The sequence below is a fragment of the Micropterus salmoides genome, unplaced genomic scaffold, assembly GCF_014851395.1.
Source record: "Micropterus salmoides isolate LMB-PRFRI ecotype aquatic unplaced genomic scaffold, ASM1485139v1 Ms_hic_scaffold_18, whole genome shotgun sequence".
NCBI lineage: Eukaryota > Metazoa > Chordata > Actinopteri > Centrarchiformes > Centrarchidae > Micropterus > Micropterus salmoides.
In genome coordinates this window covers 26,911,766-27,038,279 of record NW_024040928.1, presented here as the reverse complement: position 1 = coordinate 27,038,279, position 126,514 = coordinate 26,911,766, and the positions used below count along the sequence as shown (strand labels likewise).

General features: G+C 41.5%; 4 protein-coding genes across 5 annotated transcripts; 3 read left to right on the top strand and 1 right to left on the bottom strand.

Annotated features, from left to right (window-relative positions):
- The first annotated feature begins 38,273 nt into the window (after nucleotides 1-38,273).
- Nucleotides 38,274-42,641, top strand: LOC119908850 (N-alpha-acetyltransferase 20). Its single transcript, XM_038726753.1, has 6 exons — nucleotides 38,274-38,393; nucleotides 39,012-39,036; nucleotides 39,336-39,426; nucleotides 39,776-39,911; nucleotides 40,186-40,331; nucleotides 41,633-42,641. Exons 1-6 carry the CDS (start codon nucleotides 38,341-38,343, stop codon nucleotides 41,716-41,718), a joined length of 537 nt encoding a protein of 178 aa, XP_038582681.1. The 5' UTR covers nucleotides 38,274-38,340; the 3' UTR covers nucleotides 41,719-42,641.
- LOC119908849 (crooked neck-like protein 1) lies at nucleotides 42,565-52,178 on the bottom strand. Its single transcript, XM_038726752.1, has 14 exons — nucleotides 51,996-52,178; nucleotides 50,519-50,671; nucleotides 50,097-50,188; nucleotides 49,730-49,888; nucleotides 49,154-49,320; nucleotides 48,566-48,744; nucleotides 48,196-48,366; nucleotides 47,189-47,380; nucleotides 46,770-46,829; nucleotides 46,557-46,637; nucleotides 45,340-45,579; nucleotides 44,269-44,370; nucleotides 43,838-44,086; nucleotides 42,565-43,149 (listed from the first exon to the last, which is right to left on the bottom strand). Exons 1-14 carry the CDS (start codon nucleotides 52,041-52,043, stop codon nucleotides 42,751-42,753), a joined length of 2,292 nt encoding a protein of 763 aa, XP_038582680.1. The 5' UTR covers nucleotides 52,044-52,178; the 3' UTR covers nucleotides 42,565-42,750.
- Nucleotides 52,179-52,255: 77 nt separating this feature from the next.
- cfap61 (cilia and flagella associated protein 61) lies at nucleotides 52,256-87,559 on the top strand. 2 transcript variants are annotated; one of them, XM_038726751.1, is made up of 25 exons: nucleotides 52,256-52,390; nucleotides 53,320-53,476; nucleotides 53,973-54,123; nucleotides 54,377-54,453; nucleotides 54,674-54,741; nucleotides 54,827-54,947; nucleotides 55,681-55,810; nucleotides 57,192-57,365; nucleotides 57,611-57,705; nucleotides 58,590-58,629; nucleotides 58,999-59,135; nucleotides 59,555-59,681; nucleotides 60,818-60,895; nucleotides 61,940-62,146; nucleotides 63,532-63,660; nucleotides 68,429-68,556; nucleotides 72,941-73,033; nucleotides 75,027-75,195; nucleotides 75,745-75,922; nucleotides 79,347-79,639; nucleotides 81,321-81,648; nucleotides 82,760-82,842; nucleotides 83,707-83,918; nucleotides 86,895-86,982; nucleotides 87,237-87,559. In XM_038726751.1, exons 2-25 carry the CDS (start codon nucleotides 53,334-53,336, stop codon nucleotides 87,438-87,440), a joined length of 3,453 nt encoding a protein of 1,150 aa, XP_038582679.1. In that variant the 5' UTR covers nucleotides 52,256-52,390; nucleotides 53,320-53,333; the 3' UTR covers nucleotides 87,441-87,559. The 2 variants fall into 2 exon arrangements, with proteins under 2 accessions (XP_038582679.1, XP_038582678.1); XM_038726750.1 differs by having other exon boundaries at nucleotides 57,608-57,705.
- Nucleotides 87,560-91,697: 4,138 nt separating this feature from the next.
- On the top strand, nucleotides 91,698-94,473 carry insm1a (insulinoma-associated 1a). The gene has a single exon (XM_038726154.1). It carries the CDS (start codon nucleotides 91,905-91,907, stop codon nucleotides 93,237-93,239), a length of 1,335 nt encoding a protein of 444 aa, XP_038582082.1. The 5' UTR covers nucleotides 91,698-91,904; the 3' UTR covers nucleotides 93,240-94,473.
- Nucleotides 94,474-126,514: the final 32,041 nt, after the last annotated feature.

Genomic DNA, 126,514 nt, shown 5'->3' with positions numbered 1-126,514 from the left:
AGAAGACAACAAGAGTAAAGTTAACTTCATCACTGTGATCATAATTATTGTAATGTTTCAGTATATTGTTCTAACAAGACAGTTTGAGCTGAAACATTATGATGGAAATACTCACTGTTAATAACAGACAGATGAACCAGAGTATTTAACTTCTTCTGATTTGTTGATCTGTCTGCAGCCGTAGTAACCAACATCCTCATCTGTGACCTTCTTTATAACCAGAGAACAGTTCTCTGTAACACTCAGTCTGTCTGATTTATCTTTGGCGTTTTCACCAATCTGCCCAAATTTAACCAGCTCTACTAATGCTGTGCTCCCTGAACCACTGAAGATCCATCTAATATTCACATTTTTGCTGACCGTGTATCACATTTTCACAAGGCAAAGTGACTCATCTCCAACTCTGACAATGAAGGAGAGGGGAAGTTTTTCAGCTGCTGCTGTTGAGAAAATGATGAAAATAAGTGAAATGAGAAATGTCTGTTATGTTCATAGTTAGTGACGATTATTTCTTTATCCTTAGTTTCCAAGAGTTCACTAAACTCACCACATTAGAAACAACAGATTTGGTTTTCTTAGTTAAATCAAATGTAGCTAATAAAGAATCTTTAATAATATTGATCAAGTTATTTTTTACAATGTGCCTTCCATTTATATATGTGATATATGTATTCTTACCTGTAAACTGAAGCACCGCTGGAAGAAATAAAGAAATCCATTCGAACTCAACCATCATGATTCTCTGAGTCTCTCCTTCTTCTGTCTCTTGTTCTCGTGCTCAGAACTGTCTGAGTTTCTAAACTAGTGCTTTAGTAGAGAGACGCTGCAGCTACTTCCTGTGGTTAGGATGATGTCACTTCATCATTGAAATGTAGTTTTCTCTCATCCACAGTGACTGACAGAGACCCCAAATTCTTGATTGGCAATATGAGATGCAGCCATCAGTAAAGATGTCAGAGGTCAGAGGTCACAGCAGCCTGATGAAAATCCACCATCTACAAACACATATGACAAAGTGCCTGATTAGAAGACAAAGGAATATGTTTCTGCATTGAGCCAATCTAACACTGAAACAAACAAACTATATTAAGACACTTCACACTTTGTTCATTCAGGTCTATTTGTGACAATGACGTGTTTCACCTGCTGAAAAGAAGAGGAAGCTGAAGGTGTGAAGATTGTTAGTTTAGATAATGTTTGCAATGATGCAACTTGTTTAGAGTCATGCTGACTCTATTTATAGCCCCGCCCCCTCTCTTCCTTTTTTCTGCTTCCAACTCAGTCAGCTGATGGAGGGCGTTCATTTTTTCAGTTAAACCAATCAGATTTACCACAGCTTCTGTGAGCCAAAGTCAGCTGTTTGATTCCACATCAAGGATTGGTCGAGCTGAGACCTCCCACTTCCTGGTTGCAGTTGATTGGTGCGGCTACGGTCTGAACCTTCCACTCCTGAGACTCCAATCAACACCAGCTGCAGCATAAATAGTTTTTGTGCCAACTGCCCACAGCTCATCACAGCTGTGAATCAGTGATCAGTCGCCTCGCTGCTATGTGGAGTTACATGGGCTGTTTGGTATGAGTGTGTTTTGTGCTTCGTTGTGTCTTGAGTGATGCCTGTTAGAGTAACAGCAGCTTCTGGTCACTACAGTGTGCTTGTGTAACTCATCTACATTGTTAAAGTGAAGTGAGTGTTGGATTCATTTAGTTCTGAGACCTCAGTATCTGCCTAGTGGGCTTTCACACCTACCTCGTTTGGTCCGGAATTTCGGACTTCTCAGTTTGGTCTGAACCAAATTGCAGGTGTGAAACCTCCCCCGGACCACGGTCTGGACCAAAGAGACGAAATCTGGTCAGACGAAAAGAGGTAAACTCGGTCCCGATCAAACTGAACCATGGTTCGGTTCATTTCTGGTGTGAAAGCATTTTTTGGATGGTTCGGACTTTCAGACTATTTACAGGAAGTTTGTTGGTTGACGTGTAAACAGGAAACAAACGAATGCACGGAGAAATGCGCTGAAAATAGGACACAATTATAAATCTCCCGTTACAGATCGTCTTTTGATACAGACGGCCACTATAGAAGCACACTGCCAACCATCTCTTTGTTCTCTCCTCAAACAGAAGTGCAGAAGGATCGCTTGCTGTCTTCTCCTCCTGTCCTGTCAAAGACGTTATAACGTTCGCACAACCAGGACGTTTAATTGCGGGATTTAAACTAGCCTTCAGTATAGTTGGTGCTGCAGGTAGTAATGCCATAATAATAACAATATAGTGGCAAATATACGTTCATTTTTAATTAATTAATTCTTGTCAAAGTTACCCCCTAAACTTTTTAATAAACCAATCAATGTCAGGTAGAGGGAGTCATGTAAAGTCCTTTAGTGCAGTCACAGAATTTCAGTGTGAAACCAAATCAAAACTAACCGAATATATCAAAGTGTATAAAAACATGAATTTTGGTTTGGACCTTGGTGCAGACTTTCATGTGCAAAAGCCCCCTCAGTCTACCTGCTAGCAGACACTCCGACTCGAATTTGAGACTCGGACTCGAGTCCGACTTAAGTCGCACACACAGTGGTTTCAGACTCGACTTGAGACTCGTCCTCAAAAGACTTCAGGCTTGACTCGGACTCGAGGTGCGGGACTCGTGAACAGTGTTTATTTTTAGGAAACATCTGATGAGCTTGCTCTTATTCCCCTCCCTCCGTAATCTGCCGACGTCAATGAAAAACAGATGTTGTGCCGCAAAGTGATGCGCGCAGTATGTTAAAGCTGTACCGCCTAGTCTCTTTACAACGACACGTGTGTGCCGACTAAAACCTTCTGCACATACACCAATCAAAAACCCTGGTTCACAGCGAAACTCGGGCAGCTTCGTCAGACCAAGGAGGCCCTCAGAAGTGGGGACAGAGTCTTGTACAACCAGGCCAGGAACACAATGACTAAAGAGATCAAAGCTGCAAAGAGGTGCTATGCTGAAAAGCTAAATAACAGCTTTGCAGTCAACGACCCTGCGTCAGTGTGTCTCACCATCGTGCCTGGAAATCTGTGTGGACCAGCTGGCCCCCATCTTCACTCAGATCTTCAACAAATCACTGGAGCTGTGTGAAGTTCCTGCTTCAAACGCATCGTCATCCCGGTCCCAAAAAAACCCTCCATCTCTGGACTGAATGACTACAGGCCCGTCGCCCTGACATCTGTAGTCATGAAGTCCTTTGAAAGACTGGTGTTGGCCCACCTGAAGGACATTACAGGCCCCCTGCTGGACCCCCTGCAGTTTGCCTACAGGGCTAACAGGTCAGTGGATGGTGCAGTCAACTTGGGTCTCCAGGGACATATGCAAGGATCTTGTTCATGGACTTCAGCTCAGTGTTCAACACCATCACACCGGACATCCTCAGCACCAAACTCACCCAGCTCACTGTGCCAGCCTCCACCTGTCAGTGGATCACAGACTTCCTGACTGACAGGAGTCAGCAGGTGAGGCTTCTCAAACATCACATCCAGCACCCGGACTATCAGCACTGGCGCCCCCCAGGGTGTGTGCTCTCCCCACTGCTCTTTTCCTCCTGAAGTTCGCTGACGATACAACGGTCATCGGCCTCATCCGGGACGGTGATGAGTCGGCCTACAGACGGGAGGTTGATCAGCTGGCTCTCTGGTGCGGTCAGAACAACCTGGAGCTTAACACGCTCAAAACTGTGGAGATGACCGTGGACTCCCACTATGCCCCCCATCACCATACTCAACAGCCCTGTGTCTGCTGTGGAATCCTTCAGGTTTCTGGGTTCCACTATATCCCAGGACCTGAAGTGGGAGCCCAACACGGACACCATCATCAAGAAGGCCCAACAGCTCAGGAAGCTCAACCTGCCTAAGGAGCTGCTGATCCAGTTCTATACAGCCATCATCCAGTCTGTTCTCTGCACCTCCATCACTGTCTGGTTTGGATTTACCACCAAAAAGGACAGGAGCAGACTACAACGGACAGACAGGACTGCAGAAAAAGTAATCGGTGCCAACCTGCCCTCCATTCAGGACTTATACATTTCCAGAGTCAGGAAATGGGCAGGAAACATCACTGCAGATCCATCTCACCCTGGACACAACCTGTTCCAGCTCCTCCCTCTGGTAGGCGCTACAGAGCACTGTACGCCAAAACCAACAGACTCAGAAGCAGTTTCTTCCCACAAGCCATCACTCTGATGAACAGCTGATTTCTGACTCACAGTGTCAGGAACAATTCCTGTGTAATAACCCAGTAACTCTCTAATCAGCACCTGTTTACTGGTTTCCACTTATTATTTATTTATTCACCATTCTCTATTTCAGTGCTGTTCTTACTATGTCATATTGTATATACTGTATACCAATACACCTACCTCAGGTCATAAGGTCATAGGTCTTATTTATTTATTCCAGCATTCTTTGCACTATGCTCCATCACACTGTGTACATGTGTATGTCTACCTGTCTATCATATCCACCTTCAACATGTACATAATGAGAATAATAGTTTACTCTTGCATCCTTTGCACTCTGATCACTGCACTATTTGTCAATATGTCTATATTGTTTTGTTCATAGTGTGTATATTAGTGTTGTCTACTGTAGTTTGTGTGCGATTTTATTTTATTATTATTTTATTTTTGTGTTATGGTATTTTTGTATGAATAAGCACATCATGAGCAATGTACAATCCTGAGTCAAATTCCTCGTATGTGTGCACATACGTGGCAATAAAGCTGATTCTGATTCTGAACTACAGCTGTTTTTATCTGGATCAAACAGACATAACGTGCAAATCAACATCAATTTATGTCCGTGGTGATAGCAAAGGTAGGTCTTTGTGAAACTTTGCTGTTTCTTTTAGAATAATCACAATTGTGGCCAAATAAGTGTTTATGGCGTAACCAGGCCTGACATTTACGTGATTATAGGCAATAATAGAAGCCTGTTGTTGCAGATGGATTATATGTTTCGAAGGCGAATGTCTTATATCTTTTATTTGGAAAACAGACTGTTGCCCATAATTAACATGACTTACTGCTGAGTTACATATAAAATAAAGACATGATCTCTTTTGCAATTATCCTTATAACTACATTATTTTACTTGCTGTGTACCAAACAATTCAGTACTTTTTACCTGTTAAAATATCTTTAAATAACCAATGAAACCAATAACATGCAGTATTTCACTTGCCAGAAGTGACTGCAGCCTCTACTTATTGACTGAAAGGTAGTTTCTGCCCTGAAAAGTGTTGATTTCATTAACGTTACACTGGTTTGAGAGTCTGGAGGGTCTGTTGACTTACAGTAGTTTATAAGCTGTCATTAGTTGCATTGCACATTACATGGTTGTGCTCTGTAAGTGAAAAACAGGTTACATAATTCCTTGTAGCTATGCAGTGTTATAAGCAGCCTGGATTGAACGCAGCAGGTGATACAACACTCATTATAACCACGAGAGACTTGAGACTTGACTTGGACTCTGGCTCAAAGACTTGTGAGCATCTCTGGCTTTCCTTGCTCACAACTCACTGCTATCCCGTCTTTCTATTTAAGGAAAATTAATATTTTGATGTCTTCGTTTTTTCTTGCTCAGCTGCTTCTTGCAGTTTTCGCCTCTGAAACCCACTTTTGTGTTTGTACAACATATCGTGTTAATTTCCAAGTTGCTGTCACTTCACTAGCTAGCTACTCTTCTGTGTGGATTTCTCTACGCCGCAATGCGCAAGTCAAATAATATTACCCAGAATTCTTTTGCGGGCCCACGTTGCACATGTTTAACATAAATCGGCCATAAGTTCAGCCTCATTTAAACTTAATTTAGATGTACTGTAGAGTTATGTGGCAATGGAGTGTTTGGATGTCAAAGGATTTCATGTTATTGTATTTTTATTGAATATTGGTGACATCAAATGTGAGACAGAGACACCATGAAGTAAGAGACTTAACTCACTGACTACTAGAAATGCCTAATGCAACACATGGAAAATCAGCTGTCAAATTACTTCACATAACTAAATAATTTACTAACATGAGGTTATTTATGTAGTTACAACTAGAATCATCAGAACTTTAGTAAGAAACACAGCAATTCTTTATCTACAAAAAAACTATAAAAGTTGTGTATGTACAAATATACAAATATGTACGTATGAAATAGTTAAAAACAAAGTTACAAAAAGTCACTAAAATGAGTTTGACAGAATATGAACAGCAGACTCTTTTTCCTACAGCCCACCAGCAGGTACAATCCAGCCTTTTTTACACTACTGTGTAACCCAGCTGCTCCAGGAAAATCCTCCTTTGACTAAGTTTTCCACTGTCAGCTTATTTGCCTGCCTGCCCAGCTAATCCTGGTTTTCTCTGCCTTCAGATTAACCTGCTACCGTTTTCCCACTACTGCCTGCCAGCCAGCTCCCTAAAGGCTTCAACTACTCATGTAAATGTGCTGTTATTTAACTGCAGTGGAGTCTTTTCTCTGATGAGCTGATGTTGATATGGAAGTTGTTGATCAGTGGAGTCTGACAGAGGCAGAAGGTCTCCATCGTTTTCATAGTTCACCACACCATCATCTTCATCTTCATCATTATTCACCTGTGAAACACAAACAAACCCTCACTCTGACACACTTTAACTGACAACTTTCACATCACTGACCCACATTTAAAAATGTGCCGGACCACCGACTGGGACTAGGAGCAGGAGTCAGCTGGAGTTGTTACCGGTCGTACCACTGACTGAGGATCTGGTGTCGGCTCAGCAGGACGGGAGTGCTCAGGCTCCACGCCGCACAGGAACACCGTCTCCGAACCACTGGGTGACTTGGAGGATGAGGCGCTGGAACCCCGAGCAGCATGTCTGCGGCGGCGAGAACCCCGTCGCCCTCCACAAGGTTTCTCTGGAGGTGGAACAGGCGGGGAACTCGGAGGATGGCTAGTCTTTGTACTGGTAGGCCAGGAGCCGGACATGTGAACATCGGCTAGCAGGCCGCTTGTGACTAGCCGTTGCAGTGCTAGCAGGCCGGGAATCAGGCAGGCTTGCAGAGTGGCCGGACGGGCTGATGACGCCAAGCCTGACTGGTCAGGACGCAGGCAGATGACTAGCTGCTGCAGCGCTAGCAGGCTGGGAAACAGGCAGGTGGTTAGCTGGTGTTGAGTCAGGCTGAACAGCACTGGAGGAATCCAGAGAGGCCGACATGGTGTAACACCAGATTAACCACACCAGGAGCTTGGAGGAGCCTAGGATTAAATTTAAAAGTCTCCTCAAACGAGGCCATAGCCCCCAGTCTCGTTCGATAATCCCCAAATGTAGTCAAGATGAGCAAGAGTTTGTCCATGGCAAAGTTTACGTCGCTTAATTCCTTCCAAGACAAGGGAACATCTGCTGGATCCATCTTTATGGTCACGTCCTACTGTCGTGGGTGAAAGGCAGAGTGCAGTCAGAGAGCAGAGATGTGGACCCAGATGCAGACAACGGCAAGGTGGATGCAGTTCGAACAAAAGGTTTATTTAAACAAATAAGGCAGGATTGTGCAGGGAGCTCTGCAGCTATTGTCCAAACAAAACACAATCCAAAGGCATAATCCAAAAAGGCGTACGGACAAGACAGAACACTCCACATACAACTGAAGGACGTGACAAGGACTGAAGACAACTGAGGACAATATATACACTGGTAAACGAGCAGGGAGGGAGGCACAGCTGAAATACATCAGGTAATCAACCACAGAGACAAAGCTAGACAAGGACACCAGGTACAGAGGATTACCAAAATAAAAAGTAAAGTTCAAATGAACGGACAACAACACAAAACATGGAAAGACAGCAAAATCAGGGCACGGACAGAGACGGGACCAAACAGGAGACAAGACTACACTAAAACATGGAGATATAAGATTAAGGACTAGGACACAGACCATAATGATAAAACACAGAAGTACACAGATCAGGAAACACGAAAGCACAGGACTAATAAAATAATGGCAAAAAACAGAAACCCACAGGGAAAAAATACAACTCATAACACTGACAAACCCCACAACAGACTAAGATAACAGAAGAGAACAGATTAAAACAGAATGATCATATTAAATAAGGAAACTGGCAGAGAACATAAATCGACACCTAGCCGACAGACAGAACCCAAGCACGATGGTACGGAAACTAATAACTTTGCACCTCTATAACAAGAGACAGGTGTCGGAGGGGGACAGGTAGTCAAAAGTAACAAAGGAAAACTCCCGCACACTGTCTAACTTGCAGAAAATATATTGACAAGAGAAGAAATCCAGAAATTGTATAAATTTCATTGTTAGTTTACATTATTGAAGTTTGAGATTTTCTGATGTTTATTTGCTGTTTCCTCTAAGTTCTTTGTCTATTGATATATAAGGCACCAATAAGATTTGCGAGTATGTCTATTTATGAGTGCATTTATGATATTGTTTTGATGAAATCTACATTCATCTCATGGAAATATGAATGAATGTTTTGTAATGGCTGCCTTATTTTATGAGGAAGTAGGTGATTGGTGTAGACAAATAAGTCACCTCCTATAAAAGATGGCTTCTCATTATGTAACACAATTTGGCTGATGAAACGTTGCGTCAATATATTTATTAGACAGTGTGCGGGAGTTTTCCTTTGTTACAGAAACTAATAACAAAGATATTCTTTTATTTTCATTTTCGCTGCAATGAATCCTTTGAACTTTGCTGCTACGACCACTTCAGTACAACTCAGTGAGTCCTGTTTCTGTTTGTCTTCTTCTATCTACATCTACACTTCAGAATGAAGAACAGATGTCACAAACACTGGTTTGCTGTGTAAAGTACCAACTGTAAAAACATTATAAACTCACTGTGTTTTCATCCATCTGTGTTTTTGTCCCTGAAAAGAAAAGAGAAAGAGTCGACTTTAGTTTCCACAGTGAAAATCCAGCTTTATCAAAACTTCCTGTTTCTGAGTTTCATCTGTGAATGTTCTCACCTTTAGTTCTTGTCCAGATGTTGACTGCCACAACAATTATTATGAGTGCTGCTAAACCCACAGACACAATGATGAACCTCCAGAACGATTCTGAAAACATTAGAAACATTTTGACTGCACAGTTCAGTTCTGTTTGAAATCCTGCAGCTAAAGTAGCAAAGAAAAACTTTCTATTTTCTGTTTTATACTTTGAGCAATGGCCAGATTTGTCTTTCCAGAAAAAAATCAACAAACAAATGTAGCCGGGGCTAAAATACATTTGCCAGTAAAATATACAGTTTATTAAATGAAAAATAATGCAAAATACTATAAAATACACAAATCATTAAAAAGTAATTAAAAAAAAATGAAATCATTAAGAATGTTAAAAAAGTTGAATGTTGCAGTTTATTTGAGTGTGTATAGTTTGTATGATGTGTACAACCTAAGTTGATGAGCAGTGGTTTTTCTGTACCCTGATTGGAAAGTATAACGTTGACAACCAATCCAAATTCATTCCCACATTGTGGCTGAAGAACGGGAATGTTCCTGTGGACCACGATGGAGGACTGTTTTCCACTTCCGGTGTGATATGATAGACGCACCCGAGTAGGGCTGCAGCTAATGATGATTTTAGTATTCAAAGCTTCTATAGATTATTTAAACGATTCATCAATACGTCGTTTAAGAAGTACTTTTTCTTGGCGGCAGCGGCGGCAGCTCATGTAATGTGTGACAGGTGGACACACGTAACAGCTGTTTGTTGTTATAAAGAGAAACAATCTGGGTGAAAGGATGGATTAGCACAGGCAGGTAGCAGAGAGAGCTGGAGGGGAGTTAAAAGGTGCAGCTCCCCGACACCCAGTTAACTCCTGACTGTGAGGTTACAACTCACGGCCCAAAGAGGGGAACAACAAACGCACGTGGTCACATTTTCAGCTGAGGACTGCAGCTGACTTTGGCTTCAACTCAACAATCAATCGTGATTTCAGTTCAATGCTAAAGTTGCTGTTACTGTTACCTTGTCTGTGGTCCGCTGGCAGAACACCGGCTGCTTTCTGATTAGATACAGATGTGCTGTTGCCGAGGCGACATAAGTTTCGTTTTTCGATTTGGCAAAGGTATCATTTTAAGTTATTTTCAGTTAAAATGAAATTTATGTCTTTAGTGTTAATGCTGAATTAATTAAATAATTGTGCTTTTTTCTGCTAAAGCATATTGGTGGTATTTTAATTTGGCTTTGTCAGAATAAATGCTTTTTGCTTACATAAATTAAACGTATTCATGTAATTTGGTCTAGAGTGTACAGCAAGGAGGAGTGTAAATTTATATTATCTTTGTGTTCATCTGATTGGAGGCACCGCCAGTTAATCACATGGGACGGGTGTTACATAAACAATAAAAAAGTTTGTTTTAGTTCAGTATGTGGAGAGAAAGAGCTGACAGGAAGACAGAGAGACTCCAGAGAAAGATGAGTTACTACCTTGTAGTTTTTTGAAGGATCATTGGTTGTTGTTGTGGCTGTAACTGATTTTGTGTTTTCAGTTGCTGATTTAGTTGCTGTTTGTGTGTCACCTGCACAAATAAATGACACAACCCAAGAAACTGTTGAGTTATAAAATCCCTCATGTTTACCATCTGCTGTCACTAAATGAGAAAGAATGATGTCATCTTAAAAATTCATCAGATAAACAAATGTTTTGGTGGTTTTAGTCATCTTGAACAGCTCAGCATATTCTCACCTGTTTTCTCACCTGAGGACTGAGGGCTGAAGGTGAACAGCTGCACTTTTCCAGAGTCACCATCTGTCATTTCACACTTCAAGTTAGACTTTGATTTGTAACTAAAATGAGAATCCGGGAAAGACACAGCGGCGTAGCAGCCAGACTGTGATGTCTTCATGTCTTTGTCCACATCTTTACCCTCATACAGCCACTTCACTGTGTGATCACAGAACTGTTCACGTGTCGACACAGAGCAGTTTAACGTCAACTTATCAGCGTCCTGATGTTCAGTCACTGGTGAAGATGTATATGTATATGTATGATATTGTGAGAGAAAGACAACAAGAGTAAAGTTAACTTCATCATTGTGATCATAATTATTGTAATGTTTCAGTATATTGTTCTAACAAGACAGTTTGAGCTGAAAACATTATGATGGAAATACTCACTGATAATAACAGACAGAAGAACCAGAGTCTGGACCTTGTGTTGTCCTGATTCAATGTTGACAGTATAACGACCAACATCCTCGACTGTGACCTTCTTTATAACCAGAGAACAGTTCTCTGTAACACTCAGTCTGTCTGATTTAGCTTTGGTGTTTTCAACAATCTGCCCAAGTTAACCAGCTCTACTGCTGCTGTGTTCCTGAACCTCAAAGAGCCATGTAGTATTTCACATTTTGCTGACCGTCTATCACATTTTCACAAGGCAAAGTGACGTCATCTCCAACTCTGACAGTGAAGGAGAGGGGAAGTTTTCCAGCTGCTGCTGTTGAGAAAATGATGAAAAATAAAGTGAAATGAGAAAATGTCTGTTATGTTCATAGTTAGTGACGATTATTTCTTTATCCTTAGTTTCCAAGAGTTCACTAAACTCACCACATTAGAAACAACAGATTTGGGTTTCTTAGTTAAATCAAATGTAGCTAATAAAGAATCTTTAATAATATTGATCAAGTTATTTTTTACAATGTGCCTTCCATTTATATATGTGATATATGTATTCTTACCTGTAAACTGAAGCACCGCTGGAAGAAATAAAGAAATCCATTTGAACTCAACCATCATGATTCTCTGAGTCTCTCCTTCTTCTGTCTCTTGTTCTCGTGCTCAGAACTGTCTGAGTTTCTAAACTAGTGCTTTAGTAGAGAGACGCAGAAGCTACTTCCTGTGGTTAGGATGATGTCACTTCATCATTGAAATGTAGTTTTCTCTCATCCACAGTGACTGACAGAGACCCCAAATTCTTGATTGCAATATGAGATGCAGCCATCAGTAAAGATGTCAGAGGTCAGAGGTCAGCAGCCTGACAAAGATCCACCATCTACAAACACATATGACAAAGTGCCTGATTAGAAGACAAAGGAATATGTTTCTGCATTGAGCCAATCTAACGCTGAAAACAAACTATATTAAGACACTTCACACTTTGTTCATTCTGGTCTATTTGTGACAATGACGTGTTTCACCAAGCGAAAAGAAAAGAAGAGGAAGCTGCTTCCAACTCAGTCACCTGATGGAGGGCGTTCATTTTTTCAGTTAAACCAATCAGAATTTACCACAGCTTCTGTGAGCCAAAGTCAAAGATTGGTCGAGCTGAGACCTCCCACTTCCTGGTTGCAGTTGATTGGTGCGGCTATGGTCTGAACCTTCCACTCCTGAGACTCCAATCAACACCAGCTGCAGCATAAATAGTTTTTGTGCCAACTGCCCACAGCTCATCACAGCTGTGAATCAGTGATCAGTCGCCTCGCTGCTATGTGGAGTTACATGGGCTGTTTGGTATGAGTGTGTTTTGTGCTTTATGTTGTCTTGAGTGATGCCTGTTAGAGTAACAGCAGCTTCTGGTCACTACAGTGTGCTTGTGTAACTCAATAATAATAATAATAACAGATGTGTAACTCATCTACATTGTTAAAGTGAAGTGAGTGTTGGATTCACTTAGTTCTCAGACCTCAGTATCTGTGACTTAGTGGGCTTTCACACCTACCTCGTTTGGTCTGGACTTTTCAGTTTGGTCCGAACCAATATACAGGTGTGAAACCTCCCCCGGCCCACGGTCCAGACCAAACAGAGGTAGTCTCGGTCCAGATCAAACTGAACCATGGTTTGGTTGGTTTCTGGTGTGAAAGCATTTTTTGGATGGTTCGGACTTTCAGACTATTTACAGGAAGTTTGGTGGTTGCCGTGTGAACCGGAAACAAACGAATGCACCGAGAAATGCGCTGAAATAAAGACACAATTATAAATCTCCCGTGACAGATCATCTTTTCAAACAGACAGCTACTATAGAAGCACACTGCCACCCATCCAGGGGTGGGCCGGCCATCGGGAGAACCGGGCAAAACGGTAGTTACGTACTGTAATACCAGATTGTATGAGTATAGGCGTATCCCTCTAAGGCTATCACTATTAGGTTTACCCCCCGCGCCTGCACGGCACTGATGGCGTGACATGGGAGGCAGGGGACCGACCCACGTGTAATAGTCAGGGAACTGGATGGGTGGCCCAGCAGCTGTACAGAAGCAGGCGGGGTCAAGACAGGAACCGCATCAGCTGCGCACAGAGCAGGGCCAGCGCAGCCAGTGGCCGCTCCCCCCCACCGTCCAGGGGGAGAGGGCGCACTGCACACTCACAAGGGACAATCATTTGTTCAACAGCTTCCACAAAAGCAGCAACAAGATTTCACACAGCTTCTTTTCGACCCATAGCTTACCAGTGGTCCGCTCTGACCGACGAGGGTCGGCCAGCAGCAATGAAACCGTTTGCTAGATGTCATTAGCCGCAGCTGATGTGGTGCAACGTGGACACATGGGGTCTCCCTGGTCGGCTGATCCAGGGGCAGACCGCATGTCAGCTACCTATTAGCTCAACATTAGCCCGATGGTAGCATCCTTGAAGTTTAACGATCGCTTGCCTCGCCTGGCGACATAGCAACATCGAGGCCCGCGTCACCGGAGGTTGGAACGGGGGAAGCGGGGAGCCGCTGGGGGATTCTGGTTCATCCGATATCAACAGGTCGAGGGCCGGTGCTGCTTCTCTTCAGGGGAGAGAAGGTTGCAGAACGAGCAGCGTGAGCCAGGGGTGAGGAGCACCCAGCATGGGGGATGGAGGTCCCCCGGCAGGACGAAGCCCGTGTCACGGACGCCGCACACCCGTACTGATGACGTCCCGCCCCGCTCGGGCCGACTAGCTAGAAGACATCGCTCTTCTTTTCCGACAGGAAATCTTCTGCTCTTTAGACAGCTCAGTGCTGAAGAAAAATGGGAGCCGAAGTTCAGGTCTCACTATTTTATATAAGGTGTGGACCTAGGAGAGGCCCCCGCTGTGGGTGGGCGTAGACAACTTTTGTAAGTGCCGAGCAGGTGCACGGAGGGTTAAACCCAATAGCGATAGCCTTAGAGGGTGAAGCGTATACGAAAAAGAATCCCAGTGGCCGTGGGCCTATATTAGTGATCCTGTATTGATATTTCTGATACCAACGTTTCCTGCTCTAGGATCGATACTCTTATAAAAGGATTGATATCTAAACTCAGTGATTTGGAGTGAGTGTGTGTTTTATCATAAATATCTTACTGTCACCAGGATGGTTTAATTATACTCGGTTGATAACCGCGACAAGATAACCCAGGACAAGGACACAAACTGCAGAAAAGGTACTATTTATTTCAAACTAAACAGAAACAACTTAACATTCCAAAAATCATATGAAGGATGATTATGAGTAAATTTCAGTGGGTATGCATGCTTGAAAGAATAGTGTGTGAAGTGTTGATGATATATGAAACAAAATAACGAGGAGCGTGGAGCATAGGGAACAGGGTATCCCTCCTCTCTAGCCCCCATTGCAGAACCAAACGACGCGCTCTTATAGTGGAGACCACCGGGTCCAGGTGGTTCCAACAGCTGATGATTTTAGCCACGCCTCCTGACATCTCCAACACAGGACACAAAGAGACAGACATCCCAGCAGCCGAAAGATGGGGACATCACCCCCCCCCTCCAAATGACTCACAATCCTATCCAAGTTTTTAAGAGTCTCTGTGTTCTTTAGACGACCATACATCGCTTCATCAAAAATGTGTGAATCTACATTCTCTTCTACTAGTAACTGACCAGAAGCAGCTAAAGAAGAAGATTTTACATGCATAGGCCTGTTTTTCCTCTGTAGAGCATAACAATCCGCTTTCACATGCCCTTTTTTTCCACAGAAATGACACTTTCCATGTAACGCAAATGTGTCCCCTTCACTTCAGAATCAGGCTTATAAGAAGCCACAGACAAGCCATGACCAACAGTACTTTCCCTATAGTTGCTGGCATAGCCATGCCCATTTCCCCCATCACTGCGATGAGACAATACATACTGATCTGCTAAAGCAGTTGCTCTGTTAAATATGTGGAAACACGGTCAGGAACTGCATTCTTGAACTGTTCCAAAACAATAAGATTACACAAGTCATCAAAAGTCTTCACATTAGAAGCCGTGTGCCAACGATTAAAAAAATTTAGCAAATCACGCGAAAACTCAAGATGGGACTGTTTATCCTCCCTCCTACTCTTCCGAAACCACTGGCGATAAGCTTCGCGGACCATCTCATAGACCGTCAGAACAGCAGTTTTCACCGATGCATAACTCAAGCTATCTGCCACCGATAAAGCTGAAATTGCCTCCTGAGCCCTACCGGTCAACACATTGCAACATAAGTGTGCAATCCTCATCCCGCCAATCCGTCGTATCAACTAACCTCTCAAACAGAGAAAAAAAAGCAGTCGCAAGCTAGTCCCTAAATCAAACTGTGCAGAACGTGCACTGAAAGTAGGACCGACTTAACCTACCCTCTCTAATCAGGCTTAATTTTTCACGCTCCAAACTAATTCTGGCCTGCTCTGTGTCACACTTCATTTTTTTCATGCGCCATCTGCAACGGCAACAATTCCCTCTGCTCTCTAAAGGACTATCTGGCAAGGACACTCCCACAGTACTCTTATCAGGTGGCAAAACTTCCATTTCATACAAGTTAGCCTTTAACACAGATTTAACAGTGTCCTTGAGTTTTTTGTCACTGATCTCAATCTTATAGTGGTCAGCAATTCTCAACAATTGCTCCTTCGTGCAGCCATCTAGGAAACCCTCTGACGGAGTCTCAAAAAAACCATCTACACCAGCCATTTTACAACCTGCACCAACGGAACATACAGTAATCAACACGCTGGTTGCAAAAAAAAGGAGGTTCCCCTCTATCTGCCTATCCACACACTAAAGTAACTCACCCCTAGTCTTCATGTGGTTAATTGCGTGGGTATTTATGCACTCTAGACCGCTAGCGTGAGAAAGCGACCAGCCACTGGAAATTTTCCCACCGCCACAGACATGCTCCCGAGACTGAAGTCTCCAACCGCATTCGCCACAACACTACAAAAATAACAAATCAGCGTAACTCAAAGGAGTAACGCTCTTATGCCTAACAGGGGAAATCCCTTTAGCGCCAACATCATTACACACCAGCACACAAAGAGACAGACATCCCAGCAGCCAAAAGATGGGGACATCACAATAGGAACTACTTTTCCTTCCGCCTGTCAAAGTCATGCTGTATATGCTGCAGCTCTGTGACGGAGCTTCTTTGAAGTGAGCCGCTGCAGGCCTTTACATTTCCCGCGATTGAATACAGACTGACTGTAAAACATTCACGTCTGGCTCTATTTTAGCTGTGAAGGTAATAATGTTGCTCTGTGTGATGTGTGTGCAAAGACAGTGAAATACTTCGCTAAACATCTGAGATTAAGTCACAACAATATGATGATGTTATGAAGTGGCAGTTCTGAGCAGAATATTTTTTTATAATTAAAGAATATGACAGTACTTTGATGTCTTGTCATTATGCAGCTATTATTTTGATTTGGTAAGGCCACAGCCTACTCCTTATTTCTCTCATAAATACAGAAATGGTAGAGGGAGGTCACATTAAACTAGAAAGAAAATATGTAAAAATATTGGTATCAGCAAAACCAGTGTGAGAATTACTTGGTAATGGATCGAATTGGAATTAAGTGGCATCACTACTCAGTATAGACTACCATTAATAATCTTCAAGAGAAACAAATTGTCTAGCAAACTCAGGCCAGCGCACAGTCTATTGCCTTACTACAATTGCAGCACAACACTGATATCTATAAAGAAGCTTCAACTCATCTTATCAAATGAAATAGACCCTTCACTCATGGTTTCAATGGTAAACCACCACAACAATTACCTACAAAAATATTATATTCTAAGCAGACACGTTTTAAGAATACATCAATACTGAAGTAACATTTGTATTTCAAACAAATGGCAAACTTATTAGCACATTTGAACAAAACTCCCTTTACCGCTATGCATCATGGGAAATCTGAGGGGCGGATTTAGGCTACGTAGCCTAACACCGCACACAGGCAGCGTGTGAACAGCGGTTTAGTTCCATCGTCTGACCGGCTTCAACTTCTACTGGAAGCCCCTCAGCATTTCAGCAGCAAAGTGTGCTGCCTGCACAACGTTAATAACTTGTTATTTGTCCTTTTGTGATTCTACTTCCTTCTTCACCACGACGTAGCCAGACTGAGTGATACCGGGGTCATGTAAAATTGGTATTAAATGACTTGGTGGCAGGTGGGCACCGTGATGAAGCTCCGCCCTCGTCTTGAAAGCTCAGTGTTCACATAGGCGACTTTAATGATCAGTCCCAAAAGTCAGTAGAAGAACATGGCAAAGACTACACCTGCGTTGGTACCTGTTACATCAACAAATAGGGTTTGTCCCATAGACCAGGGGATTCACAGTGAATGGAAATGAAACAATATTACATTACTTATTGCATTAGTTATCCAAAGGAGATCACATAGAATAGCCTGCATGTGTGAGAGTTCAGAGATGTCAGTAGTTTTGGGGAGTCAGAAACTAAGAAATAGCTTAGGACAGACCTTGGGACGTTATGTCAGACAGCAATATTAAGCTATTTTGGCTCAAATGTTGAGTGTCTATGGGATAAGATAATAATCAAGATCTCAGACATCCAGGAATTGTGCGAAATTTACCAAGCAAATTAAAGACGGGGGGGTGGGGCGCCATTGGCCAAGCTTTGTCTGAGGAGAGGCCCGCAGTCTCAGACTGCCATAGACTGTATATAAAAGGGTTAGTCCACAAAAATTAGTAGAAAAAAAAAAAAAAGTTTTACCTGTAAAGTGTGATTTCCAGAGTATATCTACACCGCTAAAGTCTGGGAATCAATATTTCCTCCAGGCTGTCAGAACTGACATGGCTAAACTACACGCCTTTACTTAAATCAATAGAGGATGACCTTGTACGGTGGACATCATTACCTATATCACTCATGGGAAGAGTCTCCACCATAAAAATGATGGTCCTACCTAAAGTCAATTACCTGTTTTCAATGTTACCCACTAAACCCTCTGCTGTCTGGTTTAAATCACTGGACTCAAACATCTCAAAATTTTGTGGGATAATAAACCCCCACGAATCAGTCTAAAAACTATGCAAAAAGCAAAAGACTGTGGTGGTTTAGAACTGCCAAATTTTTTATCATTACTTCCTGTCCAATAGACAGGAGCCCCCTGGACCACTCATGGATGGACACAATTAAAATTTAAAATTGATATTTCCATTCATCAGTTCCAGCATCAAACGTCATACCTGCTTTAAAAGCATTAACATAAGCACTTCCTTGGCAGCTTGGTGGGAACTTCTCAAAATATCTGGGTCTTCACCTATCCCATGCAGATTTAGCCCAATCTGGAATAATCCTGACATCCTGAAAAATAAGAAAACACTAAATTCCCCACTGTGGTATGACAAAGGGATAAGACATCTAGAGCATGTAATGCAAGGCAGTAACTTTATTCCATTCCTGGATCTAGTGGCACAATATGGAATTAGCCATAATAGATTTCTGGAATTTCAACAGTTTAAATCCATAATTCAGGCTAGATTTAAGGATAAAATAATGGACTTAGATTTACCTCCAATGATAACAGACTTTCTTAAACTCTCGCCTCCAAAACTGTTATCAAAAGTATACATGTTACTGTTAAAAACAGATAGTTCAATCTCTCTCCCATTCTTAAAGTGGGAGACAGATCTATCCATTAGTCCAGACCAAAACTTTTGGATGCAGATATGTTTAAATACCTTTTAGAATGACTACAAATCCCAATCTACAACTTATACAGTATAACTCTCCATAGAACACACTATACTGGACAAAGGATGTTCAGAATGGGTCTTATGCAGTCAAACATCTGCCGGAACTGCTCAGGTAACATATCTGATAGTTTCATTAATGCTATGTGGCAATGTACACCTGGCAGAAGATATGTGAAGACCTATCGATATGGCTAAGTTACCCCGTCCCAGTTTCCCCATCACTCTGCCTGCTGGGGGACCTAAGTGACATAAGTATAGAGGTTGACACATCATACATGCTTCTCACTGCCTTATGCATCGCCAAGAAAACTATCCTCATGAACTGGAAGGCCAAAAAGAATATAAGTATCACCCAATATCAGAATCACCTTATAGAACACATTAGCATGGAGAAAATGTCTGCTGTAAAAAAAAACACATTGACACAATTCCAATCTCTCTGTGCCAGCTCTGATGGCCTGGTGGTGCTCGGAGTGCTCCTGATTGTCGGGGAGCGGTGAGGTGGGGGGGTGGCAGTGGGGCTGCCGGAGGGGCCCCGGCGAGGACGGGGGATTGTTGGACTTTGGGTTGGGGCTGCACTGACCTGCCTCGGGGGTGTGTGGGGGTCTGGGGCTCTGGAGCCTCTGGGTCTGGGGCGGGTCTGCGCGATGGGGGGGCTGGGGGCGGGGTTGTCGCTGACTCTGGGGTGCTGCCGGTGCTAGAGGGGCTCTTGCTATAAGCCCTGGGCTGCCCTTGACCTAGGGTTCTGGGGACTCGGGCTTGTGGCCTTTGCTCATTTCTGGGCGGGTGGTGTGTCCCTGGGCCTGGGGGCCCGTTGTCTCCTCTCCTAGCCTGGGCCCTCTTCAGCAGAGGTGAGGCTCCCGCTGCTTCCCCCTGCCAGCTCTCTCATGGTGGGGGCATTCGGGAGTCTCTGGGGCGCATGGCCGGTGTTGTCGGGGTAGGTCCGGGGATGAGATCGGCTTCGGGGCTGCTGACACTGCCTGCACTGTAGGGAGGGATGCCTCTGGCTGGGCTGGGGGGACCGTTGGCCTGGTTCTCCCGCGTTATCGCTCCCTGATGGCAGGGAGCTACCCGGCACGGCTTTCTGCTGTACTTCCTTGGGGCGGGGTACAGCTTCCCCCGGGTCTGGGGTCCTTTGCGCTTTGGGGGGGTCGCAGGGTGCCCTGGCTTCTGGGGGTGGTGGTCTCTGTGCGGGTTGATCCGATTACAGTTTGGTGGGCTGCGGTGGGATTGTGGGGCGATTATCGATGCATCTTGATGCATTATGCTTTTTCCCTGGGCAGAGTCTCTGGATGGCTGCTGGGCGTTTCGTTGGCCTCAGATCCGTGCTTCCCCATTTCTCTGTCGGCTAGTTGTTGGACCCCTCTGGATTCTGAGGTATATAGTTAGTTTTCGGGATGTGCAGTGTGGGTGCGGGGCAGGGCTGTGTTCCGGTTTGTTCTGGGTTTGTGTCTGGAGTTCTCGGCCCTTGACGGGTGGGTGGGTTGTTGGTGGCATGCAGCTGAGCTAGTTGATTTTGCCTTGTTGCTGGTTTGGCTGGTGTTGCACGGCGGCCGGGGGGCGTGCTGGGCATGGGGGATGTCGGCTGGCGCCAGCGGCCTTAGTTTTTCTGGCGGTTGGGGGGACGGCGGACTTTTAGTGGCGGGTGCACGGTGACCTGTGCGGCGTGTTTGCTGCCGGGCTGGGACTTGCTGCTGGTGTTTCTCTCTGCTGGTTTTCGCTGTCATGTTGTTCCGTTTGCTCTCTCTCGGTTGCCCGACCTCGCACGCGGGATTCGCGGGTGGCTGCTGGGCATTGGGTGTCGCCGTGCTCGCACAGTGTGCGTGTTGGGCACGTCACTTGTGCATTGGTGTTGATGATTGCGTGGCATTTGGACATTTTGGTTGATTGCTGCGCGGCGGTGGTGTGCTGGATGGGGGGGGGGGGGGCACTGGTCTATGTTGTGTGCGCGCCGCGGTCGGTCCGGGCGCTGCTCTTCCGCGGGTTATGATTTTTACGTTCCGTCGGCATTACGTTGTCAACTGGCATTTGGGTCGGGGTCTTCTGCGTTTGCATCGCGGTGCATCTGGGAGTCTTTGTTTTTTTTTTGATTGATTAATTCTTTTTCTTTCTCCCACCACTATTGGCTACTGGGGTTCTTGCCTGCCTGTTACAGTTGTGGCGTCCCACTCTCACTAACAACTACATTCTTTAACAGGCTTATGCGCACACACACATGTACACACACACACATACAGACACAATCAGTCTCACACACAGACACAAACAATTTAGGTTGTCCCTGGTAGAATTATTCCTGATGCTTTTCTTTCAGTTACTTATTTAAATTAATTATTATTCCAGCTCTCGTGGCTGTGCTGTGTTGCTTATTTAGTGTGCTGGACTGTTTCTTGTTTTCATTTTTCTCTTAGTTGTCTTACTATGTCAGCTGTTCATTGCTGCTGTTCGGCTGGTTGTCTTTTACTATTATTATTTTTATTGTTTGTGTTTATTGTTGTGTTTTCTCCTCCTCCCCACTCTCTGTTCTATTGCAGGTTTCGTTGCTTTCTGCAATTGGTGTTTCCCACAGCTTTTCCCTGTTGTTCCCACCTTCCATCCCCCTTCTCTTACAGGTCTTGTCCTTTCTCTGTGCTTTCTGTTTGTGCCCCCGACTCCCGTGTCTGCCCCCCTGTCCGGCCCGGTGACAAATCAATACATAATTAAATAAATAATAAAACAGACAAAGGAGTATTTTAATACTCTCTTGTTAAAGTAAAATCTGTCTGGCACAATATGGTATCCAGGTCATTATACTCTATACCAGGATGCTAGGCAGGACAGGTTTAAAAAAAAAAAAAAAAAAACTTTACTGTTTCTTTTAACAGAATAATCACAATTGTGGCGAAATAAGTGTTTATAGTGTAATTAGGCTTGACATTTACGTGATTATAGGCAATAATAGAAGCCTGTTGTTGCAGATGGATTATGTGTTTCGTAGGCGTTTGTCTAATATCCTTGTTTATATTTGGAAAACAGATTGTAGCCCATAATTAACATGACTTACTGCTGAGTTACATATAAAATAAAGACATGATCTCTTTTGCAATTATCCTTATAACTACATTATTTTACTTGCTGTGTACCAACCAATCCAGTCCTTTGTACCTGTTACAATACCTTTAAATAACCAATGAAACCAATAACATGCAGTATTTCACTTGCCAGAAATTGACTGCAGCCTCTACTTATTGACTGAAAGGTAGTTTCTGCCCTGAAAAGTGTTGATTTCATTAATGTTACACTGGTTTGAGAGTCTGGAGGGTCTGTTGACTTACAGTAGTTTAAAACTGTCAAAAGATACTCAAAAACAAAACACAATCCAAAGGGAAAAATCCAAAAACAAGAAACAATCCAAAAAGGCGTAGGGACAAGACAGAACACTCCACATACGACACAGGGACATGACAAGGACTGAAGACTACTGAGGATAATATATACACTGGTAAACGAGCAGGGAGGGAGGCACAGCTGAAATACATCAGGTAATCAACCACAGAGACAAAGCTACCAGGTGGACACCAGGTACAGAGGATTACCAAAATAAAACAGGAAGTAAAGTTCAAAGGAACACAAACGCCCAACAACACAAAACATGGAAAGACAGCAAAATCAGGGCACGGACAGAGACGGGACCAAACAGGAGACAAGACTACACTAAAACGTGGAGATATAAGACTAAGGACTAGGACACAGACCATAATGATAAAACAAAGAAGTACACAGATCAGGAAAACACGAAAGCACAGGACTAATAAAATAATGGCAAAAAACAGAAACCCACAGGGAAAAAATACAACTCATAACACTGACAAACCCCACAACAGACTAAGATAACAGAAGAGAACAGATTAAAACAGAATGATCATATTAAATAAGGAAACTGGCAGAGAACATAAATCGACACCTAGCCGACAGACAGAACCCAAGCACGATGGTACGGAAACCAATAACTTTGCACCTCTATAACGAGAGACAGGTGCGTCAATTTGCCTGATGAAGGTCTAGTACTGAAACGTTGCGTCAATATATTTTTTTAGACAGTGTGCGGGAGTTTTCCTTTGTTATGGAAACTAATAACAAAGATATTCTTTTATTTTCATTTTCGCTGCAATGAATCCTCTGAACTTTGCTGCTACGGCCACTTCAGTACAACTCAGTGAGTCCTGTTTCTGTTTGTCTTCTTCTATCTATATCTACACTTCAGAATGAAGAGCAGATGTCACAAACACTGGTTTGCTGTGTAAAGTACCAACTGTAAAAACATTATAAACTCACTGTGTTTTCATCCATCTGTGTTTTTGTCCCTGAAAAGAAAAGAGAAAGAGTCGACTTTAGTTTCCACAGTGAAAATCCAGCTTTATCAAAACGTCCTGTTTCTGAGTTTCATCTGTGAATGTTCTCACCTTTAGTTCTTGTCCAGATGTTGACTGCCACAACAATTATTATGAGTGCTGCTAAACCCACAGACACAATGATGAACCTCCAGAACGATTCTGAAAACATTAGAAACATTTTGACTGCACAATTTTAAATCCTGCAGCTAAAGTAGCAACGAAAAACTTTCTATTTTCTGTTTTATACATTGATCAATGGCCAATTTTGTCTTTCCAGAAAAAATCAACAAACAAATGTAGCAAATTCAAGCTTTCAAGCTTGTTTATGTTTATTTGTAAGTTGACCGAATGTGACTGTAGCAGGAAAAAGGAGTCATGTGCTAAATGCGGTTAGCCGTTAGCATTTTGGCTCATAGCCTTTCTGTCTGTTGTTATACTGTCAGCTGTGTAATTGAGTAAAAGCGGTTACTTCCAGTTATTGTTACTCTTCATAAAATAGGATATGTATTTGGTTTTATTTGATTCAGGAGGATATTGTGGCTGAAAAAAAGGGAAAGTTCCTGTGGACCACGACGGAGGACTGTTTTCCACTTCCGGTGTGATATGATAGACAGCTGTCTTTTTCCTGAGCTGCGTTTCTTCGTTTGAGAGCTTCTGCTGTGTGCTGCCAGAGACCATCGTCCCTCACAATCATTCCCCTGCTCATTCTCAGAGGTCGTTAGTACTTTACTTGTGCACTCTTGTTTATTTGCTTGTGAAAAAAGTGAACCGGCCATTGCATGTTTTGGGCCTCAACGCACTCGAGCCAGGATCCAGGCCTGCAACAAGGTTTTGTTTAATTTCAGAGTTATAAAGACGTGAGTGTGTGTGTGTGTGTGTGGGCCCACAGCACAGTGGTGGTGTTTGACACTTACTGAGGTAAAGCACTGGTTATATAGAGTCCAATGAAACATATAAGGGTTTACAAGAGACTTACTAACAAGGGTTTTGTGTTAATTTTCTGACTATTTTATATTGGTATTTCGATTTGGTTATATTTTGTAAAGGTATCATTCTAAGTTATTTTCAGTTAAAAGGATATTTATGTCTTTAGTGTTAATGCTGAATTAATTAAATAATTGTGCTTTTTTCTGCTAAAGCATATTGGTGGTATTTTATTTGGCTTTGTCAGAATAAATGCTTTTTGCTTACATAAATTAAACAGATACATGTAATTTGGTCTACAGTGTACAGCAAGGAGGAGTGTAAATTTATATTATCTTTGTGTTCATCTGATTGGAGGCACCGCCAGTTAAATCTTTCCATTGGAGAGTAAGTGGGTGAGGGTTTCCATCATTTTCATTTGCTAGAATAATACTACAGGTTACAGCACCAAATTATAAAACTGTACCCAGGGCCCCGCCCATAGTGACCTTATACAAAGAAGTTAGTTAACATTATACAATCACATGGGACGGGTGTTACATAAACAATAAAAAAGTTTGTTTTAGTTCAGTATGTGGAGAGAAAGAGGCTGACAGGAAGACAGAGAGACTCCAGAGAAAGATGAGTTACTACCTTGTAGTTTTGTTGAAGTATCGTTGGTTGTTGTTGTGGCTGTAACTGATTTTGTGTTTTCAGTTGTTGTTGTTGTTTGTGCGTCACCTGCATGAATTAAATAACACAACCCAAGAAACTGTTCAGTTAGAAAATCCCTCATGTTTACCATCTGCTGTCACTAAATGAGAAAGAATGATGTCATCTTAAAAAGTCATCAGATAAACAAATGTTTTGGTGGTTTTAGTCATCTTGAACAGCTCAGCATATTCTCACCTGTTTTCTCACCTGAGGACTGAGGGCTGAAGGTGAACAGCTGCACTTTTCCAGAGGAACGATCTGTCACTTCACACTTCAAGTTAGACTTTGATTTGTAAATAAAATGAGAATCCAGGAAAGACACAGCGGCGTAGCAGACAGACTGTGATGTCTTCATGTCTTTGTTATCTTTGTCCACATCTTTACCCTCATACAGCCACTTCACTGTGTGTCTACAGGACTGTTCATATTTCAACACAGAGCAGGTTAACGTCACCTTATCAGCGTACTTACGTTCAGTCACTGGTGAAGATGGAGATATTGTGAGAGAAAGACAACAAGAGTAAAGTTAACTTCATCACTGTGATCATAATTATTGTAATGTTTCAGTATATTGTTCTAACAAGACAGTTTGAGCTGAAAACATTATGATGGAAATACTCACTGATAATAACAGACAGAAGAACCGGAGAGTCTGGAGCTTGTTGTTGTCCTGATTTGTTCAACTGTCTGCAGGTGTAATGACCAACATCCTCGACTGTGACCTTCTTTATAACCAGAGAACAGTTCTCTGTAACACTCAGTCTGTCTGATTTAGATTTGTCTTTTTCACCAATCTGCCCAAGTTTAACCAGCTTTACTGCTGATCTGCTTCCTGAACCCCTGAAGAGCCATGTAGTATTTTCACATTCTTGCTGACCGTCTATCACATTTTCACAAGGCAAAGTGACGTCATCTCCAACTCTGACAGTGAAGGAGGGGGGAAGTTTTCCAGCTGCTGCTGTTGAGAAAATGCCGAAAAATAAAGTGAAATGAGAAAATGTCTGTTATGTTCATAGTTAGTGACGATTATTTCTTTATCCTTAGTTTCCAAGAGTTCACTAAACTCACCACATTAGAAACAACATATTTGGTTTTCTTAGTTAAATCAAATGTAGCTAATAAAGAATCTTTAATAATATTGATCAAGTTATTTTTTACAATGTGCCTTCCATTTATATATGTGATATATGTATTCTTACCTGTAAACTGAAGCACCGCTGGAAGAAATAAAGAAATCCATTTGAACTCAACCATCATGATTCTCTGAGTCTCTCCTTCTTCTGTCTCTTGTTCTCGTGCTCAGAACTGTCTGAGTTTCTAAACTAGTGCTTTAGTAGAGAGACGCTGCAGCTACTTCCTGTGGTTAGGATGATGTCACTTCCTCATAGTGACTTTTAGTCTGTTTTAGATTTCAGTCTCTCTGAATTTCTTGTCGATGTCCAAACAGCCAAAAACTTACATTTTACATACATTTTTGAAATGTAGTTTTCTCTCATCCACAGTGACTGACAGAGACCCCAAATTCTTGATCAGCAACATGAGATGCAGCCATCAGAGTTCACACTTTGTTCATTCATGTCTATTTGTGACAATGACGTGTTTCACCAAGCGAAAAGAAGAAGAGGAAGTTGAACGTGAGAAGATTGTTAGTTAAGATAAATGTTTGCAATGATGCAACTTGTTTTCTTCAGATAGTGTTTATTAGAAAACAGACAGGATCCATGGTGATGTTTGACAGCACACATGAACAGACAGGTGAAGAGTCAAACTCCTCTCCCAGAGAGGAAGTAAGAGAAATTAATCTTAGCAGAAGACGTCATCAATCAGGAAGACATTGTTCATGCAGACTCTATTTATAGCCCCGCCCCCTCTCTTCCTTTTTTCTTCTTCCAACTCAGTCAGCTGATGGAGGGCGTTCATTTTTTCAGTTAAACCAATCAGAATTCGCCACAACTTGTGCGAGCCAAAGTCAGCTGTTTGATTCCACATCAAGGATTGGTCGAGCTGAGACCTCCCACTTCCTGGTTGCAGTTGATTGGTGCGGCTACGGTCTGAACCTTCCACTCCTGAGACTCCAATCAACACCAGCTGCAGCATAAATAGTTTTTGTGCCAACTGCCCACAGCTCATCACAGCTGTGAATCAGTGATCAGTCGCCTCGCTGCTATGTGGAGTTACATGGGCTGTTTGGTATGAGTGTGTTTTGTGCTTCATTGTGTCTTGAGTGATGCCTGTTAGAGTAACAGCAGCTTCTGGTCACTACAGTGTGCTCGTGTAACTCATCTACATTGTTAAAGTGAAGTGAGTGTTGGATTCACTTAGTCCTACTGGCTTCAGACTCGACTCGGACTTGAGACTCATGAGCAGTGTTTATTTTTAGGAAACGTCCGATGAGCTTGCTGTTATGGATTATGATGGATTATGTGTTTCGTAGGCGTTTGTCTAATATCCTTGTTTATATTTGGAAAACAGACTGTTGCCCATAATTAACATCACTTACTGCTGAGTTATATATAAAATAAAGACTGATCTCTTTTGCAATTATCCTGGAAGTGACTGCAGCCTCTACTTATTGACTGAAAGGTAGTTTCTGCCCTGAAAAGTGTTGATTTCATTAACGTTACACTGGTTTGAGAGTCTGGAGGGTGTGTTGACTTACAGTAGTTTATAAACTGTCATTAGTTGCATTGCACATTACATGGTTGTGCTCTGTAAGTGAAAAACAGGTTACATAATTCCTTGTAGCTATGCAGTGTTATAAGCAGCCTGGATTGAACGCAGCAGGTGATACAACACTCATTATAACCACGAGAGACTTGAGACTTGACTTGGACTCTAGCTCAAAGACTTGTGAGCATCTCTGGCTTTCCTTGCTCACAACTCGTGCTTGCTGCTATCCCGTCTTTCTATTTAAGGACAATTAATATTTTTGATGTTTGTTTTTTCTTGCTCGGCTGCTTCTTGCAGTTTTCGCCTCTGAAACCCACTTTTGTGTTTGTACAACATATCGTGTTAATTTCCAAGTTGCTGTCACTTCACTAGCTAGCTACTCTTCTGTGTGGATTTCTCTATGCTGCAATGTGCAAGTCAAATATTATTACCCAGAATTCTTTTGCAGGCCCATGTTGCACATCTTTAACATAAAATCGCCCATAAATTCAGCCTCATTTAAACTTAATTTAGATTCTCTGTAGAGTTATGTGGCAATGGAGTGTTTGTATGTCAAAGGATTTCATGTTACTGTATTTTTATTGAATATTGGTGACATCAAGTGTGAGACAGAGACACCATGAAGTAAGAGACTTAACTCACTGACTACTATAAATGCCTAATGCAACACATGGAAAACATAAGTTGTCAAATTACTTCACATAACTAAATAATTTACTAACATGAGGTTATTTATGTAGTTACAACTAGAATCATCAGAACTTTAGTAAGAAACACACAGCAATTCTTTATCTACAAAAAAACTATAAAAAGTACATTTAATCAAATATGTACGTATGAAATAGTTAAAAACAAAGTTACAAAAAGTCACTAAATGAGTTTGACAGAATATGAACAGCAGACTCTTTTTCCTGCAGCCCACCAGCAGGTACAATCCAGCCTTTTCTTTACACTACTGTGTAACCCAGCTGCTCCAGGAAAATCCTCCTTTGACTAACTTTTCCACTGTCAGCTTATTTGCCTGCCTGCCCAGGTAATCCTGGTTTTCTCTGCCTTCAGATTAACCTGCTACCGTTTTCCCACTACTGCCTGCCAGCCAGCTCCCTAAAGGCTTCAACTACTCGTGTAAATGTGCTGTTATTTAACTGCAGTGGAGTCTTTTCTCTAATGAGCTGATGTTGATATGGAAGTTGTTGATCAGTGGAGTCTGACAGAGGCAGAAGGGTCTCCATCGTTTTCATAGTTCACCACACCATCATCTTCATCTTCATCATTATTCACCTGTGAAACACAAACAAACCCTCACTCTGACACACTTTAACTGACAGCTTTCACATCACTGACCCACATTTAAAAATGTGCCGGACCACCGACTGGGCACTAGGAGCAGGAGTCAGCTGGAGTTGTTACCGGTCGTACCACTGACTGAGGATCTGGTGTCGGCTCAGCAGGACGGGAGTGCTCAGGCTCCACGCCGCACAGGAACACCGTCTCCGAACCACTGGGTGACTTGGAGGATGAGGCGCTGGAACCCCGAGCAGCATGTCTGCGGCGGCGAGAACCCCGTCGCCCTCCACAAGGTTTCTCTGGAGGTGGAACAGGCAGGGAACTTGGAGGATGGCTAGTCTTTGTACTGGTAGGCCAGGAGCTAGTAGACCGGTAACCTTCTGGCAAATGTTTGCTCTCTGGCTCCAAAGCAATGTCCAACAAAAAGGCAGCCAGAGAGCTAGAAGTCCATGAATCCCCAACCAACCTGGATGCTGGAGCCGACTTGGAGGGGGATGGAGTAGGGAGGCAGGCAGACTTGTGACTAGCCGTTGCAGTGCTAGCAGGCCGGGAATCAGGCAGGCTTGCAGAGTGGCCGGACGGGCTGATGACGCCAAGCCTGACTGGTCAGGACGCAGGCAGATGACTTGCTGCTGCAGCGCTAGCAGGCTGGGAAACAGGCAGGTGGTTAGCTGGTGTTGAGGCAGGCTGAACAGCACTGGAGGAATCCAGAGAGGCCGACATGGCAGTCTTAAGAGTCTCCAAGTGTAACACCAGATTAACCACACTAGGATTAAATTTAAGTCTCCTCAAATGAGGCCATAGCCCCCAGTCTCGTTCGATAATTCCCAAATGTAGTTAAGATGAGCAAGAGTTTGTCCATGGCAAAGCTTACGTCGCTTAATTCCTTCCGAGACAAGGGAACATCTGCTGGATCCATCTTTATGGTCACGTCCTACTGTCATGGGTGACGGCAGAGTGCAGTCAGAGAGCAGAGATGTGGACCCAGATGCAGACAACGGCAAGGTGGATGCAGTTCGAACAAAAGGTTTATTTAAACAAATAAGGCAGGATTGTCCAAACAAAAGTTACTCCAAACAAAACACAATCCAAAAGCATAATCCAGAAACAAGAAACAATCCAAAAATGCGTAGGGACAAGACAGAACACTCCACATACAACTGAAGGACGTGACAAGGACTGAAGACAACTGAGGACAATATATACACTGGTAAACGAGCAGGGAGGGAGGCACAGCTGAAATACATCAGGTAATCAACCACAGAGACAAAGCTAGACAAGGACACCAGGTACAGAGGATTACCAAAATAAAACAGGAAGTAAAGTTCAAAGGAACACACAAGGACAGATGTACCAAAGTAAAACACAAAACATGGAAAGACAGCAAAATCAGGGCACGGACAGAGACAGGACCAAACAGGAGACAAGACTACACTAAAACATGGAGATATAAGACTAAGGACTAGGACACAGACCATAATGATAAAACACAGAAGTACACAGATCAGGAGAACAGGAACAGGACTAATAAAATAATGGCAAAAAACAGAAACCCACAGGGAAAAAATACAACTCATAACACTGAAAAACCCCACAACAGACTAAGATAACAGAAGAGAACAGATTAAAACAGAATGATCATATTAAATAAGGAAACTGGCAGAGAACATAAATCGACACCTAGCCGACAGACAGAACCCAAGCACGATGGTACGGAAACTAATAACTTTGCACCTCTATAACAAGAGACAGGTGCGTCGGAGGGGGACAGGTGAGTCAAAAGTAACAAAGGAAAACTCCCGCACACTGTCTAACTTGCAGAAAATTTATATTGACAAGAGAAGAAATCCAGAAATTGTATAAATTTCATTGTTAGTTTACATTATTGAAGTTTGAGATTGTTGTTTTATGGACCCATTGTTTTTGGGTCGTATGTCGTATGTTTCTATCTAGCGTTATGTTTATTTGCTGTTTCCTCTAAGTTCTTTGTCTATTGATATATAAGGCACCAGTAAGATTTGGGAGTTTGTCTATTTATGAGTGCATTTATGATATTGTTTTGATGTACATAAAGTGTACAGAAATCTACATTTAACTCATGGAAATATGAATGAATGTTTCGTAATGGCTGCCTTATTTTATGAGGAAGTAGGTGATTGGTGTAGACAAATAAGTCACCTCCTATAAAAGATGGCTTCTCACTATGTAACACAATTTGCCTGATGAAGGTCTAGTACTGAAACGTTGTGTCAATATATTTATTAGACAGTGTGCGGGAGTTTTCCTTTGTTACAGAAACTAATAACAAAGATATTCTTTTATTTTCATTTTCGCTGCAATGAATCCTTTGAACTTTGCTGCTACGACCACTTCAGTACAACTCAGTGAGTCCTGTTTCTGTTTGTCTTCTTCTATCTATATCTACACTTCAGAATGAAGAACAGATGTCACAAACACTGGTTTGCTGTGTAAAGTACCAACTGTAAAAACATTATAAACTCACTGTGTTTTCATCCATCTGTGTTTTTGTCCCTGAAAAGAAAAGAGAAAGAGTCGACTTTAGTTTCCACAGTGAAAATCCAGCTTTATCAAAACTTCCTGTTTCTGAGTTTCATCTGTGAATGTTCTCACCTTTAGTTCTTGTCCAGATGTTGACTGCCACAACAATTATTATGAGTGCTGCTAAACCCACAGACACAATGATGAACCTCCAGAACGATTCTGAAAACATTAGAAACATTTTGACTGCACAGTTCAGTTCTGTTTGAAATCCTGCAGCTAAAGTAGCAACGAAAAACTTTCTATTTTCTGTTTTATACTTTGAGCAATGGCCAGTTTTGTCTTTCCAGAAAAAAATCAACAAACAAATGTAGCCTGGGCTAAAGTACATTTGCCAGTAAAATATACAGTTTATTAAATGAAAAATAATGCAAAATAATGCAAAATACTATAAAATACACGAATCATTAAAAAGTAAGTCATTTAAAAAAAGTGAAATCATTAAGAATGTTAAAAAAGTTGAATGTTGCAGTTTATTTGAGTGTGTTTAGTTTGTATGATGTGTACAACCTAAGTTGATGAGCAGTGGTTTTTCTGTACGCTGATTGGAAAGTCTAACGTTGACAACCAATCCAAATTCATTCCCAAGTAAAGGGGTGGGACTTAACGGTAGCTGACTCAGATCCCAGGAGAACGACAGGGACATGTTCACGCAGTTGATGTAAACAGTAGACATTGTACGAGAGCACTTTGTTCCAAGTTATCCTGTGTGTTGGACTTTTGTGATCTACAAGAAGTAATTTCAAGTTTATTTGTAAGGTGACTGAATGTTACTGTAGCAGGAAAAAGGAGTCATGTGCTAAATGCGGTTAGCCGTTAGCATTTGGCTCATAGCCTTTCTGTCTGTTGTTATACTGTCAGCTGTGTAATTGAGTAAAAGCGGTTACTTCCAGTTATTGTTACTCTTCATGAAATGGCATATGGACTTGGTTTTATTTGATTCATTCCCACATTGTGGCTGAAAAAAGGGAAAGTTCCTGTGGACCACGACGGAGGACTGTTTTCCACTTCCGGTGTGATATGATAGACGCACCCGAGTACGGCTGCAGCTAATGATGATTTTAGTATTCAAAGCATCTATAGATTATTTAAACGATTCATCAATACGTCGTTTGAGAAGTACTTTTTCTTGGCGGCAGCGGCGGCAGCTCATGTAATGTGTGACAGGGGGACACACGTAACAGCTGTTTGTTATTATAAAGACAAAGAATCTGGGTGAAAGGATGGATTAGCACACGCAGGTAGCAGAGAGAGCTGGAGGGGAGTTAAAAGATGCAGCTCCCCGACACCCAGTTAACTCCTGACTGTGAGGTTACAACTCACGGCCCAAAAAGGAGAACAACAAACGCATGTGGTCACATTTTCAGCTGAGGACTGCAGCTGACTTTGGCTTCAACTCAACAATCAGTCCTGACTTCAGTTAAATGTTACAGTTACTGTTACCTTGTCTGTGGTCCGCTGGCAGAACACCGGCTGCTTTCTGTTAGATACAGTCGTGCTGTTGCCGAGGCGACATAAGTTTCGTTTTTCGATTTGGCTAAAGGTATCATTTTAAGTTATTTTCAGTTAAAAGGAAATTTATGTCTTTAGTGTTACTGCTGAATTAATTAAATAATTGTGCTGTTTGTGCGTCACTGCACAAATAAATAACACAACCCAAGAAACTGTTCAGTTATAAAATCCCTCATGTTTACCATCTGCTGTCACTAAATGAGAAAGAACAGCTCAGCATATTCTCACCTGAGGACTGAGGGCTGAAGGTGAACAGCTGCACTTTTCCAGAGTAACCATCTGTCACTTCACACTTCAAGTTAGACTTTGATTTGTTAATAAAATGAGAATCCAGGAAAGATACAGCGGCGTAGCAGCCAGACTGTGATGTCTTCATGTCTTTGTTATCTTTGTCCACATCTTTACTCTCATACAGCCACTTCACTGTGTGTCTACAGTGTTCATATGTCGACACAGAGCAGGTTAACGTCACCTTATCAGCGTACTTACGTTCAGTCACTGGTGAAGATGGAGATATTGTGAGAGAAAGACAACAAGAGTAAAGTTAACTTCATCACTGTGATCATAATTATTGTAATGTTTCAGTATATTGTTCTAACAAGACAGTTTGAGCTGAAAACATTATGATGGAAATACTCACTGATAATAACAGACAGATAAACCAGAGAGTCTGGAGCTTGTTGTCCTGATATTAACTGTTGACAGTAATAACGACCAACATCCTCGACTGTGACCTTCTTTATAACCAGAGAACAGTTCTCTGTAACACTCAGTCTGTCTGATTTAGCTTTGGCGTTTTCAACAATCTGTTCAACCAGCTCTACTGCTGCTGTGTTTCCTGAACCACTGAAGAGCCATGTAGTATATCTACATTCTTGCAGACCGTCTATCACATTTTCACAAGGCAAAGTGACGTCATCTCCAACTCTAAAAGTGAAGGAGAGGGGAAGTTTTTCAGCTGCTGCTGTTGAGAAAACGATGAAAAATAAAGTGAAATGAGAAAATGTCTGTTATGTTCATAGTTAGTGACGATTATTTCTTTATCCTTAGTTTCCAAGAGTTCACTAAACTCACCACATTAGAAACAACAGATTTGGTTTTCTTAGTTAAATCAAATGTAGCTAATAAAGAATCTTTAATAATATTGATCAAGTTATTTTTTACAATGTTCCTTCCATTATATATGTGATATATGTATTCTTACCTGTAAACTGAAGCACCGCTGTAAGAAATAAAGAAATCCATTTGAACTCAACCATCATGATTCTCTGAGTCTCTCCTTCTTCTGTCTCTTGTTCTCGTGCTCAGAACTGTCTGAGTTTCTAAACTAGTGCTTTAGTAGAGAGACGCAGCAGCTACTTCCTGTGGTTAGGATGATGTCACTTCCTCATAGTGACTTTTAGTCCAAACAGTCAAAAAAACTCTGTTACAATTTTTACAATATAGTTTTCTCTCATCCACAGTGACTGACAAAGACCCCAAATTCTTGATCAGCAATATGAGATGCAGCCGTCAGTAAAGATGTCAGAGGTCAGAGGTCACAGCAGCCTGATGAAAATCCACCACCTACAAACACATACGACAAAGTGCCTGATTAGAAGACAAAGGAATATGTTTCTGCATTGAGACAATCTAACACTGAAACAAACAAACTATATTAAGACACTTCACACTTTGTTCATTCAGGTCTATTTGTGACAATGACGTGTTTCACCTCCTGAAAAGAAGAAGAGGAAGCTGAAGGTGTGAAGATTGTTAGTTAAAATAAATGTTTGCAGTGATGCAACTTGTTTTCTTCAGATAGTGTTTATTAGAAAACAGACAGGATCCATGGTGATGTTTGACAGCACACATGAACAGACAGGTGAAGAGTCAAACTCCTCTCCCAGAGAGGAATTAAGAAAAATTAATCTTAGCAGAAGACGTCATCAATCAGGAAGACATCGTTCATGCTGACTCTATTTATAGCCCCGCCCCCTCGCTTCCTTTTTTCTTCTTCCAACACAGTCAGCTGATGGAGGGCGTTTATTTTTTCAGTTAATAAAACAGGACCCTAATGCCCGACCGCCGCAGGGCCAGGCAATGCCAGGGCCATCTCGACACACTTGGAAAAAGTGTGCTGGGCCAGGGAGTAACCAAAGAGCAGGCGGTTGTATTGGTACTGGGCACCCTGGAATGAAAACCGCAGAAACTTCCTGTGTCCGGGAATGACGGACACATGAAAGTGGCCGCCTCCACTCTAGTCCTCTTACTCCTCTAAGTGGTCGCCTGTCCGCTGCCGTTGGTGCTTTCGTTCCTCCAGCTACTCATGGACAGGGGGCTGGCATTCAGTACGGTTAATACCTACATTGCCGCCATTTCGTCCTGTCACGAGGGCTTCGGGGACAGGACTGTGCTCGCCCACCCCCTGGTGAAGCGCTTCCTTAGAGGGGTGCGAAGGCGCAGGCCGGTGATGCGGCCTGTTGCCCTGCAGTGGGATTTGGCGCTGGTTTTACACGTGTTAACCCAAGCCCCGTTTGAGCCTTTGGAGACGGCGGACCTGAGATTCCTTTCAGCTAAGGTCGCCTTGCTCCTGGCTCTGGCATTGGCCAAGAGGGTCCCTCCGTCGTGCCTCAGGAGTCAGGGCAGCTTGGCTATCCTGCTCCCTAACCCAACGTTCATGCCTAAAAGCATTACGACTCCTTTCGGTCGCGGGTCATCACCCTCTCTGAGTGTTTTGGCGGAGTGATCCTCCTTGTGAGTGTGCGGTGCGCCCTCTCCCACAGGACGGTGGGGGGCGGCTGCTCCTTATGTGGCCCTGCCTTGGGCACAGCTGATGTGATTGCTGTTGTGACCCCGCCCGTGTCTGTACCTCTAACCCAGTCGCGATAGCCTTAGAGGGCGAAGCCTATACGAAATAGAACGGGGGTTACATACTGTAACCCGGATTCTATGAGTATAGGCGCAGCCCTCTAAGTTGTAGGCCTCACTGGACCTTGGTTCTCAGTGCTGAAGAAAAGGCATTTGGGAGCCGAAGGCTGGGTCTCACCGTTGTATATATATACAAGGTGCGGACGTAAGAGAGGCCCACGCTGTGGGTGGGCGTAGACTAAAATTCTCAGTGCCGCGCAGGTGCGCAGAAGGGGTAAACCCAATAGCGATAGCCTTAGAGGGCTGCACCTATACTCATAGAATCTGGGTTACAGTACGTAACCCCCGTTACATAATTCCTTGTAGCTATGCAGTGTTATAAGCAGCCTGGATTGAACGCAGCAGGTGATACAACACTCATTATAACCACGAGAGACTTGAGACTTGACTTGGACTCTAGCTCAAAGACTTGTGAGCATCTCTGGCTTTCCTTGCTCACAACTCGTGTTTGCTGCTATTCCGTCTTTCTGTTTAAGGAAAATTAATATTTTTGATGTCTTTGTTTTTTCTTGCTCGGCTGCTTCTTGCAATTTTCGCCTCTGAAACCCACTTTTGTGTTTGTACAACATATCGTGTTAATTTCCCAGTTGCTGTCACTTCACTAGCTAGCTACTCTTCTGTGTGGAGTTTTCTTCGTAGCAATGCGCAAGTCAAATAATATTACCCAGAATTCTTTGCGGGCCCACGTTGCACATGCTTAACATAAAATCGCCCATAAATTCAGCCTCATTTAAACTTAATTTAGATGTACTGTAGAGTTATGTGGCAATGGAGTGTTTGTATGTCAAATTTCATGTTATTGTATTTTATTGAATATTTGTGACATCAAGTGTGAGACAGAGACACCATGAAGTAAGAGACTTAACTCACTGACTACTATAAATACCTAACGCAACACATGGAAAATCAGCTGTTTGTAGAAGATTATTGACAAATTATTCCCATAACTAAATAATTTTCTTACGTGAGAGGTTAGTTATGTGGTTACAACTACTGCGGGCCCTTATGCAACTCTAATTCCCTGCATATACGATTGTTACGCCACTGTTAGTCAGTTTTAATTGAAAAACAAAGAGGAAAGAGTTCCTATGAAAACTGTTCACAGCGGGTAACAAGGACAGAGAGTCTGTGAAGACACGTTGTTGTATTTTTAGCCATCCTCACAGCTATTGGATTGATTTCTAAGAAAGTCTGTGCACACATCCATGTCCACCTCAGGATGACGTCATGGAATAATAACGTCCACGATGAACTTCCTGTTTCTTTAGCGCCATCATCATCCAGTAATTTGGTTTACGACCAAATACCTGCAACGCTAATGACATTCCCATCAGTCTCAGGCATACTTTGTGTTTAATAGTGCTTATTATCTCCGCCAGGTGAAAGCCTGCAGGGGATCATAGGTTTGGTCGATTGTTTGTGTGTGTGTGTGTGTTTGTGAAGCCTTTCTAGTCTTCTGACCACTCAAAGTCACATTCACATGCATTTATGGCATAAAGGAAAAGGTGCCAACTGCTCACCAGAACAAAAATGAACACTTATGAAAACAGCAAGAGGCATTTCTGACAATCGTCTAGGCTAAAAACAAGGTTTGCATAGTCTCTGTGGCCACATTTCCTTTTTCAGGACTCAAAAACTGACATCCATAGAAAAGATTGGTCTCATCTTGAACCTTTGCATCTGCAGATTACTCCCATACCTGACATGTTATGCTCCACGACACAAGATGAATGATGACATTCAGTAGCCTAATCATTTTCTTTATAGATCAGGATCAACAGTGAGATTCACTAAAAACCTGGGCAAATAAAAACAAAACCGTGGTTCTGTCTGTGTGGGTGGATCCTACCAGAGGTATGTGAGAAAATATGTTTGTTTTTGTAATTTGGTGAACTGACCCCTTTAACATCTGGCCTTACATATTAGTGTTTTTCTCATGTTCTTGTTCATTTCGACTTATCCTTTTAATGGTTTGCTTCCCTCTATGGCGACAATTGCAGCTTCATTCCATCTCATGAGAATGAAATAAAAATGGCCCTGTGTTTTCCTTAGAATAAAAATAATCTTAGGATTGGTACGTGTGTCAAGCTTGGTCTGTTTCCCACCTTCACTTGAACAAAGATTCAACCTTTACTGTGTTGTGTATTTGAAATTGTTCAGGAAAACAAGGTGTTTTCATAATTTAAACAGCAGGTGGTGATAACAAAGAGGATTAGTGAAGTCAAAAACTATTTAGAGAAAGTAAGTAAGTGTTCATAGTACAGTAAAATGTTATTGACTATCTGATGGTTGTGGATTATTATTCCTGCTGCATTAATGTGTATTTTGCATTTTACTGCTGTAGATGTTTTAAATTTGAGCTCATGCTGGGTAGGTTGAGTGAGAAAGTATCATTTTAGTGTGTTTTACCTCCGTGTCAGCAGGGGGCGCTGATCTTTTAGCCTTTTAAAGTAAGCCGATGTCTCTTTTCCTGTACCAGGTGAAAGGCCACACAGCAGCAAGTCAAGATGACAACATTAAGACCGTTTACCTGCGATGATTTATTTAAATTCAACAATATGTGAGTCAAATCTTGTCACTTTCACTATTTTGGTTCTATTTGTTGTTCTATTTGTCGCTAAAGGCATCTGTACATCCTGTTTTTGCTGTGCAGCAGCGATAGCAGGCTAACCACAGACAGACTGCTGGCTGGAATGAATGCTGTGCCAAACTCCATTCAAATAATTTGAGAATTAAGTAGTCCATTGTTTTCGGCTAAAATTATATTTTTTAAATGCCTGACTGAAACACCTTGTGAAACTTTACCATCCTGTGGAACAATCGGCACATATTTTAATCAGTCAACTAACTGTTTTTTAGTGAAAAGTGTAATATGTTTGCCTACTTGTGCTATTTGTTAGCTAACCTAGTTAGCATGAGTAGCAACTGTCATCAGTTGTTAAAATGTAATTTCATATTATGTTTTACATTTGATTCGTGTTTATCGATAAACCCGAATCAAATTAATATATTTTGAACTGATATTTTACGTTAATGTTCATAAATAAGGTTAAATATGGAAACTTTTACAATTATTCGATTGAGTTTGTTTGTGTCTTTACAGAATATGTTGAAATTCTCAGAAGAACAGTTATTGATTAGGCAAACGGATAAATAACAATTATTTTATGTTCAACAGCAACCTGGATCCTTTGACAGAAACTGTATCCTTCATTTCAAGATGAATTAATATCACCTATTGAATGTGTCATATATTAATAATTTAATAAATTAAACAAAATTTACAATGTCTCTTTTTCAGATAACTTTTAATTAACATTTAACACTCAGCTGCCAGTTTGTTTAATATATATTAGCTAGTAGCTTGTGCTGCTGTTGATCTGTGTTACACAGAGAGCGGTTTCTTCTCTAATATTTAACCTCATTGATATAACCCAGAGGAGTATTAGTGTGTTTTATATGCAACAGAAGTTGGTAGTTTTCGTTGACCTTCGACCTCCAGTACGGGATCCCGTTTTACCTCCAGTACCTTGCTCACTGGCCGGAGTACTTCATCGTTGCAGAGGCTCCTGGTGGTGAACTGATGGGCTACAGTAAGTTCTTCTGCTGTGTCAGATTTAAATATTATATAAATACGTTCACACACCCATACTTCACATAACTGTATGTGAGATTGTTGAGAGAACCCAGCGTCCCCCATCTGATAGGATCCTTGCTTTTAGATGTTTTACTACAGAAAGTATATGAAACCAATAGTCAGACATTCTGTCACTGTGCTACTTGGATGTAATTATAACAAAAATAAAGTATTCTGCTTTTTGCTGGGGACCCCCTGGAACTCCCTCAAGGACCCCTGGGGGTCCCCGGACCCCACTTTGAGAACCACTGCTCTGGTGCATGCATTTAACTGTGTGACTCTCTTGACTCGTTGCTTTCTTGCAGTTATGGGGAAGGCGGAGGGATCTGTGGCTCGGGAGGAGTGGCACGGTCACGTCACCGCTCTGTCCGTCGCCCCGGAGTTCAGGAGACTCGGCCTCGCAGCCAAACTCATGGAGATGCTGGAGGAAATCTCAGAGAGGTTTGTACCATCACACACACACAGCGTTTGGAAATTGTTAGTTCATGATGAGATATGGCTAATACAAACGGGTAAGATCTTTAAAATCTGGTCAAAATAATGAATTTCTTCTGTCCACATCAGGGCTTCAACCAAAATTACAAACAAATCAGACCTAATATTTCCTCTGCTGTGTGCATGTTTCACTTCACACACATGTAGCCTTTTGTTTTGATGGTTGTATCACTTAATCTCCTCATCATGAAGGTGTTACTGTGACTTTAATGTTTTGTAGGAAGGGAGGATTCTTCGTGGATCTCTTTGTGCGAGTCTCCAACCAAGTGGCGGTGAACATGTACAAACGTCTGGGCTACAGCGTCTACAGGACGGTGATCGAGTATTACTCGGCGAGCAACGGAGAACCGGACGAAGACGCTTATGGCGAGTTACAGAATGTTTGTCAAAGCTTGAGATTGGTTTCAGTTCATATCAGCAGACTGCGACTACCAACCTACTTGATTTGGTCAAAACACTCAGCAAACAGCTCCATTTTAGTTTGAAATTTGAATGATAATATAGCTGAAAGTACAGTTATGTGCAACAGCGTGGTGCGTTCAGGTGCTGGTGGGAAGCTTCGACACTTGAGCCGTTGCATCCAAGAACTGAGCTGCTGAAACTGAAACCCAAAGGACCAAAAACTAATCAAAAATGGTCATTATGAAGGGGATAATGTGCATTAAAAAGGCTGCGGTAGGTCTGCAGCCTCAATGACAATTACCACACTAAGAAACTCAGTGTGGCCTAAACTATATGTCCACTAACGTGCTTGTTTTTGCCACTGAGAGGCTCAGATTGTTATTATAAGTGTCTGACAACATTATAGAAAGAATTCCTACAGAGATGAACCTTTTCTTTAAAGAGTAAGATCATTTTTGTTTAACCAGTCACTGTATCTGCTCTCGTCAAAGCCACCAGACTCCATTGATAAAAACACAAATTTTTACCTCACAGAACTTGGGAGTTGCTGGTTGACCGCTGCCTCATTCAGTTAGTTTAACGGTTAAAAATACAAGTTTTGTCCCAATTAGTCACACAAAACAAAAACATTTAACGTTTTAAGTAGAAATATATTGAATGCCAAATATTGTCAATTTAAAAAGGGTACTAAACATTTTCTCACTCACCTTTAGTGGCATCAGTCCTTGCAGATAGATTTATTTGCAGAGGTTTTGAGATGTCTGAAGACCTAACTCGTGGAGGTGAATGGCATTTTGTTGGTGTTGCTCCAAACATTAAAAAAAGCCTGTTGAAGAAATGCAGCACCTGGAAACAATCTTCCTGTTACGCTGGATAATCCATAAAAAAAAACACTGTCGACAGTTTTCATGGAAACTTCCACTGTAGAAATATTCTGTATTAAATCTGTTGCCATACTTCTCTGATTATAAAGGCTCATTTTTCTGCAGACAGAAGCTTTTAATAAGATTTTAAAGCTTTGAGCAGCAGGTGAAATTCTATTAACCTCCACTGTTTTGGGGCCTGAGCATAAATTCAGAAACGTTTTTCAAATAGATAAATAAAACGATCTGCACAGATAGATGGCAGATAGAGGTAAATTGTTTTTGTAAAAATGTATTTTGATTAACTTGGAGTATTATAAACAAAGCCTTTATTTGGCAGAAGAGGGCGCCGTTTCTCCAGAACAAACAGCTGACAGGTTATTTCTTTCTCTCTTCTTGCAGATATGAGGAAAGCTCTGTCCAGGGACACAGAGAAGAAGTCGATCATCCCGCTGCCACATCCTGTCAGACCAGAAGACATCGAATAACAGCAGACTGTGGCTCTCTGACGCGCCGCCCGCTTTATCCTGAGGATCGCGTGTGAATTATTTGTGATTACAGGTCCTGCTCAGTTACATTGTACATAGTCAATCTGTCACAGAGGCTGCTTATTATTTCTCAGCGCGGAGTCAGAGAGCCACGGGTTGTACACACTTTGTATTTCCTAAACAGAGACCCTAAGTCCCTCCCCTTCCGGTGACCACCATGGGATCTTTATCAGAAAAATATGTCCGGTAGTCGACCGCGAGAGACATCAACAGTTTTTTGATCCTGATTTATATTTGCTCTGAAAAAGAGTCACAGTTTGTCATAAACTGTTGGACTATAACACTGAAAATACGTAACAAATACCGTAGTCGCACATGTGATGTCTTAACTTTTTTTCTCAATGACTGAAAGTCAGAGAGCTTCCACGTGTAGATGATGGGATGACAGGACCAGGAGCCGTTGGATTAAACGCATCAGGCGAGAAGCTGCCTAGCTAGTAGTGACCAAGCGAGCTTAGCATCACAGCGCTGACATGTCGGTGACGTATACTGTGTGAGACCGGAGATGTAGTTCAATCCGAGGTTTCACACAAAACTAAATGTTACTTTACTATTTTAAGACAAACTCAAAACCTTCTTGACGGACAAAATTATCTTTTAAACTTGACAAAAGTGTGTAATTCAGGGCACAATTCAAAAGGGATAAAAACATTAGTTGCCTCTCGCTGTTGACTGCCCTAATTTTTCCTGAAATTAGGTCTGATGGGGCTGTAGGGAGGGACTACAGCTCTCTACATCCCCTCAGTTTAATGTCCTTGAAATATAAATGAGAAACAACACAACAAGTGAGTTTGACTTGATGTATGTCTAATGGCACCGTTACACAGAAAACATGGGTCATACAATAAAGACTGCTCAGCTGGGTTTGTTGTTTTTGTTAGAAAAACAGATCAGTAGAAAAAAATCCATTCACGATGAACGTCACTCCCCTCGTGTCCCTGAGCGAGGAAACTTTCCTACAAAAACATCACTTTAGTCTTTATCTTTATCTTCGTCTCCGCTCCGGCTCTCTTTCTTATCTTCCTCTCCATCTTTTTCATCATTACTGTCACTCTCGCTGCTGCTGCTGCTGCTGCTGCTGCTGTCGTCGTCGTCATCTCGGTCGTCGTACGTCTTCTCCTGCTCTTTTTCGTTCGCTGTGTTTCCGTCTGAGTCGTTTTCCGGCAGCTTTTCGGGAGGAGCTGCAGGGTCGTCGGAGGACGGCGATGTCGTCCCCTCGTCCATTGGAGCTTCAGTTTCTTCTGGAACCTCATTTTCCACCATCTGCTTCCTCTTCCACATCTTTGCCATGGCCAGCAGTTTGAGGTTGGGCTGGTTGGCGGCGTCCTCTGGGAAGATGTAGTCGTAGTACTCCTCCCAGCCCGCGTCCGACTGAAAGAATGAGGGAAAGAGTTTGTGTCTGCAGCTCCAACAACATTCAATTTCATTGCAATATTTAAATGTCTTGTTTGGTCCAAGCAACAGTCCAGATATTCTGTTTTCATTGCCGATCATTTTCGTGGTTAATCGATTCATTGTTTGGCCTAAAGTCTTTTTTTTGTCCAGAACGCAATGATATTCAGTTTACTGTCCTCTTGAAGTAAAGAAACCAGAAACTATTTACATTTGAGAAGCTAAAATCTGAGAATTTTAACATTGTCTCTTAATAAAAGACTCAAATCGATTATCAAACTAGTTGCAGATTAATTTAAGTTGACAACTAATTGATTAAACTACTAAAAGTCGCAGCACATTCTCATTTGCTGGAACCTGAAGGTTTATTTAGTCTCTGATAAATGACTTATTGACATGGTTATAGTCAGTTATAGAAAAGTATTTTACACATTCTCTTTTGAAAACGTTGGTCTTCAACGGGGATATTTTATATTTAATCTCACGTCACAGTAAAGTTATGAGTTACACATAAAACATCTTAATTTCTACAGATGTATTGATTTGACCCCGCTACTGTCCTCTGCTCAGAAAGAACGAAAGCTCAACAACTTGAGATGAATTCAAGCTTCATGAAAAACAGAATAAAATATGGATCAATATAAGTAACAAGAGGTCCAGTTCTTACCCCGTCCTCGGCCGTCAGCTTCCTCCTCTTCTTCACCTTCTCTGGCAGCAGCTTCCTGACTCTCTCCATGGTGCTGTCGGAGCCGAACTCCTTCTCAAAGTCGCTCCAGGACTCGAGCAGCATCAGCCGCTCCTCCTTCTCCTCGCAGTTCCTCATGCTCTTGTTGGCCTCCTCGAAGATCTGCCGGCATTGCTGCAGCCTGTCGGGGCTGTCGATGGACAGCTCGAACTTGGCGTAGCTGATCCAAACCTGCGCGAGAGGAAGAGGAAGATAAGAGTGTGAGAGTTTATTCCTACCTTACTCTTCTAGTGATGGCTTGGTTGGTTGGTTGAGAAAGCTAGGATCAGATTTACATACCGACTGTCTGAATTCAAATCTTTTCAGGTTTGGAAAGCATTTATTCACAGAGCACAGGAAGCTGCAGTTCTCACCTTGACATGCTGGGTGCGCTGCAGCAGCCTTTTGTAAAGGTTTCTGGTGTTTCCATACTCCTCCTGCTCAATCTCAAAGTCAATGTAGGACTTCCACAGCACCTTTAAAAAAAAAATAGACAACAGACACTTTGAAATGATCAACAAATACATTTTTATGTGCCGACCAAACCCGTTATGTGAAAGCCTAATGCTGTCAGTCTGAAAGAAAGAAATCCTCACCAACTTAAATGCATTTCAGTCATTAAGTGAAGAACATAAAGAAAGGAGAGATATTAAAGAGCAACTTCTGTATTTTTCAACCTGATGTTCCCATGTTTTTGTGTCTATATATCACAAATTTTTTTAACTTAGTCCAGCGAGCGAACTGCAACGTAATCCTTGCAGGGAATTGCTATTGCTCTTGTCAAAGCCACCAGACTCCATTGACAAAAACAGACATTTTACCTCCCAGAACAGAGGTGTTGCAGGTCCATCACTGCCCTGGTTGAGGAGGTAGCGGAAGACCAGAGAGGTAAAAATACTTCCAATGTAGTCTGGTGAATCTAGTGATATAGTTTCTGGTTAAACAAAAAGGATCTAACTTTTTAAAAATGGTCTCTCTCTCTGTAGGGATCCTTTCCATAACCTGTCAGCAGCAAAAACAAGCACTTTGGTGAACGTACTGTAATGGGGCGCAACAGCCTGTTTTTACTGCTCGCTCGCTCAATACTGGAACAAATTCAATAAATGTTATTGAATTATGGTGCAGGCTGAAAAATACTGAAGTTACCCTTTAAAAAGAAGAAACTCCACTGAGTGTTGCAGTGTCAGACAATCCTGCCATGTCTGTTTCTACTTCTACTTTGTGATTTAATTTGCGCCGAAATGTCTTCCTATAACCAACAAAGAAAGTTGATGAATCCAGTTTAATGTTTACATAATGGGCATCTGGCCACACTGACATTAAGCTTTTCTAACTTCCTTCAACAAAGCAATACCAAAATGTAATAGTTTATTGTACCTATGTTGGGAAATAATGTTGGGAAAGAAGACAAAAAGGTTGAACATCAACAGAACTGATATCATTACCTCTGGCATGTCCAGTCGTGGTTGTCCGATGGCGAGTTCGAAGATGCCGCGGGCTCTCTCGATGTCTCCCAGGATCGTCTCCAGCTCCGAGAACTTGATCCAGGTGGTGCAGTTCTCCGGACTGAACTCCAGGTACTTCTCATACAGCTTCCTGCAGCGGTCGAACTCACGCAGCTGCAGCTCAAGCTCGATGTAGCCCTTCAGCAGTTTGTTCTTCGGGCATTTACCGATCGCAGTACCCTGAAGAGGGAAATGAAGAGAAATCGTGTTTGTGTGCGACAGTTGTCTTCTAGTCAAAAACTACGGTGGCCTGTTTTATGAGGTTTGTATTGTTTTTAGTGTTAGAACAATGGCTTCTGTGGCCCTCTTGAGAAATAGATTTCAATTTTTATTAAACATTTACCGGCTTAAATTAAGAGGAAAATAATGCTGACAGTCTATGAAGGTCTTCCATTTGCGTGTTTTTCCTTTTTTTCGTCCTGGCCTCTATGTTGATATAAGTATATGACACCCTGACTGATTTGGGATTTTGAAGACTGATACAGATTTTGATATCTGAGGATTTTACAATCCGATATATCAGCCGATTTCTTTTTTCTCTCTTCTTTTCAGAAACACACAACAAAGATGATCCATAACATTTGTTATATGTAGCTATGAGACCTTACCAATATAAAAATAACATCAAAATAGTTGATTGCAGTGTTTTGTGGTGGATGTGAGGCTTCCAGACGTGTGTTGCCAAGAGGAGGGCTGCAGAGCGCCCTCTGGTGTACAAACTACGCAACAACAATCCAAGGAAGGTTAAAATCAAGGCCAACTGGACTGGTTGAAGACCCTTGAAGAGGTTTCTTTTTTAGCCCTCAGAGGATAAATGGCAGGGATTCCCTACCAGTTAATCAGAATTGAAGAAGTCCCTCGAATGAGAGGTGAAACTTTGAGTACCTTCAAACAAGTCCAGCTGCCCTTGATTTTAACCTTCCTTGGATAACTATGACCTGGATTACTGAGAACCTTCACAGACATATGAAATGACAACACTAAACAACAGTGAAGGGCTTGTCTTTCCTCTCTTCGTTTGCTTTTTAAATGTCATTTATAAGCTGATATAAACACCGATACCAACCTATCTGCAATTAGCTCATAACAGCCAATAATATCGGCACGATGGTCAGGCTATAAAGTATATCTTTGGAAAACTTGAACATGAATCTTACCATGACCTTTCTGGCTCCCTGCAGGTTCTTCTGCCGGATCTCAAACTGAGCGTAGAGCAGCCAAATCTTAGCAAATGTGAACTGAAACGAGATGATCACAATTTAGTAAGAACAACACTAAGACTTTTACTGTTATGCTGTACCAGCTTTCTGTGACACTTAAAAACAACTGATTTGTTATTATAAAGTGGAAAATCAAAAATTCGAAATAACCTTTTTATGTGGGATGAGATCCAGACAGGCCTGGTACACCTGCCTTGTTCTCTCAGGATCCTGAAAGAAAATGGCAAAGGTTATAGTATTTGTTTTTCATTGGGATGGAATCTAAATTAATAGCAGGTAAGATAATTAGCTAGTGAGAGAATAAAAACTTTATTTATACTAAACAACCTGATTGAAACAGGATTAAAACATTTTAGCAGCCATTTAGGCAAATAAAACCAGACATGTTATGAGAAGTAAAATAAGGATTCACTGATTCTAATTGTCCCTAATGTAGAAATTTGTCTTTAACACTTACAGTGACAAAAAACAACTGACATTTGAGTATCCACATCAAGAACAAAACAATATTAACCAGACGTCTGAAAAGTTAGGTTAATTTTGACACCATACTCCACGAGTAAACTGACCTTGACCTCCAGCTCTTCGTACAGAGCGTAGTTGATCCACAGGTAGATGTATCGTTTCCAGTGTCTCTTCTCCTGGATGGGGGGCATGTTGGCGATGGCTCTCTCATAAACCTCTCTCACTGTGTCGGGGTCGGCGTCGTTCTCCACCAGGCGGAGGTAATCAAACCACGCGTCGTAGTTGTGTGGGTTTGCCTGACAGAAATCGAAAAAACATCAGCGATGATGACAGGAAGTGGCGTTTCTCAGCCGCTGGTCACACAGACTGGGCTTCAACAGAGAAGTACCTTCCTGTAAATGACAGCTGCTAGACTAACTACACAGCCAGCAAACATGCTTTCCTTCTCAATTCTGGACAGTCTCAACATTTTGATTCGCAGACTCATTCAAAAACAGGACAAGAATGACTTTTATGGAAATGTCTCTCTCGCATTTTGGCCCGAATGCATTTGAAAAAGCAGCTCAGGTTTTCTTGATCTTACATGTTCGAAACATCAGATATTCTTCATGAATGGCGAGCACCAGTGTAATGGTGCGATCAGACCAAAACCTGCCTGGTGAGATTAACAACAGCAGTCCACCTTACACTCACTGTAGCCAAACAGCTCCAAACAACAAACAACAACAATATAACAAACAGTATTTCCTGGATACGGTCAGTCGCACCCCCTCTCTCAAACTGGCTGGATATTGTGTTGAGTGATGGGATTTGGCGTGAGTTCAATCACAACTGGAGGTGAATATACATCGGCCTGTTTCACACAGAAATGAGTGGGAAGCAAATTTGGGAGTTTTTGAATAGAAGTAGGTGAGAATAGGCCGATTGCAAAGATTTTAAGATTGTACTCTCGCCTTTATGGCTCATGATTTGTTTGGGCCTGAGCATGAAACTTATATATATATATATATCTTTGCCTCTCAAAATAGTTTATAAATATTCAAAACAACACATGATAGATAAAATTAGTGGATAAAGTTTGTATAGGGAAGGTAGTATCCACGATAAATACCTTGACTTCCTCCTCATACTGGAACCTCCGTTTGCTGACGATGACGTCCTCGATTCCCCTCCGGTCTCCAAACTTCTTCTCAAACATCGTGTAGTACTTGAAGAGCTCCTGCGCCTGTTGTTTAGGGATTCTGTCCAAAGCGTACTTATAGATCACCCGGACACGTTCAAACTGTAAAGGAAGGCAATTTCGTACAATCACGGCCACAACCAAAACTCAATTCTTAAGCTAGTTCCACAATCTAATGACAAGGATCTCCACATTTTCACTAACTCTCCAGCATAACAAGAAACTAAAGGACTAAGGCTCTAATTTGAATGCATGCAGTCTGTTAAGAGGTTGTTTTTTTTCTATACTGTGCGGCACAAACCTCTTTCTGTGTCTCCTCAAACTTGGCGAAGGCCACAAAGAGGTTCTCGTCCACATGCTCCTCTCCGAAGAACTCCACCGCCCTCTCGTACACCTTCCTGCTGTGAGCGATGTAGCCGTGCCTCTCTTCAAAACGAGCGTACTTGATCCAGTTCTTCACTTCGGGGTGAACCATGACGAGTACAGCGGAGTTGAGGAGTTTCACACCACAAACAAATATCATCCCGAGGTTTCAAGATTCAAAGTCAAAGGGAACATTTTTACTAATTTAGGACTAAGCAATGAACCAAATAACTGAGAAAATAAATGTTAGATTAAAGGATAATTAGTGACACCGTAATGACGATAAACTTCAACTTTATTTCTGTTTATGTTCCTGGCTGGGTGACGTGGCTTAATGTTCACCATTCTGTAATAGAGGACCATAACGCCAATCCTTATGTATTAAGTTTGCTTATTTTAAAGTTTTTGTGTCCATTATTTGAACACTCACTTTCCCTGTACTGTTCTTGTTGCTGCTGAGTTTGAATTTGGTCTAACGCCACCTCTTCTCAGAAAACCACACTCGTAAACACCAACAAAAGGATATATCGCTCGTAAATGGTGCGGGCTTTGTCCACTTCCTTGTAGCGCAGCTCAAAGTTGATGTAGGAGTGCCAGGCCTGTTCCTCGGGCTCCCACTCCATCCAACGCTCAAACACCTGCCTGCAGCCAGCGATGTTCCCCAGCATCTCCTCCATGTAGGTATACTTGTACCTTTTAAAAGGACAAAAAGTGAAACGTTAATAAAGCAAAGGGAGATATTTGGATAGCTATGTAAAAAAAATCAATTTAGGAGTCAATTCTTTCTGTCTGTACATGTGAAATGAAACACAAACTGTTAGATGCAACTACATTCATCTGTGATGTTCGTCTTTTTATTTGTGTACACTTTTGTTTATGCATAAGAAGCTTTAATAAATAATCTCACTTGGTTCTGATTGGGTGGCCAAATAAGAAATATCTGGCTTTACACACCGACTCAACTAAACTCAACTTCTAAATAATATTAACACCGTTTCTGGGGTTTTTTGTTGTTTAAATATTATTAATGAGAAACATTCCCCACATAAGCCTGCCATTAGAAGCCAAGGCAAATGTTGCAGTATATTAATGTAATTCGTACCAGAACTGGTTGACTCGTGGGAGGATGGTGATGGCTCTGTCCCAGATGTTGCGGGCGTGGTTCACCTGGCGGCTCTTCATCTCCATCTCGGCATACTTCAGCCACAGAGTGATGTTGCGGTGATCCACGTCCAGCGCTCGCTCGTAAATGGAACGAGCCCTGAATCCAAAGGAAGCAGAGATGAGGGAAAACTATACAGTGGAGACATTTGTGGGACTGTTTCTAGTCTGTTCAAGGAGAAGCTCTATGTAAAACTGGCTAAATTTACCTGTAATATTAAAATGAAGCAGTGGCACTAATGATTATAGAGGCAGGTTTGTCACTAGAACATAGCTATTTCAATTGGAAAAAACAGCGTGGACAATACCTCTGGATCTCCTTCAGGCTTTCCTCCCATTGTGCGTATTTTATCCAGTTACTGATGACAGTGCGATTCTTTCTGATGTTGTCCTCAAATCCCTGTAAGAGAAGGCAGACAACAGCTCAAAGTCAAGTCAGAAAACAACAAGGTTGTCTGATAGTCTTTCTGAAGGTGGTTTACTCATGTTCCGTTAAAGCCATAACATGTGTATTTGAGCAAACATGAGTCTCAGACTGAAAGTGTAATCACATAATCTCACACAAAATTATTAATTATATGTTGTATTGAACAAGTAATGATGCTAAAATGTGTGTAGAAAACTCTTTCTTCGAAGTCCGTCGGTCATATTTCATATTTCTGTGAATTGAAATACTGCACATTTAATCAAAACATGCCGTCAGAGAAGAAAATGAAAGTTAAGCACTTACCTTCCTCTTCTTGAGTTTGTAATCATTGAGCTCCTCCTCATCTGTAATCTTCTGTTTCGGGGGTGGTGGCAGAAGTTCGAGCTCCCTCTCTTTGGCTTCTCTCAGCAGCTGCTCAGCAGTGATCTGAACCTCGGCTGGAGCTTTATTCTTCACCTGAGATTTAAGAAGAAGTCCTTTAACATGTAGTTGCTCCAGTCGTGAGCATAATGTCATGATGCCTTGTGCGCTATAAAAAGCAGTATTATAAAAAGATGGAAGGAGGGAAGATGTATTTAATATGACTGTGTATATGTTTCTGTAGATGCCATTAGATGTAGATGTTCTTAATCCTCATCGTCCCTGATGTAGATGGAGTAGTGGATGACAAACTTAAAGAATATAAGAAACTACTACATACTATACGTACAACTATAGTGTAGAATCTTATGCTACTTTCTGGTACAACACCATTACCCATAGAAACAGGTTGGTTATGATGATCTGAGGGCTACACTTTTTAGTAAAACATATATTTTTTTTGGCAGATTTAATGGAGCTTTAGAGGAAAAACGATGCACTTTGTTTGCAATGTAGTGTTCAATTTAAAATGTTATCTTTGTTTAACGTCACACGGTTTGTTTCACCACTGCCAGGTAATATAAGATACAGTATACATACATGTTGGATGAACAAGAATTACTCCTGCTCCTCCTAAATTACTACACCATGCAATATGCAACCAACTCAGCTTAACGTCTTTGAAATGTTTTTAAATACTGTAAATATATTTGCATAAGACTAAGTCAGAAGCCTACCAGTATTTCACTCGTAGACACAAAACAGGGATAATTTAATTCAACCCTCAGTTAACTTTTCTGTGTATGTTCTGTAACTTAATTCTGTTTATTTTAGTTATGTAAACCAATGTAAACTCTGACAGTGTAATCAGAGATGAATATACGTTATCCTTCCTAACTACCTAACGTTACCCATCGACCCCTGTATGTATGTATGTATGTATCTATATATCATTAATCCAAAAGCATCATAATAGTAAAACACTGACAGGGATCATTTAACGTACGAGTTCTTTTACTTTTGGTACTTTAAATTACATTTTGCAGCTGATAATACTTGCATACTTTTACTTAAGTTAAGGTTGTAAATGTAGGACTGTACTTCCTCAGTGTTATTTTACTACTTTTACTTAAAGAAAAGACCTAAATACTTCTTCCACCGCTGGTTAGCTTAGACAGGGAAGTCAGTAACTGTTATTCGAGCCCGTAGGGTTTCCGTCAGGCTCACGTTAACCACTCTTAAAATCTTATGTGAGATTACATTTAGGTATAAGTAAGATATGAACTTCCAGCATGAGGTCTCTGCGCTGCCAGCTCGAGAAGTTCGCTCCGTTAAACTTTAGCGCTGTTAGCATTAGCATTAGCATTAGCTTAGCCGAACTCAGCTCATGGCTCCTCTAAATTGAGTTTCGCCTTCTTACCTTCGCCACCTTCGGTATCCGCTGCTTGCCTGCCGCGGTGGAAGCCATTTCGCTGGCAGGTATATCCCAAAAAAAAAAAAGTTACCAAACTTGCTTCGAGTGTTTCGACAACAACAAAACTGTTAACAGGGAACGAAACGTTTGTTTAGCATCCACCGCGAGCCGCCATGGCAGTACCCACAATGCCTCGCGAGTTCCCGTCAACCCCTGCTGCAGCGTTCTGTTACTATGGTTACAGAGTTTGCGTCCGTTAGCTGGACCGAGACGGAACGTGAACGTGCGGTTTTCACGTTAGAGCAAAGTCTAATTTAGTTTTTAATTTAAATAATATTTAAATAAACAAAGACGTACAAGACTTAACGTTGTGGTTTATTAGGGGTGGAAATCTGTGACAGGTGAGTAACAGTTGTCCTGGACTGCAGACCACGTTAGACCAGGTCCAGATCGAAAACCGCTAAGTCACAGATAGAGCTGTCAAATCTGGACTAGATTAACGTTATCTTATCTACATGTGAAAAAAACAGCTAAATCATTCTAGTCCAGATTTGACAGCTCTGGGTGTTGTGGTTTTTGTTCTGGAGTCTGATGTGGTCTACATGTTCACAAGATTTATAGCATTTTAAATTGTATTTCAGAAATCTGAAAGTATGTTTTGAAGAAACTTTAGCCTCTCTGGGACATTCTAGTCCAGATTTGACAGCTCTGGGTGTTGTGGTTTTTGATCTGGACCTGGTCTGATGTGGTCTACATGTTAAAAAACAGCTAAATCGCAGTTTATAGCATTTTCACAAGTATATTAAGTATTTCAGAAATCTGAAAGTATGTTCTGAAGAAACTTTAGCCTCTCTGGGACATTCTAGTCCAGATTTGACAACTCTGGGTGTTGTGGTTTTTGATCTGGACCTGGTCTGATGTGGTCTACATGTTAAAAAAACAGCTAAATCACCATTTATAGCATTTTCACAAGTATATTAAATGTTTCAGAAATCTGAAAGTATGTTTTGAAGATTTTTGTTATTCTAAAAGTGTGTTTAAGACAGTGTTAAGGCTTTAACCTAAAATCCCTAACAGCTTTCAAAACAGTGGGAGCGGCAAAAAACGGAGGATCAGTTGCTCAGCAATGTGAAGTTAGAAGTTTCCCTAAAGTTTCCCCTTAACAGCTGAATCATGAGCTAACATCATTGTCTTTTCTTTTTTTATGTTGTGACTAAGCTGTTTTGTTGTTGTTGTTGGTATTGTTGTGGCTGAAATTATACTGTCCCTTTCTATCACTGAAATTTCCCCTACAGCGGATTAATACAGTTATATCTTATCTTATCAAAAGCAGTCCAAGTGAAGATGAGGACAATAACTTCAGCCAGTGGCCAGGAGGTAACAGTGACCATCAGAAGAAGTGAATCGGCGGATGCTCAGGGGATTGACAGCCTCATCAGCCCGTCATCTCTGGCGGTTTTTGGAAGGGTCAATGTAATTCATCTTCTGTAAGGCATAATTATTTATTTTTCAGTGTCTTAATTATACAGTTGAGACTTTAATAAATAAGCTTTCTGTATGGAGGTCAGGTCAGTTATGCAGACTGTCATTTAATCATTTTATCGATAAAATGTCAATAGTGAGAATGACAATAGCCCAAGAAAACATACAATAACTGATTAGTTAATAGTAACTCAAATTTACATACATTTTAAAACCATTCCTGCACCTCCAAGCCCCATCTCTTGAAAGTAGTGTGTTTAACCATTTTTTGGCAAAAGGATGATGTTTACATATGAGCACATGACCAGAAAGATTATTTATTCAAAGAGTAGTTTGAGGTGTTTGTATGTACTTTTTAAAGTTTTTTTCCCCACTATGAAATCTTGCCTTGCGAGAAATGATGACATATTTATCGTGTTCTTCCAGCAGTCACCGAGTGCTGTACATACTAACGCGATTCTCTGGTTCTTGTTTCCTCTCTGCCCTCCTGGATACTTCCAGAGAAAAAGCCAATCTGGCCGTGACTCTAGCCAATGAGAAGGACGATATTCTGGCCCACGCTTCCTTCTTCGATCACCCTGTTGGAGACTTGGTGGATCAGACTCACTGGGAACCTTTCCTGCAGAAACACTTCAGGGCTAAAAAAATCACAGTCAGTATAATTCATGAATTCAGACTGAAACTGCAAAGAGATGCTTTTCAGATAGACGGTTAACGAGAACTAATAGTTTTTAATTATGCAAAATCACATGGATCTTTGGCCCAGCCGAACTAATCATGTTAAATACTGTAAGACTTTTCACCATATGAAGTTTGAAGTATAGCTGCTTGTTAGATTAAATGAAATGAAAGTGAACTGACACCTGCACTGGAGAAAACTGGCTACATTTTCTTCCCCCCTGCAGCCTTTGAACACACTCTTCCTTCACCTTTTCGTGGCACAGCCAGATTTCGCCACAGCAAGTGTAAAGGAAATAATGAGGTATACATTTATTTTATTTATTTAAGATGAGTGAAACTGGTGCAGTTAGCAATATTCTTATCTGGAATAGTTACTTTTCGAATTTCAGATTTTCTGTCAGGGTTCAATTCCCAAATGTTATGCATATTAAAAACAGTAGTTACTCAAAGGTGCTTTGCTTAGAAGCCCACAGAGCTTATATATTCATAGAGGTTAATGGTCTCTTATGCTTGTTTTACAGGGCTGTCTTTAATGCCGTCACAGAGCTCCAATATGTCTGCCTGGTCAGCCCACATGTTGGTGCTTTAGGTGAAGAACTGCTTAAAATTCATTGTTACGTTTATCGGTTATTCAAAAGCTTACTTTGAAGAATCTGTGATTGCTGTTTGTCCAGAGCCGGCGCTGGATGAGATGTTTGAGCCGCTGCAGCGCCTGACTGACCCGGAGTCTCAGTGCTTAGCATTAATCTGCCACAGACAAGAGCACTGTCCAAAGCTTCATATCCGCCCAGCCAGGTGATTCCAGATAGTTCCCCCACGCTAACGTAAACGCTGCCTACATGCATGTGAAGATACACTCACCTGCCACTTTAGTAGGTGCACCTTGCTAGTGGCTGAATGTCACAACTGAAATCGAGACTCAGACCAGGAAACGTTTTTGCTTAAATGCATTGAGTTTTTGCCATTGGCTGATTAGCTATTTGTGTTAACAAGCAATGGAACGTTAGTAGAGTTCAACAGATGTGGATCTTCATCACATATGAAGTTGATCTATTGCAGGAGAACTCCCCAACAAGGTTACAAACCCAAAGCCTTGACATATTATCAACTTATAAAGTCCTTCAGGCAAATCTACACATCCAGAAGACATGGAGTAACATTGTCATTCTGTTTGTGTCCGCCTGGTGAATGTATGTTTAATTTTCACTCTCCTTCTAGCTTTGGTTTGGTCTCCCCCAACTCCTGATAAAAATATGTGTCCCTTTAACTGGTAGATGTTTCACTTTCTAGCTAAATTTGACTATCTGCCATTTAGATCAGCTTCTTTGCTGAAAACAGCGACCTGCTGATGAGGTTTATGAGAGAGATGAGTCAGTAAATATGCTGTAAAACCAAAACTATCATCTAAAAGAGTCTTAAAGTTTATGATAATTATAGTGGGTTAAGCATCCTGTTACAGAGAGTAATTGAATTCATTGTAATATAATAGCTTTAAGGTGTAGGCTTCTCCTCTTGTTGTACCTTACAGGGTTGAAGATCATGATGACATCATGCGCATATTTGCAGAGCAGACCAAACTGCTCTCAGCAGACCAGCCGTACTTCCTGGCAGAGCTCATTGAGGAACAGAACGAGGAAAATCACACCGCTGTTTGTGAGGTTTGCTCAACTCTTAGCCCTGTCCTCACTTAAACACACAGAATTATGTGTTGTTTTTATTTCAGGTTAATTTTTGGACTAAGCCGAACCGAACCACAGAAGCTATTAAATTTCAATACCATTTTTCATCCTTCCTGTTTGTTCCCAGTCATTTCTGATCCGCTGTTCCACTCTGAACATAATGGAATAGCAGCTCGCTGATGATGCTTTGACTGATGAAATCCTGCTGGGGTCTGTTCCCTCGGGACCTCTGAGACGACAGATCGTCTCTCCCCTCCCCGCCAGCGGGGCTGACATGTGTTCATGGCAGCATATGGCAGATACGAGCTGATACTTGGCCAAGACATGCTCTCACTGAACATATTGTGTCCAGACATCTGAAGCATTTTGGGCTTTTTGTCTGAATATGTTCAGCACTCTGAGAACAAACAGTCAAACATTGCCCCAGAGGGTTGGGCAGTTCACTCTGCCGAACGCCATAAACATTTTTGTGAAGCTACAGAATATCTCGTTTAAATATTACTGGGGTTATTTTCTTATCCTGGTAGATGATCTGTTATAGACGATCTTCTTGTTCTTTGTCACAAACAGGATTTCAGTCCAAACTCAGAGCAGCATGAGAATGAACAGCGGTTTAAAGCCCAGTTTCAAGAAAAGAAAAATCCTCAAGATTTGTTGACAATCGTGTTCTTAAACAATATTTATAGATGACAAAAATATATAACTCACCTCAACGTTCATTTAGTAGTTGTTCTAGTGCTGTGGTGATAATGTCACATGATCTTTATCAGTAGATGGACAAAAAGTCCAGTTTCATGACAACTTATCAAACCGAGGAGAGGTTGTTCTGTTTGAAACTCAACATTTATAAAGAAATAAATTGACTCAACTAAACCCCAAAACTCAGAAATTTGTGATGAGATTGCGATTTTTAAAAAGTCACACAGTTTGTTTGTTTGTTTGTTTATTCAGTCATTATCACAAATCAATAATTGTACACATATCCCAGTTTAAACTCAAACGGTACCTAGTGACTGAAAAGGGCTTAGGCTGAAGCAAAAGCTTATATATCCTATCCAACTGGACAGTTGCTCTTGACTTTAACCTTCGTTGGATAACTATGACCTGGATGACTGAGAATCTTCACAGACTTATATATCCTATGTTGTTTTTTTGGCAGTGCTCTCGCTGCTCAATTGCTAATTACCAAAAGTTCTTCAGGACAAATCAGAAACATGTCTTACTGTGCAGGAGAAAACAGTGTTTAAAACCTCCATTAGCTGGTCGAAGGCTGCCGGGTTAAAGACATATGTTACAGTAAGAAGGAAATATGAGTGTGACCATGTGACGATGCACTGACGTCCTTGTGTTTCCTCCACAGTGTAACGGAGTCGCCGTTGGCTTCATCAGTGTCACTTCTGGTGTCGATTTGAAACAGCTGCACGACAGCTTTGAGTTGGGCGAGTTTAATGGTTTGTACAAACCTGCCGCTCTGCCTGACTCAAGAGAGGACGAAGAAGAACTGAGAAAAACCCAAACATCTGATTCACAGCAGGTAACTTAACTGCACTCCTGTAAACTCACTCCCTCATATTACAAATAAAGATACTTATAGTCACAAGTAGGAAGCATTTCAGTAGTGTCTCCTCGCTAAAATGTGTTAATTAATACAATTAAAGTCATGAGTATGATATTAACATTTGAAAACTAAAACAGCAACAGTCATTAACAGTTTAGTTTTTAGTCTTTGCCTTCTACTTTGTCGTATATTTGTTGTTATTGTCACTTTCATCTCAGCAGGAGGAGAAACAGTCGACTGGAGCAGGACATGTTTCAAAGAAATCCAACGCTTTCTGTATTCAGGTCTTCATTATTGACAAGAATTATGAAATGAGGTAAAGTCGAGGGATTAATGAGCGGGCTCTTAGTGTATTTGAACAGTCTTTTCTACAATTAAAGGACAAAGCTGGCAATAATCTATGTTTTATTATTGTTAAAAACCAACACTGAATGTATCCTACGATTCTAAAAACTATTAAAATCAGTGAGCCTCTCTGCTGCACTGGGTGACATGTTCCTTCATCACCATGAACACACACACTGTAGTTTATTCTGACTCAATCCCCCAAACACCATCCTGCTGCCCCAAATACTCACTATAGGACATGTGGATTCATCCGCTGCTGAAAATAGTCCCCAACAAATGCATTATTTCCTCTGGTTTGGGGCCATCTGCTGCAGGCAAGTTACATGTACTTATTAAAGGGTAACGTGCAGCCAAAAATACTTTTACTGCATTAAGTTTCTATAATTTACAGGTATCAAAAGTCAGATACAAGTCTATTTAAGAATTAACTATATTTAAAAAAAATACTCCACCAAATTTTTTCTCATAAATTTTTTAGGCGATGCTTTTGCAACAGCGATGGCAGCTGTCCAGAGTTACATCAGTCATATGCTGTGTTAAAGCAGGGAGAATGACTGTTAGTTGGCTCCTGCTGAGCTCCTCTCACTGCCGCCTTACCTCCCAGCTGTTACTGAATATGAAGTCGAGTCGCTTCCTGCCGAGAGTGAGCATGTTATTAATGAGAGCTGTGCTTAAAGTGACAGCGTGACAGAGCTGAAGGCGAGAAGTTGAGCTGGAAGCAGCGGGCAGATTGGTCGGCCAGTTGTTCCACCACAGTGATCACCAGCTTTGGCAAGCTTGGCACTGATTCTGAAGTTGGCACAGACATATTTTCACTTAACGTCCCGACCCCTTCTTCTTCTTCTCTTCCAGATCAGTGGACTTTATTCCACATATATTCAAACTTTTCCCTGTGAGTATCATCTTTGCATGTTACAGTTAAGAAATTTGGCTCTACCAGAAAATAAGTTTTTGTTTACAAGCTGCATAAACAGACAGCAGTAAATAAGTCAAACATCTCTGTGTTTGGGCAAGAGACAAAATAAATACTCCCATGTTCCTGGAATGATAATCTGATGTGCAAGAAGTGTTCCAGGTAGAGAAGTAAATGCCAGGATGTAATTGTAAAAAACTGAATTCCTTTACACATCAGGAGGGATTTTAAAGTTATCAAAAAGACATGACATGGATTTTCATGTATTGGAGCGTTAATAAAGTGAAAGATCCCTGTCACCTTTTTGAGGATGTATTGAACATACAGATGTCTGTGTTTGTCTGTCAGGACCTGGACTTCTGCATCATCACTGTACCGACACTGTCCCCCGATTTCATGTTGCTGCAGAGCTTCCAGAGGGTGCTGCCCCGTGCCAGCAGCTCGCTGCCCCGTGAACTCTACATCTCGCACCGCACCGGGCTCAGGTGGGTCCTCCTGTAAAAGAAAAGAAATAACATTGTCTGCTTTTCAGCTACGTCACTGTCACATCAGTGATGCTGTCTCGGTATGCCTCACAGGATAGCAAGTTTACAACTTCTCCACACTCCAACATGAATAAATGACAAGGAACTTTACACTGACATTACAAATACTGCAAATACTGTCCAATAGAATTATATAAGTATTTTATTTGTATTTTATTCAAATGTATGTTTTTCCGTGTGTGTCTAGCGTGAAGGGGCTGCAGAACCTACATTTCAACAAGCAACCCTGTGTTGTAAAATGACAATGAATAACCTTGATTTTGTTAGAGGACGGTGGTCTCTCTACACATTTGTGGCTCCACCTGTAAATGATAATGACACAGACCAGTGTTCCTCTCAGTTTGCGGCTGTTCTTGCAGGAGTGTGAAGGTGAGGCCGGCTGTGGCTGCAGACCGGCCAGCTGTCTTTGATCTGGTGAAGGGTCTAAGACTGAACCAGTCCCTGCTGCAGGACCTGGACAGCTTTTATGAGACCCGGAGAGACCCGGTCAGTCAGCACACACTCATTCCAGCGCACCTGGGTTCTACCTGCAGCCACTCTACATATATTAAATACATCATGTTAGTCATATAATCATGTATCTATCAACTTATTACGTTCTTATCCTGCTCAGGTGTGTAAATTCCAGATCCTGTTTACTTACTAAACGCTCTCCAGACAGTGTCGCTGTCCAAAAAGTTGATACTGTAATCTGTGTCACCTTCCATTATTACTTGGCTAATGGCTTGGTGGTCTATTTTTGCCCTGGGCTTTGCCTCTCAGGCTACAGGCTGCGCTATGGTGGAGCTTAAGGCCTTTTGCAGCCTGAGAGGATTACTACAGACACTACTCATGGCTAAAAACTACTTCTACCTCCTCTGCATTTTATTTTAGAAAAACCCAAATATGCTTTTATTTTAAATCACATATTCTCCCAAAAAAGTTGAACATCAGTCAAATAGGACAGAGCTTTCTTTAGTTAAGATCTATCACTACCAGCTGTTATTCCATTAGTTATTGCATTCTTTACCTTCCTTTTCTTTCTTTAGTTAAAAAACCTGTGACTTCATTGTACTCGCATCCCTGCAACCAAACCTTATTCCTATATAAACCTATATTTTTTATTCATTTATGGAGTAGCAGTTTGCCACTGCAGCCAAAGTATGCAAAATATTATTTTTAAATGCTATATAAACCAATTTTCTCCTCCTAAACAGAAGCTGGACTTTAACGTGCTCAGTGTTTGGAATTCATTTTAATTAGCATAAAAGCAAATAGAGAAAACATCGAGGTTGAAATATCTGTGCCGCCTTTAACGTTTAAAATGAAATGATGATTGTTTTGGACAATGAAGTGTGACTCGAGCTGGTGATGATGATTGTCTTGGAATAACGAGGAATATCGCACGTATGCCAGGGAACAGATTGGTGAGAATTCAGTTGAACGCATTTTCCTCTCTGACTGACACCCCAGCTGTCACTGCCGCAGCTCCAAAACTGATAATTACTTCTCGAATGAGAATGCAGCCACTTCATGTGTATTCATAGCACTACACTAATACAAGAAGGAGCATCCAGCTCATATTCAATTCAGTACACGCATGTAAATTTACACATTTGTTGTTTTGTTCTCTTGTTTGTCAGGATGGGGTGTTGCTGCAGGCTTTCGTGGCCCAGGTGCAAAGTCAGGTTGTGGGGATACTGATCATCAGAGACGAGCAGGTAGTTGCAGTTCACTCGACATTGTCCTCAGATGAACCTGAAAGTGTTGGGTCAGGGTGGGATTCTGTCTCTCAGGATCAATAACTGCCGAACTCAATTGAAAACATCTTACTTTTAAGAAGACATAATTTTAAAAGGTTGTAACCACCAAAATATTTATGTACTGCACAGTTAAATATATTAGCATGAATATGAGTTGTAGAGGGGAATTGTAGAATCTGACTGAAAGTATTTTTTTATGAGATATTGAACATATATTGATTCTGCTACATCACTTTTCTTTTTTAATTGCTCTCCCCAGTGCTAGTCCCCAACACTAAACTGCTATTGCTGTAGAAAATAATTATAAGTAGCTTCAAAAGTAGAGACATAACATAAAATCAGTTTAGTGCTGACATGATTACTTGATCACTTAAAAAGTTGATTGGCAGAAAAATTGATGAAATTATGTTGGGAAGATGTTGATGAAACATCAACTGTTACACACAGCACCACTAACAAATTCCACCAGAGATTAATCAATACCTGTTTTATCTGTTATTTCATTTCAGTCATTTAAATTAGTTATCGAGCAAAAATGCTAAACGTTATGAGGATTTCTGGCCTTTTGTCTGTTTTATGTCAATCTAAAATCTGTGGGCCAAGCAATCTGAAGGTTGTGATATTTCACTATTTTCTGATATATTATTTCTGAACCCAATTTAAAAATAATTTAAGGTTTAATTTATAATGAAAATAATCAAAAGTTTTAAGCAATATTTTCTCCAGAAAAAAAGTATAAAATACATCAAACAGAAAACTATATATTTAGAGTATTTAAAAACTTTATGATCTTTATGACTAGAATAGAAAATGAAGATAAAATAATAATAAATAATAACACTGTTTGTCTGATGAGTAGGACAGAAGAGATATGTTTATATAAATTACACTCATCATCAGCTTTATTACACAAAAGAAAATTAAAATAAGAAAATATCAAAAACAAATATTTGTTCTGAAAATGTCCCTCTGTCATGTCATTATTGAATCTGTCTTTGTCAGGACATCGAGTACATTCGTGGCCACTACAACATCGAGAACTTCATCTATTTCAGCCATCACCGCTACGAGGAGCACGCTCAGATACGCCACTTTGTCGTCAAACCGTCCTTCCAGCACTTCACCAGACACTTGTTTAAGGATGTCCTCCGCCTGGCTCACAAATCCTGCCTGTTCCACAGAATCTACCCTTCCTACCAGAGCCAGGAGGTGGGTGCACAGGGACCTTCGGGCCCTTACAGGCCCTTCACTGGTCCCCTTCCAGCCTCTGTTCATGTCTGTGCAGATAGACATTGCCATGTCATTAGTGTAATGATCCTCAGTTGAAACACTGCAAAAAATGTCCTGTGTGATGCGCTGATTTCACTTGTTGGCAAAAGAGAAAATTTCACTTTTATGAATTTTCTCAACATAGATTGAAGGAATATAAAATAGGTGGGTGACCAGTTTCACATCTACAAATCAGTGTTTGACAAAATCAGTACGTAGCTCCAAAAAGTAGCTGGATGTAACTGGTCAAATCTCATCACGGTCTTTTAAGTCAAATCCCAGTAAGTGTAACAACAGTAAAACTGCCAGACAGGACATATTGGACAGGTTTTCTGTTTTTCAATCTAGACAAGAGAAACAGCGATTTGCAGTCTGGTTTTTTCTTAGCCCTCAAAAACCTTGTTGTCAAAATACTCAGTAAAACCTGATAGAAAACATGCTTTTTGTAAACATTTAAGGATCTAAATCTACTTTTGAGTTCCTGTTTATGTTTTTTGATGCCTTAAATATTTGCCCTTTCAAACTGGAGGCTCTAATATGCGTGATTAGAAATGATGGTAAACATTTTACTAAGACTTGAAAAACAGTCTGATCGTTATCCTCTGTCCTGCCAAACCCATATATGACCCTTGATGTTTAAAATTAGGATTAAATATTATACGTATTGTCTTTTTTTTAAACTGCCTTTTCTATTTTCTTTTTGTATTTCTGGCAATAATTTAATGTTCCTTGTTGGTTGTAATACCATTTTGCTCACCACCTGCTTCACACTAAAGTGAACAACATTACACAAGTCTACAGCATCTCTCGTCTTCTGCAGCTCTTTAGGCTGATCACAGAGATGGATTTGTATTTATAAAAATGTTATAATAGCTTTAAGCAGCAGTATTTTTTGCAGAGTACCGCCCTCAGCAGGCTGCTGTCCCCGGGGTCAGGGCAGCAGGTGCCGACAGTGCTGCCAGCTCCACCTCACCACACCATAATGAGACATTTCCTCAACGTGTAGAGGCCTCCACTTTCTCTGTTAATTACCTTCCACAAACAAGCACCAGATTGGGAGATGATGATGTGCAAAGAGAATAATGGCAGAAGATAAACAGAGAATTAGCTCTGATCAGGCAGTGGATGAAGCCCTGGGTGATGTTTTCCAGGCAGCTCATATCAGCGGTGTAAACCTTGCATCATCTAACCTCTTCACCAGAGCTCATTATCACTGTGTCGTCTTCCAGTGGCCTCCTGAGCCCCCACACTGATGCTGTTTGACCTCAGAGGAGATTTTCTCTTTCTGAGCTCTCTGACATTGTGCCCTCTTCTTCTGCACCCAGAATTCCTGTGTCCACCATCTGGATTTTGTCCTCAACTGCGCGGTCCCTGTCCGCCCGCGACGCCAGATCATCTACCCGCTGGAGGAGCTTGGCATCAATGCCCCTTCCAGGCAGATCACCGAGGACCAGGTGGGCACTGCAGCAGCTGGCTGACAGGGAGCAGCCTGCCAGGGAATGTAGATTAGCTGAAGGCTGCTGACAGAGGGAACACAGCAGGGTGTTAATGTGACCACTAGATGGTGCTGTTTCAAAAGGTAAAAAGCCCAGATCCGTAGAAGAGGCTTCACTTAAATGTATGGAGGGGAAACTTCAGTACAGAAGGTTCATATCTGTGAAAATGTTTGGATCTCAATTAGAATTAGAAATAATGTTGTGTTGGTTCAACCAAAGCTTGTCTACACAACAAGTATTTGTAGGTAGAAAAGGCACTCACTCATAGCAAGAAGGTGGTGGGTTTGAGCCTTGGTCGTTCCAGGCCTTTCTGTGTGGAGTTCGCATGTCTCTCTGGGTTGATTGGTGATTCTAAATTGTCCTTAGGTGCGTGTGACTGGTTGTTTGTCTATGTGTGGCCCTGCGATGGACAGGCGACCTGTCCAGGGTGTACCCCGCCGTTCACTCGATGTCAGCTGGGATTGGCTCCAGCTCCCCGTGACCCTGTACGCAGGATAAGCGGTTGAGGATGGATGGATGTTAAATCTTTAAAAATTACACATATATATGGGTGTATATGGAGTTAAAGCAGTAAAAGAAGTTGAAGCGACAGGTCAATTTCAAGCACTGAAAGAAGTTGAAATGAAAGTGTTAAAAAGAGTTGTAGCTCAGAACATTCTAGTTTTATGTTTTAAAAAGTCTCAGTTATTTCCTTAAACAGTGTGTCGTGTTGCAACGTTACTCTGACAGCAGGAAATGGTGCATTTGTTGGGGACTATTTTAACTGGTGGATTAATCCACAGATGGTGCTCTAGTGAATATTTGCAGCGGCAGGACGGTGTATGTGACTGAGTGTGACTGAGGCTGGAATTGTAGCTTAAGTGTAACCACTACTGAAAGGAAATCATTTCAAATGTAAACACTTAAAAAAGCCTCTCTTCCTCTCTTTGTTCTTCTGGATAACTTCAAGATAATACAATAGGCTGCACATCAATATTAATTAAGTTATGTAGAGAAACTACAGGTCTCCTTCAAAGGTATCAAGAACTTAACAAATAATTAAATGTATTTTAAAATATCACAATATATAAAATAAATTTTATTAAATAAAACAATATATACAGCCAGGTCTGTGGAGGTGAGAAAGCAGGATTTGAACTTCTGTCTCTATTCTCTAATTCTTTCACTTTTCACATGTAAAAATTAATGAATCACCATGAATGCGTTTGAGGAGAGAATGTCCGAAAGTGTTTACTAATATCCGCAATTTAAATAATAATTGCGAGCGTAGCCCAACCACCTGTTTTTACTTCAGCCCTGAATCTCTCAAAATGTTTTTAAGTTGTCTATTTCTAGTGACTTAAGCAGATAGTGTCACTTTGAGAGCTACTGGTTTCTTTATTTGTAAATAAAAACCTTAAGTGACAGGTGAGTAATGATAATCCCAGCTCTTACTGGTTTACTCTTCTTTGGTTTAATTTCTACCCTGAGTCCTGTGTTCTGGTTTCAGGTCTGGCTGATCTTAATGTGCCCGTGATTTATTTTACTGTCCTGTACTTCAAATATTTACTACATGTACAGCAGTGCTCTTTAGACCCGAGGCGTCACATGCACACTCATATGTTCATTTCACTCCATCAAACCCAGCCCGCCGCCTTCACCTTGGTAACACAGCAGGCGTGATTTCCAGGCTACCGTGCAGATAAGAGCTTCACCTCCGAGCTTTCCCTCTGCCTCCTGACGTCGGCCTCGGGATGATTAATCAAATTTAAAGCACCTGTTCCCTCTCTGTCAATACAGGATCATATTACACAGAACTGCAGTCATTGTGTTTAGGGAAGGTGGGGCATCTCCAGCGTGATAAGAGCTGCTGCACCTGCTCCACCACACATGCAGATGAGACAGGAGCTTTGTTCATCTGAATACCTCATCTGGTTAATTCCTGCAGTATTCAGATGGATGCATGTAGGCATTTAATTTGCCTACATGCAATAACAAGTACAGTTTTTATTTTTGTTTCAGAATGTTTTGGTGCATTTGGGAACAAAATACATTTCCACAGTTGCTGACTTCAGTCAAAACTGAACAAAGTGAACAGATGAATGTTTACAGTTTACTACAATGTTTAATGTTTGGCTTTAAAGCTGAATTTTCAATTTCTGGGACTGGATGTTTCGTACAAAAATGCTCCTTGAGTGTCGTAGTTAACTTCTCTCCTTTTGTTTTTCGTTCAACCTGTTATCAAAATCCAATTCTCTGGAACGCAGTTTCATGTCTAGAAAACAGCACTTATACTCTCACAACTTTAATGAAGCTAGCTGGTTTCTCATCAGGCTAAAATATCTTCCCAAAGTACCTCCTAAAACATGCGTTTGGAATTTACTTTTGCAATAGAAACAAAAATAACAAAAGTATTAAAAAGAAAAAAATGAAATTAAAGTTTTAAATTTTAAAACTGGGGAATATATATATGCATATATATACAGACACACACTGTATAATTGGATATCTTCTGATGTGTGCACAGATGTATTTATCACATACAAAATAAACCATATGCTCTTTTCTTTTCCTGCTAACCAAACCCTGGGCCGTAACGTCTCTCAGTAAGTGACAGATGTCGGGCGCACAGACCCTCCTGGAAATTATATGAATATTACACAAAGGTTAATTTCACCCTCGGGTTTCCCCTTTTTTCACTCAGTGCTGTTTTCATCCAACAAGGTGCATTGTGGGGCCAATCTGCCTAATTATAGATGATGAAGGAGCCATTAGCTGCCTCAGATCACAGGGCGAGGACCAGAGATGCTTCATTGGCGGTGGAGGAATTGGGAAATTAGAATGCAGCGTTCTACTAATTCCTGTGGGACACTTTGGTAATTATTGTGGAAAAGTGTTCCTTAACTGTCAGGTCACACGTTTTGTCCCTGTGTTTCCATCTCATTCAAATCTGAAGCGGCGGTTATTGAAATTCTTAAATTTTTCTTACTGTGTTTGTTGATTTTTGAACATATGAATATAAAACAAACACCCGATAATTACACAAACAGGGGTAGACAGCGGGATGAAAGCACAAAATATGAATAAATAACATTTTTAAAAATGAATAATTAAAAAAGGATCACCTCAAATATCTACACATCTGTCCCAGCGGGATGGGTCTGCAGAAGAGAATGATAAAAGTGACAACAAATATGTTTATTTTATCGGACAGAGCCAAAGTTTAGAGCCTGGTGTTACTATGATTCAGAAAAGAAAATATCTGAGCTTCTCTAGTTTAAGTGCAGCATCATTTCCCTCCACCACAGAGGAGGTTGTTTCAATTCATAAAATGTTTGTCCTTCTCTTTTTGTCTCAGAAATTATGTCTATTTACAGCTAATTTGTTTTGACAAATTTGAGGGACACTTATTTTCTACCTGGATTATGTGCAGCACACCAAGACAAAGTGCCAGGAGGCACCGGAGACTGGATATAGGCAGATATACCGGCAGATATCCTTCATGATTATGTTGATTAAAAAACATAATCCAAGTGGCAAAAGGTTTCTTTAAAACTTATTTACTGTTGCAAATTAGTAGAATATAGATTTCTACTAGACAGTTAATTTGTAGAGTAGAAGTAATCGTACATTTAGCTCCTGTTATAAGGCGAAACACCAAATATTGCCTTCATTTGATATTGCAATGGCTGTCCAAAGGTTTTTCAAGGTTTAAGCTTTAAAATGCCGTGTCCGCATCTCATGTTTTAAAGAAAAATGTGTCATATGAATAAACACATACTTTAATGCAGTGTTTCCCACATATAGTCTTTACTTGGACAGGGCACCCGGGTATTTTAACGGCCGCCAAAGTATATTTGGTGACACAGAGAGAGATGTTATCTGTTTTTACGTTACAGGACGCAGACACGGTGGATGTTTTACAAGCATGGGCCAGGTAGAGCAACAGTGAACAGTACCAGTACAGATGTCATTCGGTACTATGCTGGTTTCGATAGGCTACGTCATTAACAAGTCTCCTCCACATAAAGTGCACCTGCTGCTGGGAAAAGAAAGTCAGCAGAGCAGACACATACAGGGAGTTAGAGATAGGAAGAGGCGTGCAGGTGTGTGAGTGTGTATAAGTGTTGGGAAAGATTCAAGTAGTCAAGAAACACTAGAAAACCAAAATAAAGAGGAGAATGAATTACAATTAAAATAACCTAGAAACAGAAATATACCCTGAAAAGATGTAGGGTTGACCAGAAAGTTTAAAGATGCAGAAGCCTTCCCTTTAGTCATTTGAGTTATACAATATAGATAATTAAGTCTTTTCATTCAGCTGAATTCTGATGTGAAACATCTCAGCCTCAAGGCGCATCTACTTTAGGTTGGCTAATGCCTAGTAGTCTTTTTTTTTTAAATTTTCCGACCACCTGTAAAAGGTTGGTTGTTGATATTCAGTTAGTTTCATTCAGCACATATTTCAGAAGCGTAAGATTTGGCAAAACCTTACTTTAACATTACAGACTATAAAGGTTCCAGTGGCAGGCAGATTAAGTGCTTCAAAGAAAGCTGGTTCCTTCCTCATCCTGTGATATTCAAAATCCCCATCATTATGTAATGCTTTTAGTGGGTTAATACTTCCATGCATTTGATATATTATTACATTTTCAGAAAATGGCACCAGTCATTTTTGCCTTCCAGATTGCTTTACTTAAGAAAAAACACTAAATTGGACTGTTTTCTCTCTCTGTGTTTCTCTCAGGCACCGTTTGCTCTCAGCCTTATCAGCAGAAAGTTAACCATGGAGCCAAAGGTCGCCATTAATGCCAGGATTGTGGTGGTGGGGGCGTCAGACACAGGTTTATCTTTCCTTGAGGCGCTTTGTTTCTGGTGAGTCTTCCTCACAAGCTCCCCATTGCCATTTTTCTCCCAGATTTGCTGAAGACTATGTATACTATGGCCTTTTTCTGAATTACTGGCAGCAGTGACAAATAATGTCACATTTATCTCTGTAGTCACGGCTGGATTAACCTTTTAAGGGGCCCTGGGGCACAATTTGCTGTAGGGCCCCTATTGACACCCCCCCCACACACACACCTCTCACCATCTGTGCATTGTGTGTATACCCTGCCATCGCCAAGTTCCCATCAAGGACACAGCACACAGCAGGCTATACATGGCAGATTCATTATGTTCCTGAACACTCAGATACCAGCCAGTTCTCCTATGCTGCAGAGTTTTCTGTGCGTCAGTTAGTTTGTGGTAATATTCTTTATTTTCATCTCATTGCCTTGAAATTCCATGAAAAGACTAAAACCAGCGCTGAATGTGTCTACTAGCAAGTACTGAGTGTGTAGCAAACACTGTTGCACTGGGAGACACCACCACGAACACACACTGTAGTTTATTCTTATTCAGCCTCACATACGCCGTCCTGCTGCACCAAATACTCACTAGACCACCAAATGTGGATTCATCCGCCGCTGAAAATAGTCCCCAACAAATGCTTCCTGTTTCTTTCTGTTTGAGTAACGGTTGTTAAAAACTACGAAGGATTTTTAATACTAGAAAGGTGTGACCTTCAGTAGGAGCCAGTGGGCTTGGGGCTTGAGAGTGACAGACAGGGAAGTCGGAAAAACTGTGACACTGTTGGTCTGGGTCTTTTCATGGGATTTGTGGATGATAAGAAAAATATAACACTAGTAACACCAGCCTTATCTGTAATTTGCTAGTAAACACAGACAAGTGGTGAAGAGCACAGAGACGATGCAGGAGGTATAATAGACAGCTTGCAGCTGTTATAATGTTTATCACACATTCTGTATGTAGAGAAATACTCCAGAAACCCTGAACCCAACCAGAGCAGTCCGACACTAAAGCTTCCTTTCATTTCTTTATCGTCTTTTACTCCGGGAATCCAATCTCTGTAAATGTCACTTGACTCCGGGTCGGGCGTCTTACATGTTTGCCTTCGTCCTGGCTTTGTGAGATTAACTGCTCCGGCAGATAATAAGAAGCGCGGGGCTGCTGATTCAGAACCGGGCGATAGCTGCCAGGCAACCAGGGTCGTTGTTTTGTGCGAGTGAGAACTCATAGCTCTCTGAGTTGGCAAGGCTGGCACGGCGGTGATGGCGGGGCGGGTAGCACGCAGCTGTCTGCGGCCTGGCATTCAGCAGGGCCAGTGCTGGCCCCCTTTAATTAGCCACTCCACTGTTTCCCCCCATCAGGGATCTGCTGCAGCGATCTGTGTTTGCTGTCACTAATGAGTTGACTAATGAGGCAGTTAGTGTCCGCTGAACTAATGGTGAGGCGGTGATGCATTGAGAGGGTGAATGATGGGTCAGTTTCGGCCTGCTGGGGCCCCCCTTATCAGCCCTGCCCAAACGTCCATCCCCCTTCACTCCCCCACCCAAACACAGCTTTCCATGTGCTCATTGAATCCATCCCAGCAGCACCAGCACCACCCCTCCAACTCCATTACTGGCTGGGATGGGGTCAGACAGATAAAGAGCTCTGCGGCAGCTCGGCCCTCTGCTCGCTGCGGTCAGGCTGCAGGGTCAGCACGGCCGTCTGTCACCGGCTGATAACAGAGCAAATCCAGGGCTTCTGATTCAGTCACATCCAGACACCAATAATGGGCCTTAATGCCTCAGTGCTGCGGCATAAATCCACCTTCTGGCACAGATTAACAAGGAAAGTTTGACTGCAGTCATTGTCTGATGGATGATTATTATTATTATTTGCATGCTCATGTCAAAATCAAGGATCAAACCACTGGTGACACAAAGCTTGGTAATGACAGTTATGGATTCTTTACTTGATCCAGCTGTAAACTCTGGTTTGGTCGATAAATCTGTAGGTTTCACTGGGGGAAAAAATCCTCATCATTTTCATACATGCTTATTTTGCTGCTCTCTACAAGTGAGTAATATAACTTGTAAAGAAACAATTAGTCAATTAAGCCATTAGTCTTTGACAGAAATATAGCCCAAGTTTTAATCCTTTAAGTTATTTAACAAACAAAAATGCCCCAAATTTGCTGTCTAATGTGAGAATCTGCTGTTTTTCTCTATTTTTATATCATTGTAAAATGGATATCTTTGGTTTTTAGACACCAAGCAGTTTGAGGACGTCAGCTTTGGCTCTGGCTTTGGGAAATCTTCATTTTCTGCAGCTTAATTGATAATGAATACCAGTGTTAGTTGCAGCCGTTAGACTATTACGATATCAAATATAATAGTTCCTTTACTGGGAATTTTATTTGGAAACTGTTAAAATAATCAGATGTTTTTAATCCAGTGATTTAAATACCTGACAAATCATTAGATTGATTCCAAAATCCTGTAAATGCAATATTACCATAAAGTAGTTCTTCTCATCAATTTGCAAAATTCTTCCCCAAATCTCTGCTGGTTGCAAATTTCTATCCTCTCACTCAGTAAAACCCCATATTGTATATATAATATAACCTCCCACCGTCATCGTGGTAGGTTATACTACCGTCATCCAAACTATACCCAGTCAGTTTACCAGCGTGTTGGCGTCTGGTGATGCAGATCTGTGGCGGTGGGCGTTAATTTAGCGGTAAGCCGAGATAAAAACAGCAGGAGACGATCAGAGGCGTCTGTGTGATAAGGCTGAACACTGCGAGGTACACACTCCTATTCACTGGACGAAGGAGCAGGAGCTGCTGTTATCAGCTGTGTAATGTCCTGTAGGCCACCATAAAAGAGGTTATTTGCATCACAAGAGATGTTGTATATTGTAGACAGTAAAAACACAAGAGGTAGGAGGGCTCAGGAACTACAAAGACATCCGTAGACTAAAGAACTTCCAACTGAGAAGATCCCAATCACTGAGTAAACAAATAAATTTTTCATTTATGTTTAAATGTTGCATCTTTCAGCAGAATGACTCTCAGACAATTCAACTGTGTTTGAGTTTTACTGAAGCAACATTTCTAATTATGGATTCACTACTTTTTCTAGAGCTTTCCACTGCATCTGATGGTCTTTTTTAATGTCAAACTACTTTTTCTAAGATCAGGAAGGAACTTACACACTCAATAGTTTGGTGTAGTTGATTTTACATTATGTTAGGGGAGGCAAAAAGTCACACACATCTACAAAAAATGTCAAGGATGACACAATGAAATCTCAAGATTTATTTCTATTGGCATCATCCTACATCCAGCAAACCAATAAAATATTATAAATATGTACATTATCCACACTCAAATCAAACCCTTTCAATCACTAATAAATAAAAATATTCTATACAAAAAATAAGAACAGAAATTAGTTTTTATTTGCGATACAGGAAACAGCTTGACAAAGTGGTGCAGTCTGAATCCATTTTCCAAATTTACACCATTAGACTCCTTTTACCTAACTAACCATGTTTTTAACATCCTCCTATATGAAAAGTATTCGAATGAGGACAGGCTGGTTCTGTAAGATCACTGACTTATTTATTGTTATATCTTTGTTTGCATTAAGGTTTTATAGTTTGCTTAAAGTCATTTTATGTATTTACTTCCTTTTTTATGTCTCAGTGAGGTCCTGTGATATCCTGAGGTTTCTGTTTTGTTTATGTAATGTGATCTCACCAAAGTGTAACCGGCTACCCCCGAGAACATACTGCACGGTCCTGACTAAAACCGGCTACCTCGGGCTAATAGTCCAGGTCTAATAGGCCAGGATAAGAGAAATGGCCCGTGTGTGCTGTCTGCAACGCCTTTAAACTTACTTTCTTAACAAAAGCTTGTCCTGTTATCCACCTCACCCAGCATCTGTATGGTTGTGCTCTCTCCACTCAGACTACAGTCTAACAAACATCGTAGACAACGAAATAAATCTGTCAAGGACAATAACTTGCTAATCGTTTTAGTTTTTTAGGATTCTGTTCAGTCCATATAAAGAGAAAACATCTTGCAAGCCATTCCTTGATCTTACTTTACTCCTGAATGGCAACACTAGTAGTATTTGCAGCAATAGCAGCTAATACTTAAAGATTTCAAGGGCCAAACATCTTTCATGTATAGCACATCGCTATAAGAGTTTTATTTCATATTCTTTGTCTTCCTCTTGACATGGCTGACATTAGTCAGGCTTTCTAAATGCTGCTGCACATCAGTGGATGAAGCAGGAAGTTGTTTTAGAAATTGAAGTTGTCCTTCCCCAGAAAACATTCCTCTCACATGGTGTCCTGTATGTATTCAATGTGTTGCGTGGAAAGGCTCTTATGCTTTTCAGTGTTGTTTGTTCTCTCATAGCCCTCACCTGAGGTTCAACAACCTGACCCTCATTTCAACACATGGTTTCCTCAGCGACTACAACCACAAGGACATCGGATTTCTGTCCACAAGGTGAGCCAGTGGAACAACATTAGGCATGAAAATGGAAAATTTGTGGCACGTTGTATTACCTATTGGATACAGTATTTCTCAACATACTGTGAAAGTGCTCTAAAAATATCTAAGCTGTGTAATTGTTACCTATGCTCAGGAGGTCATGTTTTCAGTGCCGTGTGTTTGTCAGCAGGATTATGGAAAAATTACTTGCCTGATTTTCTTTAAACACGGTTAAGTGGTGCAGCGTGGGCATTTTGGAGCAGATCGAAATCACGCGGCAGATTCACAAATCATTTTTCACTTTCGTTAACATTGCGAGATAGGTCGCTTGTGAGCTGAGATGATGAGGCTCAACCATATTTCAACTTACTGTAATTCTAATACTTTTGTAAAAACTGTATATCCAGACATATATCGTGGTTACGCTTGCAGATTTGCATATCATAGAAGATGGGGCTATTGCAGGGGTCGGCAAATAAGTCAAGCCGCTACATGGAGGGCCAGAACAAAGTCAAATCATTTCAAATCCTTGGATACTCGTGTGCACATTTAGCTCAGTCGGTACTGTGTGAAGTTTGCAGGTTCTCCCCGTGTCTGCGTGGCTTCTCTCCGGGTGCTCCGGCTTCCTCTCACCATCCAAAGACATGCAGTCTAGGTGAATTGGTGTCTCTAAATTGTCCTTAGGTGTGAGTGGTTGTCTGTCTATGTGTTGCCCTGCGATGGACTGGCAACCTGTCCATGGTGTACCCTGCCTCCCCCCCCCTATTCTTTTTCTCCCTTGTTAAACAAATTGATTACACTTTTGCACATGCTCACAATAAAGCTTGTGCTGCAGTGTGGTCCCGGCGTTGGATCCTCATTCATTAACCATAACCTTATTTTCATTTCCCTGAGGAAATTTAGGGGAATTCAATCACACGTTTACTGACTGCTTTTTCAGAGGTGTGTCAAGCAGGCCAGAGACTCTTTTGAATGTCCTTCAATCTCTTCAAGGTAAAAGCTCTCAATAAACTCGACATAAAGCATTGCTGCAAAAAACGCTCTGCCGCTTTTATTTTGGAGGCACAATCACTGAAGAGGAAGTGATTGTGGGAATAACTGTAGTTGTCATGACTGAGATCTGTTTCAGCACCAGCCGCCATCAATTTTTTTATTTTTATATTTTTCTGCTATCAAAGCAATCTGTCCGTGGGCCAGATATCATTGCTGGCAGGCCGGTTCTGGCCCGCGGGCCGCCTATTGCCGACCACTGGGCTATTTGCTTTGGCAGAGGTCTGCGCTCTCCAAGTGCCCTACTAGTTTTAGGTGTTATAAACTCAAGTCATCATTTACAAATACATTAATTCACTCCAGAGTTTAATAAGTTGCCTAGTTTTTAAATTCATGAGTGCACCAAACTAATAGCTATACAATATGGTGTAAATTTATCCTGAATGATTTCCAGATTTAAGAAATCTGAGCAACACATTTCTCCTGCATTCACTGATAAAATAGCAAGACAAATAGAACAAGACTAAAAGTCTACATCCAAGCTAGCGGCTCTGCTAAGATTAGCAAGTTAATATACTGATGGTTAGCGTGTATAGTGTTTACCATGTTAACCATCTCATAGCTCTCATGGTGGGGTTAGAGCAAAAGTCAGATGACCTCCAAAGTCTGCAGGGTTCATCATCTGGTAAACCCACATGTCTGTAGAACATTTTGTACCAACAAATGTTGAAGATGTTGAGAAACTGCACTGGAAAAGTGAATATTGACCTGTCAAAGGACCAATGGAGACTGTCTGGAGAGAAAAAAGTTGTTGTGATATTTCAGTTTGCACCAAAGTGGAGGACCGACCGAGAGGCATGCATTATAATCTTTCTGCTTATTGCGATTAATAAAAAATCTAAATAAAAATCAATAGTGAGCAGTGAAAAAGTACAATGGTAGTTTTAGGACATTGTGAAAAAAGTTCCCAGCAGAATCAAAGTTTCTGAATCTACTCAGTCCTCTTCCCTCCCCTCAGTCACGCATACAGCAGCCGAGACTTGGCCCAGGTCCCTCTGCATTCCTGCGTTAACGTGGTGACTGGGAAGATGGTTGGCATCAACAGGAAGTCCAAATACGTCCTTGTGTGTGGTGGTGGGAAGGTGCCCTACGATCACCTCATCCTGTGTACAGGCCTGCAGTACCAGGTGAGACAGTGAGACACTGGGGTGACATGATCAACACTTTTGGCCTTTTAATCTGAGCCGTCTATAAGACAGCAGGTTTGTCACAATAGGGCTGTCAACACGCCTCGCTGCAATGCAGATGATACATTGAATCAGCCCCATGATGCCTTGAGAGCTCAGTAGGGATTTCTGGTTTCCCATAAAGGCTCTCTGAATACCAAATACAGCTGAAGTAACTAAAACTACAGTCAGGTGCATATTTGGGGATGAGGGTTAGTGTATAAAATATGGAAATGTGCTCCCCTCAATAAGATGTGTCATCAGATCTCTCCAAAGAGAGCAAATGTGTGCAACTTTACTGCCAACAAAATTCTGTATGTCAGTAAAACTATGCCAACATTAATTATCCCATTCATCTATCCTTTAGCAGTACTACTTCTACGCTATGATTCATTATATTTGCTTTAGGTCAGAGCTGTTTATAAGTGTTTATAAGACACTTTGGGTGTCATCATTGTCTGAAATGTACATTATAATCTTTATATCTATGTGTGCCATGTGATGCTGTAGGTGCCCTGTCCGACTGGTGTGGATGTGAGCCAGCCCGTCACAAACAGCCAGCTGCAGGCTCAGTCCGCTCACCGCAGATACTCCGGTCCCGTCCCATCCAACCTCTTCACCCTCAACGACCTCTACGACTGCATGGCTGCTCGCCGCTGGCTGTGTGCCAACTTTGTGGAGCTGGAGGGTAATTGAACACACACAGTTGTTTTTCCAGTACTTTATGGGACATGATATTGACTTACATTCATTCCCCGGAGACTTACCCTCACAATAACCATAACCACTACTAAAGCTTAACCCTTAACCCACCCATAAACCAAGTCCAAGTCCACATTTGGAAGGTGAGTCCCCACAACATGAGTAATACCCACCCCCACACACGCACACACAGAACCTAATATGAATCTGTAGTAGTATGTCATTACTGTCAGTCAGCGCTGAAGTGCCCCAGTATAATTAGCAGCTAATTAGCTGCAGAGAAATCTTTCATCTCTGTGAATCAGGTCGGCCTCTTCCATCCTTTTTCCATTATCATATCACTTTCTGAGAGCCAGGCTTTTCAGAGCGGGAAAAAACACAGTGTCATTAAGCAAAATGAATCTGCTCTCTGAAGGAATTGTGCAGTGATCTAGAGTGAGGCTTTTATACATACTAATTAGTTGATCCCAGTCATAAAGGAAAACCATTAATAAATGCAAATTGCTACAACAGACTCAAGCAGATACCATGTTTATTTCCATATTTTAATAATAACAGCAGAAAGAAACAGAGAGTAAATGTAAATTTTAGCCTTAGACTAAAGCAGAGTGCAGTCTTTTTTGTTCTGTCTCTTTTCTTTTTGACAACAAATACCAGGAAAATACCAGATATAGAAATATGTTGTTTTCTCTCAGTGCTTTTCTGACTTCTCTACCCCGTTTGTTGCTCTCAGACCCAAGAACCGTGGTTCTTACTGAAGTCAAATAGTGCGTTTGTTAGTTTTCAGCAGAGGATTAATCCACATTTGGTGTTCTAGTGTGTATTTATTTTGGGATTGAGCAAGAGCTTCTTGAAAAGACAAAACAAAAAGATAAGCGCTGCTGATGCTCTGGTAGGAAATTCCCTAAAAAGTCAAGGCACATTCCTTTGTGAAGGCTCAAGGCCTTTATTTTAGTGGCTACATGATTAAAAACAGAACCAGCCCATATTGACTGCATACCCGTCAACCTCAGGACCCTGATAAAGCTTTTTAACTTTTGTACCTGAACAAAGCGGTGCGCCTTGACGTTTTTGGGGAATTCAGTCCCTTCTTTTTTGTAGACATAAAAATGTACATTTTCTAGTAGTAGACGGAGTAAAGAGATGAAGAGAGCCGGGTACTATAGATTTATTGACGAGTAGCTTTGTGTTCTGCTGGCCTTGATGGTTCAGTAGCAGCAGCAGAGCTCTTCTCCTTCAGCACCATGGACAGAGACACAGCCCGTAAAAGCTGTGTTTATTAACTCTACTACTCTATTATTCCAACTACTTAGATTATTTACTAATGTAAAAGTACCAATACATCACTGTAAAAATACTCGATTACAAATAAAAGTCATGTATTCTAAATACATAAGTACAGAAGTATTATCAGCAATGAGTGCTTATAGTATCAAAAGTAAATCAGAAATACTTATTATTTTATAATTATTATTTAAAGTTCTGCTACACAATCTGTATTAATTTTTTGGACTTCTCTAATATGGATAATTGTAAATCTTTAGGCCTCAAAGTTATTTTATTGAAACTATCTGAGAAGGTTAGAGGGGGAAAAGGTGTCTTTTGGCAGTTAAGGAGTTTTATTCTCTTTGCAAAACAAATAACACTACAGCCAACAAATCCAACTAAATACATCAAGTAGTCAGTTGGCCTTGTTTGTTGTTCTCTGCCCTGTAGAAGGCCGCCTTCTACAGGGCAGAGAACAACAAAGAGACAAAAATATATACTCTTCTGTCTTGTACTTACATGTGAAAGGAGATTCAAGATTCAGAAAACCGAAAACACTTACAGAGGGTTCATACATATGCAAGGAAACAGGTCATTGAGTAGACATGGATGTTATTGGATGGAAGGTCCCGTTGGCAGAAACCTTCCCGCTGCTGTGGACGGGGGAGAAAGCGAGCACTCAGTATAGCTCTCTCCCAGCAGCAAGATCAGCACCTTGGAGAGCGCCGCTGCACCAACTACACACTGTGTTTTAATAAGAGTTCAACTTTATTGTCTCTTGAGGGAGAAAACTGTCTCGGATTGAAGATTGCATAAGAGTAGAGATGCCAGCAAAGAGTAGTTTTAGTCATTGTGGTATCAAAAAAAGTTTATTATTATACAACACAAGGTTGTATCAGCTCGGGACATCTTTACTTCATTTTAGGGACGATTTAATAACAAATATTTTCCATTTAATCTTTTACGTAATCATGCTGGCACAGTCCAGAGGAAACACTATTATTTTCACCCATTTCAAGCAACACTGACTTTATCAAAGTTTGTTTTGACTTGACACACAACAATTTATCAGAACATGTTTGATTAGAATAGATTGTTGCTGGAAATATAGATTTTCTACTTCTTTTTGTTGATTGTTTGCACAGGATTCAGTTATCTGTTTTATGACCAAAATTATATGCACTGCAGCACTATCAGAAAAACATAAAACCACGTGAGTATAAATTACTGCACATATTTTGTCAGTTTTTGTTGTCTTTGTCTCACATACCATTGGCAGGATGATCCCTCTGTTCCAGGCATTGTGCTTTAAATGTAATATAATTAGTATGAGATGGGGAGCACATACTATCATTGTATAGAAGCTTCTCTGAAGAGAAAGCATCCAAGGATGGATTCTCTCCAAAAAAAAAAAAACCATTCAGATGTTCAGATTTAATTTTTTTATTTCTCTGCTGCATCTGCGGTTCAGGGTTCAGAAATCCGAGGACCTCTTCTTGTAAAACACACGCAGCCCTTCCTGCCCTCTTTCAAGGCTGTTTGGAAAACCTGAGCAAAAACTCTTGTTGATTGGAAAATCTTAGATTAAAAAATGGAAATCATTTGTATCATGACTCTGGAACATTACAATTTTGCACCACGATAAACATCAACTTTGAGGACAATCCGAAGTTAAGGCAAGAGCACTTAAATTGAGAAAAATGAACCCTTAATTTGTTTTCTTTTTTAGCAAAAGTGTTGTTATTGAGGCAGTAGGTAGTTTTCTTTTATATATTTAATTCTGAAACCAGTCATGATGTTTCACATATGTTATTTATAAATGTGACAGATGTGCTGCTGTTTAATAAATATTAATATAAAAATCCACTGTTGATGATCATCTATCAGTTAGAGATATGGTATTGAACGTTTTAGTGAAAGTACGGCTGAATGATTTGGAGAAAATTCCCAATTCTGGTTCAGATGGAAACATCTCAAAAACTCAAAAGTATTGCATCGCCAGGAGGATGATGTTTGTGGGTTTAAGAGAAATTTTTCAACAACAATTGGATAGGTTGCCAATGAATTTGGCTGAACACAAAATGTTGAAGACGCTCTGAAAGACTATGAAAACACTATGCTAATTATTCCTTGTGTTTCTCCAGATAATGCCGTCGTGTACGGAAACAGCATCGACGTCTTCACCACCACGGAGACTTTACTCAGCCTTGGCGTCCGGGGATATCGCATCCATCTAGTCCTCCCACCTCCCGAGCCCGGTGTCTCCTGCTTCAGCGACCATGACGTTGAGAAGGCTGTGGCATCAGCCATGGAAAAGGCAGAGGTCCAGGTCCACCATAACTGCCTGCTGGCCCAGATGAACAACGGAGATCACCCCGATCCTCTCACCTCTGTGTCATTCACCACTGACGCAGAGCCCCTCCATCTGCAGTGTGGAGTAAGTCAAAGTTGCTTACCCAGTCAGTTATTAGTTTTTACAGAAGCAAATGTTCCCCAAACAATGGTGGGTGACTGGCCAGGGTGTCTGGTAGAGCTGAAAGGCTCAGAAACAACAGGCTAAATTCACCAGCTTGTGGCTGCTGGTTGGATGTTAATTTTCCTCCTGGAAGCCGACTGTGTCGTCAAGCACGAAATCATTTTGGTGTATTTATAATTTTAATTATTTCAGACAGTAGATGATTCTGCTGTCTGGTATGTGTTACTTTTGTTAGAGCTCAAGGATATAAACAGTGTGTTTTGGTGAGATACACTGAATTTAATTGTGTTGTTTACTGGAAAACTTTCTGTATTACAGTTTGCTTTCAGAGCATATTCTCTGTTTTCAAGGTTTGGTGTTACTAATCCTTTCTCTTCTGGCCTTTCAAAGCAAACATCAGATGACAAAACAGTCTCAACTCAAAGCCAGATTACTCACTTGTGATGGAGCGTTCAATCATGTCACGCCGTCCTACTAGTTGTGAGACTTGGATTTCTCCACTTAAAGTTAAATCACACTAAGCTCAAACATCTAAAGTTCAAGTATAACTGAGCAAACTACTGCTGATGAAGAATGTGTGATGCGGTTGAAAGCTCCAGAACAAATGATTAACTGGTCCATGGGCTGAGATTGTCAGCTGCTCTTTTGTTTAAATCAGCAGTCCACATTTGTGACAGAACAATCTGTGTCATCCTCAGTTTATTTCTAATGGACCCATCCAGTCATATCTGGCTCACATCGTCTGACACTGAGTCAACATTTTTAAACAGGCTCTGAAAGTGCTGCAAGTGCCACTATGCATCTTAAAAGATTAGTTTGACATTTAGGGCAATATGCTTATTCGCTTTATAGGATTACTTATTATTTTATAAGTCATTTGTTTAGTCCGTACAAAATCCCTAGAGTAAAACCGACATGTTGTGTATTTACGGGAGGGTTTTGCGTTGGACTCATGGACGCATAGAAATAACTGGACTCCAAACAGACTCCAAAATGGCACCCATTCATGTGAAGGAAAACTGCTCGACCAGCGCACTCTACATGCTCATTAGTGTTTCTCCTGCTATGCCCACAGACTTCACAGATGAAATACCTTTTTTTTTACAAATATAAAACTAAGGTACATGTGGAAAATACATTTTTTTGCGCACAGGTTTAATACTTCCATGGCTGGACTATTACCGGCCCAGGAATAGTGTCTTCCTGGAGTCTTGTTTTAAGGCTGGCAGGAAACCAGCAGAGACTCCAGTAAGTCACCCCCCCCCCCCCCATAGCTTTGTTTTTTTTTGTATGAATAAAATTTAACTTGTTATTCAGTCAACTTTAGAGGTGCTGGTAGACACATTTTGTTATGTGCCTAATGCTAAGCTAAGCTAACCATCTCCTTGCTGCAGCTTCATATTTAACAGACATACGATTGGTATGAATTTTTTCATCTAACTATTGGCTAGAAAGCAAAACTGTTGTTAAAACTATTGCCTTAAGATAGAGATCCCACGTTAGATATGGACGAACACCAGGCGAGTTGTGGGGACGTGCAGAAACCTTTGCATTAGCAGAAGTGAAATGTTTAGAATTTATACTTTTACACTAAATCCAAACAAATGGAAACATACAGATTTTTTTTATTTTCACCTTTCAGGTGTTCATTAACCTCTCCAATAGAGGAGTCGACTACAACGCCTTCAAGAGCATCAACAACTCCTTCCTGGTCTTTGACAGGAGACTAGTCATAAACGCTACTTTCCACACCAGCGATCCAGCCATTTGTGGCGCCGGGCCTCTCACGAAATTCTCACGCCGCTACCACGCAGACGAGTGGTCGCACGCCAACTTCAACTCCAAGGAAGTGGGCCGGGACCTGGCGGCCATGTTGCTGCCCCTCTTCGACCCGACGCTGGAGCCTGCGAACGAGCCTACGCCTGAAATGGATCGTCTCGTACCGCTGTACAAGCAAGCCAAGATTCAAGGTATGGAAATGTCTTTCAAAACGATGAAGATGTCCTGTTTGGTTTTGCGAACGTACAACTTTTTATTCTCCTCACCTCCATTCAAGAGCAGCACACAGCCCACGCAGTTCACCACTTTGTACTGATGACTCAACCAGGAGAATGAATGAGAATGAACTGGACTTGAGCCCTGGAAACCCACAGAACTCGTCCCACTTCACTACTGTATTAGCTCTTTCGCTGTTTTATTCATTAAATCTTTTGTGGCATAAACACAAAATTCCTTCACATTCATCACCAGATGTCAGGTGTCCATATGTTTCCAGGGTCTGTCCACCTCAATACTCCCCTCTGTGTCCTTCCTGTCTGTTCGTGTTTTTGTCGGCTTTTATCTGAGAGAATTTTCACTGCCAGTATTTTTTCATTATGTTTTTGTGCAACATTTTCCAATCTTTCACCCACCCACCCACCCACTGCCGATGTTATTGTGGTGGACACTCAAACCATAGCAGGCCGTAACAATGGCGCATTGTGCCGCTGTGTATTCACGGAGTAACCCAAGGCCACTCCACAGGTTACATAAACACAACAGCCTCTCTGCTTCGCCCCTTCTTCCCCAATGAAACACACATGAACTTTTTCAGAGGGATTTCAATGTTCAGGGAGAGCAGAGATGCCATATCAGCGCTTGCTATCTGAGTCTGGCTCTCTTTTCCTCTGTGGGTGGTGAACAGTGAAATGCATGTTATGATGCGTCTGTTGTTGTCTCAGTAATGGCGCCAGTGCAGGTTTCGGCATCTTATTTGAATATTTTCTTCTGATAAAAGCATCTTCTCCTAACACTGACACCACGATTGGTCTTTTAAAGTATGGCATTTTCATAATTCTTGCTTTTTACAAAATGCATGAAAACAAAGAAAAAAAAGAAAAGAAGAGAAAGTTAAAGGTACTTTTACACACCGTAAAACGGTATTGCTACACACCGTTAGATCAGAAACAATGAGCATCATTGATCTGTGTGTTTAGGACAATTTAGGATATCATATTCACTCATTGATGGATTCCTGTATTCTGTTACAACATGAATTATATGATCCGCAACCCTCATCATGTGTTTTTCCTCTATGCTCAGGAGGAAAGCTGCCTGGAGGATATAACTACCTACACTTTACCAAACCATCAGCTACCTATCTAACGGGTCCTACTGTTAAACAAGTAAGGTTTAACTGATCATATGTCAGTGTCACTTGACACAGAAGTGGTTTATTGCTGGTTTTTATTTCCAAGACTGGGTCGCTAATTGGCCCAATATGTGACGTATAAACAAGTCACTCTCCTTAATGAACCCACGTGTACAAGGAAAAACAAGAGACTGAAACACCCGACAAATAACCAAATGAAAAGTTAGACAACTGCAAATTAATTGAAAGAATATGAATAAATAAAAGAAAAAGAAAAATAGTATTATTTATTTGGCTGCCATTCATCTTTAATTATTGGACTTCCATCACTAATGTGAATACTGCAAGACAAATATCACATTGATTCAATTTAACGGCCAGTTAAAGAGTTAGAGGTTCATTCCCTCTACGACTAGGTGTGTACTCACTCTACTAACAACTAACTAACAAGTATTGTGTGTATCAAAGCCTGATATATCTTATTTATGTGCCATAGAGCTCAATTGTTGTCTAAAAACTATTAAAAACACATCAATAGAGATGCCAAATGTAGACTCAGATGCACAGATTTCCTCCTGTTTGAGTAACATTTGTTAAAAACTACAATGACCAGCTGTTTTTTACTGAACATTTAAAATTTTTTAGTAGGAATCAATAGACTTGGAGCTGAGAGACATGGTAGGGAAGTCAGAACAGTCCGATGTATAGTTTTATATCTTTTCATGGGATTTGTGGACAAAAACAAAACTAGAGAATATTGCAGCTTAATACATCTATAAAAGGCCGCAGGCACTGACATGGGCAGTGTCATATTAATAAGTTACTCTGAAAACCAAACCAAGAACAACTCTCCCAAAGAAGATCAAGTTGTCTTACTGACTTGTGTGTTCGTGTAAAGTTACAGGACAGCGGTATCGTGACCGGACGAGTGGAGACGGGGAACTACTTCGGTTTACATCTCGACTGCAACGAGCTGGTGGAGACGCTCACCTGTTTCTCCCTGAAGCCCATCCCCGTCTCCAATTACCTGAGTCTGTACGGGAAACACCAGCAGCTGCTGGGCCAGCTGTCGAACCTCTACCACCAGGGGCTGGTCCACGACCTGTACAGGTGGGAGACAGAAAGAATATTAGTTCACAAATGTCTGCTGATATTTTTCATTTTTAAGTATTTCTAGACAGTCCATTTTGTCAACAACCCACTGTACTCAACAAGTTGTTTGGTAAGACCTGGGGCTGGTTTCAAAAAGACATTTTAGACTTCACAGAAATAAAGACTTACTTATTTTAAGCCCGAAAACTTAGCCACCATGCTGAGCCATGGTAACAATCACCAAATTGCACATTGTGACAAAAAAAGAATAGCTTTATTTGTGGTTTGTTAAGAGCGGGTAGAGACTGCAGTTACCTTATTTTCGCTTGACCAAGCAAACTATCACGAGCCTGACTGACCAGATAAAAGTAGTGCTGAGCCCTGCCACGCAGCAGCTCTCATGTCCGCACTGTGTTGAGATTTTATACTGCTGTTTTTTTTTTGTATATTTGCTCCTCTGCTGAATTTTCTCTGTAAAACATCCTTGTAACTGTTGAATTCTTCCAGAAGGCTGCTGGAGGGAACAGAGCTGAGCAGTTTGAGATTATCTAAACCACTTTATTTTCAGGTCAAACTGATATTTGTCTCATCTAAATGTCGGTAATAATCCCACTTTGCACTTTGCACAGGGAAACTGTGCACACAGCTACAGGAAGTGCAGCAGGTCAGAGGTGAGGCAGGAAGTGGGTCTGTAAACTGTGATTGATGTTTACATCAGACAGCTTCATTTTCTCTTCCGAAGAAGTTTGACTTAGTTGGGGTTTATTTACAACCTGTCTCTAATAGTTATGATTGAACAAACTATGACAAATGAGTTGTAGCAAACCAGAATTATCCTTTAAGTGTTTTGCATATACTTTATTTCTTCTGTATAGGATGTTGAAACGTATTCCAAGAAACACAATACTTTTATAGCTGAAGTAAACACAGATCATAAAAAACACCTCCTGCATTGCACAGATTGACAGTGACAGATAATCATCTTTTACTGAAGTCTTTTATTAGCGTCAATAACTCAGGAGGTAAACAAACACACGAAACATACACATCATAGTACAATAGACCTGCAGAAAGGATCAGTTTGGGGAATCAAATGATGAAAACAACAAACAACTTGAGCAAATTTATATTTTCTTCCCTGTTATTGTGTTTAGTGCTTCTGTCAGTTTGTCCAGCCTCTGCAGCAGTATAATTTATTCTTTGTACAAGAATACATGTTGCTGTTTTTCAGGTCTGATTTTGGTACCAGAATGTTACAGACAGCAGGTGGTCACGTTTCTTTTATATATTTTTTTTAAATAGCTGTTTTCATGACATTCTCCTGTACAAAAATGATCCACTTTGAGTCTGAGAGAGGAAATGTTTTCAGAAAGTGGTCTGAACAGGCGAGAGAGATTTAGGCCTTCAGTGTCTTTTGTCCTGTCTGAGTGTTTACTGGTGTGACTTTGCAGTGTGTGTGTGTGTGTTTGTCAAACAGCGGGTGACCTGCTTCTGAGGTTTCAACACAAATGACCCCCAGATATGGACGTCTATTGTCCCGCCCCCCCCTTCGCCTCCTAATCTGTTTATGCAGCTCACCAATCTGTCTTTGTGGCCGGTCCAGGGCGAGACAAAGCCGGAGCCTCCCCGCTGCAGAGGCTGATTCCTCGTCACGCCGCTCACTCAGCTGACTCGTGAAGTCATTGTGGAGGCTGACGGACCATAATGAGCTGTTAAAATAATTGATCGGCCGTGTGGCGGCTGGAGGTTATTCAGTCACACAGTTAGTGTAGCTTCTGGGTGTGTTTGTTCACCCAAATTACAAAGAAAGACAGTTTCTCAGTTACCTCTCGTGGTGGCTATTTATGCACATAGCCAGTTGTGGAAGAAGTACACATCTTGTACAAAAATACCAATACCACAATGTAAAAATACTCCAGCACAAGTTAAAGTTCTGCATTCAAAGACCTACTGAAGTAAAAGTACAAGAGTAATAGACAAACTCGCGTTTACTGACATATTATTATATATTATTCATAGATAATTATTACCAGTGGTGGAGGACATTTACTCAAGTAGTGCACTGAAGTAACAATTTTCAGGTACTTCTCTTGAGTATTTTCTGCTTCTTTATACTTCTACTCCACCAAATGTATTTGATACCTTTAGTTACTGGTTACTTTGTGGATTCAGAATAATAATATAAAATACACCAACCTCAAAATTGTAAGTACTTAATGTACTGACCGCTGCTCATTTCCACCTCCAGCAGTTACAGAGCAACATGGTCATTCATTTGGAGTCGTGTTTTTGTGTCACCTGATGAATGTAAATCCAATATCCACTCTCCTTTTAGCCCTGTGTTTGGTCTCCACCTGCTCCTGAGGGAAATATCAGGCTCTGTCGCTGCTAAATGCCGCTCTGTGTTCACCAGCGAGTCTCTAACTGTGTCTGTCTGCTGATTGCTGCTGAGCTGCTTGTGTACGGCGGCTTTTCACAGCTTCTTCAGTGATAACAGCTGTTAGATGAAGGGTGATAATTCTCTGCAGGTTCATCACTACAAGCGACACTTTTCACATTGTCACACTGTCGATTATAGGCATGCAAGACAATATGAGACGCAAAACTCGGTCTTTAGTTCAAAGGCTCACAGTTCCACAGCTGTGATGTGGGATGGAGACGTTGCCTTATTTTAAAGGATTACAAGCCACAGGTTGGGAACTACTGGTCTAAAGTGTGCTGGAAATTCAACAGGGTAAAACTAAAATGTTGCTTTATAGTATAAACAACAAATGTTCTGTATCAGTATTAAATACACATAGTCCCACTGTAGTTTTAGACTTCTCTCAACAGTAATAATCTGGAGTTTGTTGCTGTGTAAAAGCTTCTACAGATGAATGTGCTGTATTGAAGACATGATTAGGTTGTTAACAGCAGGGATTTGGGGGATAAAATTATTGTAGGATCCTGCTGATGATTAAAAATAGTGTGGTTGAATGTGTGTGTCTCCTGCAGTTTCTTCAGACAGCGCTGGTGTTTGGCCATTTATCACGACAGATTCTCCGACTTTGAGCAGGAGCTTCAGCAGATCACCTCAACCACAGTTTGTGCTTTCATTTCCATCCCCAACTTTTAGTTTGATCTGAGTCTGACCTTTCTGGTTTTTTTTTAAATGTAGAAATATAACATGTATGACTATGGAACAGAAACACAATCGGAAAGTGCTGAATACGATTAGAAAGAAATACATAAAATACCAAGTACAAACAGCTTTGAGCAGCTTATTCTCTGTCGTTTGAAGAGTTGCTGTGTCTAAGCAGATTGTGTGTTTTTACCTCCACCTGTGTGTCCCTGCAGGACGATGAGTCGAAGCGGAAGGTGATGGAGGACACCGACGACTCAAACGTCCTCCCTCAGGACAGATTTGAAGATACAAAGAGTCGAGAGGCTCTGAGGAGCGGCGCTGTGAAATATCTGACCTACAACCGCAACCTGCTGCCCATGTTCGCCTACCCGGACTGCTGGGACATCATGAGTGACATCACCAAGTTAGCCTTTTAACCCTGTTAAATTAGTTTATAATAAACCGTTTAACTGAAACACATGCACAAAATCATCTGTGTGGGAATCACTGAGCTCTAATACACATGTATTTTATCCTCATAAAATGTTTGCAATCCTGCATTGTTTACTTGTTAGAAGTCACTTTTTTGCATGTAACCACCACCAACTATCGATCAGCTGAATAGCATGAAACTCTTTGAAACTTTGAATCTCTTTACTGCATGTTTGTGTGTGCACGAAACAAACCAATCAGGGAACAGCTCCTAAAAACCACGACAGCGGTCAAAACTTCACAGGCTCCACCGATTGTACACATCAGCGCCTGTTTCTACACTACCTATGTAAAACAAGTAGTATGAAGCCTTTAGTGTCTCAGGGGGAGCTGTGTGAAGCCTGATAAATGTACTGAAGTGAAGTCACTTGAGTCGGCATTGGCTGAAGACTACAAGTTTGAAAATAAAAGAATAAAAGAGTTTGAAAGAAGTGAGCTCACCAGACCTCTGAAGCCCGCTGCTCATCTATGCTGCAGGCTACATTAGCCGCTACTAGCATAACACACCCTATGTGGCCAATTTAGGCGCTAGATTTTACCAAGGAAGGAGAATATGTCATTAAAAAGAAGATATCTCTCTGCATCAATATTGATTTTTCTTTTTTTAAGTGTCCATCGTGAGTCCGACAGTGTGATAGACGTGCAGTGATAAATCTGTGGAGTCAAACTGCTAATTCCAGTGTTAAGAATAAAGTATATAGTCACGCAGTAGAACCTCTAATGATTCCAGTTTCATACGTCTACGTGATGACATCATACAAACGCTGACCCTGATTGGCAGAAGATCAGAACAGAAAGTTGATCCAGACCCAAAGAAGAAGGTTCCTTTGATTTTTAACATAAATTGCTACAATTTTTGAAAGTTCCTGTTAACTTTGTTTTAGTAGCCTAGGCTAAATTATTTACCAATTTACATACTTTTGTAGCTTACTATCTGACCCGAGTAGCAGCCCTCACAGTTATAACTAGCCTGCTACTTTCAGACTATGTTAAGTTCCTGTCAGTTGTGCACAAAAAAATAATAATAAAGTGTTTACAAGCCAGTGTTTAATAAATAAAATACTTATTTAAATTACATTTTGGTGTATATTTGGGAAGCATGGAATTGACGGCTCCTGTGGACACTTATCATAACAGCAACAACAAATACTGCTGTTAACTCTGTTAAAGGAATTTTATGAATACTCTTTTAATGCTGACATGAGATTGACATCAATCTTCTTCTAAACTCTTTGAGCGAACAGTGTTGAATTATTCCTTGAATTGAAAATGTGACACTAATTAGATAATTAGAAAGTTATTTTGAACAAATGATATCGAATTTTAGGGACTTATTTTCATGGCATATGAATGACATGAGTTCAGTAAACATTGCAAGCAAATATGGGAACTTAAAATTAGATAGATCTGAAAACATGTTACAGCAACATCAGGTTAAGGGGCCTCCAGTTAATAAAGTCACTGAGAGGTTCTTTGATATGTGAAGTCCTTTTTGAGTTGTTCCTTAATTTGATGGCATTGAATCCTTCCTCAACAACTCTGCCTGAGCTCGTACAGACCTTTATTAAAAAAAATCTAATGTAAACTTTAAATTAAGTCCCTAAATAGATGTTAATTGGGGTGTGGAAACTATTTACCTACCCTAACTTCAAATATGATGTACAGTAAAATAGTTTAATACAAATAAATAGACATTTCTGTTTTATTTCCTCCATAATGTGCCAACTGTAACTGACTCTGCAGCAGCGTGACCAATCAGCCCCTATAGCGGCTGGAGATGAAAGCTTTTTGGAAGAGGAGGAGGAGGAGGAAAAGGAGGAGGAGGAGGAGGAGGGTGTCACTCTACAGCTGTATGCTAATGAGGCTGAGCTGAAGCCTGTCGGGAAAATAACCGCACACACACACAACAACATATGTCCGCACACACCAACACCCCGCAGACTTAAAAAACGCACAGGCTGCTGGTGCCCAAATGTAAAGTCAGATATCACAGGATGCATATATGATTGGTCACGTTTAAAATGCTGTAATTATAAATCACCAGATTATCCAGAATTCTTCATGTATGCTGACTTTTTAATCTCTTGTAGTTTTCACACAAGATAAAATATAAAGAGTTTCCCTCCTGGGATCAGTAAAATTTGTTCTGTTTTTAAATGTCCTATAATTATTCTGATACCAACAGTGTTTCTATGGTACTCTTAAAGTAACTTTATTGGTAACTTTACTGCACTTACTGATATTTTACTCTCTAATAACATTGCTATAATGTTCTTATTTATGAATAATGATGCTTTAAGCATGTCATTGGTAATGAAAAGACGTTTTTTTTAATGGTTTTATTATTTTATTCTACAGGGGGGCTCTATGTGGTGCTTAGTTTTTGTGTTATTAATCACATTATGTTACCTTATGTGTATTTTATCTGTTATAGCTGCATAATATGATCTTCAGCTGGATTTTGAACAGTTATCATATATTATGCATTTCAGATTTTTATATAGGCCTATTGCGTTTGGATCATTATAGCAAACGAATGAAAATGTGTTAATGTAAACTCATCCACAATTGAAAGAACTTTCAACTTGTTTCATTGATTTTCTATAAATTAATGTTTTATTTTATTTTGAAAAAGACCGGGTGAGCAGGCTGCTGCACTAGACTTAAGGAAAGTGAGACCTGATTCATGGAAATTCTTTATATTTGTTTAGTTGATTTGTATTGGAAACAGGTGGAAATGAAGAAAAATACTTTTAAGACCTGATAATGAACTAAATGAACCTGTTAAAATAGAGGTTTTTGGAGCTAATGCTTTTAGTTCAGATTAAACCACCAACAGATGAAAATGAAGGAAAATGTGAATTCTAGTCAGTTATAATGAGATATTGACTTATGGCAGCATTTTAATTAGTTGTATTTCATCTCGAACAGTCAAACATGGGGCCAAATCGATCAATCTGATCCTGAGCTCAACGCATCATCTGAAACCTGCAGCTTTACAAAGATCTTTAACATCCACACGCTGATTTCTGCACGCGCACGTTTAAACACTGCAGACGCCTCCTCGAGTTCAGCACCGACACATGTGACATCCCATCATCACTCACGGTGAAAGACAGACTCATATCCGGCAGACCGCGGGTCGGATCTGACCTGCAGGAATTGGGTTTAGTGTGTTTTAACTCGCAGATAATCTCGATTTGCCCCATTTGGAGACACAGAAAAAGCGCACTGATTACGCACAGCACGCGCCGACGGTACCCTATCTGGGGGCCAGATTGTTCCCCCACTTCTTCTCCTCTTTTTTTTTCCAACTGTGCAATTTCCTTTTCAATCACGCCGGGTCTACAGCTTGCACAAGCGCAGCCATTGTGATGCAAAGCAGGAAACCCTCCTCTCGCTATTAATTATGTATGCGTAAAATGACGGATTCATATGTCCGGAGTTAACTGTCACGCCAGCGCACATGCTGCAGAGCTGCAGTGGTTGTAATGTTTGTTTGTTTGCCGTTGGGTTATTTGTCTCATGTAGTTGGCCGAATTAAACTCCATCGTCTGGTGCATACAAGCGCTTTTTTGAATCTGTTTTTGGGATCTTTAGTGGAAATTCTTTGAATGTCTTAAATTGTAGAATCCGAACCCATTATTGGTTATTGATAGCCCTGAACACAGTTCACTTAAGTATTATAAGGTTTGGAACTGAGGTTCACTTGTTTTCTCTGTCTCAATCTGACCTAAATTTCACTTTTAGTAAATTTCTAAAATTGTTCTGCTGCATTTTCCCTCATTGAAGCTTAAATTCCAGCCTGCAGTTCTGCTTTTTTTCCCCAATCACTTCTTCTTGACGCCGTTATGTGGACCGATGTCTCCTTTTTGGACAAATCAGAGCCCCCACCACCCAAAGGAGACACATAAAGCCGAGGCACGTGTAGATTTCTATACAAACTCATCAGACCGTAAAAGCAGGAGGCTCCTGGCGTGTGCCCGGGTCGAGACTAGAAGGAGGAGGAGGAGAGAGAGTGTGTACAGGGGGGGTGAATCACAATAAAACCCTCAGGTACATCTGCTTTGCAATCTGCAAATCCTCCCTCCACCACCCCCTTCCTCCCCTCCATCAGCCTCTCCATCCTCCCACACCCACTACCCAAATCCACGGGGAACCTCGGCTCCTTCTGATTGGTCGGGGATGAGGCAACAAGGGGGGACGGGAACAATGTCATCATGTCGCCTTAAAAAGAGTGCAGCTATGTTGTGGTGAAAGCACCTCGGGGGGAGAACAGAGGATCAGTAGCAGGAGGAGACAACAACAAAAAGACGCATCAGATGTTTCTGTCAGCGAGCGGCTAAAAGTGGATTTCTTCTCCCCGCAGCAGCGTCCAAAGTGCCTTCAGCTCTCCGTCCACCGCGAACATGCCGAGAGGATTTTTAGTAAAAAGGAACAAGAAAACCAACCCGGTATCTTACCGGGTCCGCTCTGACGAGGAAGAAGCGGAGCAAACAGCGGCTGATGCTCCGCCGCTGCTGCCGTCCTCATCCGGGCCTCTCGCCTCCGTACCGGTGCGCGCACAGACGCCGACGCCCACCTGCGGGGCGGTGGCCACGGCTCCGGAGCAGGATGTTAAACCGGTGCAATTCGGAAACCCGGAGGCGGTGTACCAGGCGCTTTACAGCCCCACCCGCCCCGTCAGCCAGGACCACGACCGCTCCTACTTCGAGAGACGCTTCAACCTCGGGTCACCGGTTTCCGCGGAGTCTTTCCCCACACCAGCTTTGGACCACCTCTTCGCCCCGGTAGACCTGAAAATTGGCTCCAGCAACAGCAGTCGCATAGGGACCAGCGCCACATCCACGGGGACGCTCCCCGCCGCCGGGACCAAGCGGCAGTCCAGCGACACCGAGCGCAAAAGCAAACCACCGTCCAAGAAAACCAAAGCTATCCGGAAACTGCACTTTGAGGATGATGTCACCACATCTCCGGTTCTCGGGCTCAAGATTAAAGAGGCGCCGGTGGACCAGAAGCCTTCCAGACCGCAGCCGTCCGGAGGTGACAACAACCCGCTGGGCGAGTTCGTGTGCCAGCTGTGCCGAGAGGCGTACGCAGACCCGTTCTCCCTGGCGCAGCACAAGTGCTCCAGGATAGTCCGGGTTGAGTACAGGTGTCCTGAGTGTGACAAGGTGTTCAGCTGCCCCGCTAACCTCGCCTCGCACCGGCGGTGGCACAAACCGAAGCCGCAGAGCGGAGCCCCCGGTGTGCAAAATTTGGAGAGCGACAAGGCGGCTGCGTCCGGGAAGACGGCGCCGGATGAAGTGAAGGATTCTAGTGACAGGGACACACCCAGCCCCGGGCCGTCCGAGTCTGGCTCAGAGGAAGGGCTGTATGATTGTAATCACTGTGGGAAAAAGTTTAAGCGCCAAGCATACCTGCGGAAGCACCTGGCGTCTCAGCACGGCTCCCCAAAACCGGCGGAGGAGAAGGAGGCGCCGGCCTGCGAGCAGAGCGCGGCGCCGCTGAACCTGAGCTCCTCCACCTGCCACCTGTGTCCGGTCTGCGGGGAGAACTTTTCCAACAGAGGCAGCCAGGAGCGGCACATCCGCCTGCTGCACTCCTCACAGGTCTACCCGTGCAAATACTGCCCCGCCATCTTTTACAGCTCCCCGGGACTCACCAGACACATCAACAAATGCCACCCGTCCGAGAACCGGCAGGTGATCCTGCTGCAGATGCCGCTCCGCCCCGCCTGCTGATCCGGGACTTCAGGCTGCCGTCACACTGTCAGATAACAAGACAACCAAGTGAAACATTTATGGCACTTTGGTGAGAAGCTGTAACTCTGGTTGACTGCACTGTTGATGGGAGTGATTTTCTCTCTTGTTTCAGTTATTTGGGTAAAAAAAAAGGAAATCACCAAATTAGAAACTGTTGTTTTAAGAATTGAATCCACTTAACTCTAATTTCTACAGCGATTTGCCTATTTTTGGATGTTAATTCAAGAAAATGCACAAATCACATTAGAATAAAGATGACTTATTTCTGGCATCACCATTTTGAGTCCCTGAGGTAAAATAAGACATTAGTGAAACTCCTACTGTCATGCACCTATTTGTAGGGGTCAGAGGTCAGCGGTCACCTGCAGCTGGCAGGGATTCAGTGCCTTGCTCAAGGACACATCAGCAGGTTCTGGGTGTGTGTTTGAACCCCCGAGGCCTATAAACCCCCCCCCCCCCAGCCCCTTAAAGGATCTCTGACATCACATTTAAAACACTTAAAGCGTTAGACTGTTAATTTATTTTTCTAGCATCTCTGCACAAGTGCTATTAGCTTCTAGACCTAAGAGAGGGAACGACCTGTAGCCGATAAAACCCCAGAAATCACAGGCCTGAAAAGACCTTATCTCATCACTCTGATTAGCTTTAACATAGCTTGTGGATCCGTGGATCAGTAGCTGTTGCCTGAAAAGAATAAAGAGTAACCACTAGTGTAGCCGGTAATGCCTTTGGATTAGAAACTCTTGCTGTAAAACTGCCTTAAACTGATCTGATTGTTTTTGATCACTTATTTATCACTGACTGGGTATAATATGATTATTATTTTTTACAAAGCCTTCTGTATTACCACTATACAGTATATCTAACTACTTTTGTGTTCTATTTATTTATGTATTTATTAAATTATTTGTGTAAATTATTGCTCTTTGTGGTCTGTGTGATCTGTCGCTGTGTTGCTTTTATCCATGATGGTAGCCAAATTGTTTAATTTTTCTTTTAACTTATATGAAAATCGACGTGAGGACGGCGTGATTCAAGTGACATTATAGCAATCAATGAGTTTTATCAGCCGTTCTTGAAATATAACTGAATGCAATCATGATTTTGTTTCATTTTGTATTTTTGTTTTTGTTTTCTTTGTAACCGTTAGCTCTTATACTGCTTTGGATGTTTCTGCAGTATTTTGCTAAATGTCCAAAAATAATAAAAGCCAAACTGAGAAACAGTTTTTATTCCATCTTGTATGTTTTCTGCACACCAAATATATTTCCAGAGGTGCTTTAACAGCTGTATTTAAACACCAAATCAATTCAAATGTTGTTTGTAGAACGTATTTATCCTGTATTTCTACTATTTCCATGTATTTACAAACTACACTACATTATTCTGAAAGTTATAGTTACGTAACATTAAGAATTTACATCTAAAACATGTGATGAGGTTATTATAATAATAATAATTTTGTTTCAACTAAACAAAACTAGGTTAAAATACTTAGATTATCTTTGCCTCAGCTAACTAAACCAGAACAATGCTACTTTGACATTTTAAACTTTAAGTGTATTTTACTTATAATGCTCATGTATATTTTCAATGCAGGACTTTCACTTGTAACAGAGTATATTTTCAGTGCGGCAGTGATACTTTAACTTAAGTTAAGCATCTGAATGTTGCACGGTGAAATCCTCAAGGGTATTAAATTTCCAAATTTCCCAGAGACATTGCGGAGGACTTGACCTCTGTGTCCTGAAAGCAGCTGCGTGTGAAGGTATTTTTGCACCGATGACGTCAAATTCAGACATTTCTGATGTCAAACTACAGAAGTTTTCACTTCCTGCACCACAGCACTTTGGAGAAAGCTCATCAAACAAATAAATAAGAATGTCATTTCATACAATTAAAAGCAAGAGCCAGGAAATTAAGATAATCTCTAACATTCATTTAAACACCAGTCTAAGTGCACCGGTGGAAGAAGTATTTAAATATTTTTACTGAAGTGAAAATAGTAATGCCACACTGTAAAAATGCTATATGTGTTAGTTGATTATAAAAAACTGACCAGAATGCATTGCAGCAGCAGGACAGGTTTGGTTTAAGTGATTGACCTGATCTGAATTATCACATTTAACAACTGTTTCTACGCTCAAGTAAAAAAAACATGAGAATCTAAATGCTTCCTCTTATAAGGAAGCTGTTACAAGGCATTCTGGTAAATGTAGGAAACTGTAAAATGAACATTTGATGACCTGGGAATGACAACAGGCTGGCTTATCAGAGGTCAGAGGTCACCTGCGGGTCAACACACATAAAACATTCCTGCATGTGAAAGACATTCCTGCAGTTCTGCTCTTTCTTCTCTTTCTCCCCGGTTCTCTTTCAGCTTCTCTGAAACACTGATATATGGCTGTTTGAAACCGGTCTGGTGTTGCTGCTCATTAACAGCCATTTAAACTGACTGGAGAAACAATAAACCAATCAGAGCTCTGTAGGAGGGGCTATAAATGGGAACTTCTGTTCCAGAAAAATGTCTAGGTTCATGAAAAATAGCAATAAAAGTTTCTTTCAGTACACATTTGAGTTACTTGTACTTTACTTGAGCATTTCCATTGTTTCCCTACGTTATATTTCTGATATAAGTCGCATCACTGAAAATGATGGATGTCTTTTAATCATTCGATTTGTATTGTAAACTACTTGTGAGCTTATTAAATTAGCCTTTTCATGATTATCAAATGTGCCAATTAATAATTCCACTTCATCATTTTGTCCTGAATAAATTAATCATTTCAGTTTATTCACAACAGGGTTATTAAAAGGCTTTTTACTTTTATTTATTCCATTTATTAATGTGTCTTCCAGTAGATGATTTGAATCTCACATCAAATCTTCCCTCCTGCTGTTATCATTTGGTGAGCTCTGATCATCACAACACTGAAAATGAAGACTTGTGTTTGTTTTTGGTTGACGAAATAATGTCTCCACGAGGTTTATTCAGTAGCTGCTCCTGAGCGTTTTGCTGATATCACGTGATCTTCCTCAGCAGATGGAGTTTGCCAGCTTATAACGGAAACATCCATGCTTTTTTAGGAGCACTTTAAGGACGGCTTGTCCATGTTGTCTTTAAAACTGAGAGTGAAAGTTCATTGTTGACCTTTGAATCAGCAGCTGACAAAATAATCACACCAAAAGGTCAGTTCAGTCTGGAGCTTTCGAGTGTATCAGGTCTTCCTCAGCATCTTCCTCCAAGGTCAAGAATTATAAATTTAACAGCTAAGTAACAGAGTTTAACAGTGAAAAGTGTTCAGTCTCCAAAAGTACAGTATGTGAACACAAGAGACGAATTACACAACTTTTAAGGCAACCTGTTCTGACTCCCAAGCCTTATTTGTGTTTACCGTGTGAAACAACAAGTCAACATTAATTGTTTTTAGATGCGTTACGTGAGTTATGAAAGTAACGTTACTTAACTCATGTCAGTTAAGTCACATGTGACACATTTAATCCAAACCATGATGTTTTCCTAAACCTCACCAAATTGCAACTTTAACCACTAGTTTTATTTTGAAAGTCTAACTGGACATTGCGTTTTTATTGTTGCTTACTTGACCGCAGAGCCCTACACGTGCAAGAACGACGCTTAAGGGTAACCAGAGTGTTAAAAAGTGACACAAGGGGTCTTGACCAAGTGTCCATATCGTCAGATGTTGGGAGTTAAGCCTGATTTATACTTCTATGGCGTAACCTACGGCGTAAGCTGTGCACGTAGCCACATTTATACTTGTGTGTTGGTGTCTGCATCGTTCTGCAATTACACCGCCAAAATGCTAGTTGGTTGGTAGCGTTATAACATCCACTGTGTTGACTTCTGCCAGCGGCTCTTGAAGACTTTTCAAATTCTAATGTCTGAATGGGTCACATGCTGATCGGCTGATCCACCGTGTTACATCCGTTGGTTTTGCTGCTAGTGAAATTGCTTTCAAAGCACAAACTACTTCCTGTGGACTTGTAGGAGGAAATGCGATGCTACCAAACCGACCAATCGCAGTTCTTCCGCGTTGCCGCGACGTGTATTTAAATATTTGGGGAGGTGTGCGTCAGGCTGCTGTGTAGATTCAACGCAGAAGTTTAAATTGTGCTTAAGAATGTTGTTGATTAAGAGCAATGAAATTCAATAATTTATCAGAACTTCCTCACAAAACAAATAAAGATAAACAAACTGACAGATGTTAGTTTTATTGAGAACTTTCAGAACATCTGGATGAAAACCTGCACTTCCACCTTAACCCCGTCACCACACTCACTCTGGCACTTTCTCCCTGTCTGCAGCTTTTACCACACGCACACACACACACACACACACACACACACACACACACACACACACACACACACACACACACACACACACAGAGGCAGACCATCAGTCTGTGTCTGCCTCCTTGTGTGGCTCTGACAGGTGTAAGCCAGCTGGGGAGCAGACAGCAGATAAGAGCTGCAGATAACACACACACACGCTGACACACTTAAACACATCTCTATAATGGAGCACCACAGCAGCGTTTCCACAGAAATAAAGAGAACAGAGTCTGAACAGAAAGCAGCAGCTGTCAGAGCTGCGGGACTCAAACTGTACATCTGAACACGTTTCACAGCTGAACTGCTATTCAAGAACGCAGGTTTATTCTGTGTGTTTCAGCTGCATGTAATGAAATGATTTAAGGCACTGAAACAGCCATCAGTGGGACTGTCATTAAATTTTGTACAGTTGTTCCCCAGAGGATGAATCCCAACACCTGGTGAATGTTACCTCCACAATGAGCTTGATGTTTTTGCACTTTGTCACGTCCTTTAGTGTCTGGTCCCCTGTCTGGGCAACACATCGGACTTTCCCTGTGTGAAACAAAAAGTCAACATTGATTCTTTTTAGTTATGTTACATAAGTTACGATACTTATCTTACGTATGTTAAGTCAGTTAAGTAACAGTTATTTTAGCCGTTTCATGTATGAGTTTTTTAATCACAAAGAAGTTTTGTTTTTCCTTTTAAACAAGTGCCTATAAGCAAATTTTCCCCCAATATATTTTATTTCTAAATGTGTCGACTGCAGTTGTGGTGATTCAATATTGGTCCAAAAAAACGATATGTTTTTAAAACATTTACTGAAAGCAAGTGGTATAAATACAAAAAGGTATTCAAGTGGAAAATAAACACTGAAAACAAGGCGGAATAAACTCTTTTGTGCAGAACGTCTTCCGGAGTGGACAGATCTCAGTATTTTCAGTCAGGGAACAAAATGTCCAAGAAATAAATCAATAAAATTAAAGTTTTTCCAACATCTTATTTAGTTGAAAAATAGTTTTGTTCACCAGTATGTTTTTTTTCAGAATTTAAAGATTTTACTGTTATTGCTGAGGGATTTGGTGCCTCTTCTCTTCCCTCCACCTATTTTGAATGATGCAGGATATCAAAATGACAGAGATGTAAAGATAATAATATAATAATTGATGTGAATAATGAAATTATAAACCACGCTTTGGGAGTCCGTCACGTGGTGGTTTCAACACAGTACTATGGTTCAAAATTGCTTCCAAATATCTGTCCTCCGTAGTTGACGTCATGCATGAAAAGAGATAACCCAAACCACGATGTTTTCCTAAACCTAACCAGATTGCGACCTTTTACATATTTAGTATTGGTAACTTGACCTTGGAGCCCTACAAGTGTAAAAGTGACGCCAAGGCGTCTTGACCGAGTGTCTATATGTGACGAGAGAATAGGGTTGAAATGTCTATTGGATGAGTTGCCGTGAAATTTGGCTCACACACTTTCCCTGCACTTGTCATAACACAGACGCTCTGCGGTCAGTCATGTGTTTCCTCAGCAGATCTGAGGTCGTTGGTGGTTTGGTTTCTTTCTGCTGCTGTTGTGCGTTTTCCTCACGTCACACTTGTTATCAGACATGAAAGCGACACTGTGTGATTCAATTTGTCTGGTTTAATCAGACATCTATTGCTCTCTAATGCTGTTAGCCCAGGACAGAGAGTAATGTTTCACCCTGTGTGTGTGTGTGGATAAATCGATGTGTTTTTGTTTACCTGCACCGTGTGGACGTACATATAAGGATAAACTAAGCATAAATTACAGAGTTTAAAGCTTCTTTTTTTGTATTTTATTGTTACTCTGATGAAAATTTACCATTAACAATAAACTGATTCCAACCATCCATAATTCATGCTTACATTAATCATTCATCCATCATTGTCCATTAATCTATCATTCACAAGTCTATCCATTCATTATCCATCCATCCATCACTGCTTACTATATTTATACAACCAACCAACTCACCCAACCATTCACACATTCATCCATGCATCAACCATTCCCTTCCATCGATCATTTTACCTGCCACCCATTCACCCATCCATCGTATCGTGCTAAAAGTCATCTATCCATCCATCTTTCTGTCAGTTCACCAAAATTTCTAACCATTCATCCATCCACCATCAATCCATTAGTAAACCCCTCCATCCATATTTCCACTCACCCCTTCACTCACCACTTCACTCATCAGTCCACCTGCCCTTTCACAGATTCATCCAATAATCATTTCATCCATCAACCAAATGCCAGTCTACCCATCATACATCCACCCAGGTTAACATTCTTCAAACCATCCGTCCACTGACAGATTTCATCACATCGTCCACCAGCAGCACCGTCCAATAAGTGAAAACACCAAGAAAAAGAGGCAAATGGTCCAAGTCCAAATCTGTCCAATCAGACATGGAAAAAATAATCAATCTTCTGGAAAATGTAAATGCTTTTGGGCTATTGTGAGAGCAACATTGTCTTAGATGCAAATTATTTCAACATATAAATCTGGGCTGATCCCCCCTCCCGACAATCGCAGGAGCATTTCGTGAGCCGAGATTGGTCTGAACAGATTATTGGCCCAAATGATCCTGTAGTGCGAGGGGTTTACAGACAAAATCTTCAGTTCGAAACCCATCGTCGTCACCTTGTTGCACTTTGTTTTGCTGTGTATTGCACAAAAAAAATAATAAAAGAAAAAACAAACTGTGGATGAACTCGAGGCTGAGAAGTGCAAGCAAACATGCAACACGTTGACGCTACCAGTTAGCTGTCAGCTCGCTCTCACTGCCTGTTGTGGGTTTCTGATCCCCGATTTCGAATCAGAAATATTTACAACTCTGCCTCCATGTTTGTTTATGTCTGAAGTTACGTTTGAATGCCCACGTTTCTTCAAGATCCTACGTCCCCAGAGCTGCCACTCTGAAATCTTCGAGTATAAACTCTTGTGTGTGGTCCTATATATTATTTACAATTGGTTAATCTTGTCGTTCTGTCTGTGGAATATCCCGGTTCTACAGTTAAAATGAATTGCATTCTGTATCAGCAAAGATTCTGTTGCCTGACTTGTGTCAAAATTCTTTTTCTCAAAATGTCAGTTTTTGTTTGGAGAATATAAATTCCTGACAAGTAGCTGTTGAGTTGCATCACATCGGTTGATGTCTGACATCAATTTGCGTGTTGTCACCTCCTCCTCCTCCTCCTCCTCCACTCCCTCCCCTCCATCATGGCCGCCCTCTCTCAGCTGCTGCCGTCCTGCACGCGCCTCCTCTTATCTCCAGCACACTCAAACAAAGAGACAAATAAAGAAAGAAAAGGGCAGGAGCAGACAGAGTAAACACGGCCTTGCTGGCTCTGTGCGTAGGCCGAGGTAAGTCAAACAAACCTCGGGGGCTTTTTCCAGGCCGACAGGTGTTGGTGTCAGAGGCAGGCGAGCGTGGCGTTGAGAGTCAACAAGTGGAGAGCAGCGAGAGGCAGACACAAACACAGGAGCAGCGTGTTTTAAGTGCAGATGAAGATTTAGCTGTTGCTACAAACTACTAGAGTGTTTGCTGCCTGCACTGACTTTTGTTCACTCAACATGTCGGTGCGAAAGCTAAAGTGATAAATAGTGTTTCTGCTCTGCACGTCCAGCAGGCCTCCTGTGTTCACAACAAAGTGGGTGGGACTTTGTCGTCACTTTTCCTTTTATTTTGCTACTTGGGTGCTTTCCTTTTTCATCCTGCAGCCTGTGACCTGCAAATCAGTTAAAGTCCGTTATTATTGAGGATGTTTCAATCCCTTAAATATGTCTCGGACATGTCTGGGCAAGTCGCTGGGACGGATGGCAGGTGCAAATGGTGCTGTAGCTGTGCACAAAAGCCAGGAGAGAACAACATGATGGTTGGTACGTGCTAATTGCGCCCTCAGTGTTGTCAGCAGATTATGGTAACTTGCATCGTCGTTTAAAAAAAAGTTAAATAAAGTAATTATATTACTTTTCACTGTAACTAGTAGTGTAAGGGATTACTATTTCCACATTAAAAATATTAGAGTTACTAATCCTAGTAACTCTCTTCGCATTTCTGCGTTACCTGGACGCCACTTGTTTGGTTGTCCTTGACGTGTTTGCGTGATTGTGCTGCAGGTCAGGGGCAGTTCAAGTGGAGAAGCTGGACCTTGTGTTGTTCAAGTCAGCTACTTGCCAAAAAGCTAAAGGAAGAACGAGGGAGAGAGAGGCGGTCTTTGGACAGTGTCACAGTCAAAGATAACGTTGTTGTCCGTGTAGTGTATAATATATGTGCATCGCAGCATTATTGTTCGGACACCACATCCGTTGTAAACCTTGTGCGACCAGCAAAAAGCTTTCAGCCGCAAACAATTCTACATCTAATTTATCTAAGCATCTCCTAAAGCAGCAAATTTAAATACTGTACGTAGTCTATACTGTGCAGCATCATCTGGTCTGAGAAGCTGCAGTGTTTTCAGTCTGGCTGATTGTCGACTCCTCAAGGTAATTAGTGTTCCAGTAAAGTGGGTTCATTTCTAAAAGGAGCTGAACAAGTTGTTGGTCAGGGTAGTGAAAGTAATATAGCAACGTAACGAGTAACATAACTAGTTACTTTTAATACCAAGTAATACTTAAAGTAATATTTTTACTTTTTTAAGGAGTAATAAAAATAAAAACTTATTATAAAACCTGAGTCACTTGCCCAAAAATCATGTCTTCATGGCCCTTCAGCTTATTTTTGTTGCTTTTACTTTGAAAAACCTGTATTTGGTTTACGCTGTGCAGAATAAGATGCATTTCAAAATAAAAGGGGCTGATTCTCACCAGCCACCTGCAGTTTTTTCGTGCACACACGTTGGTACCTTCATTCAATTAAACTTTTATAAATCTTCTGACACGGTAACTGAAGTTCTGTGTTCTTTTATGTGAGCTGTTCCACACAAATTTAGGTTTATATTAGGATCGTTTATTAAACGAGCCAGTGACACAGTATGTAAAAAGATTTAATGTTAGGAATTCAAACACGTTCATTCAGTCCCCATTCATGTGTTACATGATGCTTGTTTGTTCATTTCATAAGCAGACACCATAGCAATACACTCTCTGGAACAGTTTGATTTAAAGCACTCGCTGCACTTAAAGCATGTTTCCCCACCTTACAGCTCGAGAACATTCATCAATAAACTCGGTGAAATGTGTCAGGTAAATCTATCCTGTTTGGACCTGTGACATCATTTCCAAGGTCAGGGTCTGTAGATGACTGCTGATCAGCTTTACGGTTTACAGATCCAGCTGAGAGTGATATCCATCTCCCCTCTGATTAGCAGGGCTCAAGTAAAACCTTAATCGCCTTGTTGACGTGAAAGGCTCTCAAAGTGGGAAAGCTAATTAACTCAACCAGGCAGCACAGAGACAGAGAGGGGATCCAGTGAAATATACTCTTTTTAGTTTCTAGTGTAAAAACGAAGCAAATAAATAAAAACAATCTGCAAGAATTACAATAAATATCTACGAACAGAGGCTTTGATATCACTGGAGGTGCAAAAATTCAGGACACCAACTTGATTCCTCACTAAGCGTTTCCTTCTCTCCTTCTTCTAGACACAAAACAACTAGAAAGTTTGGTTTATTCTAGTGCCTTCCTTTGACTAGATCTAGTATATCTATCTTTGTGCACTGCCTACCAGAGGAATAGTTTCCTCTTCCTACACACACACACACACACACACACAGGTGGAACTGATTGTCTGATTGAGATTGCCTGGTCATAGCAGGGGTTAGGGCTGTAATCTGGTTCATTTGTGCTTTGTGTTCTCAGAGGAATGAGATGCTTTGCTGAAACATTGGGAAATGCTTTGCATAAAATGTTCTACATGCAGAGACTGAGCACTGTGATTCTGTACGACTGCAGCAGTTTGCTACCACATAGGTGTAGATAAAGACTAGCAGCTGTATTGATAGACGCTAATGAGGATCCTACACAAAATAAACAACATATGAAAGGTGGAAAAAGGTGGACGATAACACAAACAAATATCAGTGCAATCCGCTACAACAACATTATTACGAATGATGATATTTCCTATTTGATTAACTTTATAACTTACACTTAGCTACCTATGTTAGCTAACATGTCAAGTTGCCCCTTGCCCAGCAATGTCCCCTCACATTACAGCAACACATATTTTTACATCCATGTTCATATTAAAAAAAATAGAAAATAACTGACAGGATGAGAGCAGCACTATCATAATTTAACTATAGCTATAGTGTTGCCAGATTGGGAGATTCCCTTTAATTTAATTAATAAAGGCCAGTAAAAATTGTTTCGGCTACTTTTTGTTCCGTTTGGCCGGTTTTCATCAGCAAATATTTGGACTATGTTCTCATAAATCGGCCCCTCCTCTCCTCTAAGTTGAAAGGGCACGGAGTTCAGTCGGCTCGCTTCGTCTACGCTACGCTGCTAACTGACAAAACCAAATGTAATTTCAGATTACTACAAGTAGGTTAGAACTTGTTACTTTTAATATTATTATTCTTTCATAGTGTAACGGTAGCCAGTGAGGCTATGCAGTGAATAAACCTGGCTCCCCGACACCTTAAGAGACACACTAGCGACCAATGTTTATCAGCCTTCTCGTAGGCACATCTGCCTTCTGTACTCCAGGTCGCCGTTTTGAGTCAGGAAAGTGCAGTAGTACTACATCATGGGACCAATACCATAGCTCTGTGATAATGAATTTGTATGTTCACAAGTCTGTCAAAATCTGTGTTAGTGAGCACTTCTCCTTTGCCGAGATAATCCATCCACCTCACAGGTGTGGCATATCAAGATGCTGATCAGACAACATGGGTATTTCACAGGTGTGACTTAGGCTGGTCACAATAAAAGGCCTTAGGCTGGTCACAATAAAAGGCCTTAGGCTGGTCACAATAAAATGCCTTAGGGTGGCCACAATAAAAGGCCACTCCAAAATGTGCAGTTCCATCACACAGCACAATGCCACAGATGTCGCAAGTTTTGAGGGAGCGTGCAATTGCCATGCTGACCGTAGGAATGTCCACTTGAGCTGTTGCCCTTGAATTAAATGTTCATTTCTCTACCATAAGCCGTCTCCAAGGGTATTTCAGAGATTTTGGCAGTACATCCAACCGGCCTCACAACCGCAGACGACGTGTAACCACACCAGCCCAGGACCTCAACATTCAGCATCTTCACCTCCAAGATCGTCTGAGACCAGCCACCCGGACAGCTTCTGCAACAATTGGTTTGTATAACCAAAGATTTTCTGCACAAACTGTCAGGAACCGTCTCATGGAAGCTCATCAGCATGCTCGTCGTCCTCATCGGAGTCTCGACCTGACTGCAACTTCGCACAGCCATTGAAGAGGAGTGGAGCAACACTCCACAGGCCACAATCAACAACCTGATCAACTCTATGCAATGGTCATGTGTTGCACTGTGTGAGGCAAATGGTGGTCACACCAGATACTGACTGGTTTCCAGACCACCGGACCCCCCCAATACAGTGAAACTGCACATTTTCGAGTGGTCTTATATTGTGGCCAGCCAAAGGCACACCTGTGCAATACCCATGTTGTCTGATCAGCACCTTGATATGTCACACCTGTGAGGTGGATGGATTATCTTGGCAAAGGAGAAGTGCTCACTAACACAGATATTGACAGATTTGTGAACAATATTTGAGAGAAATAGGCCTTTCGTGTACATAGAGAAAGTCTTAGATCTTTGAGTTCAGCTCATGAGGAATGGGGGCAAAAACAAAAGTGTTGCGTTTATAATTTTGTTCGGTATATATTTATATAAATTATCACACACAAAACATCCCTTTTTTAATGTTTTTTTAATGTTGGGGCGGCGTTTTAGGCTCAGACTGGGGTAATTTTTTCAGTCCAGACAGCCACTCAAAAACTTAAATTAACATATTAATCACAAAATATCTGATAAAAATATGAGAAAATAAGATAAGAACCAGACAGAGTTATTAATATTTGCTTCAATGGACACAGGTCAGACAGTATTTAAACACAATTTGACCTTCATACCTGGGGTGGTGATGGCGCATAGATAAGATGCCTGCCTTTGGAGTGGGTTCAATTCCCACTGTGAGACATCCACCATTGTGTCCCTGAGCAAGACACTTAACCCCTAGTTACTCCAGAGGTGTGTACCTCTGAGATGTATAGCAATTGTAAGTCGCTTTGGATAAAAGCGTCAGCTAAATGAATAAATGTAAATGTTCATACCTAGAAAGCAGTACACAGGTTAACACATGCTGAAATATTACCCCTCTCCACTCCTTTTTAAATTGTCTGAAGAACTATGGGTGTCTCATGATCACCTTGAGTCAAATGTTTTACTCTATACATAATGGAGGACTGTATAAAGTATCTACTGGGTGTGTTTTGATAGGTTTGTAATACTGGGACTTTATGCACTCGGTAACTCAAATGCTACATACACAAGCTTGTGGTGGAAATTGTGGGAACAGATTTTTGCATCTGCTGTGGTTGAAAGCACATGTCTGTTCTGTAATTCCTAAAATCCTGCAAAACATCAGTGTGTTCTGTAAGCTTTTGTTCAGAGGGTTGAGGTAATGGGTGGGGCAGACGGGGGTGGTATCTGTGTGTGTGTGCGTGTGTGTGAGGGGGGGCAGCAGATTTGAGGGCCCTGGCAAACACAAAGGGGCCAGGACCTCCTCCACACATGCCCCACACAATGCCCCGGCCCTAATGCTTGTAAATCTATTCACACATCCAGAGGCCAAAGATAATAACAAGCTGTTCAGAATGAATTTCTAATGAGCAAACTGAAGCCTGTCTCTCCGTCGGAAACCTGATTCTGGTTCGGCAGAAATTCTGCTTCGCAGTTTAGCAATGAAACAAACATGGCTGTTTAGCATTGATGCAGAGATGTGTGCACTCTCCGACGGATAGCGCTGGATAAACAACAGACCAGCAGGATGCAGACAGCTGGTCAACCTGCATACAAAGGAATCTGAGCAATGAACACGCATAGATTTAACACTTTTAACATTTGGCTGATCCTCACTCACCAAGAGAGTGCAAAAGATTTTTTAATTCCTAAATCGCTGTCAGTGTGGACTGCATGGGTCAAAGCTAAAGCACTCAGGTTTACATATTACTTTTGCATTAAAGATTTTAGTCCTGGTTGATCTGGCAACACCGGTGGTTACTGGGGGAACAGCAAGTGTGGGTCAATGCTACAGCAAACACTGAAAGATTGCTGTATCTGGTTACACAGTGTTTCAGTCTAGAAGTCGGTCAATAATCTGCCTTTTTTCATTGTGCCATGAGCAAACACAATCTGATTTCATGATGCAAGTAGTTTTCACACAACTGCAGGACATAGTGAAGTTGGTCACCTGCAGCTTTTCTGACTGTTCCTTCTTTTTCCGTTACTCCCTGAAATGTTCAAACCTGATCCACATCAAAAATGACCACAACAGTCCCTTTTCCACTGGATGGTACCAGCTCAACTCAGCTATACTCGCCTTTTTAGGTTTTCCACTGGGCCAATCTGGTAAAGGTGACTTGAAAACTCTGCAGACTACTGATTGAGACCCATTGCTAGTGATTGCATCATCATTGCTGCAATCAATGCGCACCTGGGGTTTCTTAATCAAACCCGTCATTTTTAAATAGTTTAGCTATAGATTGCGAGATAGTAACTGGAACGATACTCTCTTTATTATTATTATTATCATTATGGCTACCACGCGGTGGTCAAATGAGGAGGTCAGACGTTCCTCTTGTTGGTTGCTGATGAAACATAGTGGGTTGCAGGTGTTTGTCCCATTGGAGATAGCCTCTCTGTTTTGTGCAGTGTCGCCATGATGACCAGTTACAATGAGGGGTGGACGAGACACCAAATAGCGAGGCGAGTAGAGGCGAGGCGAGTCAAGGCGGGTTTAGCTGGTACCAACAATGGGTGAGATGATTGTTTTATAAAAGCATTTCTGAGCAATAGATTGCATTTCCTGTTGCTTCTTCATGATAAAGTCCACCCTGTGTTTCGCCAGTTGAACGTCTTAGACGAATGTGTTTCTGAGATCACGACTCGACATCCAGTCTTTATTTAAAGTTCCTAATGTGACATCTCACTGGGCCGGAATATACAGCAGATCCGTTGCAGACACTCACTGTGGAATGAGCTGACTGTATTTCGTTGTCCTGAGTAATCAGACTTCCCAGGTAGGGTTAGTATAAGCAGTACATGAGTCGCGCTCTGATACGGCTGCAGGACAGCAAACAGAGAACAGTTATGTTGATATCAATGAGATAAATTTAAAAACAGTAATGCTGAATGACATGCACTCCACTGATTCTTGTCAATCCCTTATATGTGTGAAGGCAATTTGAATCCAGGCCAGACTCCACCGCTAACAATCAAAACTACTAAAAAGAGATGTAGGAAGCTTAAGACTTTAATTTTAGCTTCAAAGTTAATAATCCTTTAGATTTTCATGAACTCACACCATTCAACAGATTCCATCTGTACGTCTCTATGTAGTAGTTTTGATTGTTAGCGTCAGGGTCCTCCATTCCCACTCAGGATTTTAATTAGCCACATATGCATGAGAGACTTTCAGGACACGACGCAGCATGTATCCAGCGTTACTGTGTTGCTGCTCTGGTGTAGATTTTGGCCGTGAAGGTGTTTGAGTCCCGGAGCAGCTGAAGAAAGGTCATCAGGTCACAGCAGCTCCTCTCCTCACCACTGCAGGAAGCAGGGCTCTAATTATGTAAATGAGCATCCTCCCTGATGCTGGACACACACACACACGCACACACACACACACACACACACACACACACACACACATTTCACACACACATTTCACCATTATAGTAAATGGTAAAGTACTATTATAATATTAAGGTTGATTACTGCAACTTACTGTAACATCATGCAAGACTAAATCTGGAATAAAAGCCACAATGATGTAATGATGCAAATAATTCAAACATTAATAATGTCAAAATGAAAATACTGTCCCTGTATCATTTAAAAATCAGCCTTTCTACGATAATAATATTTAATATATGCAGAATTTATTAAGTACAATGTCAAAACGTGATAACTGTACTTAAAAAGTATTTTTGTAAGCATGTATTCAGTGTATCGCCGCATTTTCCTCTTGATATTAAGAAAACAAGAATAGCAAAAATACTTTCTGTTTAAGAAAACATTGCTTCATTCTGTTAGTCAATAAGATTAAATTGAATTAACAGTGGACAGTTGAGTCGCATCTTGTGTAAGTGCATCAGCAAAAAAAAAAATAGATGTACATTAATTCAATAAAAGGACAATAAAGCTAATAAAGAACAGTGGAGTCAATACAGTTAAACACTCATGACACAGCTGAGAGTATGTGTGTGTGCTCAAACCCCTCCCCGTGTCTCATTCAGTGCTAACCTCCTGATGACTGCAGCTAATGAAAAGCCTGCAAAGAGAAAAGAGGTGGGGGGCGGGGGCTGGATTGGGGACCGGTTGTCAGGGCCGACCCCGTGGCTGACAGCGGCAGGCTGTTGGGCCGAGCGGCCGTCTGGCCCTCCTCGGTGAGCTGGCACGCGCCAACGCAGCAGCCGGGACGAGGCATGACGAATCACTGAAAGAAAACTCCACAAGGCCACGCAGAGGAACACCTGAGCCACAGAGCGGAGAGGGAGGGGTCCAACGGTCTGGAGGCACCCTGATGAAGCCAAAATGGACAAAAGCAGACTGGAAGACACTTAAACACCGGTGGCCCTGATATTCTCATAAATGATCCCTTTAAAGGAGGATTTTGGTTTATCATAAGTTGGTTTCATGGCCGTTGCTTCTACACCAAAGTAACAGCTGAGATCTGGGAGTGATCAGACAGGTTGTAAACAAGCCAACAGTTTCTCCTGAAACCACTTTTATTGGAGGTCAAACTGAAAGTGAGCACAAGATGCATTATTGGTAATAATCCCTCATTGCACAGGAGAACTCTGAACACAACTACAGTTAAGTACGATAGGTCACAGGTGTAAAGTCTGTAAACTGTGATGAGTGTTTGCCTTCGTTTTCTCTTCCAAATAAAGCTTGACTAACCTGGACGTTGGTTTGCACCCTGTCTGATCCTGTGTCTGTTCCTGTTCCATGACCCCCTGGACTTTCTTCCCAGATCTTAGCTAGCTGTACGACATCCATCTGACACCATCAAACATCTATTTCATTCTTCCTAAGTCTGTATTTATTTCACTTAGACACCGTGTTCCTAGTTGCCAGGACATCTATCCATTTTCCACCACTTATCCAGGTGCGGGTCATGGTGGCAGCAGGCTAAGCGAAGTAGCCCAGATGTCTTTCTTCCTAGCCACATTCTCCAGCTCTTGTAGGGAAATCCTGAGGCTAGGCCCAGGCCAAATGGCATTTGTAATCCCTCCAGTGTATTCTGGAGTCTCTCTTCCAGATGAATGAGCCTGGAATAGTGAGAACTGAAGAAACCTCTTTGATGAGAGGAGAAATGTCTTCGAGTATCTTCAAACAAGTCCGGGGGCCCTTGATTTGAACCTTCCTTGGAGAACTATGACCTGGATGACTGAGAACCTTCACAGACATCTCCGTGTGAATCCTAAAACGGGTAAGTTTGAAAATGCTGCTAACACGGTTTTCATTTTAAAACTCTGGGGTAGCGTTTTATTGCGGACACGGAGGGCGGGTTTGGCTTCCTGATTGGTTCTTATAAGTCATGCAAAGCAAAAGCACAAATCTGCTGAGTTTTTGTTTTCCACCTCGTTGTTGGTCCATGCAAAAACAATCTCTGCTGTGTTTTTTTTGTCTGTAGTAGTACTTTCTTCTTTCCCCAAATCTTTTGCAACTGCAGAGTACATAATCTGCTTCCTGTTTACACCGGCACCTGCTTGCCAAGTGTACGTGTAACAGTCATGTGCTGTGGATTTTCAGTCGTTTTAAGAAAGACGGACATCAATTCTGATACGCAGCTAAAACGCTGGTGTGAACGGAGATAATTTTAAAACAAAAACTTAGTTGTGTGGATGCAGACTAAGGATGACAGCCACCCTGTGAATTTATCCTTTCAACTAAATATCTGCTGAATGTCTTACCTTCTGAGCTCCAAAGGTGGCTGTAAAAAGTTTGTCGTTGCGTCCTTCACAAATAGCAGCGACTGTCATCATGTTTGTTACTGTGGATTCCAATGTTTGCAAGTTTTCCTGTTTAGAAAATTTCAAAAAGTCCACAGCAACGTCTGCAGCCTAATTCTCTATGTCTCTTTAGCATGTCTTTGTTATATTAGACACCCACAGATTCTCCCCTTAAAAGCATTCCCGGTATTGTTCACAAGAGAAGAGACAAAGCTACCTATTTTCACACCTGGTCAACTGTTGCATAAAATAATTGTTGGATTATCTGTTTAGGAAAGCAAAATAAAGTCAGATGTTTCAGCTCAGATATGTGAATAAATATAATGATTTTGAATATTGTCCTGTCCTGTTTAGTTCGGTGTAGGCAGCTTCATCATTGGATGCTTCAGGGTGAATCAGGGGGGTCATACCAGAGCATTCACCAGTTCAGCTGCTATAGCAACCAAAGCCTCATCACAATACCACGCGTTTTAAAAACGTACAGTATCACAACATTTTATGCCAATTATATAAAAAGCCCAAATGAGGACTTTACAAACTGCCTTTCTCAGAAAATTGACACCCACTCCAAACAAAATGATTGCTGGCATTAAACTGAAACACATTGTGGGTTTGCTTTTATGTTGTGAGTCATCCTAAGAGCTTTGTTAAGCTCAATTTTCAGTATTGAACCCTCTGTGTTTTAAAAATAACGACAGATAAACTTCAATTACTGTGGCAAAATGATTTTCCCGAATGCCTGCATGTAACTGCAGTAATTGATTTAAAACGAACCTGGGTCCTTGATCTCCATAGGAACAGAGCATTTCAGATTCGGTTTCACAGAAATGAGCCACTGATGGACGAGCAGCCGGTAAGTTACATGGACTCAGGAGGAGCGAGGAGACCCGCCGCGCTCCCTCAGGTGAATATTGATCCAAGACAGAGGCATCCGAGTCACATGCATCTGTTTGGGAGAGCGGCTGAAGGAAGGTAATGACCTTGCGAGGGTTTGTTTATATGTTAATAGACTTAGAGGCTCCCACGTTGGTATAAAGCATCCCACGCTGCATGTGTTCATCCCTGCTGCCCTTGAGCAAGACCCTGAACCTCCACCTCCACACATGGCTGTCCGTGACCTCTGACTGCAGAAGCGAGTAGAGCTATGTCACAGTCACATGGGAAACCTCCACGTGATTTTAAAGCACACACTTTCCAGAAACATGTGGGTCCTTGTATAAGAACATTTTCTAATTATCACAAAAAATAAAGTTGTCATAAGTGAATACATGTAAAAAAAAAAAATAAAAATAACGTTTTGCCTCGTGAAACGAATATGGACTATTTAAGGGAAATTAAGTAAATTCTAACTAAGAAGACGTGTTTGTTTGTTGTTTGTTGATTTATCAATTAGTCAAATGACAGAAACATAATCAGCAACCACGTATTTTGATAATTAATTACTTAAAATTAGTAATTTTTCTGGTTCCAGCTCATCAGTGATGCTAAGGACTGCCAGCTATTTTCCCCTATTTCTATGAAAAACGCCTAAAATAGATACCCAAAATGAATCCGGAATAACTTCTCAACCATTTAGCCTAGATGCAGATTCTCTTTTGAAAGGTCAGCTAAGCTAAGGAACGTAAAGCCATTGTAAATTAACATATTTATTTTACCATTACAGACTAAATGGAGTCTGCAATAAAGAAAAATACGATGTTTTCATCCTCGCCTGGTGAAAAAAGTTATATTTTAATGCAAGAAACCAACAAAACCATCATCAGATAGATTATGATGCAACAGTTATCATACAATATTCAAAATATACCAGTCTAAATGTTGACTTTTATTTTATTATCCTTGAAATATTATTAAATATTCATCAACATTCCTGTGACCAAAAGTACTCCCATGCTTTACAGGCCTGTAGCTTGAGAACATCCCACAGTGATGGGGGGGTTTCAATCGATCCGGATTGAGCAGACCTTTCATTTGATACCCTGGATGTCTATGTTGCTACTACAGGTCGGCCACTAGACCGTTTGACGATCTCGTGCTGCCCATGGTCGGCATCGGTGTTCAACAGGTTTTAAGGCCGATGTTCCACTTTGTTCCTTCTTCTTCTTCGGTGGTGTCATGTTGCAGCTGAATGTATAGCAGTTACTTTCAGTGAAATGTTTCCTAAAATGCAGAAATGAGAGAACGCATCGGAGGAGATGTGTATGTACGACCCTTAAATAATTGAGGCAGAAGAAGAAGGACAAGCCAGAATTGCGTAGGTGGAAATGCGACACTACCAAGCCGACAAATCACAGTTATTTCCGATTTTGCGTTGCTGCAGTGTGTAGATACATTTTTGGGGTGGTGCTCGTTACGGCGTAGATTCGACGCAGAAGTATACATTGGCCTTAATAGTTCGGTTGACACTGGATTTTGTGTTTTCCCTCTATTTTCTTGAGACATTAAAACTTAATTTATCAATTTTAGCCAAAAGGGAGCCCAGACATTATTATTACTACTTACACATGAAGCTGACTTGAAGAACAACATTATCACCAAATTAGAGTCATGTATGTGAACACTTGATTAATCTAAGCCTGATAGTCTTTCTCCTTTTAACACTGCTTTGGTCTCCATTAATCCCTAAGAAAGCTGGTAATGTTCCACTTTCCTCTCTCTAACTGTGTCTGTCTGCTGTTTTAGTGCTGGGCAGGTAGTGTACAGTGCGTGTATCCAAGCTTGTTTGCTGAAAACATCTTCCTGCTGCTGATGGAAACACTGAGACTGAACCAAACAATGAGCTAAAAGAGGCCGAACGGCTCCCGAGAGCTGCAGACTTGGTGATAATTCGCAGTGATTGTGTTCCTCTTCTCACATTGTAATATTGTTGTCATTTGATTCAATATTAAAAGCAAACGTATTGATGAGAAACAAACATAGTAAGACTTCAGATAAAAGGATATTTCTTTCTAAAATGTGGAACTGTGAAGCCAGACTGTGCAAATGGATCTCTGCTGTCACGCCCGAACAATGACAGGCATCAGTAATTGAAACATTACGGCACCCCAGTGTTGTAGCTCGAGGGCCTGAGCTCTTTGGAGACAGCATGTGTGTGTGGGCGGTTGGGGAGTTGAAGAGGGCGCGGTGCAGACCTGAATCAATAAGGGTCAGGGAGAAAGGGTCGTCTGAAGTCCCCATAAACTGACAGAGGTTTCAAAAGGTTTGGATGGTGGCAGCTGAGGCCTTTTACAGAGGAGCTGCTGCTGCCTGATTAACCCCCTCCAACCACACAGTCGGACAACTTGTTTCATTGCCTAATGGAGCTGCAGGCAAAGGGATTACTGCAATGGCAGACCATGACGAGAAGTGTCTCACCTCAAAGATGATGTACTCAAAATCTTCTGGTCTTTGACAGGTCATTATTTTTGGGACCATCTTTGCCGGAGGTAGCTGTGCTTCTCTTTTCTATCATGTGCTTCTTTCTTCCAGCGTACTTTTAGCTGTAAACGCGAGTAAGAAGAAATGACCCCAAACAAGGAGAAGATTTCACCAGGGGCATGTTGATGTGTTTGCGTAACGGGTCAAGCACGCTCGAGGAAACTGTCTCCACTTTCAGAAGCAGATTTGTCCTTGAATTCAAGAAACAAGACATTCCTCTGATGGGCAAAGCGCCGAATGACTCACACTCGACTGCCTCTTGAGCGACGGTTGCTTAATTAGCCCCCATCGACGACACTGACCTTCCTGTAACATGCTCGAGAGGCCTGCAGTCACGCCGACCCTCTCTCAGAGAGATAATTGGCCTGTAAATATGAAGCCATTCACAGGGGGCTCAGTGTGGGGCAGCTATAGAGGAACGCAGCCTCAAACGAGCAAAGCACACAACCCCTCCCTCCTGAGTCAATACACCTGCATCTAAATCATCCCTTGCACAGAAGAATATATACTTATAATGGTATTAGGAGCATTTTAGCACATTTTTATCCTCCATCAATTTATTTGAATATCTTGTAGGAGTGTCCATGGCATGGACGAGTGCACTACTTTCTGCTAACAACCCGACAACGCAGTGCATCACAAAGAGCAAATTTAAAAGTGCACAACAGTAAACCTGTCAGTGGTGCTGAAAAATCTAAATGTACTGCTCACTGTAGAGTAAACTACTGAGAGTCTATTACACAGGGAGCATAGGGGTGAACTAGGCAGTGGACACAGCCTTCGCTCCTGTCACATCCCACTCATTTTCTGTCACATCATCAGGAGACATCTTTAATTTAATGCCCTTTTTTAGTACGGAAATCCTAAAAAGATTTTTTTTTTTATGTGCCAAATCAGGGGGAGAACAATTTTCAATTAAAATTTTTCAAATTAATTTAGCTTTATTAGCATGAATGTCAAACAACAAGATTGTCAAAGCTTAAAATACAATAAAATAAAATAATAAAAGAACAAATTATTTCACACAGTTTATTAAATAAAGTAAATATAACAGTAAAGGTGCGTGTTTTTGTGTTTTAAAAAAAATAAAAACGTTAAAAATAAAATAAATAAAACTGTGTGTGTGTGTTAAAAAAATAAAATAAAATATTGAAAACAAAAATAGAATAAATAAATAAAACAGTAGGTAGTTTGCCTCCATTGGTTTCATGGGAACAGTCCATTTTATAACAGTGATGACGTCCTGACACAGGACACAACAATACAGTTATAGTATAGACAACAGATATAATATAATAAAAATACATTTCTTATTAAAGCGCTTTAAAAGGTGGCCTACTCAAAGGCACTTTACATGGTCAAAAAAGAAAGACAACAACAAGATCAGCATAAAAAAAACACACTAACAGCTAGAGACGACTATTAAAAGTTGAAGCAAAACAGCATAAAAACAGGATAGAAACAAATAGAAAACAGGTTCGGGTAAATCAATTACAGGTTAAAAGCAGCTTTAAACAGATGGGATTTTGAGTGCGGTTTTGAAATTTGTGATGTGGAATGTCTGAGGTGATGAGGGAGAGACTTCCAGAGGGAGGAGGCAGCAGTGGAGAAGGACCTGTCCTCCCAGGTTCGGTACTTGGTTGCTGGTGTGTAGGAGGTCAGTGAGGAAGGAGGCGGCGAGGTTATCGAGAACTTTGTAGGTGATGAGGAGGATTTCAGACTGGATTCTGATGGTCTCTGGTGCTGGAGTGAGTAAGTAGACGGGCAGCGATTCATCCAAAAGCAGAGTTTTGGATGTGGACGTTCGAAGGAAAGGATATTGGCACCACTTTTTATTTTCCTTTATCAGGACACACAGGAAACTGTTGCTGTGAAAAACTGGGGGGAGCTATTTCAGGGACAGATTTTTCAATGGGAGTTCAGTTATGTGACTCACTTCTACAACTTGAATTAATATGAAACTGGGCTGAATCATCAGTAGAAAAGATCAGAAAATATTAGAATTTTTGATAAGAAGTTGAAGGCACAAGCCTGTGCACACACAAGCTTCAAACGAGAAGTTAACTACGACTTCCAATTTTAGCATTTTATTCAAGAAACATTCAATCCCTGAGCGTAAATTTCTGTGACGTGCACCGAAAAGGCTTCTATTGGGAAAACAACATGAAGGCAGTGTCAGCCTGAATAATGGAGTGAAAATACATATTTCAGGTGGTTGTAAGCTGGTTCACACAAACTCTCTTACTGTCACCACCTCCTGCATCGAGAAGACTCTGCGGGGCTGAAAGTTTCTAGCATCAGTCTTGTCCCAGATGGCTTAGCGCTGTATTACGGCATAATCTAATTTCCGTCTCCATTATCCAAATAAGTGAGCAGATTAAATTTTCATCTGCATCTAGGGTTTAGGAAATTAACAGGGTGCTGTAACAGAGATGTGGCTTGATTGCTGCTAAATGTGATTGTCAGTGCCGCGTTTCTCATGGATGATATTCAGTGAAGGCGAAAATTAGGAATTAGTGTTTTTGTGCTTCATTTAAACATATTTTGGAGAAAAGGGAGACGAGTTAAAAACCAGATGAAACACTCCCTGAAAGCTGTAAATGAGAAAATAAGAATAAATTTTAAGGTTTTGTGGAAGGAGACATTATTAGACATTTTAAAGTAAGAGTATTCATGCAGAGTGGCCTCTTTCCTGATGTTACAGCTTTGTATTATTATTATTGATGCATTAAAGAAACTAAAACAGTTAAAAATGAGCTAAAAAAAATGTTCGGTAGTGTAATGTTTTATGAAATTGAAAAAATTAAGGCATGGTAGGCAACTTTGGAGAAACCATCAAAAGACAGCTTGACATTGAACATTTATTTATAACAAATATGACACAAAATGCTTCTGAAATAAATTGCTTTAAGTAAAGTACAAGTGCCTCAAAACTGCACCGTACAGTACATGATGGTGTGAAGGGATGAATCCTGATTTTTGGTCTCAAGACAAATATATAAAGATTCTGTCTTCTGCTGCATTCACGCAAAAATGTAAGAATCGGAAAACCTTTGTTCCACCTAATTGTTCCACTAGTAACCTCTGTTGCTCATCTTGTCGCCTCTCGCTACGATTACCCTAAATTAGCTGTTTTCATTCTGTTGCATATTTTCAGTGTTTTTTTGTAAGTGAAAACAGAGACAACAAATAGGATCCTGTTTATTAGTTAGCTAAAACACCTGAATGTGAGTTAGAGCTTTAATGCTGGTTTAGGAGCCATTTTGTCTCTGGTTTGTGGACACTTCTGTATTTTTACTTCTGTAGTTATTTGTCTGAGATATTGCCGTCGTCAGACATTCATAACATCTCTGACTCCAAATTACAACCTTGTACCAGTACCTGTATATATAGAAAAAGCAAATATCTTTTAAACTGCACAGGAGAATCTCAGTGTCTTCAATTAGGGAAGACTTACTCATTGTGATATAGTGACTTTTTAGCTACACACATACAACTACGTAGTGAAAATAAAAGGAAAACTTGCTCATGAATCCAGTCAAAAATACAATTTAATATTTGTTCTTGTTCTTTTGTTCATTTTAGTCTTAAGTTATTTGTAATGTGTTTGTTCGTTGTCCCTTTTGTTGTTAGATAAAAAAACTATTAAAAAATACATCCAAAATGACCTCCGATAGGTACGACAGGATGTTATCTTGGTGAATTCAGAGCCGACATTGTACTTAATTCTCAAAAACAAAAGCTGAAGCTTGAAACCTGTGACTCTCTCCTTCCTGTTAGGCGCTGATCCACCCTGTCTGGGCATGCCAACACCCGGGCACCTAGTTAACCGGTCTGGGTGGGAACGGCAGGAACAGTGCGTGCCGAGGCGGCAGGGAGACGCAGAGGTGGCTGACGAGACCCTCCCCCGCTGCATTAACAAACCACATAACAGCACACAGCAGCGCCTTCGAGTTCTGAGAAAGATTTTGGTGTGATCATTAGAGAGCGGCGGGGAGAGAAAGGCATCTCCCCGAGGTTCGGCACAATACAACAACCACACCGGGTCTGAGGAATGAGTGTCTGCTCCAGCAGGCAGCTAATGAAGGCTGAGAGGACCTGTGGTGGCTCGGTAATTGAACCTTAGGGACATTCTCTCACTCTACATCAGCATTCGGCTCTCCTGAAGTTACATGTAGCATCATGCTGCAGCTACTGAGGGTGTGTTCAGTGTGCAGGGACGAAGGCATTGTCTTGTTTTTGAGAAGGGATCATCTCAGTCTTAGTCTGTGTTCAAACCAGCGGTCATGAGCTTAACTGTGACACAAATGTTGGTCAGTCCACCTTTGTTGGCATTTCCATTCATTTGCAAACACACTTCGGAAGAAATGTAATTTGTTTTCTGACAAAACATCCGATCTTGCAATACAATATCCGCTCGTAGCGACTTCAGCATTTAGAGCAACAAAAACAATTTGGTTAAGGTTGGGGAAATGTTGGGGTCTAATTTAATACAGAAAACGTCTACAGTGACTTGAAGCACAAGATGCAACGTACAGCAGGGGCGTCACACAAAAATCTGGGCTGCATCCACAACAGTTTGTTCTAGTAAATTTGCGGGCCCTCCTCACATGAGGGCCTTGCATCCTCAGTCCCATTTTCCCCCAGTCAGACGCCCCTGACGTACAGAATTTTATTAACATTTAACTGAAACTACGATCTTTCACCAACCTTAGCCAAAGTTGTTGTGTTGTAAAATTAGAAAGGGTGACTGTACAAATTGATGCAGATGCATTTTCTTAAAAGAGATTTGTGGTTGATTTGAGATATGGATGTTGAATAGTTTATTGCATTTAATGGATGGAGGAGAGCAAAGATGATGGAGGGATGGATTAAGGGTCCAGAGGGAGGGATGGGGGATGAAGGGATGAGGGTCTGCTGGTGGCAGGAACACAGGGAGGGGGGAGCCAGGGGAGAATTTGAGTGGAAGGGAGCCTCCTTTTCATGTCCTCTGCTTTGGCCCCTAGAAAGAAACTTCAAATGGAAAGAAGTGCGTGGCCGTTTCTGATGTCATTCATTCGTTGCAGATGGTGGAGAAGACCTGTGGCCGAGAATTTTAATGATGTGATCAGGGATTCCCTGCCTAGAAGTCGTGGACTCGGATGCAGAAGGAATGCCACAGTATTGCTCGGGTAATATTCTGGATAAGATTTAGCAAAAGTGGAGAAGAGAAGAGAAAGTGAGTCAGCAAATTGAGTTTTGTGACCTGGGATGTGGGAGGCTCGAATGATGAACTGATGCTGGGCTGAAAACCAGCGTGAGCCTCGGCATGGACTGAATTATATCTGCCACCATCCTTTGTTATGGTGTCTATAACAGCGGTGTTTTCAGAGTAGATGGCGATGATCTCCTGGACTATTTTTGCCCCCACAGGATGTCTGTTATGATCACTGAGATCACTGTGCAGATGGAAGAGATATGAGTGAGAGATGAGAATTCGTGTGGCCGTTCGGCTGAGAACCACCTGCCGGTTGGCAGCCTCCATAGCAGAAAGGGGTGCATCTGTAAACAGCTGGAAGTCTTCTGGCTTAGTGACGTAGTCTTCATAATAATGCTCTTTCAGGAGGAGAGGAACTGGTGCCACAGTTTTAGCTCCATCTTGTATGCTTCGTCCAACATAATGCGGTTGTGAAGAGAAGAACAGAGGCGGCTACAAAAAGGATCAACCGTGAGGATTGATACTGATGACGTAGTTGGGGAGGCCTAGCAGTGAGAGGAGTTTGCGTTTGGTGCATCTGTGAACCAGAAGGAAATGTGAAATCAGCATGGAGATTTTTCTTTTGAGATTCCAGGTATGAGCTGTGGTCTTCCATTTTCTCTGAGGAAACAGGAACTCCAAGTTGGTGACATGCGGAAGTCAGACTGTTGAGACTGTATGATGGGGTGAAGATGTTGGCTTGACAGCGAGGACGTCATCTAGGAGATGGATAATATTCGGTTTGTAGTTGCAGCTGAATATTTTCAGGCTCCAAAGTAATATGCATAATTGGATTATGAGGATGGGTTGGTCTGGAGTGGGCTCCACTGCAGAAGGAGCAGGTGTGGAGGAACTGACAGCTTGAATTGTTGCATCCTAGGTTGTTGATAATATTACAGACACATCCTCCCGCCTTGGTATTGTTATGGGTGTCTGGCGGCTTGAGATGTAAAAAGAATCTGCTATGCATAGAATGCAACCAAACCGCAAGGCCAGATCAAGGATTAGTGACGAGTTGTCAACTTCTCGAACAGTGAAGAGGGGTTCTTCCCCCACAGCCGCTGGAAGATGAAGGCCAGAGTATGTGTTTAGACACAACTCTCTTAAAATCCAGTGGACTCTAACTGCTTAGCACCAAACAGCAGACAAAGTACTGACTAGCTGGTGAACATAGTGAAACATTTTGCTGAAAGAGGTTGATAATTTTCTCAGAAGATAGTGGAGACCAAACCAGCAAACCAGAGCTAAAAAAAATGAAATTTCAACTTACATCAGGTGGACTTTATAAGATGATATGTCAGTGTTGGGATTATAGGTTGTTGTGCTGCCCCCAAGTGGCCAAAGTATTTAATTCAGTGCTGGTTCCAGGACCGCAATCCTACGACCGGAGCTGCATTTCTAGGACCCTTATTTACTTTGATAGTTCCAGCTAGCTATGATTATATGCACATCGGCCTCACTGCCGACGTGCTAGCAGACAGGGTAAACTTTCTTTGTGTTGCTGTGCGTGACCACCACCACTCCACTAGATGGCGCTGTTGCAAAAGAACTGTGGTCCCAGGATTGCGGGGGTCCTGAAACTGCAGCCTCCGTTACTGCATCTATATATTGTTGAATTTCATTGAGGCAAAAGTAAAAGAAAGACATTTGAGCGATTTGCTGTCTTTTCTGGAAGTTATTTGCTTTGTTAGAAAAATCCTGAAACAACCAAACACACATTTGAAACAAGTGGAATTATTTCACACTTTAAAGACATAAAAGTGTCCCAACAAGGAGTTTCCTAAGTTCGACCTGACGAGGATCCTTCTTAGGGGCTGAGGAAGATCTTTTTTTATTAAAAATGTTATCCAAGGAGGGTTGAGTCATGGGAAAACTGGACTTGGTTGAAAATACTTCTAAATCTCACTTTTAAGGACAGAATTATGTTGAGATTTGTGTCTTATGTGGGTTTTAAATCTTGTCTGGTATAGTAGTCTAATAATGAGATTGTGGTCTCTGTGGGGTATTCTCACACACTTTATCATTACTTTTTGTTCTTCCTCTGTAACAAAATGCAACTTGTAATGTAGTAAAGCAAAATAATTTAGATTAAAAAACACTGAAATACAGTAAAAATACTTTAAAAATGTTTTACACAAAATTAAATTAATTCCTTCCTTCCGTTCCCCGGCTAATATTTACAAACAGTTTGACTAAACGTGGATCAGGTCTTGATGAAAATCATCCTGGGTGTCATCGCTTCCTGGCACCATTTGAGACACGTCTACCATGTCTGTCCCACAGATGGCTCGTCCTCGCTCTCCCTCTGTCCGCTGGCTGGACCAGATCTCCGCTGGACTCCACAGTTGTGCCAAATCACCTCCCCCGCCCCCCCTAAAAAAAAAAAACCTCTCCTCCAACACCTCCCTGGCTGCTCCTGCCACCCAAGGCAAAGCGCTCTCACTCATCATCTCATCTGACTGCTTCTGTAAATAAATAACAACAACAAAATAGCAACAAGAGGGTGACACCCGGCAGAACCTGGTCGACCACATGGGGCCTGCTGGTTGTCAGTGTTTGGCGAGGCGCAGGGGTCACAGATGGCTGAACAACCCCCGCTCTGTCCCACATTTTTCCGGGCGGCTGTGCTTTTAGGTCGTTCTCAATCACTAAACCGCCCTTTCCCAACTAATTTCTTGATTGTCGACACGGGCTCAGATGGGTAAAACACAATAGCAAATAATTAACCAAAGGGGGCTGAATTAAAGGGGGACTTAATATGAGACGGGTGGTGGATGACTCACTTTGCATTAGGCTTTTGAAGACGGTCCCTCGTGGCAGGCGTCGGGCGCTGCGGCTTTAAAAGCTAGTGCATCTTGGCACCTTGCTCAATAGAAAAGCAGGCGGTTGATCTGTGCTGCATTAGTGCTGAGCCTTTGTTCTCCCGACGGGCTGTCAAATGGAGAGACGGCTCCCTGAGACATTTTATAGATACACTCCCCTCAAAGGCAGCTGAGCACCGGCAGGATAAAGCGGGCTCATAGTATTAAAGCTGCAAGTATTCCATTCATCCATTTGTAAACATGGACGGATGTGACTGACAGAGAGCTCAGAGGTTGCATGAGAGGATTTGAAGTTCAATTTCATTCTTCTTACTGTCCTCTGTTGTTATTTCCTTATTTCTCTGTGTGGTGTTCCTGCTCTCTCTGATTAAATGCTTTCATGTGTGTCTGTACGAGGATACATCAGATGAGGAAATGAATTCCTTGTTTCACTTTGCCCAACATGACAGGAGTGCTTTGGAGGGCACTTAAAATGTCAGCAGATTGGAGTTTTAGCTCTGCAAATGTGTCACAGAAAGAGACGCTCTGAAAGGACCTTCATTTAATTTCAAACAGACTTTCAAACATCTTAAGAATGTTATTAACCAACGTTTGGCTTTAGATAGACACAGATGGGGGAAGTGTGATAAGGTGTAGAAATGGTCTTGGTTGACTTATATATATTCCTCAAATAGAAGAAAAAGTGAATGAAAACTACTCATTTACACCAGGTGTTGACATGCAATCAATTTATCTTATATGAGGCAGGTTAATGTGTGTGATGTGTACACCTCTACTCCTGTACACGTTGCCAGAACAGCTGCAGAAGCGGGAAATTATAAGATAAGATATACTTTTATTGTCCTTGAAGGGAAAGTTGTTTTAAGTTAAGTTGTATTATTTAAGTTAAGCAAAAAAACACAAAGCAAGCCAAACACTCTCTGGTTCCAGATTCTCAAATGTTAGAATTAGTTTTTCTCTGTTTAGTTTAATTGTTGATTGAATTTCTTTGGACTTTTTTCTTGACATTATCTAGAATTTCTAGCATCCTTAATGTGAAAGTCATAATACCAACATTAGAATGAACTCAATGAAGTGCAAGCTTAGTTAAAAGCTTCTCTTTACATTAATAATTTGAGATAAACTACTTTCCACTCTTGCGATGTAAATGTTGATATTCTCTATTTTTTCTAAGATGCAGACAGCATTCATTTACTTATTTGCTTTTATCATCATCCCTTCTACACATTCACTGTGTTGTTCTGTTGTCTATAAGTAGAATAATCCCGCGGCTGCTGCTGCTTAAGTCCCAGCCGGGCTCCTCTCGGCCCCCGGGATCCCGCAGGAGATCAGGGCAGTCAGGCCCTGTGGACGGTTACCTGGCAGCCGGTGCAGCGGGGAGGCTGAAGGTCCCTGAACACAGCAGCACTCAGCCTCCTCCCACTGATCCTCCTCGCTGCAGCAGCTCCATCTGTGGCCACGGTCACACTCAGGAAGATTATGTTACATCCACAGTCTGTCTGAGCACTCACACTCAATCTGTACAGTAGATACTACTGGTTCAGCTCAGTTTTCATCATACACATCACTTGCTGAAGTTTGATAGGAAGGACTTAAAGATTTTTCATTCCAAATTACACTCATTACATTACACCCGACAGTGATATGAATGTAATATGTATGTGTCATGTAAGGTATGAAACGACAATGTGAAAAGGGTCATGAAACTACAGAGAATTATTAGTCGAATCTGCAGCTTTAAGGAGCTTTACAGTGAGGTTCAGCTCGATGTTTGTCTGCCCAGCCCACAACTTTTCTGTTTTGGTTCACTCTCATCGCTCTAATAGCGTCGTTTTTTTTGGCTGCAGCAGGCAGCAGTTTTCAGAAAACTAAATCTACTAAAGCCAAAACTTGAAGAAACCTGCTCAGCAGCAAAAAGATTTACAAACATTTAGAGACTAGCTGGCGAACAAAGTGGAGCATTTAGCAGCTAAAGACAGAGACAGACTTTTTTTCTCAGAAGTTGGTGGAGACCAAAGCAGAGCTAAAGTAGGAATTAATATTTGACTTACATTCATCAAACTGAAACTTTACCAGACATTCAATGTGCCATCAAGCCAAACGTATGAGCTAAAAGAGGATTATTAAAGGATCCTGCACATTGTTTTGCAAACATACATAGATTTGTCAGAGCGGTGCCCAGGGGCCAACTCCAGCTCTCGGTGCACTACTTCTCTCCAGGGTAAAAGCAGGTGTATCCAAGTCCAACAAGTCCTCACGGGTCCAAACTCAGGTCCTTCCGTCTGTGAGGCTGCAGCACTAAACTCCGAGCCACTCTGTCTGTTTCTTTCTCTGATATCTCAATAAACTACTTTTTCCAGAGACATTTTCGTCGTGGGTCAACAAAGCAATGATTGTAATTTTTGATGTAGATTCATTTCATGAGTTTTAACATAGTAAGATGGGCATCGTTTCCTTCGTTTCGAGCTGCTGCATGTACTGGAATGAAAACTGTTTTTCTATAGGTATGTGAATTTGAATGGAGATTCAAACCGTGAAGACATTTGATTTATTGTTAGGAAAACAATTAAGTGGATGGCGCAGCCTTATCAGAGAGTTACGCTCTCTTTCTAGCTGAAGGAGTATGAAGAATTACTTGTGCACTTTCCTGGCTGAGATTTGGACCTCAGTGGCTCCCTGAGGTTCAGGAGTCAGATTTGCTGGAGGCAGATATTCTGCTCCATCCAGCAGCTTTCAAGCCTTGTTGTCATCCAGGAGCAGATAGAGACGCATCCAAACCCCCGGACGCAGCGGCTGTTCACCTCAGATAGCCTCCTCCAGCCACATAACCAAATAAAAATAGCACTCCTGGCCTCCTTTCATCCCCACCTCTCCTACTCCCTTCTCTTTTTCTTTCATTACAACTGAAGGAGTGTCTGTCTGTCTGTGTTGCATTGGGGGGGGGGGGGGGGGTTGAGAGTGGGGGGTGAGGGGGGTTGTAGTGAAAGAAAATGGACTTCTGTGTGCTAGCTAGCAGCAACAGCTTTTTTTAATCCTAGCCCCAAGCCGTACTGTGCACTGAAGCAAGCTATTACATGGCAACAATTAAGAGGCTGGAGCGCAGCACCTGGTCCTCCCCATTCGCTGGCCTTCAGTGGCAGCTGACTATACAGTTCCCCCCGCCAGGTGGTTCCACTTCAATCACATTAGCTAGTCACTGTAGGGTTAATAAAGAGCCCACTAACCCTCCCCTCTCCCTCTCTGCTTCTTTTCTGCAGCAAATCTGAAGACGGAGCATTTTAAAACTCGTTAAAATTAAGATCCCTCCGCCGGCGCTGGATAATTAAAGCAGTGGCAGGATGAGCTCCTTGGAATCCAGGGCTAATGTTTCAGGGAGGGGGGTGTGCACGAGGGGGAGGTGGGGGCCCCATCCGCTTAGTAGTCCATTTGTACAAAGAGCAGAGGATCATAATAGACCTTTTCATGGATAGACAAAACAGATGGAGGCCAATTGAAATGAGACAGGCAGGGAGACTGTACATATCTGCCCGAATGCTGGCGGTGTGGAGGGATTCACAAAAACAAGTGGCGAGCCAGCAGCAGCAGCGAGCGACAGCGGCTCCGCTCGGCTTTTGTTTGCCCCCGCCGCTCGAAGCGTTATCACACTAACAACAGCTTGAAAACCAAAACCTGTAAATAAAGGAGTTTGGGCCGAGTGTGTCAGGCTCACAATCAATAGTCATTTGTAAGCACAGAAAGCAGATGTATGCAGTGACATTTAATGCAGCTCGGCCTCCTTTCAGCGGGATGTTAATGGTACGTTTCTCATCTTAACCTCCTGTTGCTTTGTTGTTGTTGTCGATTTTCTTATTTTTGGGGGGAAAGTTTTATCCTTTTAACCTTTTATTCTTTTCACTCACTTGTGGAAGATGTCTTTGTTTGTTCACAAAAAAAATTGATTTTAGAGGGGTAAGGCGACAAAATGTTTTAGATTCTTTATGTGCTTGATTTCAAAAAACACCAATAGGGTTTGTGTAGGAGTTTTAAAGGAAAAATAATGGTGAGGCATTAAAAGAACCTTGGGTTTGAGGGAATTTTCACCCTTTAACATCCAGTTTTCCTCTTTTACTGCCCTGTAAGTCGCCGCATGGTTGTTAAAATCAACCTCCCAAAACGACACATATGAGCAATTCCCACACGTAAGTCACGTGAATGAAGTCAGTAACGCTGTTTAACTCAATAACTAAACATTTACTTGGTT

Excerpts from the sequence above, each read along its gene's own strand:
- LOC119908850 (XM_038726753.1), top strand. The coding sequence starts at position 38,341 with ATGACAACATTAAGACCGTTTACCTGCGATGATTTATTTAAATTCAAC. Across the intron at positions 39,037-39,335 it reads TGGATCCTTTGACAGAAACT|TACGGGATCCCGTTTTACCT; the intron begins GTATCCTTCATT and ends TTCGACCTCCAG. Across the intron at positions 39,912-40,185 it reads CTGGAGGAAATCTCAGAGAG|GAAGGGAGGATTCTTCGTGG; the intron begins GTTTGTACCATC and ends AATGTTTTGTAG.
- cfap61 (XM_038726750.1), top strand. The coding sequence starts at position 53,334 with ATGAGGACAATAACTTCAGCCAGTGGCCAGGAGGTAACAGTGACCATC. Across the intron at positions 58,630-58,998 it reads ATATATTCAAACTTTTCCCT|GACCTGGACTTCTGCATCAT; the intron begins GTGAGTATCATC and ends TTTGTCTGTCAG. Across the intron at positions 68,557-72,940 it reads CTTGAGGCGCTTTGTTTCTG|CCCTCACCTGAGGTTCAACA; the intron begins GTGAGTCTTCCT and ends GTTCTCTCATAG.
- insm1a (XM_038726154.1), top strand. The coding sequence starts at position 91,905 with ATGCCGAGAGGATTTTTAGTAAAAAGGAACAAGAAAACCAACCCGGTA.
- LOC119908849 (XM_038726752.1), bottom strand. The coding sequence starts at position 52,043 with ATGGCTTCCACCGCGGCAGGCAAGCAGCGGATACCGAAGGTGGCGAAG. Across the intron at positions 48,367-48,565 it reads TTGAGGAGACACAGAAAGAG|TTTGAACGTGTCCGGGTGAT; the intron begins GTTTGTGCCGCA and ends CTTCCTTTACAG. Across the intron at positions 43,150-43,837 it reads AGCTGACGGCCGAGGACGGG|TCGGACGCGGGCTGGGAGGA; the intron begins GTAAGAACTGGA and ends TCATTCTTTCAG.